Here is a 144,179-nt window from a genome sequence, read left to right as displayed (position 1 = left end):
TGACTCTAAGGGCATGCTTGGTATGACAGAAACGAAGGTGAAATAGACTTGAAAGTAGGAATGAATGAACATAGGTAACTAAAGACAAACCATAAAAGATAATTTTGTCAAAGAACAAATTTTAGAAGATAAGGAAAGACTAGTAACATGGAGTGAGTCAATGACTATTCCTACTCTAGGGGAACGATTATTCCGAATAGAATAATGGTTCATGTAAAAATATCGTACCAAACTTTGGAATAGAGATATGAATGATCATTTCATTCTTATCTTCATTTCATCGTACTAAGCATGTCATATCGAGTACTAATATGTCATTCACGAAAGACAATTGAAAATTGTACATATTTTTGGGTTAGAAAGTGTTACTCATTTTGTCTAATTATAAGTGACATATTTTACTTTTGGATATGTATATTAAGAAAAAAAGTGTACTTTGTGACTAAATCATTTTTTGTGGGACAATCACACGTCACATTTTAGAAATTTCTTCTTGATTTTGTATATGTTTGTACATGATCAGGTATTCCAAAAGGGGTCTCCATTAGCAATCGATATATCAGAAGCAATACTAAAAGTATCACAGAGTGGACATGTTGACACATTGGAGCAGAACATGCTCCATCACTCCAACTGCACTTTGTCATTGGCATCCTCGCAGGAGGCTGCCGACGACATAAGATTAGGCCCCGGGCCTTTCTCCGGCTTATTCTTCATCCTAGGTTGCATCCTAGGGTTTGCATTCATCGTTGCAGTCATTCGTTTGGCAAGGACGAGGTGGACCAGTGTTCGTGATGCGGTGTCGGTTTCAATGGTAGTGATTAGAGAGTGTTGCGCAAGATTTGGGACAACATGTTTTGGTGTTCGTCATGAGCTGAATTCGGGCCTTGCCATAGATGTTACATCCGGTGAAATACGCAAGTGATAAGAGTATCAACTGGTTTGTGATTTGTATCTTTACATCTATGCCTAAGTGTGCTTGTATGTAATTTTCATTTCAAAATGTAAGAAAATGAACGTTTTCTTGCTTTGGCTCACATAATATGCTCACTCTTACTTTCTCTAGCCCAATGCTGCTCGCAACATTTTGTTTTCTCTCCTTCTCAAACTACTTGCATTATTTTTAATTTTTAAGTCAGAATTAAGGTATTTAATTAAAATATTAGAGTTAATTAAACATCTTTTATTAAATGCTCTCTTATTAAACTTAAAATATTAATTTAAGTAATAGTCTTAATTTACAACCTAAAAAAAATGTTGCAGAGTAGCATGGGACGGGACAGAGGGAGTTTAATATTACTACAAGAATGAAGAAAAGCTTGCTTTCCAGAGTGAAGAATTATTCTAACAAATCCAACAAGAGGCACAGTGTCCTCCAAAATCTGATCCTCCCAATCCCCACGTCTCACCATCTCTGCACTTCCTATCACTCCCATCATCATCCGAATACTCCGCTGCCAACAATTATTATTACAAATATAAAAAAATATTCCCCCGTGGATAAAAAATAGACTAGTTTTGTTTTAGCCGTTCACCAAAATTAGACTAATTGTATAAATAGAAAAATTTAACTGAATATTACCCTACACATAATTTTAAATGTGATTCCACAATCTGTTATTTCTACTAGTACTACATTTATAATTTTATCTATTTTTTTCTTTTTTTTTTACGGACGGAGAGTGTAATTAGCCGGCTTCTCTCAAGAATTGAAATTAGCCGGCCAGTGGTCATCAATAGGGCCGCCCAAAATTTAATCCAAGCCTAGTGAACAGATTTTAATGACCATATATACACCCACATCTCACTATAGACATAGTTGTGTATGAAACGAATTTTAACGTGTAATTGGTAAAGTAAGAGAAATAAAAAAATAAGAGAAAATGTATTATTACAATTTTCATACTAACCAGTATACACACAACTATATCAGTAATATATAAATAAGTTAATTTTAAGTTATCTTTGATTTTAAATGTTAGTATGAAAGTATCTAAAATAAATAAATTATCATAAATTAAAACTAACTTTATATCTCCATTTTGCCGTTTCAATCTTTCACGCCATTTCCAAAAAGTACATTGACGAATTTTAATATTGGTAATGAGTTGTTTAGTAAAAGTACATAAACATTAAATAGTGTTATTAATTTCTCACATATATTCTCTCCGTCCCCTAATAATTGTCCACCTTGATTCGGCACGAGTTTTAAGCAATGTAAAAGAAAGTGTATTGGAAAGATTAGTAAATTATGAGTCTCACTTGTATAAATTAGTTTTATAATAAAATATGAGTAGAATGAGTTAGTGGAACGTGAGACCTACTGGTAAAAAGTGAAAGTGAATAATTAATCGGAGACAGAAAAGTGGACAATTAATGGGGAACCGAGGGAATATTTCTTACACATAATGACCATAATGCCCTATTATGACCAGTCATAATGCACTTCAGATGACCTATGCCATTTTCTACTCCATCTCCTACTATATAGATACAAACATGATAATTAATGGTACATGATCCCATTGACCATAACTACTATATACATGCAAACATGATAATTAATGGTACGTGATCATTGACCATAACGTGGCCACGTAGCTTTTCCTCTCACTACGTCTGACATGTGAACAGACCCTAAATAAATGGTCAATGATCTTAATTGTGGTTTTCTTTTCACATGTTTACACAAATCAATACAATTTGTCCAGCTTAGTAACGACAACAATGAATGAAAGATTAAAAAAAGTTTAGAATTCCCATAACCACCCTCAAAATATGGGATTCCACCCGATCGATGTCATTGAAAATTAATATTTCAGGCATGCCATTGTTATTTGTTATACTACCGTTAATCGATACACGTGATAAGCAATTTCATTTCATCCCACAATTTCAAAAGTTAAAACCCTCTCTCTTCACCACCACTAGCTCCTCCCTCTTCACCACCTATACCTCTGCCGCCGCCACTAGCTCTCCACTATTTAGGTGATGGCGGCTTATGGTGCTGCGATTTCTCTCAAGAATACCATTGACCATATTATACATTCATCTCGCATTTCACTGGTTCCTGCCTCTTCTATACAAGTCTTACGACCTGCCGACGAGGCCATGGATCGCTTGCTGACTGCTCTGTCAAAGTTGGACGACACCGGCTACAGTAAGATCAGGACGAAGGTGAATGCTTTGGATGAACGAATCAAAGAGGCCGTATGGGAATTCGAAGATTTACTAGAATCTCATTTCTATGATCAGATTCTTCCACAACTCGAAAGTGAAAGAGGTCACTTGTCTTTCTCGGTAGATCTGCAGAGTCTGCAGCAGAGTGTTGATTGCTTCATCCAGAGGGTCGCGGTGATGGAGTTGGAGTATGATATTGAAGTGGCGAATATGCCTGAAGAAGAAGGCGAACCTATTGCATCAAGGATTGATTTTGGTGGAATCAACTCACACATGGTTGGATTGTCTGAGTTTTTTGAAGATACTAGGAAATATCTTCTTGGAGAAGATGAAGGGAATTGTTTATCAGTTATTGGGATGGCAGGGGTTGGAAAGTCCACCGTTGCTAAGAAAGTATTTGATGATCCATTGATTCAGACACATTTCGAGCTTCGAGCATGGGTCAAAGTGGGTAGAAAATGTGAATCCAATGAAGCCTTACGATGTGTTCTTGCTCAAGTGGATCCCAGCACTCACCACCAAATGCTTACCCAAGCAGACGGCAGCCATGATGACCGGAAATTAGTTGGACTCTTGAAAGAGAGATTGAAGGATAAGAAATGTCTCATTGTGTTGGATGATGTATGGAAATGGGATACACGATTCATGGATAACTTGCCACGAGAGAATGTCAGAATCTTGCTTACAAGCCGACAAGGATTTGAAGAATGTCCACATAAACGAGTACGCTTGTTGAATGAAGAAGAAAGTAAGAAATTATTTGGTGAGATTGTATTTGGTGAAGTGGGTTTCCCTCCTCACCTTGAAGAATTGGGAGAGAAGATTGTCGAAAAGTGTGAAGGTCTTCCACTTATGATAGTCACAGTTGCTGATCTCCTATCCAAACAAGACAAGACACCAAAATTTTGGACCGAGGTAGCAGAGAAACAACATAATTCAATCTTTGTGGATGCATATGATCAGATAGCAGAGGTACTTTTCCCAAGCTATGAATACTTAGATCAATGTTTGAAAATGTTCTTTCTCTATTTGGGAGCTTACCCTTCATACACTGATATCAACAGTAAGGAACTCGTTCATCAGATAAATGCGGAAGGATTTTTTGAATCATATAGCTTGCAAACTCTCTCTGAATATATGGATAACTGCTTGAATATGCTTTCTCATTGGTATAATCTTGTTCTACATGAACAAAATATTGGTTCCTGGTTTTTAGAGAACACGTTAAGCGTACATTCTTGCTGGCAGCATCTGTGTAAGAAAGAAGCTAGTAAGATCAAGTTTTTACATGTTATACAAAGTTGCGATGATGTTATGAAAGACCAGCGTCGGTTGTGTGCGCATTGCAACACTTTATTTTCCTTCGAACAAGTGTATGATGCAATAAAATGTGATTGTGCGTCCACTGCCCGTTCTCTCCTTTGTTATGGTCCTTACCACGAATACCCAATTCCAATACATGCCATGAATTTCAAGTTGCTTAGGGTACTAAAAGCTGATCAGGTCCGACTTTACCATATCCCACTTGAAATTATGAAACTAGTTTGTCTAAAGTTTCTTTCCCTAACATGCAACAAAGAGCTCCCTGCTTCCGTATCCAACCTTATTCAACTTCAATCCCTAATTATTGAGCAGCATACGAACATTAAAAAGCGTGGAGCTATGTCATACATGCCGGTTGAAGTATGGAACATGCAGGAACTAGAGCACATTGAGGTAACCGGAAGAGACCTACCAACCCCTCATTCTGATGCTACTTTAGAAAAGCTCGCTTGTCTTTGGGGTGTTAGTGCAAAGAGTTGCACTAGAGAAATTCTGAAAAGAATATCTAATTTAAAGAGATTAGAAATTGTGCTGGAGTTGAAGCCTTACGATGATGACGATGATATCAACCCACTGAGTGGCTTGGAATATATCTCAACAGAACTCCATAATTTGGAACTGCTTAGCTATTTTGTGCCTAACCCTGAGATGAGGTATGAGTGTATGGTTCCTCTTTCAATGTTCTCATCAAGTTTGACGAGGTTGGGGTTGGGTGGCTTAGGGTGTTCATGGAAGCACATGAATGACATTGGTTCGCTGCTACCAAATCTTGAGGATCTCTTTTTATCTCGGTATGCCTTTCGAGGCCCAGAGTGGGAGATAGAATCAGATTGTTTTTTGAAACTCGAGACACTTGTAATTGAGGATAGTGATCTGGTGCGATGGATAGCTCAACAAGGAAGCCTCCCAAGGCTTGAGCTCCTAAGCGTACGGCATTGCTACAAATTACAACAACTCGATTGGGCACGTGATCCCTCAATGGTCGCAACGGCTGCAATCGAATTAGTTGAGTGCAATCCCTTAGTCGTCGCTTCTACCAAGCAATTCCCAGAATCTCTCTTTACAGTTCGGTGCCACTCTTCTTTTTGAGATGAGAAGTCGTTGCTAGACTCTCAACTTGGCTAACAGGTTCGACCCCCTAATACTTCCCTACTTACAGTTGACTGAATATGGAATTTATTGTGTTTTGCTATATTCTGTTACAGTGTATGCTGGTAATTAATATTTTAGTTACTACTTTAGAATGGGAATTTAACATGTGAGTGTTGTTTAATTTAAATAACAAGCCTACAAATTTTTAAGTGCTCACATCCTTTATTCAATTTTTGTTTTTTAGGCAACTGAGAGAGAGAAAAAGGATGTCAAACGCTGTGTCAACGATTGTGAATTCTTGATTTTGTTGAGGATTATGAAACCTCATGGCGGGATAATGTTTGAATATTTATGTAATGGTTGAATTAAAGGGATTGTTGAAATTGTAATTTCTGTGATTGGATAACATGCGTTTCGACTCTTCTTGTAATTCTTGTTTCAGTAACTTGTGAAGATATTATTGCTCTTGTTCTTTCTGTTAGGTTTGAGGTTTGAGGATTTCTGCATTTTTTGTGAGTTATTGTTGTTCGTTGCCCGTCGACATTACATACACACGTTTTCATCAATAATAATAGAACTCCGTCTGTCCGTCATTAAATGTCTCATATTTCACTTTTTGTATGCCCGACAATAAATATCTCATTTCACTTTTACTATATTTGGTAAGTGGATCCTACATTCCACTAACTCATTCCACTCACATTTTATTATAAAACCAATAAACAAAAGTATGTCCCACATTGGACTTACTTTTTCTTTCATTTTACTTTATAAAGTCAAACAATTTCTTAAGACTCGTGCCAGTTAAATACTCTCTCCGTCCCCCTTTAGGAGTCCTGGTTTACCATTTTTGAGTGTCCCACTTTAGGAGTCCCGGTTGTAATATTCCATAAATGGTACTCCCTCCGTCCACCATTAGGAGTCTCATTTATGGGAGACACGGGTCGGGTTTTAAGAAATGTTAAGAAAAGTGGGTAGAAAAAAGTTAATGGAATATGTGTCCCACTTGTATATATTAGTTTTAAATGAAATGTGAATGAAATGAGTTAGTGGAAGGTGGGACACTATTACCATTTATGGTAAAAATGAACCAGGACTCCTATTCCCAGACGGACTAATATGGCAAAACATGACTCCTATTCGCGGACGGATGGAGTATTAGGCCCCACATTCCACTAACCTTTTTCCACTCACATTTAATTATAAAACTAATATAAAAAGTAGGACCCACATTCTACTATCTTTTTTATCAACTTTCTTTTACATTTCTTAAAACTTGTGCCGAACTCAATTGGGACTCTTAAAGTGAGACAGAGAGAGTATGAGACATTTAATCATAAAATAAGGGAGTATTATTTTCATAAGTCATCTAGGTCAACACTCAACACACAATGATATCCAATTTTTTGTAGTAATACCATACAATTTAATTAAAATTAATTAATATATAGTGATATTCCCGTGGTAAGTCATCTATTCTAGTTAATTTCCTACGGCATCTTACATGAACTTTCCAGTTCCACGTCAGACTCGAAGCGTGACAGTCGTTATGAAAAAGACATAACAAATTATTTGTTCAAACATCCATTTCTTTTAACTCAAGAGCCAATAACAACCATTAATAAAATCAGTTTGAAAAGGTCGCCTTAATTTTTGAACGTAAATTTTATTCCTCTCGTTCTACTATATATACTTAAAAAGTTCTCATCCTTTTTTTCCCTACAGTTTTCTCTAACTCTAAGGGCATGTGTTAAGATGCTCCTGCTCTTAACGTGAATATCCTGACCAATTCCACCAAGTAACACTCGTTCCGGCGTCTTCAACAAGAAGATCGGCGGCTGAAACAAAATCTGGCGCGAAGATTCACTCTTCGTCGGCAGAATACAAAGGTTCAAAGTATTACGCAATTTCTTGGGCAAAATAATATTCTTCATTCATAAGATTTTCGGAACAATGAAGAGCCCTATTTATAATCTATGGACCCTAGGGTTGGTTCGACCTATCCTAACTACATCGGGAAAGAACCAACAAAGAAAACCCGACGGAAAATAATAAAAACGTTAATTACATAATGACTAACTAATTACCAAAAATAATTAAATAACAAAAATAATTAAATGACCAAAAGACTCTAACTAATCAAAGGAATCGGTTGGGAGGTTTCAACCGATCCCTTGGCCTCAAGCTCCTGCTCGGCTCCGCGTCTCTCTCTGCTCTCTCCTCGTTCTCGGCTGGTGCTCGCTCCTCGTCCTCGGCTCTCTCCTCGTTCTCGGCCTCGTTCTCGGCTGGTGCTCGCTCCTCGTCCTCGGCTCTCTCCTCGTTCTCGGATGGTGCTCGCTCCTCGTCCTCGGCTGGCGCTTCCGTCAATTGCTCGCCAGCCGTTTCCCCTGCTACACTCACGTCCAATGGGGTTGGTGTGGATGCATTCGTAACAACTCCCCCCTCCTTAGCAGCACCCTTGTCCTCAAGCGGGAGATCTGGAAATCGCTTGCGGACTTCCGTCAGCGGCTCCCACGAGGGTGAGTCCGTTCCATCCGACCAACGCACCAACACGTGCTCGACCGCCTTTCCCTCATGCCACATAATCTGAGACTCCAAAATGGCCACCGGATGAGCAATGGGTCTGACCCCGCTGAACTTGTCGGGCAGAGGAACCACTTCATCCCCCGCCACGAAAGCGCGCAACAAGCTAACATGGAAAACATTATGCACCCGACTCCCCTCGGGAAGACGCAGCTTGTACGCCACCGGACCTATCTTCTGCAGAATCTCAAAAGGTCCATAAAATCTCTTCGCCAACTTAGCCGAAACCGGTTTTGCCACCGAGTGCTGACGATACGGCTGCAGTTTCAGCCACACGAAATCCCCCACTTCGAACTCAATGTGGCGGCGATGTTTATTAGCCGACGCTCTCATCCGTTGTTGTGCCCTCTGAAGGTTCCGGCGTAACTCCACCAAGAGCGCACCTCGTTCCTTAATCAAATCTGCCACGTTTGGAGGGGTTTTGGCCGACGGGGGAGCAGCAATCAAGGGTGGCGGCTCTCGGCCATACAGAGCACGGAATGGTGACGTCCCGAGACCCTCATGATGAAAACAATTCAGCGCCAATTCGGCCCAAGGTAGGAAGTTCGACCACGTCGAGGGGCGATCCGCGGTGAATGCGCGGAGGTACTGCTCTAGTCCCTTATTCCGACTCTCCGTCTGGCCGTCGGATTGCGGATGATAGGCCGTCGAAAAGTGCAACTTCGTGCCGCTAAGTCGCAAGATTCCTTCCCACACGGAATTCAAGAAAACCGGGTCCCGATCCGACACTAAAGTCCTTGGAAATCCGTGATGACGGACCACTGTATTGACGAAGAGATGCGCCACGCGCAGGGCGTCAAACCGAGTGGGTAAAGCGGCAAAGTGAGCATATTTGGACAACCTATCCACCACAACCATAATGGTCGTATATCCCCGGGATTGCGGCAGACCCGTTACGAAGTCCATGGAGACATCGTCCCAAACCTGCGACGGGACCGGGAGCGGTTGTAGCAGGCCGGCCGGTTTCTGGGTTGAATACTTCGTAGATTGACAGACGACACACGCGTCTACAAAATCCCGCACTTCTTTCCGCATTTTGGGCCAGTAGAACCCCGCAGCTAACAAACGGAACGTACGCTCATGACCGGGGTGGCCTGCGAGTGGGGTACAATGGTGTTCCTTTAACAGCAACCTCTTCATGGCCGATGACGGGCTGACAAGGACCCGGCGGCCAAAGTAGATCAGACCATCTGTATATGAAAGGTGCGCTGGGGCCTCGCCTTTTTTTATTTTCGCCGCCAGCTCCACCAAATCGCGAAAGGATGCTGTCTCGGAGCGAAGTACCTCCAGCAAGCGCGGTAGGGGATGGGCCACAGCCGTCAACAGCGCCGCTCCCGCGACAGCATCTTCATCTAAAGAAGCCTCCGGTTCACCCGGTGGTGTGACCCCATCCTCACGACGCGACAGAGCGTCAGCCGCCTTGTTCGATATCCCCTTCTTGTACTCAATTTTAAACTTGTACCCCATCAACTTCCGGACATACATTTGCTGATCCGGCGTGTGAACAACTTGTTGGAACAGTTCCTTCAAACTCTTTTGATCGGAACGAATTACAAACTCCCTCCCCAACAAGTACTGGCGCCATTTTTGGACGGCTTCCACAATAGCAAATAACTCCTTGTGATAAGTGGAAGCAGCTCGTCGACGGGGCCCCAATTTCCTGCTGAAGAAGGCGATCGGATGAGCATCCTGTATGAGCACTGCCCCAATGCCGACATCGGAGGCATCCGTTTCAATACAAAATGTCTTCGAGAAATCGGGCAGACTCAACACCGGCGCCGACGTCATAGCTAACTTGAGAGCTTCGAAGGCGTCCGCTGCCCCGGCATCCCACTCGAAGGCGTCCTTTTTTAAAAGATCAGTAAGGGGAGCTGCAATCATGGCGTAGTTCGCGACGAAGCGGCGATAATACCCGGTCAACCCCAAAAATCCACGTAACTGCCTGACCGACCGCGGGGTAGGCCAAGCGGTCATAGCTTCCAATTTCGCCGGATCCGCCTTCAAGAGGCCCTCCGTAATGAGATGGCCTAAGTACTCGACAGTAGTGCTGCAGAACACGCACTTCGTCAACTTTACGAAGAACTGATGGGACTGTAGTAAGGATAGAACCTCGGACAAATGTTCGCAATGGGCCTCCAGAGACGGACTGTATATCAAAATATCGTCGAAGAACACGATGACGAATTTTCGGAGTAAGGGCTGAAATATTCCGTTCATGGCTGCCTGAAACGTGGACGGCGCGTTCGTCAGTCCGAAAGGCATGACCAGGAATTCAAAATGCCCATCATGGGTGCGGAATGCAGTCTTAAAAATATCCTCGCCGTTCATCCGAATTTGGTGATATCCCGAACGTAAGTCCAACTTCGTAAAGAACTTGGCCGCACCTAGCTCATCGAATAGTTCATCCGCGGTCGGGATCGGGAAGTGGTCCGGAATAGTCGCCGAGTTCAGGGCACGATAATCTATGCAAAACCTGAAAGAACCATCCTTCTTCCGAATCAACAATACTGGAGACGAGAAAGGGCTCTGGCTTTTCTGTATTATCCCTTGTTCTAACATCTCCTGAACCTGACGCTCGATTTCGTTCTTCTGAAAGTAAGGGTAACGGTATGGTCGCACGTTAATTGGTTTGGTGTTGGGGAGCAAATGGATTTTATGATCGAAAGCTCGCTTAGGGGGCATCCCTACTGGCAACGCGAACACCTGCTGATGAGCCTCCAATACTGCTCTAAACTGTGGCGGTAGATCAGGTGGAAAACACGGTTCGACGGATAACAACTCGCCTGTCCCCGGTTCGGAATCGAAGGGCACAATCTCATAAAATTCGTGTGATGGAGAGTGAGCTGCCAGCATCATCAATGAATTCAAGGACAGCTGCTGCGGTCCCGGTCTATCCCCCTTCAACACGATCGCATCTTCTCCCCGTCGGAACTCCAGGGTTTTCCCAACAAAATCCGCCGAGATTTTGCCAAGTGATTCGAGCCAGTCCATCCCTAGGATCACATCCGCTCCATGCACTTCCAGAATGTGCAAATCCACCAAAAACTGAGCACCTTGTATAGTCAACTTCGTGCGACGAGACACGTGGGCACATAATAACGAGGCTCCGTTTCCTACGTATACCCGAAAGGGTCGAATAGGTGTCAAAGCGAGCTGGAGGCGCTCCGCAATTCGCGGGTGCAGGAAGTCGTGGGTGCTCCCTGTATCAATAAGTACGCCCACCTCCGTTGATCCAATGTTTCCTGTCACCCTAAATGGCCTAGACCGGCTGTTCCCATTCAACGAATGCAGGTGAGATAGGTCTGCCGTGATAACATGATCATCCTGTAATTGACACTCGGTATCCGGTCGTGTATCCTCGTCATCCTCCTCCCCGACATAACACAACAATTTCACCGTACACACATGTCCCGGGGTATATTTCTCGGGGCAATGCCAACACAACCCCTTCCTTGATCTCTCCGATTTTTCAGCCAGCGAAACCCTGACTGGAGCAAAGCGAGTGTTGGTCGATGGCGCCCCAGTCGGTGGTGGGGCGGAGCTGGTCGTCGGGGCCCCCGCAGCGAGCCGGGAGTCCCTGTTCTGCCACTGCCGCTTCTGGGTTGCAGCAGCCTGCTGCGCGCGCTGCTCCTGACTTGCTCCCAACCGCAGCGCCAGCGCCATTGCCTCGGCTAGTGATTGCGGTTGTTGCAACTCCACCGTCTCCTGGAGCGGTTGTTTCAAACCCTCAATAAAGATTGGGATCAATGCCTCGTCCGAAAGACCTTGGACTCTGTCCAAATACCTCTCAAAGGTGTTGTGATATTCAGTAACAGAGCCCGTTTGTACCAATTTCGCAAGGGGACCCGTATAATTCTTGAAACTCTGAGGATCAAAGCGATGACGTACGTCCTCCAAAAATTCGGGCCAAGTAACGTAGGGATTGTTCTTCTGATAGTTAAAAATCCATTCTGCCGCCGGAGGTTCGAATAACATAACTGTGTAATGTAGCCTGTCCTCCTCGGGCATCAGTTTGTGATTAAAGTAATATTCGACGCGTGATATCCAATTCGTCGCATTTGAGCCGTCGAAGTGCGGTGCCCGCATAGTGACGCCCGTGTTGTCATCACCTCCATGTCTCCAAGCACCCTGCTCCCGAAGTCGGGGACTGTCCCACACCGTTGGGCGGCGAGTAGGGCCCCCTTTCAGGCGCGCAGAGGGCCGGTCCCAACTTGTCGTGCGCCGCGGGCGTGTATCGGGCGATGCTCCCTCCTCTCGTCGATAAGAATCACGCCCTCTATACACGTCCTTTCGCCCGCCCCGTGGCGGTCGCCCTCCGCGATAACCTGCCTGACGTCTAGGTTTACAATCCTTGGGCTGGCCGTACGTATCGCGATAAGAACGATACTCGCGATCGTCGGAATCGGACTCCTCAACCGAGAGATCATCCTCCTGTATGGGTCGACCCTCCATATTATCCATCCGACGATCAGAATTATCCATACGCATCTCCAATTGATCGAAACGAGACATAATTCGATCAAACCCTAGTTTGAAAGGGTCGACGTCCCCTTCACGATTAACCCCGCGCGCCTGCTCCTGCGGCTGACCCGCGTTCTCCCGAATCACAACCCCAGATTGGCGGCGAGATGAGCCGATTCCCAATTCCGTCGCGTTGCCCCCTGTCAGCGGCGGGCGAGACGGGTTGTTGACGTCCAACACATCCATGAGTACGGGATGAAAGCACCACTTGTTAAGATGCTCCTGCTCTTAACGTGAATATCCTGACCAATTCCACCAAGTAACACTCGTTCCAGCGTCTTCAACAAGAAGATCGGCGGCTGAAACAAAATCTGGCGCGAAGATTCACTCTTCGTCGGCAGAATACAAAGGTTCAAAGTATTACGCAATTTCTTGGGCAAAATAATATTCTTCATTCATAAGATTTTCGGAACAATGAAGAGCCCTATTTATAATCTATGGACCCTAGGGTTGGTTCGACCTATCCTAACTACATCGGGAAAGAACCAACAAAGAAAACCCGACGGAAAATAATAAAAACGTTAATTACATAATGACTAACTAATTACCAAAAATAATTAAATAACAAAAATAATTAAATGACCAAAAGACTCTAACTAATCAAAGGAATCGGTTGGGAGGTTTCAACCGATCCCTTGGCCTCAAGCTCCTGCTCGGCTCCGCGTCTCTCTCTGCTCTCTCCTCGTTCTCGGCTGGTGCTCGCTCCTCGTCCTCGGCTCTCTCCTCGTTCTCGGCCTCGTTCTCGGCTGGTGCTCGCTCCTCGTCCTCGGCTCTCTCCTCGTTCTCGGATGGTGCTCGCTCCTCGTCCTCGGCTGGCGCTTCCATCAATTGCTCGCCAGCCGTTTCCCCTGCTACACTCACGTCCAATGGGGTTGGTGTGGATGCATTCGTAACAACTCCCCCCTCCTTAGCAGCACCCTTGTCCTCAAGGGGGAGATCTGGAAATCGCTTGCGGACTTCCGTCAGCGGCTCCCACGAGGGTGAGTCCGTTCCATCCGACCAACGCACCAACACGTGCTCGACCGCCTTTCCCTCATGCCACATAATCTGAGACTCCAAAATGGCCACCGGATGAGCAATGGGTCTGACCCCGCTGAACTTGTCGGGCAGAGGAACCACTTCATCCCCCGCCACGAAAGCGCGCAACAAGCTAACATGGAAAACATTATGCACCCGACTCCCCTCGGGAAGACGCAGCTTGTACGCCACCGGACCTATCTTCTGCAGAATCTCAAAAGGTCCATAAAATCTCTTTTTGCCTGATATGGCGACACTTGACCCCTTTTGCCTGATAAAATCGATAAATGAATATAGGATGTGAGCGTACATAAATATTCAAATGAATTGAGATTGCCTCGACGTGGTTTGTGCAAATTAAATGCAGGAATGCTAACCTGTTAACCAAATTGAGAGTCTAGCTACGACTTCTCATCTCAAAACGAGGAGTGGCAACGAACTGTAAAGTGTGATTCCGATTGTAATTGTTTGGCAGAATCAGCAGCTAAGGGATTGCACTCAACTAATTCTGTTGAAGATATGCAAAGATTACGAAAGATATGAAAAGATCACGAGATTAATTCTAATTATTCTTCCCTAATTTTAGCTACGGTAAATCATGTTAATATCTTACCATATGTAAATTTCCTTTGCCTATTTTAGGCGTGTACCTCCATCCTTTGTAGACACACTTGAATGAATAAGATTTCTCATCAGAGCCAAATAATCAAAGGCTCAGAAGATAATTTCATCACAGCCAGAATACCTGTCCCGACCAGAAGGCGGTGACGGACGAACCAGACCTGAAAATGGCAGACGAAGAAGATGTCAAGACCGGTGATCTCAAACTCAGAGCAAGTAAGAAAGTTACAGTAACATTCAAACTAAATGGAAGGAATTATGCCCTATGGGCCCGACTGATGCGGGTAGCCATCGGGAGCCGAAGGGCGTTGCGGCACATCACCGGAGTGCCGGAACCCCCGAAACCAACCGATAAGAATTATCTGGAGTGGGAAGAGACCGATTTGGTGGTTTTTTCCTGGATCGTGGATAACATGGAGATCGAAATCGTGACAGATTTAGCACACCACCAAAGTGCGAAGGCAATTTGGCATAGCTTGGTCACAACGTACCAAAGTACGTCAGATTCATACATGATATACGATTTGGAGGACAAGGCCAGCCGGATTGTCCAAGGGGACACGGATCTGGAGACCTACTGGAAGACCCTGCACGGGATTTGGATCGAAATTGATCGATGCCAAACCAAGACCATCACCTGCTGCGATAAAGGAATATGTGAGTATCGAGACATTATCAATCAGAAGAGATTGTACAAATTCTTGGCGGGATTAAACTCCCAGAACCAGAAGGGACATCCTAAAGGAGAGTCCAACGCCTCCAATAGACGTTGTATATGGCTGGGTGAAACGAGAAGCCATACGGCTAAAGATCATGCCATCGGTGAATCCCGACTCAACCACAGCAGCTAAAGGGATAGGACTCGGATTTGGAGCCCGACAAACCAGATTCCAACCACAACAGACTCCGCTCCGACCACCACAGCAGACAACACCGCTCCGACCCGGACAACCGCTCACCGCCACCAACGGCTGCCGCGGAGCCACCAAGCCCGACAAAACAAAATTATGGTGCTCAAATTGCGGAATGAACAAACATACCAGAGAAAATTGCTTCAAATTGATTGGATTCCCGGAATGGTGGGATGAGGGTCAAAAAGGGAAGGCTAAACTAGCCATCGGGATGGAGGAAACCGGTGGAACAGAGAGCACCACTCGTGGAACGGGCACTGATGGTGTCACTCCACGCGGCAGCGGCGGCAAGCGAGCGGAGGAAGTCGGCCAAGCAGTGGTCGCCGAACGGATCGCAGGAGTGGAGAGCGGCGGTTTCGACTGTGGAGGTAATGGGCTAGGGTTTCTAAAACCTAGCCCATATTCTAATGTGAAACTTAATCCTCCAAGTTCCGGAAAATTGCATTTTGACCCCCGAATTATACATTCTGCCCCCTATATTTTGATTAATCCGAAAAGGAACCCCATGCTGTGTGATGACTTGTTTATTAGCCCCAATAGTTTTGAAATATTGCATAAACAACCTATTGCATGTACAGTACAACATAAGTCTAGGAGGAAAGATGATCGATGGATTTTTTACTGTGGAGCAACCGATACTATGACCCATGATAGACAGGATTTTGTGAATTTTTGTGGGACTATGAAAAGTCAGATACAAACTGCAGATGAGGAATTTACTTCAGTAGAGGGGAGTGGAACAATTGAGATCTCCCCGACGTTAAAATTGTCAAATTGTCTCTATGTCCCAAATTGTCACACAAGTTGATGTCTATTAGTCACGTGACGAAGGAATTAAATTGTACATTACTAATGCATCCCAATTTCTGTGTTTTACAGGATATCAGGACGAGGAGGATAATTGAGCGTGGCACTGAGCATCAAGGCCTACTATGTTGACGAGATGGCTCACCAAGGCAGTGCCGCAATGCTGGCTCACGGATCTGCAACTCGAGACGCTTGGTTGTGGCACAGACGTTTAGGTCATCCATCTCTGGGTTATTTTAAACTACTTTTTCCGAATTTTTCGCATCTTAAAGATTTTGATTGTGAATCGTGTGTTTTGGTGAAAAGCCATAGACAATCGTTTAAGTCTACTGAAACTCGTGTTAAGAGTCTGTTTTCACTTGTGCATGCTGATGTTTGGGGCCCTGCGCTCGTTACTGGTGATCATGGTTTTAGGTATTTCTTATTATTTGTGGATGATTGTTCGAGAATGACGTGGGTGTATTTTTTGAAAAACAAATCTGAAGTTTTTGAAAAATTTGTTCTCTTTTACAAACTTATCGAGACTCAATTTCAGACAACTATACAGGTCCTTAGGTCTGATAATGGGAGTGAATTTGTTAAGCGGGAAATGTAAAATTTTTTTATGGATAAAGGATTAGTTCACCAAACCTCGTGCCCATATACCCCCGAACAAAACGGAGTGGCCGAAAGAAAAAATAGGATCATTATGGAAATAACTCGTGCTCTGTTTTTTTATTCTAATGTTCCAAAATTTTATGGCCACAGGCAGTTGCTATGTCTGTTTATTTGGTGAACCGTCTTCCAACAAAAATTTTGAAAATGAAAACCCCGTTGCAGCTTTTATCTTCACTGGCCGATGTACCTGCACCCCTTACCTTACCTCTTAAAATCTTTGGATGCTCGGTATATGTTCATGTTCCCGAACACGAGAGAACAAAATTTTTCACGTGCGCTATAAAGTGTGTTTTCTTGGAGTGTGGAATGAATCAAAAGGGCTATAGGTGCTTTGATCCATCGTCTAGGAAGATTATAACGGCCATGAATTGTAATTTCTTGGAGTGTGAGTACTACTACACCAATCTTAGCGGTCAGGGGGAGAGTAGAAATGCTATTGATAGGTCAAGTGGACCCCTAAATTGGTTTGTGTCATCACCAAGCGAATCTGCTGCGGAACCAACAGAGACATTTAGTACTGCCGCCGAGCCCGTCTTGTCACCAGCAGAGCCTCCTCAGTCACCTGACAGTCCTCCTCCAGTGACATCTGAGGTAACCACTGAAACTGAAGTCAATAGTACAAGTATTCCTAATGAGACTAATGCAGAACCAACGGAGAGTGCTGCAATTGATGGAGACACTGGACAATACATACTCCCAGACCGGAGCACAAGGGGTATTCCGCCCAAAAGGTACAGTCCTGAGCGTATATAAAAAAAAGCAGATATTCGGTGGCAAATCTGGCAAAGGCAAATCTAACCGAAATGGCAAGGGCCTTTACGACTGCATTATACGAGGAGGAGCTCCCGAGGACAGCAGAAAAGGCAATAAAAGTCCCATATTGGAGAGAAGCAATGCTTGTAGAAATGAAGGCACTGATGAAGAATAAAACGTGGGAAGTATGTATGAGGCCTGAGGGATCCAGACCAGTGGGGTGTCGCTGGGTTTTCACGATCAAGAGGAAACCAGATGGGTCGATTGATCGTTACAAAGCAAGACTAATAGCGAAAGGTTATACTCAAACCTATGGAGTCGATTATGCAGAGACCTTCTCGCCGGTAGCAAAGATGAGTACTATCCGTGTGCTATTCTCCATTGCCGCGACAAAAGACTGGCCACTACATCAGTTTGATGTAACTAATGCTTTCTTGCATGGGGAGCTAGCTCGACCAATCTATATGGAAGCCCCACCAGGATTTGATGGGGAATTCAAGGCAAGAGATTTGTGTAAACTGAAGAAGACACTTTATGGTTTGAAACAGTCACCAAGTTCATGGTTTGGAAGATTTACTGAAGTAATGAAAAAGTACGGATACAAACAGAATAATTCAGATCATACTCTGTTCCTAAAAAGGAAGGAAGGGAAGATCACATGTCTAATTATTTATGTGGATGATATGATCCTTACTGGGGATGATGAGGAAGAAATCAGACAATTAAGGGAGAACCTATTTACCGAATTTGAAATAAAGGACTTGGGCTTATTAAAATATTTTCTAGGTATTGAGGTGATGCGGTCAAAGAAGGGGATATTTATAAGCCAATGGAAGTATGTTTTAGACCTCTTGGCTGAGACAGGAATGCTAGATTGCAAGCCTGCAGAGACCCCAATGATGCAGAACCATGGTCTTCAACTGACTGAAGGAGCCGAACTCACTCACCAAACGAGATATCAACGACTGGTGGGTAAACTTATCTATCTCTCCCATACTAGACCTGATATTGCATACGCTGTGGGAATTGTCAGCCAGTTCATGCATAAGGCCCAAGTTGATCACTGGGAAGCAGCTCTGAGAATTGTGCGCTATTTGAAGGGCACAGCAGGTCATGGGATCTTGTTCGAGAATCATGGGAACTTGGAGGTACATGGGTTCACAGATGCAGATTGGGCAGGGAACCCAAATGATCGAAAATCGACTGCAGGGTACTTTACCTTCGTTGGGGGTAATCTGGTAACTTGGCGAAGCAAGAAGCAAAAGGTGGTAGCTCTATCAAGTGCGGAAGCAGAATTTCGTGGGATCAAAAGTGGGATAACGGAGATTCTATGGCTAAAGAAGTTACTGACAGAACTTGGCTTGATGTCAAAGGAGCCGTGCAAACTCTTTTGTGACAATAAAGCAGCGATCAGTATATCAGAAAATCCGGTGCAACACGATCGAACAAAGCATGTTGAAGTAGACCGACATTTCATCAAAGAGAATATAGAAGCAAGAGTGATAGATCTCCCATATGTCCGTTCAAAGGACCAGTTAGCAGATATCCTCACGAAGGCTGTAGATGCAAGGAGTTTTGGTGAAGTATTGGGCAAGTTAAGAATGGGAAATTCCCTTACTTAACTTGAGGGGGAGTGTTGAAGATATACAAAGATTACGGAAGATATAAAAAGATCACGAGATTAATTCAAATTATTCTTTACTAATTTTAGCTAGGGTAAATCATGTTAATATCTTACCATATGTAAATTTCCTTTGCCTATTTTAGGCGTGTACCTCCATCCTTTGTAGACACACTTGAATGAATAAGATTTCTCCCTTCAACAAATTCAATTGTAGGCGCTATGACCATCAAGGGATCTGATACAGATGAAACCTTTTGAGCAGGTTCTTACTCCAATGAAAATACTTTACGGAAGGAATTTAGAGAAAGAAAGCTTGCAAAACAAAGGAATGGAAATGTTCTATTACTTGCTTGATGATATGCTTCAAAGAGCTTAGATAATATATAGGCTACTAATTAACTAACCACTACTACATAATGGGGCATAATTCAACGTGGGAAATAAACTACTTAAGATAATGGAACATGATGTGAAACTAATCTCCACTACCAAAATAACTACTTTGACGATTGATGCTTGTATCAGGATCGCACGTCAAATTGAGTTGTTGTAATATGTAACAATGTCGTATGCTTAGGAGATCCAGCTTTGGTAGGCTTCCATGTTGCGCTCTCAAACGCACCAAATCCATATCTTCGATTACAAGTGTCGAAAGTTTCAAAAAACAGTCAGATTCTATATATCACTATGGGCTTCGAAAGGCATAGTTTTGTAATTTGAGATTCTCAAGATTTGGTAGCAACAACCCAATGTCTTTCATGTGTTTCCATGGACACCCTAAGCCACTCAACTCCAACCATATCAGACTTAATGGGAAAATTGCATGTTCAAATTTTGAAGTTCCTTTGAGATATATCTCAAGTCACTCAATGAGTTGCTATCATCGTCATCATCATAAGGCTTCAAGTCCATCAGAATCACTAAGCTCTTTAAATTAGGGATTATGTTGAGAATATTTGTAGTGCAACTTTGAACACTCACACCAAAAAGATTTGCGAGTTTGTCCAAAGTAGCTTCAGAATTAGGGGTTGATAGGTCTCTTCCACAAATCCTAATATGTTGTAGTTCATGCATGTCCCATATTTCTACCTGAATATATGATAGAACTCCACGCTTTTTAATATTCATAGGTGGATGGATAATCAAGTCTTGAAGGTGAAGAAGGTTGGATATTGTAATAGGGAGTTCTTCGCTGCAAGTTAGGGCAAGGTACTTTAGACAAACTAGTTTCATAATTTGACGTGGGATATGGTAAAACCGGACCAAAAGAGAATCTAGTACCCTAAACAACTTGAAATCCATGGCATCTATTGGTATCGGATATTGGTGGTCATGACCATAACAAAGGAAGAGAACGAACACTGGATGCACAATAATTTTTTATTGAATCATACACTTGTTCGAAGGCAAATAAAGTATGAAAATGGGCACACAACCGACGTTGGTCTTTCACAACATCATCACAGTTTTGCAAAACATGCAAAAACCTGATCTTACTAGCTTCTCTCCTACACAAAAATGCACGCGAAACTCTTTCGTTGAAAACCAAGAATCTGGATCTAATTCTAGACTTGATCCATATAGAACAAGATTATACCATATAGAAAGCATTACCGAGCAGTTCATCATATAGTCTTCCAAAGTTTCTTTTTCTAACGGTTCAAGAAACCCCTCCGCACTCAACCGACAAAAGAGGTAATGCATATCGACATTACTGTATGGAGGGGAAGCTCCCAAATAGAGAAAAAACATTTTCAAATGTTGAGGTAAGTAATCATAGCCTGGAAAAAGTACATCAGCTATTGGATCATATGCATCAACGAATACTGAATTATGTTGTTTTTCGGCTAGCTCAGTCTAATTTTCTATAGTTTTTTCTTCTTCGGATAGGAGCTCTGCAACTGTGACTATCATAAGTGGAAGACCTTCACACTTTTTGGCAATCTTCTCTCCCAATATATTAAGGTGAGGAGGGAAATCCTCTTGAGCGAAAACCTTCTCACAATGTAATTTCTTACTTTCTTCCTCATTCAACAAGCGTACCAAACCCCGATCTGGACATTCTTTCATTCTTACCCGGCTTGTAAGCAAGATTCGGACATTCTCCTGTGACAAGTTATCCATTACTCGTGTATCCCATTCCCATACATCATCCAACACAATGAGACATTTCTTATCCTTTACTCCCTCATCCAAGAGTCCAACAAATTTCTCATCATCATCGTCTCCTTGGATAAGCATTTGGTCGCGAGTGTTGGGATCCACTTGAGCCAGAATGCACCGTAATATTTCATTGGATTCACACTTTCTTCCCACCCTGACCCATGCTCGAAGCTCGAAATGTCTCTGAATAGATGGATCCTCAAATACTTTCTTAGCTAGAGTTGTCTTTCCAACTCCTGCCATCCCAGTAACTAATAACCGATTCTCCTCATCTTCGATCAGATAATCCCTGACTTGTTCAAATTGATCAGATAATCCCACCATATATGAGCTGATTCCACCAAAATCAATTCTTGAGGAAACAGGTTCGCCTTCTTCTTCAGGCATACGCATCACTTCGTTACAATACTGCTGCAACATCTCCATCACTCTATGGAAGAAGTCATCAACACTTTGTCGCAGACTCTGCATATCTACCGAGAAAGACAACTGATCTCTCTCAAGCTTTGGAAGAATCTGATCTACGACATGGATTCTAGTAAATCTTCGAATTCCCATACGACGTCTTTGATTCTTTCATCAATATCGTTCACCTTCGTCCTGATCTTGCTGTAGCTGGTCTTGTCCAATCTTCGCAGTTCTATCTGCAAGTGGACTATCGCCTCGTAGGCAGGTTGTAAGATTTCTGGAGTGGGATGAAGCAGCGAAATGCGAGACAATCGTAGAATAAGCAGAATCGTATTCTTTAACGAAATCGCAGCACCATAAGCAGCCATCTTCCAATGAAGATGGTGGTAAAGACGGCAGTATACAGAGGTAGCACAATAGCAACAATAATGAAACTGTGGGGCAAAATAGGACCAATAACTTATGGCCAATACACTACCACATCATAAATTGAGTCACTGGAATTTATTAAATATCTTGCTTCTCCACAAATTTTATTTGTCTACGGGTGCATGCCAATTTTATTTGTATAAAGCACGGGTGCTCAATGCTGAAGTACGACACTGAGCACGCCACTTTACACGTATCCGCGTGCATGAGCACGCGTACTGGTGCAGGATGTTGCCCAATCGTTGCGTGATGCCTGGCAATTTCTGACTATTAAAAAATTTAAAAATCCTGTGGTAAAAATATGTATCAAATTACCATTTTGTTTTTTTAAAACAAAATGGTGTTGTAACTGCAAATTCAACACCAAACTCATGGATCCAAACTCAAACGTTCCGAAATTCAACACCATCATTGTAACTGCAAATTTGATCATATGTAATGATTTTATTTGCTAGGAACCCTTATACGATATAACCATTTAATAGCCGAATAATTGTATCTAAAAGAGTGCATATCCACATTAAGAAAGAAAAACTGATAATTATGAAAGCCACACCTAATTTGTTCAAGCACAATACCATGCAATGAAAATGAAATAAGTACTACACCAAAATTGTACATGAAAAAAAAATTCATAAGGTCTAAACATTCAATCATGTTTGTAGGCATATCTAAATATTCCTTGTCTCTGATTATTTATTGCAATAACAAACTGAAAAGTAATCTTGGGAAACCTCAACAATACCTCATCAGACAACCAGAAACACAATTTTGATTGAGTCGTAAAACTCCAGGAAACCTTAGACAACTGGAAAGATCTTCGTTGGGTTGAGAGCGAGGAGGCATGGTGTGGAGCGTTGGCCGGTCTCATGATATAAACTGATGCAGGGGAAGTTAATGCAACTCAACCTTCATAATAAACACACATATTTTAGCTAAGAAGGTTACAAAATTTTATGATGTTTAAGCAAATTAAATGATATAGGAAGGCTAACCTGTTAACCAAATTGAGAGTCTAGCTACGAGACCTCATCTCAAAATGAAGAGTAGCAGCGAACTCTAAAGAGAGATCTCGGTCTTAATAGCTTGGCAGAAGGGATAACTAAGGGACTGCACTCAACTAATTCAATTGTAGTTTGGACCATGGATGGATCACGAGTCCAATCGAATTGTCGTAATTTGTAGCAATGTCGTATGCTTAGGAGTTCAAGCCTAGGCAAGCTTCCATGTTGAGGCCTCCATTGAACCAAATCGGTGTCTTCAATCACAAGTGTCTCCAGATTCAGAAAACACCTTGATTCTATATCCCACTCTGGGCCTCGAAAGGCATATCCTTGTAAAGTAAGCTTCTTTATATTTGGTAACAACAAACCAATGTCATTCATGTGTTTCCATGGACACCCTAAGCCACCCAAAGTCAAATTTGTTAGACTTGATGGGAACATTGAAAGAGGAGTCGTACACTCATACTTCATGTCAGGATTGATTACAACAAATACAAGTCCCAACAAATTTTGGAGTTCTTCTGATATATAACCTAAGTCACTCAATGGGTTGGCATCATCACACTTTCTGCCCACTTTGACCCATGCTCGAAGCTCAAAATGTCTCTGAACCAACTGATCGTCAAATACTTTTGGGATACCACTGGGTAGATAAGGGAAGGAAATATAATGAACTCTAGTTTATACAACAAATACAAGTCCCATCAAATTTTGGAGTTCTTTTGAGATATTACCCAAGTCACTCAATGGGTTGTTATCATCAGCATCATCATCATCATCATAAGGCTTCAACTCCATCTGAATTGCTAAGGCTCTTAAATTAGGGATTCTTTTGAGAATTTCTCCAGTGCAACTCTTTGCACTCACACCAAAAAGGCTGGTGAGTTTGTCCAAAGTAGCATCAAAATTAGGAGTTGGTAGGTCTATTCCGAAGATGTCAATATGCTGTAGCTCTTGCATATTCCATATTTCCATCGGCATATAGGACTGACCTCCACGCTTTCTTATGTTTATATGTCGTTTAATAATCAAGAATTGAAGGTGAAAAAGGTTGGATATGGATATAGGAAGCTCTTTGTTGCAAGTAAGGGCAAGGTATTTTAAACAAACAAGTTTCAAAATTTCAAGTGGAATATGGTAAAATCGGACTTTACAAGCATCTAGTATCCTGAGCAACTTGAAATCCATGGCATGTAATGGCACTGGATATTGGTGGCTAGGACCATAACAGAGTAAAGAACGGGTCGTCGAGGCACATTCACTTTTTATTGAATCATACACTTCTTTGAAGGCAAATAAAGTGTTGCAATGAGCACACAACCGACGCTGGTCTTTCATAACATCATCGTAACTTTGCACAACATGCAAAAACTTAATCCTACTAGCTTCTTTCTTGCACAAGTGCTGCCAGCAAGAGTGCACGCGAAACTCTCTCTTTGAAAACCAAGATCCTGGTTTGAATTTGAATATAACAAGATTGTACAATGCAGCAAGCTCCGCCAAGCGATTTTGAATAAAATCACTTACGGTTTGGTTTCCAATTGTTTCAAGAAACCCTTCAGCACTCAACCGATTGAAAAGCTCGTTTGTATCAATATCACTATATGGAGGGAAAGCTCCCAAATAGAGAAAAAGCATTTTAAAATATTGAGGTAAGTAGTCATAGCTTGGGGAAAGTACCTCTAATATTTGATTATATGCATCTACGAAGACTGAATTATGTTGTTTCTCGTATATCTCACTCCAGTATTGTAGGGTCTTGTCTTCTTTGGATAGAAGCTCTGCAACCGTGACTATCATAAGTGGAAGACCTTCACATTTGCAGGCAATCTTTTTTCCCAATTCTTTAAGCTGATCAGGGAATCCCTCTTCACCGAACAACTTCTCACCAAGTAATTTCTTACTTTCTTCTTCATCCAACAATCGTAGTTCTAGAAATGAAGATGCTTTAATCCTCTTCCTGCTTGTAAGCAAGACTCGGACGTTACTTTTTTTCCAAGTTTTCCAATACTCGCGTGTTCCATTCCCATACATCATCCAACACAATGAGACATTTCTTGCTCTTCAATCTCATTTGCAAGAGTCCAACTAATTTCTCGCCATCATCATCGTCTCCTCGGGTAAGCACTCGTTCTCGAATGTCGGGATGCACTTGAGCTAGAATGCATCGTAAAATTTCACTGGATTCACACTTTCTGCCCACTTTGACCCATGCTCGAAGCTCAAAATGTCTCTGAACCAACTGATCGTCAAATACTTTTGGGATACCACTGGGTAGATAAGGGAAGGAAATATAATGAACTCTAGTTTATACTATCATCCAAATTCACCTGCTCAGTATGTAAATGAAACTCATATTTATAGTCTACCAAAAGTGGTTAAGCACACTGAAACTAAAGCATACCTTAGAGGCCTTCAGCTAGTAGTCAAAGATCACTTCTCCGCAGCTGATCATGTTATGCAAGGAAGGTTAATGCAACTCCACGCCCTCGGCATCTCCATCGAGCCCCACATGACCGCCACCGCCACATCCATCGAGAGCGAGCTAACAAAGATGATCGGCGCCACCAGCTCGAGGGTCTTCGTTGTCATGCATTGCTCTCTCGAATTCGCTGCGATCTTGTTTGAGAAAGCTCGGGTTTTGGGATTGATGGAGAAGGGCTTCGTCTGGATCGTGGCGGAGGAGATCTCGAATCTTCTAGATTCCGCCGATTCATCACTTCTACTCAACATGGAAGGAGTTCTTGCCATAAAATCAGATTATTCAACTAATCACAACAATATCAAAGCGTTTAAATCCAAATTCAAAAGAAAATATGAATCCAGTTTTCCATCAGAAGAAAATCCGACGCGAGCATTTACGCCCTCCGCGCCTACGACGCCCGTCTCGCAAAAGCCGGTTTTCCACATTGTGAATGTGACCGGTAAGAGCTACAGAATAGTGGCGGTGTGGTCGCCGGAGTTGGGTTTCTCCGGCGATCAGCTGCGTTCGATCTTTTGGCCTGGCAGAGAGCGGTTGTTTCCGAGAGGGTGGAGCTTGGGAGCAGAGAGAGGCCGTTGAGGATTGGCGTTCCGGCTAGAGGCACGTTCAATCAGTTCGTGAAGGTTACGTACGATTCCGGTTCGAATCGGATCACCGGATTTTCGATCGAGGTTTTCAAAGCGGTGGTGAAGAAACTTCCGTACGACCTTCAATATGAATTAGTTCCCTTTAATGGCTCCTATGATGAAATGGTTGCCCAAGTTCACAACAAGGTAGTACTTCCTTCCTCTGTTTCCTCTGTTTTCCCCTGTTTTTCCTCTGTTTTACTTCGTAATTGAATCACTTCTCTTTTCGGCAAAATTTAAAGAAATTGTTATAGTGAATCCCACTCCGAGCATTTATGCACTCCGCGCCAACGCAACGTCTTCTCCGGCGCCGGTGAAGATTTCAAAGGCCTGAGTGGAAAATTAATCTTCAAAAACGGCTTCCTCTCGCAAAAGCCGGTTTTCCACATTGTGAATGTGATCGGTAAGAGCTACAGAGAAGTGGCGGTGTGGTTGCCGGAGTTTGGTATCTCCGGCGACAGAGGACTGAGCTAGATCTTCTGGCCGGGGAGGTGAGCGAGCGGTTCAGAGAGGGTGGAGCTTGGGAGCAGAGAGAGGCCGTTGAGGATTGGGGTTCCGGCTAGAGGCGCGTTTAATCAGTTCGTGAAGGTTATGTACGGTACTGGCCGGAATTTGACTCAGATTACCGGATTTTCGATCAAGGTTTTCGAAGCGGCGGTGAAGAAACTGCCGTATGATCTCCACTATGTTTTAGTTCCCTATTATGGGTCCTACGATGAAATGGTTGCCCAAGTTTACAACAAGGTACTACTTTATTCTCTCTCATATTTTATTATAATTTTAAATTTTTTTTGTACTTTATTCTCTTTTACTCCTCCCGTCTCATATAAATATAAAAATTTAAAATGATATGAGAATTAATACACATTTTATAGAATAAGAGAAATGAGTAAAATGATAGTTAAGTAGTGTTAATAAATAGTGAGAGTCATATTATTATTATTGTTTAATGAGTCATAGTAAAAATTATTAGTATGTATTTTTATATTTTAATTTAATACTAAAATTTGAATATAAATAAGTTATAGATTCAATACCAAAAAACGTAAATGTGAAATGCTGACAAACTTACCTTGCAAGACATATGAAACTGACAATATGTGACAAACATCTATTGTGTTTCTCTCTATAGCAGAGGATTCAAATCCCAAACTTTCAGGGTTGGGGGAGTACTAAGTTTGTGTAAAATCAGACATCTGAAAAATTTGGGTATATTAAGACAACCAACCAACCCTGTTATAATAAAAGAAAATACTCTTGTTCCATTCAATCTTCAGTCTTTTCTTTTCTTCTAATCAAGATGGTCTTGTTTTAATCTGTTGCAATAGAGCTTGGATGCAGCAGTAGGTGACACAGAAATAATGGCAGATCGGTACGTTTACACCGAGTTTTCGCAGCCTTACATAGAGTCGGGGCTGGTAATGGTGGTGACGGCGAAACCCGGCCTTAAAGACTCCAAATTCATAGCTTTGAATCCCTTCACTAAGCTGATGTGGCTGAAGCTCGCTGCCGTCAGCACGGCCACCGGATTTGTCATCTGGTTCAGCGAATTCGCGACCGGCAATGACCAATTCACTTGCGACTCTATTCTCCAAACCATCTGCTCCATTCTCTGGCTCCCAGTCACCATAATACCCTTGTCACAGAGTGAGTATATTCAACCTTCAATCTACTCAATTACTCATTCTGTCCAGACTAAAATGACATACCACTCTTTTTAGTTTATCCTAAATATGATAGCACATTTCGATTTATGAAAACAATAAAGTTACTTTCTCTTTTCAATTAATACTCCCCAGATAGAGTAAAGAGAGAGAGAGTTACCACGATGATGACCGTTCCGAGATTGGAGCCATCTGTGAAGGAGATAGGCTTTTTGAGGAACTCCAATGCAGCTCTAGGATGCAATGGCAATTCCTTCATCTGTCGTTATCTTATCAGTGTCCTAAATTTCAACCCCAACAATGTCAAGCCGGTCAACTCCATTGATGAGTATCCACGACTTTTCGATAATGGCGAGATCAGAGCCGCTTTCTTCATTGCGCCTCATGCCAAAGTGTTCCTCGCCAAGTATTGCAACGGCTACATTGTGTCGGGGCCTAGTTTCAAACTAGGTGGCTTTGGATTTGTAAGATAACAACTCCTCATCCTTTTTATTTCAGTTTTCTAACTCTAAGGGCATGCTTGGTATGATGAAACAAAAACGGAGATGAAATAGACTTGAAAGTAGGAATGAATGAACATAGGTAATTAAAGACAAACCATAAAAGATAATTTTGTCAAAGAACAAATTTTAGAAGATAAGGAAAGATTAGTAACATGGAGTGAGTCAATGACTATTCCTACTCCAGGGGAACGATTATTCCGAATAGAATAATGGTTCATGTAAAAATATGGTACCAAACTTTGGAATAGAGATATGAATGATCATTTCATTCTTATCTTCATTTCATCGTACTAAGCATGTCCTAAGACTGCCTCTAACGACACTCATAAATTGGCTTCGTTCATTTAATTCAAGATATGCCCGTTTCTTAGGTTTAGAAAAGTCGTGTTGGTAACTGAAAATTTGTGCGGAATTTATGCTCAAGTGAAGGTGGCCTCGTCTTAAAATTTTAAAACAAAGTCAATTTATCGAGTACTAATATGTCATTCACGAAAGACAATTGAAAATTGTACATATTTTTGGGATAGAAAGTGTTACTCATTCTGTCTCGTGACATATTTTACTTTTGGATATGTATATTAAGAAAAAAAGTGTACTTTGTGACTAAATCATTTTTTGTGGGACAACCACAAGTCACATTTTAGAAATTTCTTCTTGATTTGTATATGTTTGTACATGATCATGTATTCCAAAAGGGGTCTCCATTAGCAATCGATATGTCAGAAACAATACTAAAAGTATCACAGAGTGGACATGTTGACACATTGGAGCAGAACATGCTCCATCACTCCAACTGCACTTTGTCATTGGCATCCTCGCAGGAGGCTGCCGACGACATAAGATTAGGCCCCGGGCCTTTCTCCGGCTTATTCTTCATCCTAGGTTGCATCCTAGGGTTTGCATTCATCGTTGCAGTCATTCGTTTGGCAAGGACGAGGTGGACCAGTGTTTGTGATGCGGTGTTGGTTTCAATGGTAGTGATTAGAGAGTGTTGCGCAAGATTTGGGACTACATGTTTTGGTGTTCGTCATGAGTTGAATTCGGGCCGTGCCATAGATGTTACATCCGGTGAAATACGCAAGTGATACAGTATCAACTGGTTTGTGATTTGTATCTTTACATCTATGCCCAAGTGTGCTTGTATGTAATTTTCATTTCAAAATGTAAGAAAATGAACGTTTTCTTGCTTTGGCTGACACATAATATGCCCACTCTTACTTTCTCTAGCCCATGCTGCTCACAACATTTTGTTTTCTGTCCATCTCAAATTACTTGCACTATTTTTAATTTTTAAGTCAGAATTAAGGTGTTTAATTAAAATATTAAAATTAATTAAGCATCCTTTATTAAACGCTCTCTTATTACACTTAAAATACTAATTTAAGTAATAGTCTAAATTTACAATTAAAAAATGTTGCAGAGTAGCATGGGATGGGACTGAGGGAGTTTAATATTACTACAAGAGTGAAGAAGAGCTTACTTTCTAGAGTGAAGAATCATTCTAACAAATTCAACAAGAGGCACAGTGTCCTCCAAAATCTGATCCTCCCAATCCACCCACGTCTCACCATCTCCGCGCTTCCTATCACTCCCATCATCATCCGAATACTCCGCCGGCAACAATTATTATTTCAAATAAAAAATATTCTCCGGTGGATAAAAATAGACTAGTTTTGGCCTAGAGTTGTCAACTGGGCCGGGCTAGCCCAGCCCGGCCCAGGCCCGGTGAGGCCCGAGGATGTTGAGGCCCAGCTCGGTCCAGTACCAGGGTCTGAAATGAGTCGTGCCTGGCCGGGCTTATTTTCATATGTCTCAACCCAGCCCAGCCCAGACCCACTTGGTCAGTGGGCCGAGCTGGGCCGGGCCGGGCTGAACTGGGCCGAGCTTTGACAATTTAATAATAATCAACATAAACAAAAATTTCTTAAATGTAAAGACTTCTATTGTAAAATTACAAAAAATATTACATGTTCGAAGAGTTAATCCGGGTAATTTTGCCAATCAAAAGTAAAGTGTGGATCATTAGTACTTGAATAGTAATAATCCGTTATTGGAAAATAAAATCTCTCGATATCCGGCTCTTGATCTTCTTGTGCATTAATTACCAAATCCGGTTCGCCGTCTTCATCTTCTTGATCTTCTTCTTTCATTTCTGACATTCTATATCTTTCGAGTCTCTTCAACTTGTTCAGTCGAAATTCTTCATCCATCCAATTCTTCAAAAGCATGCAAAATTTGATAGATTTTGGTGTCAATCGAGTTCTTCTATCTGTCACGTTCTTGCACCTGCACTAAAAGCACTTTCGGATGCTACACTAGACATTTGACATGTTAGTAGATCACGTGCAATCATAGATAAAATAGGATAATTTTTTTGTTCCATTTTCCACCAATGTAGAATATCAAAATCCTCAGAATTTTCCACTAAATCTAAGCTTAAATAATGTTTAAGCTCATTTGTTGATCTAGTACCAGAATCACTTTTCCTCTTTTTTATTTTATCTAGAAGTGCATAACTAGATGAACAACCACTGCTGTTTTTGTTGGAAGAAGATGGAATAACAGTTGTCAATGTATTTTTAAAACAAGAGGTATATGAACCAACTAACAAATTCAAATAATCCTCCAATTGATCATTTGTTATAGGATTTTCAATACCAAGACACGAGTAATATTCTTCAAGATAAACTTCAAAATCATCCTTTTTGCATCTTGGATAAAAAATATAAGAAAAAATAGCACAAAAAGGAACATAATCAATTTGCCATTAAATATATTAGTTTTAATTAAATCCTAAACCTAACCATATTTAATTAATTGAGTGGATTGAAGCTGGGCTGGGCTGAGCTGGGCCTGAGCCGGGCTTAGGCTGGGCTCGGGCTGCTAACGGGCCTGGTCCCGGGCCGGTTCTGGGTTTACAAATAGGCCCAAATAGAGCCCGTTACAAACAACAAGCCCAGCCTGAGCCCGTTCCATTTCTCTAACGAGCCGGGCCTGGGCCAAGCTGGCCAGCCCAGCCCAGTTGACAACTCTAAGTTTTGCTACTTTTGGCCTTTCACCAAAATTAAACTAATTGTACAAATAGAAAAATTTAAATTAATATTACCATACACATCATTTTAAACGTGATCCCACATTCTACAAATGTTATTTCTACTAGTACTACATTTATAATTTTATCTATTTTTTTTCTTTTTTACGGACGTAGAGTGTAATTAGTCGGCTTCTCTCAAGAATTGAAATTAGCCGGCCAGTGGTCATCAATAGGGCAGCCCAAAATTTAATCAACCCTAGTGACCAGATTTTAATAACCAGAAATACACCCAAATTTTACTATAGACATAGTTGTGTATGAAACCAATTTTAACGTGTAATTAATAAAGTAAGAGGAAAAAAATAAGAGAAAAGATATTACTACAATTTCCATACTAACCAGTATACACACAACTATATCAGTAATATATAAATAAGTTATTTTTAAGTTATCTTTGATTTTAAATGTTAGTATGAAAGTATCTAAAATAAATAAATTTTCTTAAATTAAAACTAACTTTATATCTCCATTTTGCCGTTTCAATCTTTCACGCCATTTCCAAAAAGTACATTGACGAATTTTAATATTTGTAAAGGGTTGTTTAGTAAAAGTACATAAACATTAAATAGTGTTATTAATTTCTCACATCTATTCCATTCGTCCATTAATAATTGTCTACTTTGATTCGGCACGAGTTTGAAGAAATGTAAAGAAAGTTGATTGGAAAAGTTAATAGAATATGAGTATCACTTGTATAAATTAATTTTATAATAAAATATGAGTAGAATGAGTTAGTGGAACGTGGAGCCTGCTGGTAAAAAGTGAAAGTGGACAATTAATGGGAGACGGAGGGAGTATTTCTTACACATAATGACCATAATGTCCTATTATGACCAACCATAATGCACTTTAGATCACCTATGTCATTTTCTACTCCATCTTCTACTACATACATACATGATTTTTCTACTTCCGTAATAAATTCAATTTTGCAAGAAAAAAAATCATCATGTACTAATAATCAATGAATAAATACATGCTATTAAGGGTTATTAGCCTGTACTCCATCATGATTTTTTTACTGATTTACAAAACTAGAGAAAAGACCTCTGATAAAATTTCATAATATTTCCAGCATTTTTCCATTTAAATATCACCATACCTACTCAATTATCGAAGTCAATTATTGAATCCAACAATCAACATTGCTATTAACAAACTAATTTAAGGCCGGCTGCGAATAATATTTTTCTACATAAACGACGTACTCCCTCTGTCTCATAAATGGTCAATGATCATAACTCTGGTTTTCTTTTCATATGTTTACACAAATCAATACAATTTGTCCAGCTTAGTAACAACAACCACAAAGAATCAAAGATTAAAAAAGTTAAGAATTCCCATAACCACCCTCAAAATATGGGATTCCACCCGATCGATGTCATTGAAAATTAATATTTCAGGCATGCCATTGTTATTTGTTATACTACCTTTAATCGATACACGTGATTAGCAATTTCATTTCATCCCACAATTTCAAAATGTGGAGAAATCTTCACCACCACTAGCTCCTCCCTCTTCACCACCTATACCTCTGCCGCCGCCACTAGCTCTCCACTATTTAGGTGATGGCGGCTTATGGTGCTGCGATTTCTCTCAAGAATACCATTAACCGTATTCTAAAATCATCTCGCATTTCACTGGTTCCTGCCTCTTCTATACAAGTCTTACGACCTGCCTACGAGGCCATGGATCGCTTGCTGACTGCTCTGTCAAAGTTGGACGACACCGGCTACAGTAAGATCAGGACGAAGGTGAATGCTTTGGATGAACGAATCAAAGAGGCCGTATGGGAATTCGAAGATTTACTAGAATCTCATTTGTATGATCAGATTCTTCCACAACTCGAAAGTGAGAGAGGTCACTTGTCTTTCTCGGTAGATCTGCAGAGTCTGCAGCAGAGTGTTGATTGCTTCATCCAGAGGGTCGCGGTGATGGAGTTGGAGTATGATATTGAAGTGGCGAATATGCCTGAAGAAGAAGGCGAACCTATTGCATCAAGGATTGATTTTGGTGGAATCAACTCACACATGGTTGGATTATCTGAGTTTTTTGAAGTTACTAGGCAATATATTCTTGGAGAAGATAATTACTATTGCTTATCAGTTATTGGGATGGCAGGGGTTGGAAAGACGACCATTGCTAAGAAAGTATTTGACGATCCATTGATTCAGAGACATTTTGAGCTTCAAGCATGGGTCAAAGTGGGTAGAAAATGTGAATCCAATGAAGCCTTACGATGTGTTCTTGCTCAAGTGGATCCCAGCACTCACCACCAAATGCTTACCCAAGCATACGGCAGTCATGACGACTGAAAATTAGTTGGACTCTTGAAAGAGAGATTGAAGGATAAGAAATGTCTCATTGTGTTGGATGATGTATGGAAATGGGATACACGATTCATGGATAACTTGCCACAAGAAAATGTTAGAATCTTGCTTACAAGCCGACAAAGAATTGAAGAATCTCCATTTAAACGATTACGCTTGTTGAATGAAGAAGAAAGTAAGAAATTATTTGGTGAGAAGGTATTTGGTGAAGTGGGTTTCCCTCCTCACCTTCAAAAATTGGGAGAGAAGATTGCCAAAAAATGTGAAGGTCTTCCGCTTATGATTGTCACAGTTGCTGATCTCCTATCCAAAGAAGACAAGACACCAGAATTTTGGACTGAGGTAGCCCAAAAACAACATAATTCAGTCTTTGTGGATGCATATGATCAAATATCAGAGGTATTTTACCCAAGCTATGAATACTTAGATCAAGGTTTGAAAATGTTCTTTCTCTATTTGGGAGCTTACCCTTCATACAGTGATATATACTGTAAGGAATTCATTCATCAGATAAATGCAGAAGGATTTTTTGAATCATATAGCATGCACATTCTCTATGAATATATAAATGGATGCTTGAATGTGCTTACTAAATGGTATCATCTTGTTCTACATGAACGCAATCTTAGTTCCCGTATTATTAATGTTTCCCGTATATGTCTCGTAAATTAAATTCCGCATATTATGTGATTGTTAATTATTTAATTTTTTATATAATTGTTATTAATGATGTGGCTGAGCTATTTATGATGTGGCTAGGCTATGACTGGGCTATTTATGATGTCGCAAGAGGATTTTTAGTGCTGATGATGTGGCAGAAGGAGTTTGTGGCTGAGCTATGACTGGCTGAAAACCATTGTGGATGCTCTTAGGCAAATGAGAGAGAGAAAAAGGATGTCAAACGCTGGGTCAACGATTGTGAATTCTTGATTTTGTTGAGGGTTATGAAACCTCATTGCTGGATAATGTTTGAATATTTATGTAATGGTTGAATTGAAGAATTTGTTGAAATTGTAGTTTCTGTGAATGGATATATAACATGTGTTTCGACTCTTCTTGTAATTCTTGTTTCAGTAACTTGTGATGATATTGTTGTTGGTCATTCTGTTAGGTCTGAGGTTTCGCACGAAAGTCCGCAATTTTTGTGAATTATTGTGCAAAAGCCCATTTGATCTGAGAAAATGTAATTAAGATTAGTATTTTGAATATCAAATTCGAAATTTAAAATGTACATATAGCTTCTACCAAAACTATTTTCTGCATCCGTCCTTGTGTATAAAGACTTATTGCTACAAATAGTAATTCACCGATGAATTTAATGAGATAGGGTTGTGATATAGGCAGAACAGAACTAATATTTAAATATTGCTAATTACCGCCGACGAACACCTCCAACAGACTCCCCGATGAACGTTGTCGCGAAGCCTATCGTCCGTCAACATCACACACACCGATATCCAATTTTTAATACCATACACTTGCTGAAAGTGTTCGACAGTACTATAAAAGCTTAGTCTCTTGCATTGATATTTGATGACCTAATTGGACCCATTTTCCTACTTCATTTCTTCTCCTGAATGGCTGAACCCGAAAAGGTACCATGAATCTAATAAAAGGACAACAGGGGAAATGGATATTGTTAGAGCATTTGGTTGTGAGCTTTTGACAAAAATGTGACTTACACCACCTTATATCATTCACCAGTAATCCACGAACAAACACGTTTCTTGCTGACATCCCTCTGGTCCTCAGACACGGTCCATCGTTCTAGTTCCAACTCTAAGTTAGCTCCCAACGGAATACAAGAGTTAATCACAAAATGACCAAACATCACAACACGGCGTCCATTAAACTAGCACCCTAATCGATTTCTTTGCTCATATACTACATTTGAAAATCAATAGATTAATCCTCCATAACCCTAAAGAAACTTGAAATCCCAATATCACTATATCAGTTTAGAATGGCCTCAAATCCGTATCCATTCATATCATTCATTGGTAATTCACGACGAAACAAGTTTCTTGCTGGCATTCTCTGCGAAGCTACACAAGCCAGTCATTGTGATCCTAAAACCAGAAACAAGGGATCATTCTTAAGCCCTTGAAAGACCAGTAAACATCTCCCAAACACGATTTCCCCTGAAGTCCTCAGACAAGGTCCATAATCCTAGTTCCAACTCTAAGGTAGTTCCCAAGTAAATACAAGACAAGATTCAACCACAAAATTATCAAGCATCACAATGTGGTATCCATTCAACCAGCACCTTCATCAATTTCTTTGCTCATATGTGATACGAGCATTATTTAGTTAGTTAAATTAGAGATTTGCGTATCTTTTCCACATCTTTGTTTATTTGCGTATCTTTTCCATATCTTTGTTTTCTTGTTAAGTAAGCTAGTTATTAGCATTATAAATAGGAGTTATTGTAATCATTTGAGAAATCAATCAAGAATATCAATATTATCGTTCATTCTCTTCTCCAAAGTGAGAAAACCGTCGTGCTCGACGGGCACTCGCCCGCGACAGACATTTATCGATCGCCGATCTACGGACACCGATCAACCCGATAGGGGGTTTATCCTATCAAATTGGTGCTTTCATTGAGAGCTCACCCTCCAACACGCAGATCGAATCACAGCTATATCGTTGCCTGACGGGAATTCACCGCGCACAACAACTAGCCACACCGATCGAATCATAGCTACGTCGCTGCCCGACGGGAATCCACCCGCGCACAGCAACTAGTTATGCCTTCCCACCATATCGAACCAAAGTTGCGCCGCTGCCCGACGGAAGACGTTCGCGCACAGCACCCGATTTGGTTTCTGATGTTTTCGACTCTCTTCATTGTGTCGTAGTTCACACCTTGAGGACAAGGTGGATTTCAACTGTGGGGGAGTTGATACGAGCATTATTTAGTTAGTTAAATTAGAGATTTGCGTATCTTTTCTGTTGAAGATCAATGCAAGGATCATCGAGCTTGCATGCATGAAGTTACTAAGGCTGATATTGGTCGAGTTGAAAGTAATGTGGCACGAGCTGCTGCAAGGACTAATCTTGTCTCATTCAAGGACATTACAGAAGTTGTTAGTCCGACACCAGCTGTGCACCTGGACCACAAGAGGACATGGAGGGACGTGGCAATGCAAGGAGCAATGAAGAAGAGCCGTGCATGATTATGTTGAAGTTACTTTTGTTAAAGCAAGAGATTAGGAGATAAGATATAGATTAAGAATAGCTTCTAGATTATTCTCATCACTGTTATATAAGTTGTAATATGAAGATCAGTAACACATTGGAAATGAATGAGTAAAATCTCTCTCTTGCAATTATTGTTTACAATGGCTTTCTTCATGCTTCGGTTCATTTATTTTCATGGTATCAGAGCAGGATCCTACTGATCCTGTCTCTCCTTACCTCCTTTTTCTTTGTCTTTATTATAAAAATGGCGGAATCAAACGATTCAAACGCCAACTCAGTTTCTCTCGCTGGCTTGCCTATTTTCTCACAGTTGCCGCCTATTTCAGTGAAGCTCACTGATGGGAATTTTCTTATGTGGCAACAGCAAGTCGATGTAACAATTTGTGGGTATGGCCTCGAAGCTTTTCTCACTGGAGAATCAACTCCACCACCGCAGACAATACCAGATCCAGAAGAAGGAACCATGGTGGTAAATCCTGCATATGTGGCTTGGCAAAGGCAAGATAGAAGGTTGGCTGGATGGTTGCTGTCCTCTCTCTCAGAAGGGGCTCTTGTTCTTGTCGTCGGTCTCAGATCAGCTAGAGACATTTGGATGGCTCTAGAAACAAATTTTGCCTCCAGATCCACTGCTAAAGTCATGCAGTATAGGCAGCAGATGCAAAATCTGAAGAAAGATGCTCTGCCCATGAGTGAGTATTTAAGTAAAATGAGATCCTACTTTGATCTACTTGGTTCAGTTGGTTGCAGGATCTCTGATGGAGAGCAAGTGCTGCATCCCTTGGCTGGGCTTGGACAAGAATATGATCCAGCTGTGTGTGCAGTGACATCCAGAACAGAACCATGGAGCATTGCTGATGTTAGATCGTTCCTTTTGAGCATGGAGTCAAGGATTGAAGCAACTAGAGCTCATGCCACCAGTATTGAGGGATCTCAGCCCTCATTAAACTTGCTCCAGCAACAATCAACTCAAAAAAGGGATTCTAATCCCTACAACAACAGATTTGAGTCCAATGGTGGAAGAGGTGGATCAAGGAATCAAAGAGGAGGAAGGGGAGGAAGAGGTTTTGGAAGAGGAGCCAACAAAATCATCTGTCAGCTGTGTGAGAAGCCAGGGCATTCAGCAGCTAAGTGTTGGCATCGTTTTGAGCATAACTATTCTCCTCCTCAAGTGCAAGTGCAGCAGATCAGAGGAAATCAGCCTCAACAGCAGCAGAATTTTTATAACCCCTCAGCCCACATGGTTCAGTCTCTTCCAAGAATTCCCTCAGGTTCTCTCTCAATTGGGACTTCTTCTGAGTATAACTATGATCCTGGAAACACTTCAAGCTGGTACCCAGATTCAGGAGCAACTCACCATGTGTCAAACGACTTGAGCAACCTCAACTGTCAGTACTGAGTATACTGGAGGTAAATCTCTTGTTCTTGGAAATGGTTCTTCGGTCTCTATAGCTAATATTGGGGAAACTTTGATTAATCCTCATTCCTCTAACTTTTCTAGAAAGCTTCATCTTAGAAATCTTCTTCATGTTCCAAATATTACCAGAAATCTATTGAGTGTTTCTCAGTTTGCAAAGGATAATGCAGTGTTTTTTGAGTTTCATCCTAACTTCTGCCTTGTTAAGGATCTTTGCACCAAGGAGGTCATTCTCAAGGGAACACTTGACAAGGGTCTGTACCACTTCCTAGTTGATCACTCTTCAATCAAAGGCAGCCATAGCTCCAACTTCATTTCCTCTCAAGAATTGCCAGCAGCACATTCTGCAATTCTGCCAAATTCACACTCTTGTAGTAGCTCTTCCAATAGTCCTAGTTTAGATGTTGGTTTGTGGCACAATAGACTAGGACATCCTACTCAAGACATTGTGAAACTTGCTTTGAATGGCTGTAACATTCCTTTTGTTTCAATGAAAAGTTCATCACTTTGTGATCCCTGCAGTGTTTCTAAGGCACATAGATTGCCTTACTCTACTTCTTCTACTGTTATTAAATTCCCTCTTGAACTTATACATAGTGATCTGTGGGGACCATCACCCATCATCTCAAGAAATGGTTATCTATACTACATTTCATTTATTGATCATTATTCTCGGTTTTCTTGGATATATCTATTGAAGCATAAGACTGATACATACTCAGCTTTCAAGCAGTTTAAGGCTATGACAGAGAACCTTTTTGGTTTCAAAATTAAGGCTATTCAGTCTGATTGGGGAGGTGAATTTCAAGGCTTGTCTTCCTTTCTCAAAGATTGTGGGATAATCCATAGAATTTCATGCCCTTATACACCACAGCAGAATGGTCTTGCTGAGAGGAAACATAGGCATATAGTGGAAACGGGTCTTGCTCTAATGTCTCAGGCTTCACTTCCTCACAAGTTTTGGGATGATGCATTTCTTGCTGCAGTATATCTGATCAATTTGATGCCTTCCAAGGTTATCAAGAATTCTTCTCCTTATGAAGTTTTATACTCTCAAAAACCGGATTACACCTCCTTGAGGGTATTTGGATGTTTGTGTTATCCATTGCTTAGGCCCTATAATAAGCATAAGCTTCTTTTTAGATCAGTGAAAGCTACTTTCCTTGGTTATAGTCCTTCTCACAAAGGCTATAAAGCACTACTTCCTAATGGGAAAGTTATAGTCACACGAGATATTTCATTTGATGAGACTGTTTTTCCATTCTCTTCAGCTCATGTTTCTGATAATGAGAAATCTTCTGGGAATCAGTCAGTCCAACCAACTTCTCTTCCCTTAATTCCCTCATCAACCATATTTTCATCTCCCACACCATCCTCACCTCATGATTTGGAGAATGATCCTGTTCCACCCTCTGATTCTGGTGCTGAAGCTGATTCAGACGTTAGTTCTCCATTGTCTGATCCTCCTGCTGATGTTCCATCTCCTGCTCCTGTTCAAGCTGCTCCTAATACTCAATCCACTCACACCATGACTACAAGAGCCAGAGCAGGGATTTTCAAACCAAAGGTGTTCACAATGGATATTTCCACACATGTTCTTCCCAGATCAGCCTTGGAAGCTCTTCTTATGCCTGATTGGAAATGTGCTATGTTGTCAGAATACAAGGCTCTCTTGAACAATGGGACTTGGATCTTGACTACTCTGCCTTCTGGAAAAAATCTGATTGGTTGCACTTGGATATTCAAACTCAAGCTTCATCTTTCGGGTGCTATTGCTAGACATAAAGCTCGTCTTGTTGCTCAAGGATTCTCTCAACAACCCGGGTTTGACTTCACGGAAACCTTTAGTCCAGTTGTCAAACCAACCACAATCAGACTTATTCTTAGCGTGGCTACATCCTTTGGCTGGTCTATTATCCATCTTGATGTAAACAATGCCTTTCTAAATGGTGAATTGAAGGAAGACATATACATGAGACAGCCACTTGGATTTGAGCAAGGAGGTCCTCACTTGGTTTGCAAACTCAAGAAAGCTATTTATGGTCTGAAACAAGCTTCAAGAGCCTGGTTCCTCACCATTCATTCTGTTTTGATCACTCTGGGGTTCACTCAATCCAAGGCTGATGCTTCGATGTTTTTTAGGCAGAAAGGTGAAGAGGTAATCTATTTACTCATATATGTGGATGATATGTTGATCACTGGTAATTCTCCTTCTTCAATTCAGTCTGACATTTCACAGCTTAATTCTCATTTTTCTTTAAAAGACCTCTGGGAGGTGAGTCTGTTCTTGGGTGTTGAAGTTGTGAAAACTGAAAATGGTCTACATCTATGTCAATCTACCTACATCAAGGATCTTTTAAAGAAAGCAAATATGGTAGGAGCAAAGGGATGTCCTACTCCCATGACTTCTAGCTGTGAGTTAAGTAAGAATGTAGGTGAACATGTCTCTGATGCAAAGTTGTATAGGAGTATTGTTGGAGCATTGCAATATGCAACAATCACAAGACCTGATATTAATTTTGCAGTGAACAAGGTTAGTCAATACATGTCATGTCCTTTAGATAATCACTGGAGGGCAGTAAAAAGAATCCTCAGATACTTATCTGGAACTTTGGATCATGGAATACAAATCTGCAAGTCTAATGGAGAAATTTCAGCTTTCTGTGATTCTGATTGGGCATCGGACCTTGATGATAGGAGATCAACTAGTGGTTTCTGTACATACTTTGGAAGGAATCTGATATCCTGGTGTGTGAAGAAGCAGGCTGTTGTTGCAAGATCAAGCACTGAAGCTGAGTATAGAAGCCTAGCCCTCACAGCTTCAGAGGTGGCTTGGCTGAATTCTATACTTGATGAACTCAAATTTCGAAGGAATTCTGACACTGTGATTTGGGTGGATAATTTAAGTGCTATAGCTTTGGCATCGAACCCTGTCTTACATGCTAGGACCAAACACATTGAGCTAGACATACACTTTGTTCGAGATAAGGTTCTTGCAAAGGAGATTGAGCTTAGGCATGTTCCTACAGCAGATCAGATTGCCGATATCTTCACCAAGCCGTTGAGCAAACAATCTTTCGAGAAGCTACGAGCTAAATTGGGAATGGTGTCATTGGCCTCTCTCAGATTGAGGGGGCGTGTTGAAGATCAATGCAAGGATCATCGAGCTTGCATGCATGAAGTTACTAAGGCTGATATTGGTCGAGTTGAAAGTAATGTGGCACGAGCTGCTGCAAGGACTAATCTTGTCTCATTCAAGGACATTACAGAAGTTGTTAGTCCGACACCAGCTGTGCACCTGGACCACAAGAGGACATGGAGGGACGTGGCAATGCAAGGAGCAATGAAGAAGAGCCGTGCATGATTATGTTGAAGTTACTTTTGTTAAAGCAAGAGATTATGAGATAAGATATAGATTAAGAATAGCTTCTAGATTATTCTCATCACTGTTATATAAGTTGTAATATGAAGATCAGTAACACATTGGAAATGAATGAGTAAAATCTCTTGTTTATTTGCGTATCTTTTCCATATCTTTGTTTTCTTGTTAAGTAAGCTAGTTATTAGCATTATAAATAGGAGTTATTGTAATCATTTGAGAAATCAATCAAGAATATCAATATTATCGTTCATTCTCTTCTTCAAAGTGAGAAAACCGTCGTGCTCGACGGGCACTCGCCCGCGACAGACATTTATCGATCGCCGATCTACGGATGCCGATCAACCCGATAGGGGGTTTATCCTATCAATATGCTACATTTGAAAACCGATAGATTAATTCTCGCCTTCTCGATAACCCTAACGAAACTTGAAGTCCGAATTGTAAGTTTAGAATCCCCTCAAATTCTTATCAACTCATATCATCCATCAGTAATTCACAAGCAAACAAGTTTCTTGATGTCATTCTCACAGAAGCTATACGATTCAATCATTGTGATACTAAAACCAGAAACAGGGGATCATTCTCAAGCCCTTAAAAGACCGGTAAACGTTTCCAAAACACGAATTTCCCTCTGGTCCATAATCCTAATTCAAATTCTAAGCTATTTCCCACGATTCAGTCACAAGTGTGTCTTTGTATTATTATACTATGCAACATAAATACACACACATAATGTAAACTTTGAAAATGCATAAATCACAGAAGCAAATGAAATTAGTGAAGCTTAAAGAAGAGCTTACTTTCCAGAGTGAAGAATCATTCGAACAAATCCAACAAGAGGCACAGTGTCCTCCAAAATCTGATCTTCCCAATCCATCTCCGCGCTTCCTATCACTCTGTTACGGACGTGTTCCGCAACGAACCGATTAACAACCTTCTCGCGAGGTGGCAGCGAGCAATCTCTCGACCAGTTCGAAGTAGTGATCCCGGAATGCTGGGCGGCGGACGTTTTCCGCGTAGCAGCAAGAATATGACGAAAAAATAAAGTTTGTTGCTCAAGGTAAGATTAGAGTAAAAGATTTCATTCATAATCGATTGTTTAATGAAATACCCTATTTTATACTAAGGACCCTAGGGCGGTTCGACCTAACCTAGGCATTCGGGAAAGAACTAGGGCTGTCAAATCGGGTACCCGACCCGAAATTTTCGGGTACCCGATCCCGAAAATCCCAAATTTTGCTACCCGATACCCTATCCGAAAATTATTTCGGGTATCCAGTTCCGAAAAATTGGGTACCCGGATACCCGATTTAAAAAAATAATTTATGGTTCTCTGGAACAGTTGGCCTCTGCAGGCATAAAACGACAATGCTTGCATGATAAGAGTCCCTCAACAACGGAGGAATCACCGCACCAGGCTGTGCATGTCGACGACACTGCGAGCACAAGTATTGAAGACACAAGATCAGATGATCAGGTGGATGGACATAGCAGAGCTCGTCGTAAACGGAGACCACCTATTCGTTTCCAGGATTACGTCGATCATTAGTTGTCTGCTGTTAGTTTGGTTATTTTGTATAATGTAATAGACTAAGGAGTCGAGCGTGTTATAAACTCTATCTCGGGTTTTCTTTGTGGTTCTTTCCCGAGAGATAGGAAGTCGAACCGCCCTAGGGTCTAGATATAAAAAGGGAACTTGTCAACACACTTATATTATTGAATGATAAGTTTTTTCCCACAAGTTGCTAATTTCTTTTTTTTCTCTCAAACATCCAACGACCTGCCTGACGGAGGAGACCTCCGCACGCAGCTAGACATCGACGTATCATTGCACTTGTTGAATCTGCAATGAAGCTGTTAGAGGGATGACAACAATACAAGCGCATTTTTTCATTCTTGAAATTTATGTGTATATATATAATATATAATTATATATAATGTGCAACAATTATTTCAAGATCGATTAGAAGTCGAACAAATTTGCAACATCTGTACAAAGACTTTGAAAGAATATTCAACCAATAGATACAACAAATGACACCATTTTTATCATCACATTTCAGAGTGGTAACTGTGTGGAGGTTTGCTTCAAATACTACACTATGAATCATCTGTTTCTGAAGATATCCCAGCGACGCAACAAACCGTCTATGATATTGGCTGTCGGGTTTTTCTTGACCTCTACGGTGACTTTCGTCTGGTCAGCCATGTCGACATCAGACTGCCTGCGATTATCCGGCGGTGCATCAATCTGAGACGTCGTTTCTTCTTGCTTGGGATGTGGGGCACCCGCATTGCTTACGGTACTTGTGTCAGCCTTCGGCGTGTCAGCACTAGGAGAGCAAGTTTTAGAATGTTCTGCTTCGGAAGATGGTGGATTTTGAGAAGAAGTCTCTGGTTGTAAGATTGTGCCTTCTGCTTCGTGTAAATTATGCTCCAGAGGAGCTAGTATGAAATATAGAACTAATGTGATTGAGAATAATTCGGGTTTTCGGGTATTACCCGATCGGGTATCGGGTAACCCGATACCCGAAATCCCAATAACCCAATACCCGATCCCGACCCGAAACCCGATTTTTCGGGTATCGGGTATTCAATTACCCGATTTTTTCGGGTTCGGGTATCGGGTATCCAATACCCGATACCCATTTTGACAGCCCTAGAAAGAACCGCAAAGAAAACCCTAACGGGGCATATAATCAAGGCCCGACTCAACAATAATTTAATTAAAGTACAAACGACAACTAAAATACGCAAAAGGATAAAAACTGAATTAACTAAACAAAACAAATCTTCCGCCTCTCTACTTCTGGAATTTGCTCGGCGGCTTCAGCTTCTCTCGCGGCCTCAACGTTCTCTTTGGCGCTGACTCCCCTTTCTCACGAATGCTCACTGCGGGAGTTGCCTCGGGCTCTGTCTCCTGTTCACGATTTGCTGTGTCCTCCGACGCCGATGTGATATCAGGGGACCCGTATCAATCCCCCCGCCGATAGGAATCGCCTTGTCCACAAGGTGAATGTCTGGCTGACCAATCGCCTCCATCGGCTCCCAAGCAGGTGTGGAACCATCGTCCTCCCACTGCACCAGGCCCTGTTTTTCTGGTCGTCCGTCACGCCAACTAACCCGTTCCTCCAATATTGCCACCGGTCGTACCACCGGTCTACTTCCGACAAATGCCGGCGGGAGTTTAACTCTATCCACATCACCATCTCCCGCCACGAATTCCCTCAAGAGACTCACATGAAACACATTGTGAGCTCTGCTACCTTCCGGAAGACGCAATTTGTACGCCACAGGTCCCACCTTCTCCAAAATTTTGAAAGGCCCGTAGTACCGCGGGGCTAGCTTTGCTGACAACGGCTTCGCAACCGAGTATTGTCGGTAAGGCTGCAGCTTCAGCCAAACCACATCCCCGACCTCAAACTCCACGTGGCGGCGATGGCGGTTAGCTACATCCACCATAGGCTGCTGTGCTCGCAAAAGATTCTGAGGCAGGGTCACCAATAGCTCTCCCCGCTGCCTGATGAGGTCAGCCATGTTCGGAGAAGTCCTCGCTGACGGTGGGGACGCAACTAATGAGGGTGGCTCTCTCCCATAAAAGGCGCGATAAGGGGACGTGCCCAACGCGGAGTGATGAAAACAATTTAAGGCTAGCTAATACAGTGAACTCCGTGTTTCGTCACAGGAGAGAACATCAAGAACTCAACAACCAAGCTAGTGCTGGCGGTGTGGATATGTGTGATTTTCGTGGTTGGGACGAGTTTCACGGCTGTCCTGACCACGATGATGACCGTTCCGAGATTGGAGCCATCTGTGAAGGAGATAGACTTTTTGAGGAACTCCAATGCAGCTGTAGGATGCAATGGCAATTCCTTCATCTGTCGTTATCTTATCAGTGTCCTAAATTTCAACCCCAACAATGTCAAGCCGGTCAACTCCATTGATGAGTATCCACGACTTTTCAATAATGGCGAGATCAGAGCCGCTTTCTTCGTTGCGCCTCATGCCAAAGTGTTCCTCGCCAAGTATTGCAACGGCTACACTGTGTCGGGGCCTAGTTTCAAACTAGGTGGCTTTGGATTTGTAAGATAACAACTCCTCATCCTTTTTTTATTTCAGTTTTCTGACTCTAAGGACATGCTTGGTATGATGAAACAGAAACGAGGGTGAGATAGACTTGAAAGTAGGAATGAATGAACATAGGTAACTAAAGACAAACCATAAAAGATAATTTTGTCAAAGAACAAATTTTAGAAGATAAGGGAAGACTAGTAACATGGAGTGAGTCAATGACTATTCCTACTATAGGGGAACGATTATTCCGAATAGAATAATGGTTCATGTAAAAATATCGTACCAAACTTTGGAATAGAGATATGAATATCATTCTTATCTTCATTTCATCGTACTAAGCATGTCCTAAGACTGCCTCTATCGACACTCATAAATTGGATTCGTTCATTGAATTCAAGATAAGCCCGTTTCTTAGGTTTTGAAAAGTGTGTTGGTAACTGAAAATTTGTGCGGAATTTATGCTCAAGTGAAGGTGTGGCCTCGTCTTAAAATTTTAAAACAAAGTCAATTTATCGAGTACTAATATGTCATTCACGAAAGACAATTGAAAATTGTACATATTTTTGGGTTAGAAAGAGTTACTCATTCTGTCTCAGTATAAATGACGTATTTTACTTTTGGATATATATATTAAGAAAAAAGTGTACTTTGCGACTAAATCATTTTTTGTGGGACAACCACAAGTCACATTTTAGAAATTTCTTCTTGATTTTGTATATGTTTGTACATGATCAGGTATTCCAAAAGGGGTCTCCATTAGCAATTGATATATCAGAAGCAATACTAAAAGTATCACAGAGTGGGCATGTTGACGCATTGGAGCAGAACATGCTCCATCACTCCAACTGCACTTTGTCGTCGGCATCCTCGCAGGAGGCTGCTGACGACATAAGATTAGGCCCCGGGCCTTTCTCCGGCTTATTCTTCATCCTAGGTTGCATCCTAGGGTTTGCATTCATCGTTGCAGTCATTCGTTTGGCAAGGACGAGGTGGACCAGTGTTCATGATGCGGTGTCGGTTTCAATGGTAGTGATTAGAGAGTGTTTCGCAAGATTTGGGACTACATGTTTTGGTGTTCGTCATGAGCTGAATTCGGGCCGTGCCATAGATGTTACATCCGGTGAAATACGCAAGTGATACGAGTATCAGCTGGTTTGTGATTTGTATCTTTACATCTATGCCTAAGTGTGCTTGTATGTAATTTTCATTTCAAAATGTAAGAAAATGAACGTTTTCTTGCTTTGGCTAACACATAATATGCTCACTCTTACTTTCTCTAGCCCATGCTGCTCGCAACATTTTGTTTGTTGTCCGTCTCAAACTACTTGCATTATTTTTAATTTTCAAATCAGAATTATGGTATTTAAATTAAATATTAGAGTTAATTAAGTATTCTTTATTAAATAATCTCTTATTACACTTAAAATACTAATTTAAGTAATAGTCTTAATTTACAACCTAAAAAAAATGTTGCAGAGTAGCATGGGATGGGATAGAGGGAGTTTAGTATTACTACAAAATGAAGAAGAGTTTACTTTCCAGAGTGAAGAATCATTCTAACAAATCCAACAAGAGGCACAGTGTCCTCCAAAATCTGATCCTCCTAATCCACCCACTATCTCAATTTTGCCGTTTCAATCTTTCACGCCATTTCCAAAAAGTACATCGACGAATTTTAATATTGGTAAAGGGTTGTTTGGTAAAAGTACATAAACATTAAATAGTGTTATTAATTTCTCACATCTATTCCCTCCGTCCCCTGATAATTGTCCACTTTGATTCAACACGAGTTTTAAGAAATGTAAAAGAAAGTGGATTAGAATAGTTAGTAGAAATAAATTAGTTTTATAATAAAATATGAGTATAATGAGTTAGTGGAACGTGGGGTCTGCTGGTAATGAAAGTGGACAATTAATGAGAGACGGAAAAGTGGACAATTAATGGGGGACGAATGGAGTATTTCTTACACATAATGACCATAATATCCTATTATGACCAGCCATAATGCACTTTAGATCACCTATGTCATTTTCTACTCCATCTTCTACTACATACATACCGACATGATTTTTCTACTTCCGTAATAAATTCAATTTTGCAAGAAAAAAAAATCATCATGTACTAATAATCAGAGAATAAATACATACTACTATTAATTACCTGATATTTTTTACTGATTTACAAAACTGGAGAAAAGGCCTCTGATAAAATTTCATAATATTTCCAGCATTTTTCCATTTAAATATCACCATACCTACTCAATTATCGAAGTCAATTATTGAATCCAACAATCAACATTGCTATTAACAAACTAATTTAAGGCCGGCTGCGAATAATATTTTTCTACATAAACGACATACTCCCTCAGTCTCATAAATGGTCAATTCTCTTAACTGTGGTTTTCTTTTCATATGTTTACACAAATCAATACAATTTGTCCAGCTTAGTAACAACAACAAAGAATCAAAGATTAAAAAAGTTGAGAATTCCCATAACCACCCTCAAAATATGGGATTCCACCCGATCGATGTCATTGAAAATTAATATTTCAGGCATGCCATTGTTATTTGTTATACTACCGTTAATCGATACACCACGTGATTAGCAATTTCATTTCATCCCACAATTTCATAAGTCAAAACCCTCCCTCTTCACCACCGCTATCTCCTCCCTCTTCACCACCTATACCTCTGCCGCCGCCACTAGCTCTCCACTATTTAGGTGATGGCGGCTTATGGTGCTGCGATTTCTCTCAAGAATACCATTAACAGTATTCTAAAATCATCTCGCATTTCACTGGTTCCTGCCTCTTCTATACAAGTCTTACGACCTGCCTACGAGGCCATGGATCGCTTGCTGACTGCTCTGTCAAAGTTGGACGACACCGGCTACAGTAAGATCAGGACGAAGGTGAATGCTTTGGATGAACGAATCAAAGAGGCCGTATGGGAATTCGAAGATTTACTAGAATCTCATTTCTATGATCAGATTCTTCCACAACTCGAAAGTGAGAGAGGTCACTTGTCTTTCTCGGTAGATCTGCAGAGTCTGCAGCAGAGTGTTGATTGCTTCATCCAGAGGGTCGCGGTGATGGAGTTGGAGTATGATATTGAAGTGGCGAATATGCCTGAAGAAGAAGGCGAACCTATTGCATCAAGGATTGATTTTGGTGGAATCAGCTCAAACATGGTTGGATTATCTCAGTTTTTTGAAGATACTAGGAATTATTTTCTTGGAGAAGATGAAGGGAATTGCTTATCAGTTATTGGGATGGCAGGGGTTGGAAAGACGACCATTGCTAAGAAAGTATTTGATGATCCATTGATTCAGAGACAGTTCGAGCTTCGAGCATGGGTCAGAGTGGGTAGAAAATGTGAATCCATTGATGCCTTCGATGTGTTCTTGCCCAAGTGGATCCCAGCACTCGCCACCAGATGCTTACCCAAGCAGACGGCAGTCATGACGACTGGAAATTAGTTGAACTCTTGAAAGAGAGATTGAAGGATAAGAAATGTCTCATTGTGTTGGATGATGTATGGAAATGGGATACACGATTCATGGATAACTTGCCACGAGAGAATGTCAGAATCTTGCTTACAAGCCGACAAAGATTTGAAGAATCTCCATATAAACGAGTACGCTTGTTGAATGAAGAAGAAAGTAAGAAATTATTTGGTGAGATGGTATTTGGTGAAGTGGGTTTCCCTCCTCACCTTGAAGAATTGGGAGAGAAGATTGTCAAAAAGTGTGAAGGTCTTCCACTTATGATAGTCACAGTTGCTAATCTCCTATCCAAAGAAGACAAGACACCAAAATTTTGGACCGAGGTAGCAGAGAAACAACATAATTCAGTCTTTGTGGATGCATATGATCAGATAGCAGAGGTACTTTTCCCAAGCTATGAATACTTAGATCAATATTTGAAAATGTTCTGTCTCTATTTGGGAGATTACCCTTCACACAACGATATCTACAGTAAGGAATTCATTCATCAGATAAATGCGGAGGGATTTTTTGAATCATATAGCGTGCACACTCTCTTTGAATATATAAATAAATGCTTGAATATGCTTTCTCATGTGTATCATCTTGTTCTACATGAAAGCAATATGAGTTCCTGGTTTTCAGAGAACAAGTTAAGCGTGCATTCTTGCTGGCAGCACCTGTGTAAGAAAGAAGCTAGTAAGATCATGTTTTTACATGTTATACAGTTGCGGTGATGTTATGAAAGACTAGCGTCGGTTGTGTGCGCATTGCAACACTTTATTTTCCTTCGAACAAGTGTATGATGCAATAAAAAGTGATTGTGCGTCCACTGCCCGTTCTCTACTTTGTTATGGTCCTTACCATGAATATCCAATTCCAATACATGCCATGGATTTCAAGTTGCTTAGGGTACTAAAAACTGTTCAAGTTCGACTTTACCATATCCCACTTGAAATTATGAAACTAGTTTGTCTAAAGTTTCTTTCCCTAACATGCAACAAAGAGCTCCCTGCTTCCATATCCAACCGTATTCAACTTCAATCGGAAGAGACCTACCAACCCCTAATTCTGATGCTACTTTAGAAAAGCTCTCTTGTCTTTATGGTGTTAGTGCAAAGAGTTGCACTAGAGAAATTCTGAAAAGAATCTCTAATTTAAACGTATTAAACATTGTGCTGGAGTTGAAGCCTTACGATGATGACGATGATATCAACCCACTGAGTGGCTTGGAATATATCTCAACAGAACTCCATAATTTGGAAATGCTTATCTATTTTGTGTCTAACCCTGAGATGAGGTATGAGTGTATGGTTCCTCTTTCAATGTTCTCATCAAGTTCGAAGAGGATGGGGTTGTGTGGCTTAGGGTGTTCATGGAAGCACATGAATGACATTGGTTCGCTGCTACCAAATCTTGAGAATCTCTCTTTAGAACACTATGCCTTTCGAGGCCCAGAGTGGGAGATAGAATCAGATTGTTTTTTGAAACTCGAGACACTTATAATTGAGGATAGTGATCTGGTGCGATGGATAGCTCAACAAGGAAGCCTCCCAAGGCTTGAGCTCCTAAGGGCATTGCTACAAATTACAACAACTCGATTGGGCACGTGATCCCTCAATGGTCTCAACGGCTGCAATCGAATTAGTTGAGTGCAATCCCTTAGTCGTCGCTTCTACCAAGCAATTCCCAGAATCTCTCTTTACAGTTCGTTGCCACTCTTCTTTTTGAGATGAGAAGTCGTTGCTAGACTCTCAACTTGGCTAACAGGTTCGACCCGCTAATACTTCCCTACTTACAGTTGACTGAATATGGAATTTATTGTGTTTTGCTATATTCTGTTACAGTGTATGCTGGTAATTAATCTTTTAGTTACTACTTTAGAATGAGAATTTAACATGTGAGTGTTGTTTAATTTAAATAACATGTCTACAAATTTTTAAGTGCTCACATCCTTTATTCAATTTTTGTTTTTAGGCAACTGAGAGAGAGAGAAAAAGGATGTCAAACGCTGTGTCAACGATTGTGAATTCTTGATTTTGTTGAGGATTCTGAAACCTCATGGCTGGATAATGTTTGAATATTTATGTAATGGTTAATTAAAGGGATTGTTGAAATTGTAATTTCTGTGACTTGACTATTTCTGTAATGGTTTCGACTCTTCTTGTAATTCTTGTTTCAGTAACTTGTGAAGATATTTTTGCTGTTGTTCGTTCTGTTAGGTTTGAGGTTTGAGGATTTCTGTATTTTTTGTGAGTTATTGTTGTTGTTGTTCGTAGCCCGTCGACATTACATACACACGTTTTCATCGGTAATAATAGTACTCCATCTGTCTGCCATGTCTGCCATTAAATATCCATATTTCCTTTAATGTATGTCCGCCAATAAATATCTTATTTCACTTTTAGAGTATCCACAATGGTGGATGAGCCGACGGACGGAAAAATGGTGGACGAGACGTTGTCTGTGGCCGAGATCGGCTATCCGATTGCTCGCCCACCACAGAGTGGACGAGCCAACGGACTAGCCTTTTTTTATAATTATTTTATTATTTCAACTCTATATATATGGCTCGTTACACTTCATTTTATTAAATTATGTTTGAACTTTCTCCATTTTTTATTAAATCTAATTTCGTATTTGTCATTTTAATTTGATGGGCTAGGGCATTGACAAGGTTGTTGCTAGTCCATGATAATGTGGCAGGAGGAGGCGTTTGCTAGTCCACAACCACTGTGGATGCTTTTAATATATTTGGTAAGTGTATCATACATTCCACTAACTCATTACACTCGCTTTTTACTATAAAATCAATATATAAAAGTATGCTTTACGTTCCACTAACTGTTTCTTTCATTTTATTTTATGATGTTTCTTTCATCAAGTTTGTGATTAGTGTTGCCCACGGTTCGAAAACCGGCGGTTCCGATTCGGAACCGCCGGTTCCGGTTTGGTGGAATTTGGAACCGGAACCGGACCGTGAGGCTATTTCACGGTTCCGGGTCCGAATCCAGTTCGAAAACCGGCGGTTCCGGTTCGATACCGCCGGTATTACGGCGGTTTACACGGTTCTGGTTCTCGAACCGGCGGTTTCGTGGTTCGATTTATTTTATTTTATTTTATTTTTATTTGAAATTTGAATTTGAATTTTCGGAAAACCGGCGGTTTTGGCGGAAAACCGCCGGAACCGCCGATTTCAACGACAAAACCGCCGGTTCGGTCAACAAACCGGCTGCGAAAAGCTGCGATATGTCACTTCGGGGTTCCGCACCACCACCAAAAAGCCACCGGTTTGCTAGTTAACCGCCGTTTTTCACGGTAAACCGCCGGTTTCCGGTCCAAAAACCGCCGGAACCGGCCGGTTTCAACGCATGAAAAAGCTATCCCGACTGACGCATTGGTTTCCGCGCCCAAACCATGAAACCGTCGGTTAACCGGCGGTTCGGTGACGGTTCTGGTTCGAAAATTCTTGAACCTGAACCGGACCGCGGTTCGAATTGCCACGGTTCCGGTTCGCCGGTTAACCGCCGGAACCGGAACCGGTGGGCATCTCTATTTGTGATGAATGCTACTGTGTCATTGCTTAATCAATGTTGCTCAATGAGCTGATACATATACGCAGCATAGGAACAATCTAGAATACTACACTAATTTATGTAGTACAAGATAAACAAGATTACAAAGCTTAAACATAACAAACTCTACTAAACCACTTCCTTCTTCAATCATTTGATCACCACGTCTCTCCAAGTACACAAGTGGTCCTGCGTCTTAGTTGTGCTCTCTGGTACAGTCACGAGCTCAGCTCGTGTGTTGGCTCTTGTGGAGGCAGCTTGCATGGAGCTGTCACTTGCTTTCTCTCGTGCACAACACACATCTTCATTCTTGCATTTCTCGTTCAACAACTTCACATGACAACCAACAGCTTGGTCATCTCTGCAATCACTTCTAACATGAACTTGGCTTTGCACTTCAATGATTTACATGGTAATTCAGCTTTTGCTGCTTCTGCTGGTACGACATTTTTTACCTAGTTTTGTTTATTGAATTTGCTTAGTCACTTATATTTAGGGAGAGAGGGCCTCAAAGTTATGAGGTGAAGTAGGTATGTTGTACATGTATTTCCTGTATAGTCTTGTAAAATTCAAGAATTATCTTAGTTTTTTATTTTTTTTTTATTTTTATGTTATATATATATATAGTATGTGCATAGCTGGCATATTTTCAATTATGAAACATGAATTAATGAATTATTATAATGCTACTATTGCATATTTACTAGTAAAACGACCTCAACCTCGCAGCTCAAGGGGATTTCTCAAAGACCCCATTCAGCCAAGCCAAAAACATCCTGGAGAGGCTGATTGAGGCTAAGCGATCGTACGAGACATCATGTGCACAAATGAATTACAAAACGAATTACATAGGAATGTCGATCAGGCAAATTCACTCGATTTCCGGTCAATAATAGTACTATCAAGCTATATAGTTATTGGTCGTTAATACAAATCTTTTTAAACATATGCAGCACTGGATCTCATTAACCACAAATGCATCGACACGATCGTCGGAACCCTAACACTCGAACAAGCCACATTCCACTCCCACCTCAAAACCCCACCACCCATCATCTCCCTCTCCCCGGCCGCCTCACCTCCACCGCAACCTCCCCGTCCTTCAAACAGATGACCCTCCCCGCGGCCCACCAAATCCAATGCATCGCCCATTTTCACTGGAAAAATCTCATCTCCATCTCCCAAGACCCAACCCTCTTCCTCCCCCTCTCCCGCGCTCTCCACGCCCTCGACATCTCCATCGAGCCCCACATGACCGCCACCGCCACATCCATCGAGAGCGAGCTAACAAAGATGATCGGCGCCACCAGCTCGAGGGTCTTCGTTGTCATGCATTGCTCTCTCGAATTCGCTGCGATCTTGTTTGAGAAAGCTTGGGTTTTGGGATTGATGGAGAAGGGCTACGTCTGGATCGTGGCGGAGGAGATCTCGAATGATACGATCCTCTATATCTTAGGAAATCACAATTATTTAGTTATCTTTTATTCCCCAAATCTTTTCCATATCTTTGTTTTCTTATTCAATAAGTTAGGTTAGTAGCATTCTAGTATTATAAATAGGAGAGCTTGTTATCATTTTATGGAATCAACGAATGAAATAGTATTTGCCCACAAAATTGTGAATTATTCTCTCAACCCTAGTTTAGCCGCTGCCCGACGGAGGAGTTCCGTGCACAGCACGAAACTAGAATCACCGCCGATCCTATCTCAGGACGCCGGAAGTTTGTCTAGATCGACGAGTAACCCGCAGCCGATCACTGTTAAGGAATTGAGTCCTTAACATCTGGTGCTTTCATTGAGAGCTGACCCTCCCACCATCTCGAATCAAAGCTCCACTGCTGCCCGACGGAAAACACTCCACGCACAGCACCTGTTTTGGTTGCCGAGTCCAGCCTGTCCGCCGAGCTCTAGCCGCCGGACAATCCTACTTCTGCAAAGCCCAACGGGAAGGATTCCTGCATGCCGCGTTGAAGTCAGACCATTATCCATAACCCATACCTCACCCTCTTCATCCAATTCATCCAAAAAAAAGGAAGAAAACCACCAAACAGAAGCTTCTCCATTCCTTAGTAGAAAACATCCTATCTTCAGTCCGTCAACATGTCATACGACTATGCCGGCTATCAACGTTATCATCGCTTGTCCTATGATCAACCACCACCCAGGTACAGGCGTGAACCCTACGGTCTGCCGCAACCTCACCGAATGGGGTCTGTCCTGACGCGCCGCCCCACTTGTTGGGATCCGCCCCGACAACGAACCGATAACTGTTATCCACCACCGTATCGTGATCCAGATATGGTCCCGGATTCATACGTCGAGCCGCGAAACTCCTACCCCCGAAATCGCCCAGGGCAGCCTCAATATCACCCTCGTCCAGCCACCAAAGCGGAGGACCCGATTAACGCAAAGTTAGACCGCTTATTGGAAGCATTTGACAAGATAGAAACTTGGTTCGATGCCACAAATCGCCGATTTAGCAAATTCTGAACGTTACCGCAACCCGAGCCCGATCTTGATCAGCCCAATGTTTCTGTACCACTCCGAAAGATGGCATAGCCTCCATCAAGAAATAATGAGGCTTCTTTTGGGCCTTCGCGTTTAGTCCCCAATGAATCAATGGCTCCACCATGCCACTGCACCAAATCCGATCAAACCCCAGCGCGTCAGCCTTCGTGTTGGGAATCCTCTCTAATGGCCACCCCTGCTGTAGACCAGATCCACCAACCCTACCGGCCGCCACTGCCGCTGCCGCGATCAAATCACCCGCCGCAGCCGAGTCCAGCACAGCCCTTGGAGCTGCCGCCCTACTCCACTCCAGGCCCTTTCCAGCCCTTGCAACCGCTACCGGAGACAGCTCCATTGTTGGCCTCTAATCGTCTTCCGCAAGCTGCTGTCCCGAGCTCGAGGCTAAAGGAGTGGCAAATGAATATGCAAAAGGCTGGTGAGTAGGATAAATTCTTTTTTTGGTAAAGGACTTTAATTGAATTCCATTTTAATGAAGAGCATTACTTGTATTCCGCCTCAGGGAGTGACGCATAACTCTTATGCGTCACTAAAAGAAAGGCGCATAATCATTATGCGTCGATATTGAACGACGCATAATCATTATGCGTCGTTAGATAATGACGCATAACCATTGTGCGTCGTTCATTAAAGACGCATAAAGCTTATGCGTCGTTAATTAGCGACGCATAACGCTTATGCGTCTTTCTTTAGCGACGCATAACGCTTATGCGTCTTTCTTTAGCGACGCATAATACTTATGCGTCGTTCGTTGAGTTTTAAACCGGGCAGAAGGCAGAATCAGCCAGAAACGAAAGAGCAGAAGCAGGGGACGAAACCAAACGCGGCGCAATCAAGCGATTTCCGACGAATCCGAGCAAAATCCGGCGAATTACCACCATTTTGCAACCATATTCCGGTAATTGTTCTTCAATTTGGCTAAATACATCCTTTAATGTTTAATTTGGGCAGGTTTTCCGTAATTTAGTAAAAGTAGGGTTTTTGATTAAATTGATGGATTTTTAGTATTTTTGTGTTGTTTTGTTGCATATAACTAGGGATTATGATGAAATTATGGGTTATGATGAAATTGATGGAATTTTTGGTCGACTTTCCGTAATTTGTGTATTTCATATGGATTTAATTTAGCAAAATTAGGGTTTATGATGAAATTGTTGGATTTGTTGGTCGATTTTCCGTAATTTGGGTATTTCATATGCATATAATTGAATGGGTAGAAGCAATTGATTAAGTTTTTGTAATTGTGCCCCTTTTGGTGGGCGATTTTATGTAATTTGGGTATTTCATATGCATATATTGTGCCCCTAAGTTGCAATTTAGTTAGCTTGTTGATTGTTGAGTTGTTATGAAAAAAATTGAAGCATGGGTGAATGTTTTGAAGTAGATGGCATCTGCAAGTTCCGAACAACAGTTATGCTATGGACCTGAGGATCCATCACTACTGTTTCATCAGAACGAACACATTTCAAGCTCCTTGTTGGCGAATGGCACAGCAAATGTGTTGAGAAGTCGTAGGACGGAGAGTAAGGTGTGGGCATTGCCTATACATGAAAATGTGATGTATTGGCTAGGTGTATGGGGGTTCAGAGGCGTGGTTGAATGTGGAAGACCGATGAGGATGGACAATGAGCTAATAACTGCCTTGATCGAGCGCTGGAGGCCTGAGACACACTGTTTCCACCTTCCAGTTGGGGAAGTTACTGTTACCTTACAGGATGTGCAAAGCCTGTGGGGTTTGAGAGCAGACGGTCGTGCTTTCACTGGCCGTGACTACCCTGTTGGATTTGAAGATTGGTCCAGCAAGTGTAGAGATTTGTTGGGATGGATACCTGACTCAGAAACCGAAACGAAGCACGGTGGTTTGTTGATGACGTCTCTGATCCACCAAGCGACGATGCCGTTGGGTGATGGGCTGCCTGTGTATGCATACATTCAAAGAGCACGTATAGATGCTCTGATCCTGTTAGGGGGGCTTATTTTACCGGACACCACAGGGTGCAAGGTCCCCTTTATGTGGTTAAATGCCTTAGACGATCCGGAAGATGTGGCTAATATCAGTTGGGGTAGTGCTGCTTTAGCATACCTGTATCATTATTTGTGCGAGGCTTCTGTAGGCAGACAGAGAAGAGATGTGGGTGGACCTATGGTTCTCTTGCAGCTGTGGGCCTGGGAAAGAATGCCTACATTGAGGCCAGCCTTCTTGATATCGCCTATGCACACGCCGTATACCCCGTGCGGAGCCAAGTAATGTTTTTGTTTAAATTAACTCACATAATTATGTGTTTTGTTGATAACTTTTGACATTAATATTATGTATAGGTGGCACGGAGTTACTGAAATTGGAAATGCTCCCCGACATTCAGTACCTCATTATCGTGATCAGTTATCACTGATTCGTCCTGGCCAGGTGAAATTTATTTGTGTTGTCTTAATTAATGAATTTACTTACTATAGTATGAAATTAATTGTGTTTTTTATTTTATTTGTTTGTAGTTTCTGTGGACACCTTATGCAGACTGTATCCTCCCTGAGTACTGCATTGATTCGACTGCATCCTACTTGTGCGATACTTATTTGGTGTGCTGGTCATTTGTCGAGGCACACGAGGCTGGACGCGTTTCTCGACAATTTAACCGCTACCAGCGTATTCCTCAGTACTGTGATAGGATGCTACATAGCTCCGGCCATTTGAGTAAAAGTCATCGCCGTGGGAGGAAGGGCGCTGATTGGGCTAAGGTACATAAGTTCTTCATTGATGAATGGGACTTGCGCCACGACAGGTTCCAAGCAACTTTTGACCACGCAACGGCGACAATGGATGGTCGCATTAATCCAGGCAATATGGCGTGGTACAATAGGATCACCGTGTCGTACCTAGTTCAACCTGGGACACAATCAACTGAAGGGATGAACGAGGCAGCCTCTTCTAATTTATTGGCGGTATGTGATGTTTTTGTATATAAAAATGTCTTTAGTTTAAAGTTTGTATTGCTCCACGTGGTATGATGTCATTTGTATTTTTGTTATCTAGGTTGAGACTTCAGGGGATATGGCATTTGACCTCTGAGCATGACACAGACCCTCGGTTACGGCAGATTCGAGAAATGGCTGCTTCGGCACTTCGTGCGATGAACTATGCTGATGCGATGGAGTATCCATCTTCTCAACGGCAAAATGTGGTCGTGCCGCCACGCCCACCAACTTCTCTTCGTCATAGACTGCCGGGTGTCCGGACGGGTGGGCACGGGATTACACGACAGCATAGGTTGGCGCAGCAGCAGCAATCGCAACCTGAGTATGCGGTACCAGAGCCCTTGAGTCCGGAGTACGATCCCCCAGGATGGTCTCAGTTGAGTGGTGCAAGCATTGAGCCCTCGCAATGGGGAGCACGCACGTCATGTGATTCATTCTTTGGAGGTGTGTCTGATTGGGATGCATCTCAACAAGGACGTGATACGTACTTTCAGAATGATCAATTTATGGATCGTGTGGGGGAAGAAGAGGGTCGGGAAGAAGAGGGTCCGGAGGAAGAGGGTCGGGAAGAAGAGGGCGGGGAAGAAGAGGGCGGGGAGGAACATGACGAAGTAATATTCCGACCACCGACCGTGGGATCCTCACGATCATCAAGTACGATTGGGCAGGCTATGCAGAATGTATTCAGGGGCTTCTCAACAAGGAAGAACAAAGGGAAGGCTCCGACAAAGTTCACGCCTCCATCTAGATAGATTTCAGTCATATGTTGGTATTTGTGTCTATTGAAACAGGTTGTGGTCGTAAGTTGATTTTTGAACATTTTTTATGTGATGAAAAATAGGATAAAGCTCCATGTTTTCTATGGTGGAATGAACAGTATTATGATTTTGATAAACAAATATAAACGAATACCAACATATGACCGAGCGAAGTATTATGATTTTGATACATCAGTATTATGATTTTGATATAAAATTCGGTTACAAATATAAACAAATACCAAATATAAACCGTATTATGATTTTGATAAAAAATTTTGAAACATAAAATCGCCCGACCGGGCGTTTTAGGAACGTAAAATCGCCCGACCGGGCGAAGTTTCTGGACTCAACAGTGCTGAACGACATTGCTTTGGTGACGCATAACTCTTATGCGTCGTTACTTGGTGACGCATAACTCTTATGCGCCGTTACTTGGTGACGCATAACAGTTATGCGTCATTCTTTGGTAACGCATAAGCATTATGCGTCGTTCATTGGTGACGCATAATGCTTATGCGTCACCAGGTGAATTTCGTTTCACCTTTTAAGTCCAGAAACATTTCGTTTCACATTTTTGAACATTTTTGCCGGGTTGTGTGTGGATTTTTGAAACACATAATGTTACAAAATTTTTAGTCCAGACATAATAAAACACATCATAACTGTCGACAACATCTCACAAATGTTGATACATACATAACATCTCAAATACACAACGCCATGACTTTACTGAATGGCACCGGCTGAGCAATTTCTTCGGTCATGCCCCTCTATCCCGCAATTTCTGCAACGGCGGGGAGCTCTCGGTTCATCTTCCTCCTGGACATCCATTTGATTAAGTATCCTCCTTCTTCTAACTCGGCCACGCGTTCTAGGAATCAACTGCTGAGGGGTGATGCACAATTTCCATGAAGGTGCAACCCAATACTCTTCATGTCTTGGTGCATCAAATGAAACTTCACTATAGTACTGTGATCTCCATGTACCTAGGTAGTACTTCTCATCTATGAGGTCAATCATAACATGACCTCTGTCTCTAGCAACCGCACAAGCATGCGAACAAGGGATTCTCCACATCTGCCACTTACCACAACTGCAACTCGATTCCAAATACCTGACTATTTGAACATTGTTGCCCTTTGACACTCCTTGTACGATTCTTCCTCGAGTTCGGACATGGTACTTCCCTATATCTCGGTCAATGACAGTGATGTAATGTTTTCGCCCCTTTGAGTCATTCTTAGCAAGTCTGTCCCTCGCCCATGGGGTTAGTTCATCTTCGGTGTGTTCTATTGTTGTCTTCTTCTCCACCCACCATTTTACCGTCCTCCAAAATGTCAAATCAACCAACGCTCTAATCGGCAACTCTCTCACACCCCTCAAGACGTTATTGTAGCACTCCGACATGTTTGTGGTGGCCACCCCCACCTAAGTCCACCATCGTAGCACAGTGACCAACATTCTTTTGTAATCCTATTCAGCATTCGAACCGCACCACTGTTGACATCATATAGTGCTCGACGTCTTCTGGCAAATTTACGTTCCTGAGAACTGACCCCCAACTTCCATATAATGGCCTTCACATTGGGGCCCTTGGGCTTCTTCAACACATTTGCCCTCACATGAAGCAAACAAAATTTGTGGTGTATCTGCGGGGCCCTAGTCATGATTTCAGACTCCATTGCATTCAAGAGTCCTTTATGCCTATCTGATATAATGCACACCTCTCTCTCGTATTTCACTACATGAGTTCTGACATGATCCAAAAACCACGACCAACTGTCATTGGTTTCTTCATCCACCACAGCATATGCAATAGGCAAGCATGTCTTGTTAGCATCAAAACCACAAGCAACAAGCAACTTACCTTTAAATCTTCCTCGGAGGTGAGTCCGGTGCGGCCTTCTGGAACGCATGTATTGCAGGCCCAAATGCCCAGAAAACATAGTTGAACACCATTGTACGCCTCTGACTCAACAGATCGTTATGCTTCCACTCAACAATTGTGCCCATATTCTGTGACTGGAGTTCAAACATGTAGCTTGGCAACTGCCTAAACGATTCCTCCCATCCACCGTATACAAACTCTATAGCCTTTCTCTTTGCATACCACGCCTTCTTATAACTGATTAACACACCAAATCTGTCTTGAATATCAGTTATTATTGAGAAGACCTTGAAATCGGCACATTGTCGCACATGATGTCGAATCAACAGAGCTATCATTGGGGATGAAAAGTTAGCATGATCTCTATTAGCACGATGGCCTATACAGGTATGTCGATTCTTCCACTTCCTAACTTCCCACATATCGTCGTGCGACCTTTGTGTAACTGAAACCTCCCACTTACATTCCCTCGCCTTTTCAGCGTCGGTGGTGCTGATGATGCCTGCCCGTCGTTCCTGCTGGAAATTTGCATACAGCATGCCACCTTCTTAATTTGCTCTCGACAACCTTAAACTGTTTTTCATTCCACAAACTCCACATAGTTATAGCAGTCTTCACGTGTAGCTTGGAACAAATTTTGTTCCCAACACAATCCGATGCGGCTCATTCTCATTCCAATACAAAAGGCTGTTTTCATTACCACCCACATCATCCGATACTCCAGAAGGACGACTTGGTAATTCACGAAAGATTCTAAACCCATTAGGATTGTATTCCGGAAGTGGTTGTTCACCTTGCATAACAGGTTTACATGGTACTATCTCATCATCAGAAATAGCACCGACATTGATAAACTCGTAGTATAGCAAGTATTTTGGATGTTTAACGTGAATACTTCAATGTTTTATAGCATATTACTCGAGTTTGCATCCATTATCCACTACTTAAGTGTTTTGATGAGTTTGTCTAGTGTTTGGAGCTAAAACATGTGAAAATGACTTGAAAAAGAGCTTGAAGCGAGATTACATAAAAACGCCCGATCGGGCGTCCATGCATAAGAGAAACGCCCGGCTCGGGCGTTTGTGAGGATGATTCCAGAAAGTTCGCCCGACCGGGCGTTCTGCCTAGGAAGAACCGCCCGACCGGGCGATGTGGAAGAATCACGGCATCGAGAAGATCGCCCGACCGGGCGTTTAGGCGACTTAAAATCGCCCGGCCGGGCGATTTGTGCGGAACGTTGGAAAAGCTTATTTCCGCCCCCGGGTATAAAAGGCACCTAGGTTTTCGAGCTCCAGAGATCGGAGATGCCCCCAGAAGCAGTTTTTACATCAGAGAGTAGGTTGAAGCGACAAAGAGTCCGATTCATCAACATAGTTGAAGACGAAGACAATTGGCTCATTCAATCCACCGTTGGGAGTATCTTAGTAGTTTTCTTATGTTTAGTACAATTTCTATGGATTTATCTGATGATTTTGCATTGAACATGAATAGCTAAATCTCTTGTAGAGTTTTGGTGATGACTACAATGAACGCTTTTGATTAATTCAAGGATTTTTGATTACCTATGCTCTTGTGATTCCTTTGTTTATTCTTGAGCTTTTTCAATTCAATTGCTTAGCTACCAATTGGGTTTGTTGACCTAGTTTTGAGTAATCGAGAGATACCTAATTAGGATTGATAAAAGAATGAACAACACCTAGATAATTTGCATTCGAGAGAAGGAATTCTAGAGTGAGGGCTTGAGCCTTTTGTTTTCAGGAGTTAATTGTGAAATATTAGAAGGAGACTTCAATATTAATGGTTAATCAACGGGTTGAGTGCACTCGAGAGAGGGCTTAGCCTAGACTAGCGGCTTTCCTAGTAATCCTAGAGACTTCAATTGGGTAATCGAAGTTGTTGAATTGTTCACATTGGGTTCGTTGTAGTTGGATCCAAAACTCTACTTCATTCACTTATTTGAACCTATCTTTTGTTACGTACTTTAACTTGTTTATGTTTAATTGTTTTTCCAAGAATCAAACCAAACCTTTGAATTGTCTAGATAGTAGTTAAAATCGGTCCGTGGTACTTGAGTTTATACAATTTGTCTCTGTGGGATACGATACTCTTGCTTACTTTGTGCTACACTAGCCCCGTACACTTGCGGGATTTTCTTGTGTTAAAATAAGTCGAGTCAAGTTTTTGGCGCCGTTGCCGGGGATAATTTGTGTTAATTTAACTCAATATCGTGGTGAAGATAGAGATTACTAGTTTAGACTTTATTGCTTTAATTTTTATTTTATTTTTGAGCTCTCACATTGAGTTTTCTTGTTTCAGGTTGTATGCACACACGCTCTAGGGGTTTACCTTTAGAGCCTATCGATCTTGAGATCGAAGCATCCAACAGAAGGAGAAACACTTTGAGAAGGCTAAATCAAAGGATCCGAGTCTCTTCTCCGGTCCAAAGACGATCACCTTCACCAGTTCAAGAATCACCGTCACCTACTCCATCACCAGTTCACTCCCCTATTCAGTTTGAGCCACATTCTCCTATTCTGATGGAGAACGTAGAGGGGAATGATGTTCCACCACCTCCTCCAACGAATGCTCAGCTTCAACAACAACTCGAAGACCTGCAAAGGCAGTTAAATCAAAGGCAAAACGTGGTACCTGTCCAGAACATGTATGCCTATCATGGGGTGGCAAACCCACCCGTTGGCAACAATGTGAATGCCAACACGTTTGAACTCAGGAGAGGACTACTTCAGATGGCGGAAAATAATGCTTTTAGAGGCCGACCCACAGAGGATCCTAACAAGCACCTCACTAAATTCATCCAGATCTGCAACACGACGAAAATAAATGGAGTCACAGATGAGCAGATCAGATTAAGGGTGTTCCCTTTTTCTCTGGAGGATGATGCCAAGGATTGGCTGGACAGTATGGAGCCTAACTCCATTCGCACGTGGGATGCTATGGTTGAGAAGTTCTTAGAAAAATACTACCCACCGAGTGAGGCATTAAAGAGGCAGTCTGAGATTATTTCATTTGAGATGACTCCCCAAGAGAGTATCCGAGGAGCTTGGGAAAGATTCAAGGGGCTGATGAAGAGATGCCCCAATCATGGGCTGAACCCGACGCATCAAGTCCTAGCATTCTATAGGGGGTGTCTGCCTGAAGCAAAGCGTGAACTGAACCTGAGCGCAGGAGGATCATTGCTGAAGAAAGGAGAAGAAGAGGCCATGGAAGTGATTGAGAGAGTGACATCTAATGATGAAGGCTGGAACAACGAGAGGAGCAGAGTACACAGGGTAGCCTCCGCCGCAGAGAGCAGCCATATGGACAACATGTTCAAACAGATGGAACTCCTCCACAAGAAGATAGATCTCATGGGGATGGGACCGGCTGTGCAGGAGCAGCAAGAGGGTATAGAAGATGTGAGCTACATACACCAAGGGGGTAACAGATATTATAACAACTCCCGCCCTAATCAAGGGGGTGGAGGTTACAATCATTTTGGGAACAAGACGCATCCTAACCTATCATATGGGAACCCCAACAATGCCCTGCAGCCACCACCGGGGTTCACAGTTTCCCAAGGGATGATCACTGAGCCGCAGAAGAAAAGTACAGAAGATATACTGAGTGCATTCATGTTACAGTCACACAAGAACATGGAGCACTCCAATCAAATGCTAGAGAAGGTTGAGAATGATATGCACAACATGTCAGTGCATATGAAGAGCCTAGAGACGCAAATGAGTCAGATTGCTCAACCTGTGAGCAGTCAGCATACGCCAGGGCAGTTCCCAGGACAACCAAAAGTAAACCCCAAAGATTGCAAGGCAATTCAGTTGAGGAGCGGGAAGAGTTATGAGGGTCCTTCTATGCCAGAAATCCCACCAAAGCCTACAGTTGAGCCCGAGAGTGTACTATTGGAAGAAGCAGAAAAAGCGGAGGAGCTTGAAACATCACCACCCGCAGTTCAACCCGAGGTGGGCACACCAGTCAAGCCATCGGAGGTTAGAATACCATTTCCCCAAGTGTTGCAAAAGAAGAAGAACGATGAACAGTTCTCCAGATTTTGGGACATCTTCAAGAAAGTACAAATTAACATCCCACTTATTGAGGCACTTCAGCAAATGCCTGGGTATGTTAAATTTCTCAAGGATGCGGTCTCCAAGAAGAAGAAATGGGGACAACATGAGACCGTCAATTTGACGGAAAATTGTAGTGCAATTTTGCAAAGGAAGCTTCCGGCCAAGATGAAGGATCCAGGGAGCTTTACTATTGAGTGCACTATTGGAGATTGTTTTGTGGGGAATGCCCTATGTGACCTTGGAGCAAGCATCAACCTCATGCCATTGTCGTTATATAACAAGATGAAGATTGGTCCTTTGAAGCCCACCACTATCACGCTGCAGATGGCTGATAGATCTGTGTCCTATCCAATGGGTATTGCGGAGGATATATTGGTGAAGGTGAATGAGTTTGTTTTCCCAGCTGATTTTGTGATATTAGACATGGAGGAGGATAGAGCTGTACCTCTTATTTTAGGAAGACCTTTCCTAGCCACGGGGAAGGCCTTGATCGATGTTGATAATGGAGAGCTCACATTTCGTTTCAATGGTGAAAGTGTGACCTTTTCTCTCTATGAGGCCTTGAAGAGGCATGATGCAGACACAGGGGGAAGCTTGCAGCATTGCAATGTAGTGACCGTGGTGGATGAGTGTGTTAGGAGGATGGCCTACATCAACTCTTCACAAGATCAACTAGAAGGGAGTATTTTTAATTCAATTTATTCTTCCCATCTTCCTGAGTTGTTGAATACTAACCTCGAATTAATTGAGTTTGTAGGTGCTCTGGATTCAGGCAAGGAGATCCCCAGATCACGCCGTCAACAGTTCTTACCTCTTAGGGATGAAGAAGAAGATGACAAGAAGGAAGAGAGAGACATGAAAGAGGAGTTGAAACCACTACCTCCACATTTGCGGTATGCATTTTTGGGAGAAAATGACACCCTTCCGGTAATTGTATCATCATCCCTCTCAAACTCCGAATTGGATAAATTATTGAGGATTCTTAGGAAATACAAGGGGGCAATTGGGTGGTCAATATCGGACTTGAAGGGAATAAGTCCAACAGTTTGTATGCATAGGATACATCTTGAGGAGAGTTATAAGCCTAAGGTCCAAAACCAAAGACGACTTAATCCTATTATGCAAAAGGTGGTGAAGAAGGAGGTGATAAAGTTGTTAGATGCCGGTATTATATATGTCATTTCTGATAGTGAGTGGGTTAGCCCCACTCAAGTGGTAGCCAAAAAGGGGGGTACGACTGTAGTGAAGGGAGAGAATGATGAGATGATAGCCACTAGGACGGTCACCGGGTGGAGAGTGTGTATAGACTATCGTGCTCTAAATGCTTCTACTAGGAAAGACCATTTCCCACTTCCCTTTATTGACCAAATGTTGGATAGGTTAGCTGGGCACGAGTATTACTGCTTCCTAGATGGGTATTCGGGGTACAATCAAATCCTTATAGCTCCCGAGGACCAACACAAGTCTGCCTTTGTGTGCCCCTATGGTGTCTATGCCTATAGGAGAATGTCCTTCGGTCTGTGTAATGCCCCCGCTACCTTCCAAAGATGCATGATGTCCATATTCCATGACTTGATTGAGAATATTATGGAAGTGTTTATGGATGACTTTTCTGTATTTGGTGATTCTTTTGATAATTGTCTTGACAATCTATCTCAAGTGCTGCAGCGGTGTGAAGAGACTAACCTTGTGCTCAATTGGGAAAAATGTCATTTTATGGTTAGAGATGGAATTGTACTTGGGCATAAAATTTCTACAGGTGGATTGGAGGTCGATAGGGCAAAGATCATTGCTATTGAGCAACTGCCTCCACCAACAAATGAGAAGGGAGTAAGGAGCTTCTTGGGGCATGCCGGGTTCTACAGAAGATTTATCAGGGACTTCTCGAAAATTGCTAAACCTCTTTGTAATCTTTTGGTTAAAGATGTGAAATTTAATTTCTCCCATGATTGTTTGCAGGCTTTTGAGAAGCTGAAGGAGGCATTGGTGAGCGCTCCCATTCTCATCTCACCGGATTGGTCTCAACCTTTTGAGATAATGTGTGATGCGAGTGATGTGGCGGTAGGCTCGGCCTTGGGACAGAAGAGAGAAAAGCTATTCCGGGTGATTTATTATGCAAGTCGGACATTGGACCCTGCTCAAGCTAACTACACCACTACTGAGAAGGAAATGTTAGCAGTGGTCTACTCCTTTGACAAGTTCCGACCTTATCTCATAGGGGCCAAGACCATTGTTTTCACAGATCACGCCGCAATCCGGCACCTCTTTGCGAAGCAAGACGCAAAGCCAAGGCTAATTAGGTGGATCTTGCTCCTTCAAGAGTTTGATTTGGAGATCCGAGACCGAAGAGGATGTGAGAATGTAGTGGCGGACCACTTGTCAAGGTTAGAACATATGAATGAAGATGAGAAGTTGAAGTTGGCCATCAATGAAGAATTCCCGGATGAGCACTTGTTTTATGTGGCCAAGGGTCAAGTGGCATGGTATGCCAATATTGTGAACTATCTTGTTGCTAAGGTGATTCCCGAAGGACTTGAGGACTATCAAAAATAGAAGTTCTTCCACGACGTGAAGTTCTATTTTTAGGACGAGCCTTGCCTTTTTAGAAGATGTGCCGACATGGTGATTAGAAGATGTGTCCCTCAAGAGGAGTGGGAGTTCGTTATTATGCATTGCCACACCGCACCTAGTGGGGGGCATTTTGGAGCTAACCGGACTGCTATGAAAGTGCTCCAAAGTGGTCTATTTTGGCCAACCATCACCAAAGACTGCCAAGACTACGTGAGAAGATGCAACGAGTGCCAGAGAATGGGGGGTGTTTCTAAGAAGAAGGAGATGCCAATGACGACAATTGTTGAAGTCGAGTTGTTTGATGTGTGGGGCATTGACTTCATGGGGCCCTTTCCTCCATCTAGTGGGTTCCAATACATTCTACTAGCCGTTGACTATGTATCAAGGTGGGTGGAAGCCATTCCTACCCAAACTAATGATTCAAAGGTGGTGATTAAATTCGTTCAAAAGAACATATTCACGCGATTCGGCGCACCTCGGGCTATCATAAGTGATGGAGGGTCTCATTTTCGCAATAGGTGGCTAGAGGCGGTCTTAGCAAGGCATGGAGTGAAGCATCGGGTGACAACTCCTTATCACCCACAAGCCAATGGTCAAACCGAGTTGGCCAATAGAGAGATCAAACAAATTTTGCAAAAGAGTGTCAACTCCAACCATAAAGATTGGGCTCTCAAGCTTGACGATGCTCTATGGGCGTATAGGACGGCTTACAAGACGCCAATCGGGATGTCACCTTATCAATTGGTCTTTGGGAAATCATGCCATCTCCCGGTTGAATTGAAGCACTCATCATATTGGGCGGTGAGGCAAATGAACATGGACTTCACCAAGGCCGGCAAGGAAAGGAAGCTTCACCTCAATTTACTTGATGAATTTAGGAATGAAGCTTATGCTAATTCCTCAATATGCAAGGAGAGGATAAAGACGTATCACGACAAGATGATTGAGAGGCGTGAGTTCCACAAGGGGGATGCCGTGTTGCTTTTCAACCACAAGTTGAGATTCTTCCCGGGCAAGCTAAAATCTAAGTGGTCGGGACCCTTCACTATCAAGGAGGTCATGAGCAATGGCACAATGGAGCTCAAAGGACCCGATGGAAGCACGTTCAAGGCAAATGGTCAAAATCTCAAGAGGTTCTTTACTAAGGAGCAACAAGACGAGGTCTTTGTGGTTGCCTTGATTGAGTAGTGGAGCTTGCAAAGCGTCGGGCAAATGACGTTAAACAATTGCGCTATGGGGGAGGCAACCCCTAGTAGGTAAAATTTATCGCTTTTGTGTTTTTTGGTGTGTTTTTATTTTGTTCTTGTTTTTTGTGTGTTTTGTGTGTTTTAAGTGGAACAGGAGATAGGCTTTGATGGGTGAAAAGCGGACAAAAACTGGAGAAATGGCGAAATGGACTCGGAATACATAAAGTTTGCCCGACCGGGCGAAATCTCATAGAAACTCGCCCGACCGGGCGTTTCCAGAAATCATGATTGTCCAGAAAGTGCGAATCGCCCGACCGGGCGTTTAATGAATGCGGGATTGTCCAGAAAGTTTGCCCGACCGGGCGTTTTGCAAATTGCAAATCGCCCGACCGGGCGATTTCTTCGCGTAGTTTAAAAAACGCAATCGAGGTCAGTTTTTATACTTTCAAACCCTAGCCACAATTCTCTCTCGTTCCTCTCTACTCTCTCTCGCCCCTCCACCCTCAAATCTTCCACTTACACTGATTTCACACACACACCATCCTCCTAATCCATCTAATTCAAGGGTTGAACCGATTAATCGGTTGATTTTCTCAAGAACAAGCAAAAAGGGGAGAAATCCGTTTTCTATCACTCTAAGCCCGAAAGGTAGTGAACGATGGCACCCAGCCACTCTGGAGTTAATTTGAATGCCGCAGAGAAGAAGAAATGGGCCGTACTCTCACAACTACCCTACCGGGTAGCTAGATATCCATGCCCTATCACAATCCGACGGTTAGGCATTGAGCAGTGCTTCAATGAGCTATGTGAAGAAGGGCAACTAAATGGGCTCTTCATGGCACAGAGGAACCCCGCCTAACAGAGGCTTACACTGGAGTTCTTATCTACCCTTGAGGTAATCATGAACAGGAGGGAGATAGTTGCCATCAAGTTTCGTATGAGGAATGCTGAGTACACAGTGACGATGGCACAATTCAAGGAGATCTTTGGATTTTCAGGGGAGGTGTATAGAGAGCCGTTTAGCTTCAGTCACAATGCGAATGACTTCTGGAAGGCCATCACTATCGTTGATGACAACTTCGCCGCCAACAGGGCAAAGGGTTCTCTCATTAGGAACCCAGCCTTGCGCTTACTCCAGAAGGCGTGTGTATGTTACCCCTTCGCTCGTCATGAGCATGGGAGCGTGCAGAGAGACGAGCTCTTCCTGTTATGGACTATTTTGCACAAGGAGGCTCCCTTGAATTTGGGCCACTTCATGATCAAACATCTTGAGAGGGCTTCGAAGAAGAAAACCGGCACACTCTGTGTCGGTGCGGTTGTGTCAACTATTGCACTCCATCTGGGAGTGTCGACGAGGGGCTTGGTCGCCGACATTGGTGACAACTTGATGGACTTCAGCTTTCTGAGAAGAACAAGGCTGGTCGGAGTGGACCAACGAGGGCAGATATATTTGATACAGAGGGCAGCAGATCATTACCCCCTCCCGGACACCGTCAACACCTATGTGAACGGTCCTTTCCGCAAAGAAAACTGGAAGATGAAGGCTGCGGTCCACGAACAAGCCACGGCGTTGAATCCGCGGAACTTGCAATTTAGGGATGTAAGCCCGAGCTCGAGTGTTGATGAAGCGCCCCACATGGATTTTCCCGCGATCGAGATGGGGGTCGAGCAAAATGAAGAAGAAAATGAGGAGGAAGGTGAAGAACAACCGACCCACCAAGGGGGAGATGAAGCCGGGACAAGCACTTAGAGGACACAAAGCCGGCAAGAGCGAGAAGAGGAGGACTACGGCTCGATCAATGAGAGGTTGACACGGATGGAGCTGCGTCAGCAGGAATATTGGGTCCAGAATGAAGCGCGATGGGACCAGTTCGACACCAACTGGACCCAATTCACTGATTTCAACAATGCACAATGGGCCAACATCAATGACCGATTCGATGAATTTCGTGGCCAGTGGCAGCATCCGCCTCCTCCTCCGCAGTGAAGGTCCATGGGAGATCCACTCTCTTTCAAACTTATCCTAGCTTTGCTTGGAATACGTTTTTGGGGGGGGTGTCTAGTGGATTCCCTCTTTTACCTCTCTCCCTCTTTATTTGATGATACCCCGGCCTGTACCCCTATTCTTTTGATGATATTTGATGATGATATGTGGGCATGTAAACTTATGTGGTTTTGTTCCCTTGTTCCACTTGTGTTTGTGTCTTTGTCTTCTTTTTAGGTTTGTTTCTCTTGTTTCCTTTTGTGTTGAATAATCTCCCTTGGGTAGGATGATAGATTTGGGAAGAAAGTTGGTGAACTTGAATGGGGAGTGAGAGACATTTGGAGATGAATTGAGTATGTTTGTTGGATGAGTTGCCTATGATGAGAATTGGCTTAAAATGTTTGTGAAAACTTGTTGATATAGCTAAGTAACTTGTATTTCCTCTTTGTGATTTGCCTAGAGTGAATTGCTCGTTGCTTTGTCTTTTGCCGAAAAATACCATGTGAGGATTGAGCCTATATCTTTTTCCAAAAATGTGTGATTCTTCATCAACTACGTCATATGTTTCTAGAACTTGCTCGCGGTCTCCTTGAATCTACATAGTGATTATAGAAATAGGAGATGACGTCAGGCCATCCCTTCTACCCTTATCTTAATCTTAATCCTAATTGTAAATTATAATCCCTTGTTAGCCAACTTTGAGCCTAAAAGCCTTTTCTTTGATAGCTAATAATTTGGATTGAGTTCCCTTAGTGTCAAGTGAAAGAGGGAAAAATGAGGAGTTTGTAAGAAAAAGAAATGAGAGAATGACATGCAAAGCATGGAAAGAAAAAAAAAAGAGAAAAGAGAGAAAAAAAAGAAAACAAAACAAAGATGAAGAAGGAGAGAAAAAAAAAAAGCGAAAACTGGGTTAGCTTTTGAAATTGAATAAGCGTTGTTCGAAAAAAAAAAGGGAAATTGGGAGTTGAGAAGAGTCTAGGCAAAGCCTATGACTAGCTAAGGATTGCAGTGCACAAGGGTGAAGTAATCGTAGTTTCACTTCGGGATTATAGTCACTTTGGCCAAATTTTCCTCACCTAACCAAAGAGCCCTACATTACAACCTTGGAAAAGACCTTTCGGATCCTAAATCTGTAGTCACAACATAGTAGAGGAGAGTATAGACTTCGAGCAAGCTTATGGTAAGCTATACATTTTTGATTGATTTGAGAGGTTCATACTATACCTATACACTTTGAGAGTGAGAGGAAAATAAAGAAAAAAATCACATTATATGAATCCTGTGAGGGCAAATTGACAAAGTGGAATACGTGCTAGTAGCTTGAAGCAATATTCATTTTGGTTTACTGGTATGCGAAGTTATTGATACATGATGATTCTGTTTTCTTTTACTGAGGCAATGATGACAATCCAACATACTTACACGAGTTCTAATTCTCTGTTTTCTACTTCTTATTTGAGGACAAATAAGTGTTTAAGTTTGGGGGAGTTGATAAACTCGTAGTATAGCAAGTATTTTGGATGTTTAACGTGAATACTTCAATGTTTTGTAGCATATTACTCGAGTTTGCATCCATTATCCACTACTTAAGTGTTTTGATGAGTTGTCTAGTGTTTGGAGCTAAAACAGGTGAAAATGACTTGAAAAAGAGCTTGAAGCGAGATTACATAAAAACGCCCGACCGGGCGTCCATGCATAAGAGAAACGCCCGGCTCGGGCGTTTGTGAGGATGATTCCAGAAAGTTTGCCCGACCGGGCGTTCTGCCTAGGAAGAACCGCCCGACCGGGCGATGTGGAAGAATCACGGCATCGAGAAGATCGCCCGACCGGGCGTTTAGGCGACTTAAAATCGCCCGGCCGGGCGATTTGTGCGGAACATTGGAAAAGCTTATTTCCGCCCCCGGGTATAAAAGGCACCTAGGTTTTCGAGCTCCAGAGATCGGAGACGCCCCCAGAAGCAGTTTTTACATCAGAGAGTAGGTTGAAGCGACAAAGAGTCCGATTCATCAACATAGTTGAAGACGAAGACAATTGGCTCATTCAATCCACCGTTGGGAGTATCTTAGTAGTTTTCTTATGTTTAGTACAATTTCTATGGATTTATCTGATGATTTTGCATTGAACATGAATAGCTAAATCTCTTGTAGAGTTTTGGTGATGACTACAATGAACGCTTTTGATTAATTCAAGGATTTTTTATTACCTATGCTCTTGTGATTCCTTTGTTTATTCTTGAGCTTTTTCAATTCAATTGCTTAGCTACCAATTGGGTTTGTTGACCTAGTTTTGAGTAATCGAGAGATACCTAATTAGGATTGATAAAAGAATGAACAACACCTAGATAATTTGCATTCGAGAGAAGGAATTCTAGAGTGAGGGCTTGAGCCTTTTGTTTTCAGGAGTTAAGTGTGAAATATTAGAAGGAGACTTCAATATTAATGGTTAATCAACGGGTTGAGTGCACTCGAGAGAGGGCTTAGCCTAGACTAGCGGCTTTCCTAGTAATCCTAGAGACTTCAATTGGGTAATCGAAGTTGTTGAATTGTTCACATTGGGTTCGTTGTAGTTGGATCCAAAACTCTACTTCATTCACTTATTTGAACCTATCTTTTGTTACGTACTTTAACTTGTTTATGTTTAATTGTTTTTCCAAGAATCAAACCAAACCTTTGAATTGTCTAGATAGTAGTTAAAATCGGTCCGTGGTACTTGAGTTTATACAATTTGTCTCTGTGGGATACGATACTCTTGCTTACTTTGTGCTACACTAGCCCCGTACACTTGCGGGATTTTCTTGTGTTAAAATAAGTCGAGTCAGACATCATCAGCACCATCACCATCACTGAGATCGGGGTCTGGCTCTGTCTCGGATAGTGGCCTTGGCTCATCAAGATCATCTGCATCATCTACCTCATCATTCAATCCAACACTAACATCAGCAACATCTACAACATCTACAACATCTCTCTGCTCATTCATTTGGTCCACCCTCGCAGATGATCCAATACCACAGTCAAAACTCATTTGTTCAAACCTCGCAGATGCTCCAATACCATAATCAACAACTGGTGGGATTTCTTCACTCCTCACAGGTGAATACTCAACAAATAATTCAATACACCCACTTGAATTTTGAGCATTGTTGAACATAAACATTACACTATCATCATTGCGAATCACAGAACATGTATAACTCATACCGGAACCATAGACTATACATTGTCTCCATAATAATTCAATTGTGTGTTGGTTCATATCTATTCCCATCGCATCACAGATCATTGCTACCAACTCATAATAGGAAACACCTGAATTTAATATGATGGAGCTCCTCGCACGAGGTGGGTCATAACCAATACCCATATGTGGTAGTTGAACTACTCTACCACCCAAATACAAACTCACAAATACTTGCATGATTTCTGCATCAAAAACATATAAACCAACGACAATTATGGACATTTTCCTAAAAGCCCTAATTTGTATAAATTGGGTAAAACTAACAAATGAAAGCACAATAAACATGAATAATGATGAATGTAGCTAAATTGATGAACAAATTACCGGATCTTATGGAGAAATCGCCGGAAATCGCCTGAAAACGCCGGAAATTGCCGAGAGAGGAAATGAAAGTGTGTGAAGGTGCGTTCTGTGATCTGCGTCTGCCTGGAGGGAGTTAAAAGCCGCCTAAACGACGCATAACCAATGTGCGTCGTTCAAGATCGACGCACAACCCTTATGCGTCGTTAAGCGACGCATAATCCTTGTGCGTCATTAATTAACGACGCATAAGGGTTGTGCGTTTCATTAAGAACGACGCACAACCATTATGCGTCACTCCCTCAATTAGAATGAATCTACTCTCCTTCATTAAATTGGAATTCCATTAGTTTCTTAGCACAAAAGAAGAAAGACTTCCTGGTGAGTATGGTTTGATAAATAAAGTTGTGCCTTGTTCTCATGATGTTGTGGGAGAAAAGAACATTGTTGAAGATAAATGGAAAGAGAATGGGATGGGACCGAAGGGTTTAGTTGAGAGTAAAGACGATGAAGATAGTGACATACTTAAGATGATCGAAATGATCACCGTGCGTGCATTCGATCCTAGTATATGTGTCAGTCTCAGCACTCAAAAAGGAGAATTTCTTGCTCTGCAGATAGCAAAACCGGATCTACGTGATAGCAAGAAGGAGCTTCCGCATGAAGAAGTAATCAAGTGCTTGTTTGCCACAGGGACCTTTCGCATAGAGCTACCCATGCCTGCAAACCATGTTGTCTTCAATACTGCTCCGGAATTTAATGGGGATTTGAATGTCACTGATATTACAAACATGAATCCTCGATTACCATCGCTCGACGCCGATACAAGGTTGATTCCTCCACGAAATAACAGGCCATGTTTGATCATTCAGGGACGTGTGGCGGAGCTGTCCATTTTAGCATTGAATTTGGATGACCACATCAGTCTGCCTTCGTTGATTTTTTATGGAGGTGATGAAGGGACACGCTCAGCTGCTCGGTGTGTGTTTGATCCAGGAGGCGACGCCTTGCCAAGGCTTTTGCTGTCAACTCTCGTCGTTGCTTCGTGGTTTTCACCTTGAGGACAAGGCGGATTTCAACCATGGGGGAGTTGATACGATCATCTATATCTTAGGAAATCACAATTATTTAGTTATCTTTTATTCCCCAAATCTTTTCCATATCTTTGTTTTCTTATTCAATAAGTTAGGTTAGTAGTATTCTAGTATTATAAATAGGAGAGCTTGTTATCATTTTATGGAATCAACGAATGAAATAGTATTTTCCCACAAAATTGTGAATTATTCTCTCAACCCTAGTTTAGCCGCTGCCCGACGGAGGAGTTCCGCGCACAGCACGAAACTAGAATCACCGCCGATCCTATCTCAGGACGCTGGAAGTTTGTCTGGATCGCCGAGCAACCCGCCGCCGATCACCGTTAAGGAATTGAGTCCTTAACATGGAAGGAGTTCGTGCCATAAAATCAGATTATTCAACTAACCACAACAATATCAAAGCGTTTAAATCCAAATTCAGAAGAAAATAAGAATCCAGTTTTCCATCAGAAGAAAATCCGACGCCGAGCATTTACGCCCTCCGTGCCAATCTTCAAAAACAGCTTCCTCTCGCAAAAGCCGGTTTTCCACATTGTGAATGTGATCGGTAAGAGCTACAAAGAAGTGGCGGTGTGGTCGCCGGAGTTGGGTTTCTCCGGCGATCAGCCGCGTTCGATCTTCTGGCCGGGCGGAGAGCGGTTGGTTCCGAGAGGGTGGATCTTGGGGAGCAGAGAGAGGCCGTTGAGGATTGGCGTTCCAGCTAGAGGCGCGTTCAATCAGTTCGTGAAGGTTACGTACGATTCCGGTTCGACTCGGATCACCGGATTTTCGATCGAGGTTTTCGAAGCGGTGGTGAAGAAACTTCCGTACGACCTTCAATATGAATTAGTTCCCTTTAATGGCTCCTATGATGAAATGGTTGCCCAAGTTCACAACAAGGTAGTACTTCCTCTGTTTCCCCTGTTTTTCCTCTGTTTTCCCATGTTTTTCCTCTGTTTTACTTCTGGTAATTGAATCGCTTCTTTTTTCGGCAAAATTCAAAGAAATTGTTTATAGTGAATTAAGTAAGACAGGTAAATATGAGAAAAGAAAGTGATAAAGAAAATAAAGTATAAAAGAAAATACTCTGTTCCATTTCAATATTCTTTAAATCTGTGGCAATAGAGCTTTGATGCAGCAGTAGGTGACACAGATGTAGACTAATGCATATCAACATTACTATATGGAGGGGAAGCTCCCAAATAGAGAAAAAACATTTTCAAATGTTGAGGTAAGTAATCATAGCTTGGAAAAAGTAGCTCTGCTATTTGATCATATGCATCCACGAATACTGAATTATGTTGTTTTTCGGCTACCTCAGTCCAATTTTCTGTAGTTGTTTCTTCTTCGGATAGGAGCTCTGCAACTGTGACTATCATAAGTGGAAGACCTTCACACTTTTTGGCAATCTTCTCTCCCAATATCTTAAGGTGAGGAGGGAAATCCTCTTGAGCAAAAACCTTCTCACAAAGTAATTTCTTACTTTCTTCCTCATTCAACAAGCGTACCAAACCCCGATCTGGGCATTCTTTCATTCTTACCCAGCTTGTAAGCAAGATTCGGACTTTCTCCTGTGACAAGTTATCCATTACTCATGTATCCCATTCCCATACATCATCCAACACAATGAGACATTTCTTATCCTTCACTCTCTCATCCAAGAGTCCAACAAATTTCTCATCATCATCGTCGTCTCCCTGGATAAGCATTTGGTCGCGAGTGTTGGGATCCACTTGAGATAGAATGCACCGTAATATTTCATTGGATTCACACTTTCTGCCCACTCTGACCCATGCTCGAAGCTCGAAATGTCTCTGAATTGATGGATCCTCAAATACTTTCTTCGCTAGAGTTGTCTTTCCAACTCCTGCCATCCCAGTAACTAATAACCGATTCTCCTCATCTTCGATCAGATAATCCCTGACTTGTTCAAATTGATCAGATAATCCTATGAGCTGATTCCACCAAAATCAATTCTTGAGGAAACAGGTTCGCCTTCTTCTTCAAGCATACGCATCACTTTGTTACAATACTGCTGCAACATCTCCATCACTCTATGGAAGAAGTCATCAACACTTTGTCGCAGACTCTGAAGATCTACAGAGAATGACAACTGATCTCTCTCAAGCTTTGGAAGAATCTGATCTACGACATGGGATTCTAGTAAATCTTCGAATTCCCATACGACGTCTTCGATTCGTTCATCCATATCGTTCACCTTCGTCCTGATCTTGCTGTAGCTGGTCTTGTCCAATCTTCACAGTTCTATCTGCAAGCGGACCATCGCCTCGTAGGCAGGTTGTAAGATTTCTGGAGTGGGAGGAAGCAGCGAAATGCCACTTTACACGTATCCGCGTGCATGAGCACGCGTACTGGTGCAGGATGTTGCCCAATCGTTGCGTGATGCCCGCCAATTTCTGACTATTTATATTTATTTTTTGGATCCAAAAATTTGGATTATAATAATAAAAAATTTAAAAATCCTGTGGTAAAAATTTGTATCAAATTGCCATTTTGTATTTTAAAACAAAATGGTGTTGTAACTGCAAATTCAACACCAAACTCATGGATCCAAACTCAAACGTTCCGAAATTCAACACCATCATTGTAACTACAAATTTGATCATATGTAATGATTTTATTTGCTAGTAAGAAAAACTGATAATTATGAAAGCCACAACTAATTTGTTCAAGCACAATACCATGCAATGAAAATGAAATAAGTACTACACCAATATTGTACATGAAAAAAAAATCATAAGGTCTAAACATTCAATCATGTTTGTAGGCATATCTAAATATTCCTTGTCTCTGCTTATTTATTGCAATAACAAACTGAAAAGTAATCATGGGAAACCTCAACAATACCTCATCAGACAACCAGAAACACAATTTTGATTGAGACGTAAAACTCCACGAAACCTTAGACAACTGGAAAGATCTTCGTTGGGTTGAGAGCGAGGAGGCATGGTGTGGAGCGTTGGCCGGTCTCATGATATAAACTGATGCAGGGGAAGTTAATGCAACTCAACCTTCATAATAAACACACATATTTTAGCTGAGAATGTTACAAAATTTTATGATGTTTGAGCAAATTAAATGATATAGGAAGGCTAACCTGTTAACCAAATTGAGAGTCTAGCTACGAGACCTCATCTCAAAATGAAGAGTAGCAGCGAACTCTAAAGAGAGATCTCGGTCTTAATAGCTTGGCAGAAGGGATAACTAAGGGACTGCACTCAACTAATTCAATTGTAGTTTGGACCATGGATGGATCACGAGTCCAATCGAATTGTCGTAATTTGTAGCAATGTCGTATGCTTAGGAGTTCAAGCCTAGGCAAGCTTCCATGTTGAGGCCTCCATTGAACCAAATCGGTGTCTTCAATCACAAGTGTCTCCAGTTTCATAAAACATCTTGATTCTACATCCCACTCTGGGCCTCGAAAGGCATATCCTTGTAAAGTAAGCTTCTTTATATTTGGTAACAACAAACCAATGTCATTCATGTGTTTCCATGGACACCCTAAGCCACCCAAAGTCAAATTTGTTAGACTTGATGGGAACATTGAAAGAGGAGCCATACACTCATACTTCATGTCAGGATTCATTACAACAAATACAAGTCCCATCAAATTTTGGAGTTCTTTTGAGACATTACCCAAGTCACTCAATGGGTTGTTATCATCAGCATCATCATCATCATAAGGCTTCAACTCCATCTGAATTGCTAAGGCTCTTAAATTAGGGATTCTTTTGAGAATTTCTCCAGTGCAACTCTTTGCACTCACACCAAAAAGGCTGGTGAGTTTGTCCAAAGTAGCATCAAAATTAGGAGTTGGTAGGTCTGTTCCGAAGATGTCAATATGTTGTAGCTCTTGCATATTCCATATTTCCATCGGCATATAGGACTGACCTCCACGCTTTCTTATGTTTATATGTCGTTTAATAATCAAGAATTGAAGGTGAAAAAGGTTGGATATGGATATAGGAAGCTCTTTGTTGCAAGTAAGGGCAAGGTATTTTAAACAAACCAGTTTCAAAATTTCAAGTGGAATATGGTAAAATCGGACCTTACAAGCATCTAGTATCCTGAGCAACTTGAAATCCATGGCATGTAATGGCACTGGATATTGGTGGCTAGGACCATAACAGAGTATAGAACGGGTCGTCGAGGCACATTCACTTTTATTGAATCATACACTTCTTTGAAGGCAAATAAAGTGTTGCAATGAGCACACAACCGACGCTGGTCTTTCATAACATCATCGTAACTTTGCACAACATGCAAAAACTTGATCCTACTAGCTTCTTTCTTGCACAAGTGCTGCCAGCAAGAGTGCACGCGAAACTCTCTCTTTGAAAACCAAGATCCTGGTTTGAATTTGAATATAATAAGATTGTACAATGCAGCAAGCTCCGCCAAGCGATTTTGAATAAAATCACTTACGGTTTGGTTTCCAATTGTTTCAAGAAACCCTTCAGCACTCAACCGATTGAAAAGCTCGTTTGTATCAATATCACTATATGGAGGGAAAGCTCCCAAATAGAGAAAAAGCATTTTATAATATTGAGGTAAGTAGTTATAGCTTGGGGAAAGTACCTCTAATATTTGATTATATGCATCTACGAAGACTGAATTATGTTGTTTCTCGTATATCTCACTCCAGTATTGTAGGGTCTTGTCTTCTTTGGATAGAAGCTCTGCAACCGTGACTATCATAAGTGGAAGACCTTCACATTTGCAGGCAATCTTTTTTCCCAATTCTTTAAGCTGATCAGGGAATCCCTCTTCACCGAACAACTTCTCACCAAGTAATTTCTTACTTTCTTCTTCATCCAACAATCGTAGTTCTAGAAATGAAGGTGCTTCAATCCTATTCCTGCTTGTAAGCAAGACTCGGACGTTACTTTTTTCCAAGTTTTCCAATACTCGCGTGTTCCATTCCCATACATCATCCAACACAATGAGACATTTCTTGCTCTTCAATCTCATTTGCAAGAGTCCAACTAATTTCTCGCCATCATCATCGTCTCCTCGGGTAAGCACTCGTTCTCGAATGTCGGGATGCACTTGAGCTAGAATGCATCGTAAAATTTCACTGGATTCACACTTTCTGCCCACTTTGACCCATGCTCGAAGCTCAAAATGTCTCTGAACCAACTGATCGTCAAATACTTTTGGGATACCACTGGGTAGATAAGGGAAGGAAATATAATGAACTCTAGTTTATACTATCATCCAAATTCACCTGCTCAGTATGTAAATGAAACTCATATTTATAGTCTACCAAAAGTGGTTAAGCACACTGAAACTAAAGCATACCTTAGAGGCCTTCAACTAGTAGTCAAAGATCAATTCTTCGCAGCTGATCATGTTATGCAATGCAACTCCATCTTCACAACAAGCACATGCATTTTAGTTAAGAAAGAAATGAATTGATGATGTTTGTGCACATTAAATGAAGTAGGAGGGCTAACCTGTTAACCAAGTTCAGAGTAGAGTTACAGCTTCTCATCTCAAAATGTAGAGTGGCAACGAACTCTAAAGAGAGATTCCGGTCCTAATTGATTTGCAGAAGTGACGGCTAACGGATTACACTCAACTAATTCAATTGTAGTTTGGACCATTGAGGGATCACGCACCTAATCGAGTTGTTGTAATTTGTAGCAATGTTGTAAGCTTAGGAGCCTAAGCATTGGGAGGGTTCCAGCTTGTGCTGTCCACTGCACCAAATCAGTGTCTTCAATTACAAGTGCCAAAAGAGTTGAAAAACACCTTGGTTCTATATTCCATTCTGAGCCTCGAAAGGCATAGTGTTTTAACTCAAGAATCGTAAGATTTGGTAGCAGTGAACCAACATCATTCATGTGCTTCCATGGGCACCCCAATCCACTCAAATACAACATTGTCAAACCTAATGGGAACATTGAAAGAGGAACCATATACTGACACTTCATATCAGGGTTCATTACATTATATCTCAATAGTTCCAAATTAGGGAGTTGCTCTGAGATACAACCGAGAACACTCGTTAGGTTGCTAACATTGTCATCATCGTAAGGCTTCAACTCCATAATAATTCCTAATTGATTTAAATTAGGGAATTTTTTGAGAATTTCTCTGGTGCAACTCTTTGCACTCACACCAGAAATATAAAATAATTTTTTCCAATGTAGCATCAGAATTAGGGGTTGGTAGGTCTCTTCCCGTGACCTCAAGGTTTAATAACTCCTGCATGTCCCATATTTCATCCGGCATGTACGATACAACTCCAAACTTTCTAATATTCATATGCGGTTTTATCATCAAGGATTGAAGATGAAGAAGATTGGATATAGAAACAGTGATCTCTAAGTTGCAAGTTAAGGAAAGGTATCGTAAACAAACTAGTTTCATAATTTCTTGGGAGATAAGGTAAAATCGAACATTAGCAGCATTTAGTACCCTAAGCAACTTGAGATCCATGTCGTGTATTGGCACCGGATATTGGACGTAAGGACCAAGACAAAGGAGAGAACGGGCAATGGGTGAGCAGTCACTTTTTATTGAATCATACACTTGTTTGAAGGAAAATAAAGTATTGCAATGAGCACACAACCGACGCTGGTCTTTGATTACATCATCCCAACTTTGTAGAACATGCAAAAACTTGATTTTACTAGCTTCCTTCTTACATACATGCTGCCAGCAAGAATGCACGCGAAAATCTTTCGTTGAAAACCAAGATACATATGGTTCTGCATCTAATAGAACAAGATTATACTTGTCAATAAGTGTCATTGTGCATTCGCCCAAGGAATTTGACAAAGTTATTTCCTCAGACGGTTCAAGAAACCCTTCAGCAATCAACAGATAGACGATGTTATCTTCGTCGATATTACTGTATGGAGGGAAAGCTCCCATATAGAGGAAAATCATTTTCAAATATTGAGGCAAGTAGTCATAGCTTGGGAAAAGTACCTCTGATATTTGATTATATGAATCCATGAACACTGAATTATGTTGTTTTTGGGCTACCTCAGTCCAGTATTCTTCAGTCTTGTCTTCTTTGGATAGGAGCTCCGCCACTGTGACTAGCATAAGTGGAAGACCTTCACATTTTTTTGCAATCTTCTCTCCCAATTTCTTCAAGTGAGGAGGGAAACCCTCTTCACCAAACACCTTCTCACCAAGTAATTTATTACTTTCATCTTCGTTCAACAAGCACACTAAAGAATAAATTGGACATTCATCCAATCGTATCCTGCTTGTAACCAAGATTCGGACATTCTCCTCTGGCAAGATATCCATTAGTTGTGTGTCCCATTCCCATACATCATCTAACACAATGAGACATTTCTTATACATTAATCTCTCTTTCAAGAGTCCAACTAATTTCTCCTCATCATCATCTCCTTGGGTAAACACTTGGTTGTAAGTGTTGGGATCCTCTTGAGCTAGAATGCATTGTACTATTTCAGTGGATTGACATATTCTGCCCACTTCGACCCATACTCGAAGCTCGAAGTGCTTCTTAATCAATGGATCCTCGGATACTTTCTTAGCAATAGTGGTCTTTCCAACTCCTGCCATCCCAGTCACTAATATCCGTTTCCCCTCATCTTCGATCAGAAAATCCCGGACTCGTTCAAACACATCAGATGATCCAACCATCACTGAGTTGATTCCACCGAAATCAATTCTTGAGGAAATAGGTTCACTTTCTTCTTCCGGCATAGTCAGCAGTTCAGATACGTACTCTGCCTCCATGACCTTCATCCTCTTGACGAAGCAATCAACACTCTCCTTCAAACTCCACAGATTTACAGAGTAAGGCAAGGGATCCCTCACACCACCTGAGCTTGAGCTTTCGAGTTGTGGAAGAATCTGATTGGTGAATTGGGATTCTAGCGAATCTTCGAATTCCCATATGATCTCTTTGATTCGTTCATCCAGAGCATTCACCTTCGTCCTCACCTTCCTGAAGCCGGTCTCCTCCAATTTCAGCAGAACTATCTGCAAGCGATGCATGGCGTTGTAGGCCATCACCGGCACTATGAATTTTGTAGCGATGGCGCGTGGTAGAAAACGAGACATCTTATACTTGAGAAAAAGCGCTGCAACATAAGTCAGCATCACCCGTGTGAAAACTGAAATATGAAACACAGAAACCAGCGGAACCCGAAACGATTGTAGAATGCTCAGAACCGTGTAGTTCAGAGAAACCGCTGCAGCATAAGACGCTATCACCACTTTGAAATATGAATGATCAAACACAGCACAATAGGAAGCAATGAACTGCTCCACTATTGGATACGGAGCAACCAGCAAAATGCGAGATTCAAAAAGCTTCTCAATTGTAATCTTGAGAGAAGCCGCTGCACCAAAAGCAGCCATGAGTGATCAAGGAAGAGTATGCTAAAATTGTTGGTCGTGGTGAAGATGGACTTGTTGAAATTGTGTGCTGCAATTGCTAAAATGAATTTGCTAATAGCGTGTATTGACCGGCGATCCAATAATGCAAAAATATTATTTTTCTACCATATCAATTGGATCGATCGAATCAGTCCATTGAATAATTTAACGTTGGTTGTGGCCTTTGGGAATACTAAGAGCATCCGCAGCGGTCGGTCCGTCCGACCGTCCGTCCATGCCGATGTGCTCTTGCCGCTGGCACGGCGCTGCTCAATGCATCGAACACGTCCGTGCCGCTGAGCTGATGTGGCGGCTTCTGATTGGCCAACGGCAATTCCGTTGGAAATTCATTTTTTTTTTTAAATCGAAAATAATACCAAAAATTTTAAAAAATATTTTCACATTCCAAAAAATATGGCCGTTTTATTACCGTTTTTTTTGGATTTTTTTTGATTTTTTAAAATTTTTTATTCCCAAAATCATCTATAAATACACACATTCATCATTCATTTTTCACATCAAATCATCTCCCACTCATCTCTCATTCATCCATTTTCATACAACTCATCTACATCTTCATCTCTCACTCAAACCCTCTCAAATGGATTTCACCAATCTCATTGCGGAAGTGGAGCGCGAAGAACAAGAATACTATGAACAACATCGTGCCGCCTATGAAGCCTATGTCGCCGCAACTACCCCCGCCCCTCCTCCTCGACCAACTAGATCAACTCGCAGCTACATCCATCGTGACCGGGAAGGAGCCAACGAAAGGCTCGTTGCCGACTATTTTTCCGACCAGCCGCGGTTTCTGGAAGATTACTTTCGGCGTCGTTTTCGCATGTCAAAACGGTTGTTTATGCTTATTTTCAACACATTGTCCGCCCGTGTTGAATACTTTCAAACAAGTAGAGATGCAACCGGTCGGCAAAATATCTCGGCGTTGTAGAAGTGTACTTGTGCCATCCGACAACTTGCTACTGGGAAAACGGCTAACCTCTTAGATAAGTATTTGCATGTCGGTGAGTCAACTGGAATTCTTTGCCTTAAAAATTTTTGCGAAGGCGTTCGTTCCGCTTTCGGTGAGGAATTCCTTCGGGCACCCACCACCGATGATTGTCAACGGTTGCTTCGTCTTCACGAAACAGTCTACGATTTTCCCGATATGCTTGGCAGCATTGACTGCATGCATTGGAAGTGGAAGAATTGTCCGACTTCTTGGAGGGAGCAACACTTAAGCAGCCACAAAGGCGGCGGCCCAACACTTATCCTTGAAGGGGTCGCCGACTACCGCCTATGGATTTGGCATGCATATTTTGGTGTTGCCGGATCCAACAACGACTTGAACGTCCTCTATTCTTCACCACTCTTCAATGATGTTTTGAATGGTGTAGCACCGGCGATCGACTTCACCGTTAACGGAAATGCATACCACATGGGTTACTATCTCGCCGATGGTATTTACCCAAGGTGGTCGACTTTCGTGAACACGCTCAGCAATCCGCATGAGCTTTTGGGGTCCTTTATGCGCAGCGTCAAAAGTCTGCTCGGAAAGATGTCGAAAGAGCTTTTGGGGTCCTTTAAGGCCGATTTAACATTGTGAAAGCCCCGTCTCGGCTGTGGTACGTTAACAATATCGCCGACATCATGTATACGTGTATTATCTTGCACAACATGATTATAGCTGACGAAGGACCGATGGCGGCTAACTTTTACGACGATGATGAAGCCGGAAGCTCAACCGCGAGGTCTCCCAACGCCGAGGTGTGCATACGACGATGGGCGAGAGGATCGAAACAAGAAACACAATGTGCGATACTCGAACCCACATTGAGCTATAAGATCACGGATGTGGGTGTTGTGCTCTTGCCTAAGAGGAGAGAGTAAAAGTGGGTCCGGGCCCACATCCGTGCTCGTTGGCAAGAGCATGGATGGGGATGATCTAATACTTGAATATATACATACCTGCACTTCTCTGAAAGTCAGCACTGCACTAAGCTGCGCATGTATCTTTCATATATTTCAATTTGTCCAAAAAATAATTTAGTTAGTGAAAACGAGACATGACCACTTTTTATTAAAAATAGAAGTGGAGCAGTATTTTTTATGGCTTCTATTTTAAAGGTGGTTATTAACTGGAGGTAAAGTACGAATACTGACGATTTCGATTAAAAAATTTGATGGTCTAGAGAAATTGTCACCCAGTCTGTCTGTTGAACATGGTATATAGAAAGCTCAAACATTGCTAAAGATATACTCCCTCCGTTCCATAGTAGTGGGGGCATTTCTTTTCGGCACGGAGATTAAGAAAGTAGAGAGATGAAGAGAGAATAAAGTAAGAGAGAGTAAAGTAAGTGAGAAGAAATGTGTTAACTTTTACTAAAAACGGAAATGACTCAACTACTATGGAACGTACCAAAATGGCAAAATGACTCCACTACTATGGAACGGAGGGAGTATTACACAGGAGCGGATAGAAAAAGTAGTTGAAGTATTGTTAGTGGAAAATAGAATTAGTTGAATCGATTGGGTCTGATTATCTAATCTCATTTGGGCCTCCTCTATGGGTCTTCAACAATAGCTTGAATCTCATTTGGGCCTCCTCTATGGGTCTTCAACAATAGCTTGAATTGGGCCTGCTTTCCAAAATAATTTTATGTGAGTAATATGGTCCCAGTTATTAGGTCGTTTGAGCTTTTTATGTACTCCCTTCGTCCCTCTGTAGTAGAGATATTTCTTTTTACCACGGGATTTTAAAAAAAATATTTTTAATGAGTTAAGTAAAAGGAGAATAAAATACAAAGGAAAAAAGTAGAGAGATAAAGAAAGAGTAAAGTACTTTTTGCCAAAAAAGGAAATGACTCAGCTACAAGGACAATCTAAAAAAGAATACAGCGGAGGGACTACTAATATACTCTTCTAGTATTTTACCCCTATTTTTTGTATTAAAATCGACTAGTACTAAATACATAACTTGTCATGTACTTGTTCAATTATTACGTCAGTGGGCTGTGAGTCTGTGACCCAATGTTCATGTAAATTTTAATGTGAATTGTTCATCAAATCTACTAGAAAAAAAATAAATAAATAAACTTTACCACTTTCGAGATTCGACAAGTTCTCATTCGTTCAACTAATCTATAAATATAAAGCCAACATTAATTGCTAAACAAAAAAACAAAATAGTGAACAGGAAGCATCCATGAATGGAAGGAGTCAATCAACAAAGTGTTTAAGGGATAATTTCCCTTAACAAGTTTCCAGCGTCGCAAAGGCGATCGGCGGAGGGATAAACGGTAGTCGCGGGAGCTTTGCCCGTCGATCAAACCAAGAACAAAACATAATTAAAATAAAAGCGAGAAGAATACAATGTTAAATAAGACTACCCTGACTTAGAGAACAAGAAAATAAAAATCCTAATAATATATGAAAAGATATGAAAAATCAATACCTAACTAAATCGGAAGCCAATCATGCTCTGCAAGGAAGGTTTATGCATCTTAATCTTCACCACAAGAGCAAACATTTTAGTTAAGAGAGAAATGAGTTAGATGTGGATTGTGCAAATTAAATGAAGTAGGAAATCTAACTTGTTAACCAAGCTCAGAGTATGGCTACGACTTCTCATCTCAAAAAGAAGAGTGGCAACGAACTTTAAAGTGAGGTCTTAATTGCTCGGAAAAAGCAACAATTGAAGGACTGCACTCAACCAATTCAATTGTAGGCATTGTGACCATTGAGGGATCACAAGTCAAATCGACTTGTTGTAATTTGTAGCAATGCCTTATGCTTAGGAGGTCAAGTATTGGGAGGCTTCCATGTTGAGGTTTCAATCGCACCAAATCGGTGTCTTCAATAATAAGTGTCTTAAGTTTCAAAAAACACCCTGATTCTATATTCCATTCTGGTCCATGAAAGGCATAGTGATGTAACTTGAGGTTTATAAGATTTGGTAGCAGCGAACCAATGCCATTCATGTGCTTCCAAGGACTTGATGGGAACATTGATGGGAACATTGAAAGAGGAACTATAGACTTATACTTCATGTCATGGTTCTTTACTATATATGAAAGTCCTTGCAACTTGTGGAGTTCCTTTGAGATATATTCCAAGCCACTCAATAGGTTGTTATCATCGTCATCATCATAAGGCTTCAACTCCATCATAATATCTAACAACCTTAAATTAGGGATTCTCTTGAGATTTTATCTAATGCAACTCTTGGCACTGACGCCAAAAAGCCTAGAGAGTTTTTCCAAAGTAGCATCATACTTGGGGGTCGGTAGGTCTCTTCCGAAGATATTAATATGTTGTAGCTCTTGCATGTCCCATATTACCATCGGCACGTATAACGGAGCTCCACGCTTTTTAATGTTTATATGTGGATATGGAAACACGGATCTCTCCATTGCAAGTTAGGGCAAGATAATTTAGACAAACTAGTTTCATAATATCAAGTGGGATGTGGTAAAATCGGACCTCAAAAGCATCTAATACCCTGAGCAACTTGAAATCCATATCATGTATTGGCACCAGAAATTGGTGGTAAGGACCCAAACAAAGGAGAGAACGGGCAGTGGATGCGCAAGTACTTTTTATTGAATCATACACTTGTTTGAAGCAAATAAAGTGTTATGCCTCGTCGCAACTTTGTAAAACATGCAAAAACTTGATTTTACTAGTTTTTTTCTTACACAGGTGCTGCCAACATGAATGCACCCGAAAGTCCCCCTTTGAGAACCAAGATTGTACATTTAATTCATGTATAACAAGATTATGCCATTGAGAAAGAATTCTCGAGCATTTGACCATAAACTCTTCCAAAGTTCCTTTTCCAATCGATTCAAGAAACCCTTCATCGCTCAATCGACGGAAGAGATCGCCTATTTTAATATCACAATATGGAGGGAAAGACCCCATATAGAGAAAAAGCATTTTCAAATATTGAGGTAAATACGCATAGCTTGAGAAAAGTACCTCTGCTATTTGATCATATGCATCCACGAATACTGAATTATGTTGTTTTTCAGCTACCTCGGTCCAATTTTTTGTGGTTTTTTCTTCTTTAGATAGGAGCTTTGCAACTGTGACTATCATAAGTGGAAGACCTTCACATTTTTTGGCAAATCTTCTCTCCTAGTTCGTCAAGGTGAGGAGGGAAACCCTCTTCACCGAACACCTTCTCGCCATGTAATTTCTTACTTTCTTCATCATTCAACAAGCACACTACTTGATTTGGAGATTCTTCAATTATGAACCTGCTTGTAAGCAAGATTCGAACATCCTCCTGTGGCAAGTTATCAATCAATTGTCGTGTGTCCCGTTCCCATACATCATCCAACACAATGAGATATTTCTTATCCTTCAATCTGTCTTCCAAGAATCCAACTAATTTCAGGCCATCATCATCGTCTCCTTGGGTAAGCATTTGGTCTTGAGTGTTGGGATCCAATTGAGCCAGAACGCCTCATAATATAGCATTCTGTGCATATTTTCTGTCCACTTTGACCCATGCTCGAAGCTCAAAATGTCCCTGAATCAATGGATCGTCAAATATTTTCTTAGCGAAAGTTGTCTTTCCAACTCCTGCCATCCCAGTAATTGCAAAGCAATTCTCTTCTTTTTTTGCAAGAAGACAATCCCTGACTTGCTCAAATTCTTCAGATAATCAACCATATATGAGCCGATTCCATCAAAATCGATTCTCGAGGAAATAGGTTGGCCTTCTTCCTCGGGCATATTCAGCAGTTCAACATCATACTCCACCGCCGTCGCTATCACCCACACCACAAATTGGTCAATACTTCGTTGCAGACTTTTTAGATCCACAAATAAAGGCGAGCGATCTTTCTCGAGTTGTGGAAGAATCTGATCATAGAGATGGGATTGTAGCAAATATTTGAATTCCCAAATGACCTCTTTCATTCGTTCATCCAAAGCATTCACCTTCGTCCTGATCTTGCTGTAGCCGGTCTGCTCCAATTTTTTCAGAACTATCTGCAAGTCACACACAGCCTTATAGGCTAGTTTTAAGATATGACCAGTAGGAATCACCGAAAGCGATTCTACGATAAACTGAATCGTATTCTTCAGAGAAATCACTGCACCGTAAGCCGCCATCACTTGATTAAAATTGGAGAGGGAGGAATCGGTGACGGTGGTAGGTTTTGAGATAATTGTGGACTTCAATTTAGGCTTGCTATTTAAATCAGCTAGACTGGTTATAATTGATGGCCCGTTTACGTTTATTGGTGACCCAATCTGGGTTTGGCCCAATACTTAAATGGACGCTCTGATGGCTGCCACGTATGCCATCTCACACGAATCATGATGCTGAGCTGTTGGATCTAGGGTGTGTTTGTTTTGTTGAGTGTTAACACTCTCTGCGCCTCATTGGTTACTCAGTCTGTTCATTTTCTCTCTCTCTACATGCATTCTCTCTGGCTTCTCTCTAAACCCTTTCTCTCTCTCTCTGAAATGGCTTTCGATCTTCTTCTCCGGTGACTCATTTTTCTGTTTTAGTGAGAATCGAGTGTGCATCTCTCAACTGCTGTGTTGATTCGGAGATTTCTATGGTTTCGAACGGTTGAGTTCGATTCTAGGCATTTGGGGGGAAGATCCTGGGTTGATTTCTTAGATTCGTGGGTTTTGTGTGTTCTTGAAGCATGTGGCTGTGGTTGTGAGTAATTTGACGTGTGAGGTGGCTACTGTGTTGTAGTAAACGGGAAACCCTAGGTTTTGGGGTTCGATTGTTTCACTGTGCTCCATTGTGATTTGTTGGAGAAGATTGAGGAGGTCCTTGGCCCTGTGCAGTCGTGTGTGCAACCTGAGCCATATCCTAAATCTTCTGTCCCATTTCGTTTCTTACTTTTTTGTGATTTAGATCCGCAAGGATCCTATTCCTTGTATTACTAATTTGTGTGTTAAGTGTGCAGATAATTTCCAGAAGTGTAGCTTGCTATATTTGGTCGGTTCCAGATCCGATAATAGCTAGGGTTTCTGTAAATTTGTACTCGGTCACAAATTGTTCTCATTGTAATACTTGTGTTTTAATTGGCTTGTTCGTACTGAGATTAGCCATCTTACTGTTGATCCAATAGCAAAGAGATCTCGGTAATTAGTGAATCCTAAGTGATCTGATCCGTACAGTGGTATCAGACCCACGGGGGATCACTTGGGCACTCCGAGTCGCAAATTAAAAGGAGGTGGGCTCGTCAGAGTAAAGCTCGACATCCGGTATAGGCCCTGAGGTAAGACGGATATTCCTTAACGAAGGATATCCGCTCTGGTAAATTGGCTAAGTCCCTAAAACTTTTACAGCTTTCTAGGCTAGGATTGGGCAGTTGTTGCTGGTAGTTGCCACTGGCCGTGGCTTAGGTTTTCTGTGCTCTTGTCTTCTTTATGCTTCTTGATGCTTTTACAGTTTACTTTGCTTCCGTTGTCACTTCTGTGATTAAGTTTGATTCAAAGTGTGTATTACAGAGCTTAGCCTCTGTTTCTAGAGTGAATTACCTATCCACCTTGCGCCTTAACCGCCTTGAGTAACCTCCTGCGCCCCCATACATTGGGTGATTGCGAACTTGAAAAATCCTCTTGTCAGGGTACACGTGACAGATAGGGAGGAACTGGGTTGGACTTGATTCTTGTGTCTGAAATCACTTTGAATTGTTTCATGTGTGTGTGCGCGCCTTGCTGTAATTGTGCATCTGTGATTTTTTTTTGCATGATAAATCCCTGCATAACTGTTTTAAGTGGACTCACTGAAAGGGAGGGATTTTGCACGAGTGTCGTTTGCACGTGTCCCTTCCTATTTAACAAGATTTATAAGTTCCCACTTTCCAAAATACTATTAATTAGTATGTGGTAAGTCGGATGTCGATCCCACGAGGAACGGTCGTATCCGTTATGTATTTCAACACTTAAGAGTTGGTTTGGCGATGCCTCCACGCTTTAAATTAGGGGTGGGAACTGAACTCCGAAATATAAATAACACTTAAACTAATGTGGTGTCACGATCGCATTTTCTACGGATAGAAAACACGGTTGATCGCGACTAGGGGAGGATTAAAGAAGCGGGGAAAGAGATAAGGGGAAAATAAAATTAGATATTGGTTGCGAGAAATTACTAACCAAGTACTGATACATAGAAGAAAAGATACTCGATCATGAAAACTCGAGTAATTGTTTGTAAAAATTTCAAAATATCAGAGTTTTGAACAAAATAGACTTGAGTCTTTTAAGATGCACAACGGAAGCAAATGAACGCGGTTCCATGTATGAAGACATGAACCTCCGAGAGTCAAAATCTGACTGAATTAAATGTCTTGTCTCAATAGCACTTCCTCCACCACTTCGCTGCTCAACCTGCACATTTAGAAATATATGCAGGGCTGAGTACAAAAAGTACTCAGTGAACACATTGCCAAAAATTACACATATACATTTGATAATATTGTCAAGCCATCATCACAGTAACACTCGGGGTGTTGTTGAAAAGACCCGAGCTTACTAAAAATATCACATTGGGTTGCAACCCCTTTTTCCGGTACTTAGCCATATCTGATCACATTGTGCCGTCGAGATGGTGTTCTCGCACGGTCACCTTCTCTGCCCATCATGTCAGAGGTATTCTTGTGCCGGGAAGGTGGCCACCTTCCACGGCCACCTGCTCTGCCCAACATGTCAGAGGTAGCTTGTGTACACTAGTCCGAGCGGGGACACCACCCTCACTGGAACCCGAATTCGACTTACATCATCATTCATAATTCACTTGGCCGTAGCCAACAGATAGGCATCATACACAAAACATTTATGGCATGACCACATCATTAAAATCACAAACATGTGTTCTTGTTTTCATAAAATACGATTTGTATTTTAGTATAAGAAGGCTCACCTTGATCGTTTAGTTCCCTTAACTTGAATCTTTCGTTCCGACTTTACTTTGCGAACATACCCTTTTGAAAACTTCATAATATAATAATACACTAATTAGACTTAAGGACAAATCTACTTAAATTGGAATGCATGCCTCATAATAAATTTCCTTTTCTCACTTCACTTATCTTTAAGAAATTTCTTAAGCTCATATATTATTTGATGCGTCTTCATCTACTATTTTCGGGCTTCGACTAAATTAGATCTATGTATCTTTTTACTTTGAAAAAAAATTTACTCTTAAGTAAAACTCTAAAATAAATTGAAAGATCAATTATTTTAGTTTAATTGCATCATTTGAAGAAATCATAAAACAATAATTATTAATATAAACATTAATGAAATCTTATTTTAAAACTTAGGCTAAAATTTAATATTAAATTCCTCCAAAATAAGTTATAATCTCGAAATTGGGTCAAGACTTGCTTTTATTTTCAGCCTAGGTAATTAAATCTCGGAATTGGGCTCTTTGATACATTTGCTGCAGCCCCAAAATATTAGAGTTGGGCTCAGATCATTTACTCCACTCCTTAGCCCAAGCAAAATATTAGTCCAAGAACAATTAAATTAAAAACAACCCACATATGAATACCCATTCCTCATCTTCCTCACCATTTTCCCCAATTAAGAAGATGAGAGAGAAGCTCCCACTTCTCACTACCTGCTACTGACGCTGCCACCCACCCTCCAGCGCCGCCGTCCGCCGCTGCTGTACGCGCCACGGCTCGCCGTCGCAGCCCTTCGTCTCTCTCTCTCTCGATTTCCACCGCCTCACATCACCGCTGCTCCACCGCCCCAGCCCCCTTCTCTCCTGAATCTGCCGCCGCCGTCCCTTCTTTCTCTCCAGCTTCGCCGCCGCTCGCCAGCGCCGCCGCTCCGTCGGACTCCCGGAAGGTAAGGATTGATTTATTGTTCTTCCCTTTTATTTCAATTTCTAAGAATTTATAATCTTAGATTTAAAAGTTTTGGAATTTAATTTGTGAAGGTTGTGAAATTAGTGACGTATCGGAGTGGGGGCTGTCCTTGGTTGTCTCCGGGCTGCCGAAGAGCCGTCACCGGAAATCCGGCAGATTCATGTTCAAGATAAGATTCTCAATTTATGCTTACCTTGGTTGTAGGACTTAGTTGTCTATTTTATAAATTTGGTGAATTCTGGACAATTGTGTGTCTTCTTGGAAGACTTAATGGTGAAACAAGTAATTCTTGGTGTTTATTGTTAGCATCTGGGCATATTCTACTTCCAACTACATATATGCATGCTTCGTACATAAATGTAAAGGAAAAGAAGGGTTTGGGATTCACCTTTTTGATGTGGAATAAAGGGTTGTTCGATTGTAGTGTTTGACTCTACGATTGTGTGAAATTCTCCTTCCTCGACTCCTCTATCCTCTATCCACGTTGGGTGTGTAGAGAGAATATAGATGGTGATGGGGTGAGTGAAAGAAGGTGATATGCCTAAATGGTTAGGCCTACTTAAGGATTAAGGATGACAAGTGGCGTGGGCAGCAAGTTGCTAACATTCCTATCTCTAATTAAATGTAGCATTAAATGCTCTGTTGAAAATAAACGATCCACTGGATCTGTTCTCTCTCTCTCTTTTTTTATATTTTATTTGTTTATTAAAGTAATTGTTATAGTATTTGTTCACTTCTTCATTTAATTTGGTGTAGGTATAATCGGTTCAAGTTTAAGGCTGTCCGCGTTGAAGTTCCCGATTTGCTTAAAACACATGATGTATAGATTAAATTAAGTTTTGTTGGACTTTTATCGGATGTATCGGACATTATAATTTTGATTTTGGAATCTTATTTATTTATTTAAATTTATTATATTCATATAGGTGTAATATATTTACGTGTTCTATTTACTTGCCTAACGTCAAAACAAACAACAACGAAAATCTATCGTAGCTCGGATTTAAATCGTATAAAAGTTACTTATATAGATAATCAAGCTAATAATAATATCGGCTCAGCGGGTCGTTACATGTGGGAACTAAGAGTGAGAATAAAAAGCATTTAGAAGAAAGCATATAAACTGGAACGCAGACTGGGCAATTTGATAAACTGGGCTAGTTATCAAAAAAATAGAGCGAGAAATTTTTTGCACTTGACGAAAATAAAAACAAAGCAGCAACATGCATGAATATTCATAAGTTCAGAAAGCAAGAGGAACTAAGCTAAAAAGCTAATGAAAGTTCAGAAAGCAAGAAGAACTAAGCTAAAAGCTAATAAAGATAAACTAGTGTTAACTCCTGAAGAAAGCTAGAAACTAGGAAAATGACCCTTAAAAGTGACTAAACTAATTGAATCCTAAAAGCTAAACTAAATAAGATTTAAATGGTGGTTGAGTGCAGGGATAAACTAAGCTAAAAGACTTTCTAAAGTGAAAAGCTAAGTGATGGAATAGGTGTACATCTTGTCTCCTAACTCCTATTACCCAAAAGTGTAAAACCATTGGATAAAAGATTACAACTAATGGTTTCTCACTTACTTCAAAAAGCTGATATCTCTCCTAAATCTACACCAAAAGGCACGAAATTTAAGTGAGAGGAATGGCTAATTAGCTGCTACACAACTAACCATGCTAGAGAAACACAAAATCAACAAGTAAACTACATAATCATGCATTGAAAACATCAAATTAAAAGCTGAAACTTAAAGACTCATTGAAGATGTTCAATGATAAAGAAAGCTTAAGAACACTTTAACATGGTGTAAGAACAACCAAGAACCGAGTTCATCAAACTCATGTAAAATCATACAAAAATGACACCCGACGAGGCGCCGAAAACACACAACACCATGGCTGATTTTTTTGAAACTTTTCCAACTCTTTGTCCACGTTTTTAACTACAAACTAACTAAGAAAATGCTTGAGAAACTGACTTTAAAAGCTTGAAAGAAGTTTTAACTAAATAAGAACATAACCAACACTAGAACTAAACAACAAGCTAAACCGAAAATCAAACAAGAGCTAAACTTAAAGCACATTAAATACACAAACACTTAGAGCAATAACTACTTGAAATAATCTTTTAAATCAAGTCCAACAACAATAGCTAAGAGTGAGAAAGGTGCAAAAGAACTCCACAAGTTAAGACAAGCAACTAGAGAAAATAAACACTACAACTAAATTACTACTACCTCAACCCACGGTGAACAAAGATCTTGGCCGCCTTGAGTTTGAAATCTCTCTTCTTAAGGAAGAGAGAAAAGGTTTTTCTAGAGAGAGAAATGCTAAACTAAACTAAACTAAATTAAAGTGATGAGTGACAAGTGGTTCTTGTGCTTGGAAAGTTAAGTACTTTTAATACATAAACCTTGGAAAGTGACAAGTGGTTCTTGTAGCAAGTGAGAGTTGTCCTTGATAAGTGTGTGTAAGTGGCTTTAAGCATTTTCCCGTCGGGTTCAAACTGGCCAGTCCTACAGTTTGGGCAGTTTGAGTTTTCTTTGCCTTCTTCCTTCACATTCTTCCATTTCATGTCATTTTGCCCTCTTTCTTGATTGTTTTCCTCTTCGTGCCTTCATTAAGCAGCTTCCAAACTTAATGATCCATACCCTGCCAAAAAGCATTTTTTTCATGCAAATATTCAACTAATAAGTGCGAAAAGTGACCGTTTCAAGTGACGAAAACTAGCCTATCAAACCTCCTCACACTTGGATCATACTTGTCCCAAGTATGTGGTTGGACTTTTCACTCAATTGCTAGTTTAAGTCACTCCCCTCTACTTTCTACACACATACTAAATTAAACAAACACAAGACACAAACACATTTACAAGACAAAAACACACAACGACTCAAGAAACACACGAAAGACAAACCAAGCAAGTTGTATGAAAAGTGTAATGATACCCCCAAGAACCAAGCTGAAAACAGATTTTTACAACCTAATTTTTTAAAACATAATTTTCTTCATCGAACAATGTGGTTCCAACCGTCGGTCTCATCAAGATAGTTAAGCACATATCACAAGCAAAAGATTCACTCCCTGGCCCTCTCAAAATGTAAGGACAATTCTCTCAATAATAATAACGAAGATGCAATCAAGGAGATATCACTTTATCACATGTAGCTCAAGAGGGTCTTGCACGGGAGGTAATGGGGCTTGGGACCATTTAAATATTGTCGGCTAGATACTAGGGGTCCTAAGCTAGTGAGTGTAGTACAACAAAAAACTTGTGCTTATTCTCCAAAGGGATACTTAGAAACTCCAAACACAATCACCTACAATCAAACCAAAAGCTAGAGATCTTCAATTTCTTCTTTTTCTCCTTCTTCTACCTTCCCACTCTTGCCTTGCCATTTTATCTTGTTTTGGTTCCCCTTTTTTTTCTCTTTCTTCTTCTTCTTCTCTTTTCTTTCTTCCTCTGTTTTCTGTTTCTTCTTCTTTTTCTATTTTCCCATTTTTTTCATGGTAGCGACTTTTTTTCTTTTTTTGGTGAGGGGAGGCAGATTTGTTTTTTTTTAGATGTTCACAATTGCTATCTCTTTCCCAAAAGGTGGTGATTATGTAGGAGCAACTAAGAACATTTATTTTGCACAAGAGGGAAATCATTTTCTAACTTGGAAAAAAATGTAGGCTCAAGGTTTCAAAATGGCAACTAGGGGTAGCTCTTTTTTTTGTTGATGTAATCACAAAGAATAAGGCACAATTTGGCTTTTCTTAGTGCCCTCTATCTATGCCATAGTGACAAGCGATATCAACTGTCACGCAATGCAATGTCATTCCACGCTCGAAAATATGTAGAAAGTGTTCTACTTTAAGGCTTTGAACCTTACCATTTATGGGTTTTTATGCAAGTGATAGTGCTTCACATTTCCATCGTACTCAACTTCATTCAATCAAAACCACAAGTTCTTGAATAGATTTTTCAAAACAAAGCAAGTCCTTTTTTTACGGTTCAATATGGGGATCATTACCAAATCATGCATCAAGGCTTGGAAAAAAGATAAAACACTACTCTTTACAAAAATGACATAACACAACACGACCGAACAACTAAACAAACCTCCTCCTCACACTAGACCTTGCTTGCCCTCAAGCAAGTTTGGTTAAAATGTTGGAAAAGGAAATACATCACATAAAACTTAGAAAACCAAGAACAACACACAAGAATCCCGCCTCCTCACACTTGGGCATTGCTTGCTCGAGAGCAAGTAGACCAAGTGTTTAGAGAGAGATTACTAACAACACGAAATACAATTACAAAGGCCGGCAAGGCCACAAAACATGCAAAACAAGGCCGATAATGCCACAACACCAAAAAAACTTTAAGTAAACACATACATCGCACATACAACATATATATACAACAAATAAAAGAGAGAGAGTTGGATAGAAATCACCTCCCCCGCACAAAGCGGGGGGTACGGGCTGATGTGACAGGTGGTGGTGCTGGTGGAGCTGCCTCTTTGGGTTTCGATCTCATGCTCATGTGCCGGCTTGACGGCTCCTTCGGCTTTATCTACTTTAACCATTGTGACATTCAGACTGCCTTGTTCAACAAACTGGGCAGGATACATGTGTTCTTCCAAAAAATCATCATCAAATCTTGCTTTCCAATCCTTCCAAGTAGACACATTCAACTTCCTTTTAGGGTCCCTATAGATTTTAGAACCCTTCTCTGAACTTATGTAAAACACACAAACATCGGGGCTTATACACATGATGTCGTCAGCCGAAGTCCAACCGGTCACCTTCTTATGCCTCTTCAAAACCTTGATAGGCTCTTTTTCTTGACTCTTGTGTAAGATACTATTGATGATCATGGAAATGGTGTCATTTTTTCCCAAAGATTTGAGTTTGGAAGGAAATGCAATCGGCTCCAATATAGGTGGATGAATCTCCAATGATAGCAACATTTTCTCCACTCTTGGACTGGGTAGTTCATTCTGACTGGGCAGTTCCTTAGGATCAGAGAGTTTACATCTCTCAGGTGGGTTTGTGTGATCCCTCTTTTTGCACCAAGTCATTATTTCAGCCTCTATCTCCTCATCACCAAGCCCTTGAGTATTGAACAACTTGCATTCACTAAGTCCTTCGACCTCAACTTGTTCTTCAATGGAGGGCAACAAATACATATCTTGAAAAAATTTGGCTTCAAAAAAGTTGGGACCTTTCAACTCTTGGATCAACTTCTCACCTTGGCCATTTTCCAAATCACTATTGATGCTAACGGGGAGAGTGTCACTTTCCCCAAAGCAGACATGCTTAAGGTTGGTGGGCGGCGGCTTCAACTCCAATTTAGGTGACCGAACTTCCAACGGTACCAATTTCTCCTCTGCCCTCAGACTGGGCAGTTCGTCTAGATTGGGCAGCTTGCTGGCAGACTTTGCATGCTCCAATTTGTTGCACCACTTCATGATAGCCTCTTCTGGTTTCAAAGGTATAGGTGTAGGCCCATTGAGTTGAATGATGACATTCTCTTCAATCTCCTTATCGCTATCCTTTTTATCTTTAAACCAAGCAGTCTCCTGACTTGGGCAGTGTGCTGCACTGGGCAATCTGAGCCCCTGACCCAATGATTCCCTCGGTCCGCTGTTTGAGTTATTGTCGAATGAAGCTTTCAACTCTTTCCCGGACCTAAAGGTAATCTGATTAAGAATCACCTTTCTTGGTGGTTGCACTTGAGCCGGAATTCCTCCACCATTCCCACGCATATCATTGATGGATGTCGCCAATTGTGTCATTTGGCGTGCAAGATGATCAAGACTAATCATTTGCTCATATTGTTCCTCTTGCATCTCATGCACCAAATTGTAGTTGACTTGCAAATTGTTTTGCATGAGTTGTTGGGATATGATTAGATCCTCCATCATTTCTTCTAAGCACTTAGGCGACATTGGAGGATGATTTGATTGATATTGGTCGAGTTCTTATGGCTGGAAACACGGAGGTAATTCCTCTTGATCGGGAGGCCAATAAACATGATTTTCGTCTGACCCTTGGAAAGCTTGGTGGTGTACTTGTGGTGGTGGACCTTGATATTGCAGATTCGGATTGGTCCATCAAAAATTGGTGCCCATCCAGGATCATATGGGTCTGTGAAATAATCCATGATGCTCTTTAATGGCGCACCACTCTCATCATTGGCTATTGAATCGGTTTCCTCCAAACCTTCTGACTCTTCAAACTAGGCATTCTGTTGAACTGGGCAATTCGAAGAACTGCCATGCTTATCTTATCAAACCGGCTTCCTCACACCCTCTTCGTCCTCTTCACAATTTCAATATCGAACAGAAAATTTGGGGAAGAGGACTTGCTTGAAACTAAAAATAAAATAAAGAAAAAGGGAAAACAACAACAAAAAAAACAAGTCAAAAACTATATACAATAAATGTAGAAAAACATAACAAGACAACAACACCGTTCCCCGGCAACGGCGCCATTTGAAAGGGAGGGATTTTGCATGAGTGTCGTTTGCACGTGTCCCTTCCTATTCAACAAGATTTATAAGTTCCCACTTTCCAAAATACTATTAATTAGTATGTGGTAAGTCGGATGTCGATCACACGAGGAACGGTCGTATCCGTTATGTATTTCAACACTTAAGAGTTGGTTTGGCGATGCCGACACGCTTTAAATTAGGGGTGGAAACTGAACTACGAAATATAAATAACACTTAAACTAATGTGGGAACTAAGAGTGAGAATAAAAAGCATTTAGAAGAAAGCATATAAACTGGAACGCAGACTGGGCAATTTGATAAACTGGGCTAGTTATCAAAAAAATAGAGCGAGAAATTTTTTGCACTTGACGAAAATAAAAACAAAGCAGCAACATGCATGAATATTCCAAGTTCAGAAAGCAAGAGGAACTAAGCTAAAAAGCTAATGAAAGTTCAGAAAGCAAGAAGAACTAAGCTAAAAAGCTAATGGAGATAAACTAGTGTTAACTCCTAAAGAAAGCTAGAAACTAGGAAAATGACCCTTAAAAGTGACTAAACTAATTGAATCCTAAAAGCTAAACTAAATAAGATTTAAATGGTGGTTGAGTGCAGGGATAAACTAAGCTAAAAGGCTTTCTAAAGTGAAAAGCTAAGTGATGGAAAAGGTGTACATCTTGTCTCCTAACTCCTATTACCCAAAAGTGTAAAACCATTGGATAAAATATTACAACTAATGGTTTCTCACTTACTTCAAAAAGCTGATATATCTCCTAAATCTACACCAAAAGGCACGAAATTTAAGTGAGAGGAATGGCTAATTAGCTGCTACACAACTAACCATGCTAGAGAAACACAAAATCAACAAGTAAACTACATAATCATGCATTGAAAACATCAAATTAAAAGCTGAAACTTAAAGACTCATTGAAGATGTTCAATGATAAAGAAAGCTTAAGAACACTTTAACATGGTGTAAGAACAACCAAGAACCGAGTTCATCAAACTCATGTAAAATCATACAAAAATGACACCCGAAGAGGCGCCGAAAACACACAACACTATGGCTGATTTTTTTGAAACTTTTCCAACTCTTTGTCCACGTTTTTAACTACAAACTAACTAAGAAAATGCTTGAGAAACTGACTTTAAAAGCTTGAAAGAAGTTTAAACTAAATAAGAACATAACCAACACTAGAACTAAACAACAAGCTAAACCGAAAATCAAACAAGAGCTAAACTTAAAGCACATTAAATACACAAACACTTAGAGCAATAACTACTTGAAATAATCTTTTAAATCAAGTCCAACAACAATAGCTAAGAGTGAGAAAGGTGCAAAAGAACTCCACAAGTTAAGACAAGCAACTAGAGAAAATAAACACTACAACTAAATTACTACTACTTCAACCCATGGTGAACAAAGATCTTGGCCGCCTTGAGTTTGAAATCTCTCTTCTTAAGGAAGAGAGAAAAGGTTTTTCTAGAGAGAGAAAGGCTAAACTAAACTAAACTAAATTAAAGTGATGAGTGACAAGTGGTTCTTGTGCTTGGAAAGTTAAGTACTTTTAATACATAAATCCAATAAAAGATATATTTTTTTTTCTTTTTTTTACTCTCCAAAGGCTGATATGGGCATGTGTAGCAAGTGAGAGTTGTCCTTGATAAGTGTGTGGAAGTGGCTTTAAGCTTTTCCCGTCGGGTTCAAACTGGCCAGTCCAACAGCTTGGGCAGTTTGAGTTTTCTTTGCCTTCTTCCTTCACATTCTTCTATTTCATTTCATTTTGCCCTCTTTCTTGCATGTTTTCCTCTTCGTGCCTTCATTAAGCAGCTTCCGAACTTAATGATCCATACCCTGCCAAAAAGCATCTTTTTTCAAGCAAATATTCAACTAATAAGTGCGAAAAGTGATCATTTCGAAGTGACGAAAACTAGCCTATCACTCACTGATTGTTGTGTGCTTAAGTCCACTTTCTATGCTAGTAGGGTTGCTTGTTGTGCCTTCTGGATTGCTGGTTCTTTTGTGTGTGTAAAAATCTTTCTCAAAATGTCTCAGCTAGTTGGTATTGTACCCTTTAATGGGAAAAATGATTTTGTAATCTGGAAACAGAAAATAAAATGCATTTTGATTCAGCAAAAAGTTTTTAAGTCAGTAGAGGGAACCATTCATGATACTGAATCTGAAGATAAGGTTGCAGAAATGAATGAATTGGCCAGATCTACTATAATACTCAATCTTTCTGACTCTGTAATTAGAAAAGTTGGAGCCATTGAGTCTGCCTCTGAATTATGGGCAAAGCTAGATACTCTGTTTACTGAAACTTCAATGTCTTCAAGAATGTATTTGTTGGAAAAACTTTTCAAATTTAAACTTGATATTTCAAAGGACATTAAGGATAACATTGATGCTTTTCAAAAACTTGTTCAATATATTAAAAGGTCTGGTGATAAAACAATTGATGAGTATACTAGCATTGCCCTAATGAATGTTATCCTTGATTCTTATAATGATGTTAAGGCTGCTATAAAGTATGGTAGGGATAGTTTCCCTCTTGATTTGATCATTAGTTCTTTAAAATCTAAGGAAATTGAAATTAAAGAAAATTAGGCTTTTAAGTCAAGGGCTTTATATGTTAGGGGCAGATCTAAAACAAGAGGAGGTAATGAGGACAGTAACTCTAATGACTATGGTAAAAAGAAGGGCAAGAGTAGGTCCAGGTCTAAAAGCAGGAATCCTAAGGCTAATAGAAAATATTTTAACTGTGGTGAGGTCGGTCACTATAAAAGGGAGTGTCCTAACCCTAAAAAGCAGAAAAATGGTAATAATCAACTGGATTCAATTGCTAACCTGGCTAAGAATAATGATTCTGAAGGTGTATGCTTCATGACTCATGATATTCTGTCTGTTAACTCCTCTCTTGGCTGTTCTTTTTCCATGAATGATTGGCTGATTGATTCATGATGCACCTATCACATATCTCCTTTCAAATTTGTGTTTTCTGAGTTCAAACCTGTTAAAAATACTTTTGTGTCTATGGAAAATGACAAAAAAATGTCAGATTCTTGGCATTGGAACTGTGTGTTTGAAATTCAGCAATGGCTATGAAATTCAGCAATGGCTATGTGCTTAACTTGAAAAATGTGAGATATGTGTCTGATCTGTGCTACAACCTGCTTTCTTGTACCTGTTTAGACCTAGATGGGCTTAAGGGTAAGTGGGGGCAGGGGACTATGAAAATCTGTAAAGGTGCCATGTGCTTGTTTAAAGCTGTAAAAAGATGTAACATCTATGTGTGTTATGCTAAGTCTTTGGCCTGTGTGAATAATGTCTCAAATGTGGTCAGGGTTAATAAAACCATGTTATGAAATAACAGACTTGGTCGTATGAGTAGAAGGGTTTTAATATTTTGAAGAAAAATGAGTTGTTGTCTGACAATGATTTTCAAAATAGCTCCCCCTTCTATGACACTTGTATTTTGGGCAAACAACATAGGGTGTCTTTCCCAACACCTATGACTGAAAATATTAGTCATAGTGTTATTGAATACCTACACATGGATGTGTGGGGTCCAGCCTCTGTTTCTACTCATTCAGGGTCTGTGTACTTTGTTAGGGTTTTGTATAATAGAAATCACATTTCGAGTGATTGGATACTGTAAAACTCTAATGGTTATTTTCCAATAAATGCAACAGATTATTTTTGTCGTAATGTTGTTATGTTTTACATTTAATGGTTGTTTATTGCATATTTAAATGTATGAGCAAACGTAACAAAGTCTAAGTCTTTGTTTTAGTAGACCGGGTTGTGGGTGTCGTCCAATTTAAGGTAACACAGTCAGTTCTAAATAAAGAAAAATAAGAATTTCACAACCTAGATAGGCCTAGACTACCTATCGCGAAAGGTTGCAATGTCAGTCAGATTATTTCTAAACCTTATTGAAATAAGATGACGTTGGTGTGGTATAGCACTGAATGGATCTAACAGCAAGACGAGTCTTTATTAGGGGTGGGTCGGTACGGTATACCGTACCGACCGTGCCATACCGCATACCGTACCGGAAAGTACGGTATGGCAAAATTCAATACCGATACCGTACCGAATTTTCGATATACCGAAATTCCGGTATACCGAAAATTCGGTATGATATTTTTTGATACCGTTACCATACCGTTATTACGGTATACCGAAAAATAATTGGTTTCTTGATTTGTTCATTTACTAATTGGTTTCTCGATTGTTCATTATTTTTTGCTATCGGTAATTCGTCCATCACTCTATTCAATTTTATATTTTGGTTAGCATGTTATCAAGTATCATATTATATTTGTTGTTGCCGATGATGTTGATCTTTAAGTATCTTTTAATATATATTTATGGATTATTTTGATTACATATATTCAGAATTTTATCTCATAATCGTGGTTAATGATAAAATGAAGGTACTTATTGATTATTTTTGGCTATTTAGACCAATAGTAGTAATAATTGGTCTTATAAATAAAATCTCCAAATAGATTTACAAGTGTAATGAAATAAAGATTCAATTTTTCCCCATAGACTTTAATTTCAATCTATCATTATAAACATGCATACAAATTCTCAAAAATATTAACAAGGCACGGTCTTCCTTTGATTTGAATAAATTTTTAAAATACTAGCAAATAATATTTTTTTAATGTGAAAATACTAAAATTCAACATATATCAAAATTTGGCTCATTTGTTGGTTATGATGAGTATATTTTAAAGTTAAGGATTTAAGATTTAGGTTTCAAGGTTTGTGTTTTTAGTGTATAGGGTCGCTATAATGCAATGAAATGAATATCGACTAGAAAGTGTCTCACCAGTGCAATATTAAATTATTGCAACGTAAACTTGCTCCTACAGTTATAACTCAACGGTTAATTCATATTTTCACAGATTTAAAATGCTTTTTAATTTTAAGTCTGATATTTAAATGTCAAGACAGTTTATTAAAATGTCAACACAAATATGTGTTGAAATTTTAATGTGATCGTATTGACATTTTTAAGAAAATGTAGCATTTAAACACACTCTTGTGTCTATGTGGGGTTAATGTGATCGAAAAAGTATAATCCAAAGTAAGAGGATGTCGAATATTCTTTTGTTTATCATTTCACAACTTTTATTTCGCAAAATGAAATAAATATGAAGAAATTAAAATGACCCGTGCATCGCACGGGCGTGACACTAGTTAGTAATTTAAATTGGACATTTATTTCTCTTTAAGAATTAAGAATGACTTATCAATATCCTATTTATTCACCCTTCAATTTAAGTAGTATATAAAATAAGATAACATACAATGAATTAAACACTAATTAAACGATTTGATTCATTTTCAGTTGCACATTTAATTGACATTTTATGAAGTGGGACGAAGAATAAAACAAAATTTTTAATTACTTTGTATATTTGGAATATGACATTACACAAAGAATAATATACTAAATGGTGTGAGTTAATACAAATTCTTTCAAATGTGCTCTGTTGAAACATATTCCCGATATCGTATTTCCAATCTTCTTTCGGTGTTATGTGCTATTGTGTTTATTATATTTAATAGGATGAGTTGATAAAAAAATAATTCAGGTTAATTTTGAATTTGTTTGAATAAATTATCATTTGAATGTTTAATTTTATTGTATTAATTGATGTATTAAATTTTTTTTAATATAATATATATATAAATGTAATATATGTATTACAACATATTTAATATTAATATATATATATAATAATCTATCGGTATACCAGTATACCACGGTATACCGAATCTTCGGTATACCACGGTATATCGGTATACCGTGGATTCGGTATATACCGAAGTTTCGGTATACCGTGGTATACCGATATACCGTGGATTCGGTATACCGCGGTATAGAAAAATTGATACCGTTACCGTACCGAAACACTGCGGTACGGTATCATACCGTACCGGAAACTGCGGTATACCGAAAAATCGGTATTTTCGGTATTTTTCCGGTACGGTAAGTCCGGTATTACGGTATTTCGGTATAATTTCCCACCCCTAGTCTTTATGCTATCTACTGAAAGACGAGGTCTTGATAATTAATTTCTTAATCAATGTACGTTAGCATTGAGCATACGATATTGAGTATCCACTACTTTGACTTACCAAAGGTGCGGGTTTTTCGTAACCCAACGATCCAGGTATGTTGGGTAGTGGTGATCATTATCTAGAGGTGCTTGGATTGCTATTATGTTGAAACGAGCGCGAGGAGAGTCTCGTTTGATAACATCCACAAGAGGAGCTCGAAACGAGGTTTTATTATTCGGAACCTAGCTAGTTGGAGTTTGATTACTCTATGAATAATAAATAAAAGTTTCTTGCTAAGTCCACTCTTGGAATTCGAAATATGTTAATTAATTAAGTCTATAGCAGACATTAATTAATTAATGGATGTTTCTATCTTAAGCACGAGAAATGAATCAAATGCAATTAAAGTAAACCATGAATACTTGTAATTTTGGATTTGGAAGGCAGTGCAATATTACTTCTGTAGTGGCTGCTCGTAATATTCCAATATAAGCTTATATTAAATTGTGGGTTCAATTTAATTAGTAAAAAGCTAATTGGGTGAGGCCTGTTCCAAATTCTTCCTTAGATCCCTGACTGGGCCCAATATGTGACTTATATAAATAGGAGAATAAAGGAGACAGAAAACACAACAATTATTTGTCAAAATTTTCATCCCCCTCCTCTAAAGAGAGTTCTCGAAAATTGTGCCTCCTCCGTGAGCAGTTTCTGTCTTCCATTACTCGAGTCCTAGTACGTTGGTGAGATTTACCCACACAAATATCAACGTATAGTCCGGGACACCAGTCAGAAGATCCGAGGTCTTGTATTGAAGATCTTCACGTGGAGACGGAGCAAGCCATCAACGATTCTTGATTGAATCAACAAGGTAAATTGGCTAATTCCGTAGCAAGCATGTTTTAGGGATTTTATGTGCTAAAGCATGTTTTAATTCAAGTTATGAGCATGATATATGTGATAGTTACGCGAATAGATTTTGTCTAAATAATCTGCTAAATAGATCAAATTCATGTGATCTGTTTTGTACGCACGCTTCCGCTGCCAGCCCCTTCATACTTTCTGTCTATAATTGATGATTTTTCACTGAAAATTTGGTGTTTTTAATGAAAAACAAGTCTGAGGTCTTTGAAATATTTTTAACATGGAAAAATTTTGTTGAAAATCAAACTGAAAAAACCATTAAGGTGATTAGGACAAATAATGGTTTTGAGTTTTGTAATTCCCAAATGAATTCTCTGTGTTCTCAGTATGGAATCAAAAGACACAAGACTACCCCTTATACCCCTCAGCAAAATGGAGTTGCTGAAAGGATGAACAGAACCCTTCTAGAAAAGTAAGGTGTCTTTTGTTAAAAAGTGGTTTGTCTAAAAACTTTTGGGGTGAAGCCTTACTGACCTCAGCCTACCTTGTGTTCCCCTAAAGAGAAAGTGTCCAGAGTCTGTTTTCACTAGTAGAAAATTTTCGTTGTCTCATTTGAGAGGTTTTTTTTTGCTGTAGTGCCTTTGTTCATACCAAAACTGATAAGCTGGACCCCATATCCAAGAAAGGGTTGTTTTTTGGATATCCTGATGGTGTAAAGGGTTATAGTATTTGGAATAGGAGTGAGCCTGGTTTCAGAGTCACTATAAGTAGAGATGTAATCTTCAAAGAGGATGAATTTCCCTGTCTTAAACCTGCCCCTGATTCCACTCCAACAAGTGTTGACAGTGAGCCTCTGAGTGAGGTGGAGTCCACTGACACTCTCACTGATGTGGAGGTATCTGAGGATACTCCAAGTGAGGTGGAGCACTTCTAGAAATCAAATCCTATCACCCCTGAGCCTGAACCCTTACCTGTTGACAACCACGATGTGACTCATCATGATGACCAAGTTGTTGAGAATCAACCTGTTGTTAACCCTGGTCCAGACTTGAGAGATTATCTCTTGTCTAGAGATAGAGTCAGAAGGCACATTAATGACCCTAATAGATATACTGGTTTGGTCAACTTGATTACATTAGCTTTTAATGTGCATGAATTTGATGGTGATGAGCCTCAGTCATATAAACAGGCTGTTAAATCTAAGTTTTGGAGTCAATGGCAAAAAGCCATGGAAGATGAAATGTTATCTTCAAAAATTAATTGTACTTGGCTACTTGTGCCTCTTCCTGCTGGTGCTTCTGTTGTTGATTGCATGTAGTTATATAAAATTAAAAATGATGTAGATGGTCTGAGGTATAAGGCCAGACTTGTGGCCAAAGGGTTTACTCAACAAGAGGGGATAGATTATACTGAGATATTTGCTCATGTTGTGAAATTTACCACTGTTAGACTTTTTTTTAAATTTTACTCCTATATGGAGAAGGAAATTACAAATAAACACCTATATTATAGAAATGAGGAAATTAGGGTTTAGGGTTTAGCTTTTTCAAGTGCTATATCCATCCTACTATAATTTTTGGAGTGTAGCTATCGTTGTCTCGATGGTTTTCACTTTTTTCACATCTTTAAGTCAATCCCTAAACCCTTTACCACTGTTAGACTTATGCTTGCATTATGTGCTCATTTTGATTGGGAACTGAAACAAATGGATGTGAAAACTACCTTCTTGCATGGTGATTTAGATAAACCTATCTATATGAAACAACCTGAGGGGTTTGTAGATCCCAAGTACCCCAATCATGTGTGTTTGCTAAAAAAAGGCTTTGTGTGGTTTAAAGCAATCCCCTAGACAATGGAATATCAAGTTTAATTCGTGTATGCAAAAACTTGGGTTTATGAGAAGTACCTTTGATGCTTGCATATATGTGAAAAATCTTGATAAGGTTCATGTCTTCCTTTTGCTATATGTTGATGATATGCTGATCATGGGACCCTGCCTTAAATCCATCAAGCATGTGCAATCTGCTTTATGTGATAACTTTGACATGAAGGACCTTGGTGATGTTCAAAAGATTTTGGCCATTAATATCCATAAGAACAGAAAGGAGTCTGTCCTTGTGCTTCACCAAGAACCATATGTGCTTAAGATTTTGCAAAAGTTTAACATTTCTGCTGCTAAAACTGTTTCTGTGCCTTTAGTTGCTCATTTTCTGTTGAGTAAAGATTTGTGTCCAAAGTCTGAATCTGATATCAATGCTACGAAAAAGGTCCATTATGCTAATGCTATATGTTCTGTTATGTACTTAATGATTAGTACTAGGCCTGACATTGCTTATGTTGTTTCTTGCTTGAGTAGATATATGTCAAATCTTAGACCTGTGCACTGGGAGGACTTAAAATGGCTTCTGAGATATCTGAAACATACTTCTAAGTATGGTCTATGTTTTTTAAAGTGTGATGATGGTATAAATCTATGTGGTTTTGTGGATTCAAACTATGATAATGATAGGGACAAGAGAAAGTCCACTACTTCTTATGTGTTTACAGTTTTGTATAAGCTGGAAATCTCAATTGCAACATATAGTGGCCCTATCCTCTACTGAATCAGAATACATAGCCATCACAAAGGCTATGAAGTAAGCAATTTGGTTCAAGGGAGTTCTTTCTGAACTAAAATTCTTGATAACTATTCCTGCTGTTTATTCTAATAGTCCGTCTATAATACAATTATGCAAAAACCCTGTTTTTCAAGCATATAGATGTTAGGTTCCATTTTATTAGAGATGTGGTTGAAAAACAAGAAATATTGTTGCATAAGGTGCATACTGATAAGAACCCTGCTGATATGGGAACTAAATGCTTACATGTTGATAAATTGCTCACTTGTATTAAAAGGTTGCATTTTGACTGTGGTTAGCATGTGCATGTGCATGTCCCGGGGGAAAGTCCTTGCTGATTCTTTAGGCCTTGGCTTACTGAAATCACAGGGCAACTAAAGTCCTACTTGACTAATTGGCTTGTCATTTGGTGTCTTGTTAGGCAACCTGGTTATTCTCTTGACTAATGAGCTTAGACTCTTTGGTGTCTTGAGATAACCTTGTAGGCTGTGATGAAGCAACACGTGGACCAAGGTTCTCCTCTATTTACCCAATTTAGTCCAAGGTGAAGTATGTGAGATAATTGTGGACTTCAATTTGGGCTTGCTATTTAAATTAGCTGGGCTGGTTTTAATTGATGGCCCGTTTATGTTTATTTGTGACCCAATCCGGGTTTGGCCCAATACTTAAATGGACGCTCCGATGGCTGCCACGTATTCCATCTCACACGGATCATGATGCTGAGCCGTTGGATCTAGGGTGTGTTTGTTTTGCTGAGTGTTAACACTCCCTGCGCCTCCTTGGTTACTCAGTCCGTTCATTTGCTCTCTCTCTCTCTCTACATGCATTCTCTCTGGCTTCGCTCTAAACCCTTTCTCTCTCTCTCTGAAATGGCTTCCGATCTTCTTCTCCGGTGACTCCTTTCTCTATTTTAGTAAGAATTGAGTGTGCATCTCTCAGCTCCTGTGTTGATTCGGAGATTTTTGTAGTTTCGAACGGTTGAGTTCGATTCTGGGTATTTGGGGGAAGATCCTCGGTTGATTTCTTAGATTTGTGGGTTTTGTGTGTTCTTGAAGCATGTGGCTATGGTTGTGAGTCATTTGACGTGTGAGGTGGCTACTGTGTTGTAGCAATCGGGAAACCCTAGGTTTTGGGGTTCGATTGTTTCACTGTGCTCCCTTGTGATTTGTTGGAGAAGATTGAGGAGGTCCTTGGCCCTGAGCCATATCCTTAATCTTCTGTCCCATTTCGTTTCTTGTTTTTTCTGTGAGTTAGATCCGAAAGGATCCTATTCCTTATATTACTAATTTGTGTGTTAAGTGTGCAGGTAATTTCCAGAAGTGTAGTTTGCTATATTCTGTAAATTTGTACTCGGTCACAAATTGTTCTCGTTGTAATACTTGTATTGTAATTGGCTTGTTCCTACTGAGATTAGCCATCTCAGTGTTGATCCAATAACAAAGAGGTCCCGGTAATTAGTGAATCCTAAGTGATTTGATCCCTACATGTGGTTGGAAGTTTTCAGATTGTGTTTTGCTAGTATCGACGCCATAAACTCAATTATATCCCATATTTTGAGGTTGGTCATCAATTATATAATTTGATGATGGATGCCCATAAGTTGAATCCGGGAATTTTAACATTTTGTAGTATGTATATATGATTTGTATTATTTTTATATTTTTAACATTTTGTATGTATATATGATATGTACTATTTTTATACTTCCTCTGTCTCAAAAAATATGTGCATCTGGGACGGCACGAGAATTGATAAGGCTCGTTTCATGCATTGTTTTTTGGGTGATATTACATGCTTTTTTAGGGAGATAATGCGCAAATTTGAGATTAAGTGTGCAGATATTTGCTGGGTCAAGTAGATGCTGCAAATTGACCGAGCAGATGCAAAATGAGCAGAAAAGGAGTAAAAAGTGTCAAACATCCGCTAGGTCAAGGAGAATTATCAGGAGAGCAGGTGTGTGAAAAATCACCCGGACCCAGGAACGCACACAAATTACCCGGGGCGGGGAAAATGGAGCAGAGCAGATTTAAAAGATCCTATTTTAAGGGTACAAACGTCAAATCATGAAGAGCATACCCTAGGGATTCGAGCTTGAAGCCTCCCTATATAAAGGGACCAACATGAATGAAGAAAAGGAGCGCTTAACGCTATGGTAGTTTAGGTAGGGAGCTCTCGGTAGCGCTTAACGCTACCGTTCTCGTAGTTTAGGTAGGAAACTCTCAAAGGCGCTTAACGTCACTGCTCTCTTAGCTTAGTTTAGTTTGGTTGCTGATTTCATAGCTTAGTCCAATGGTTTCGACGATGGAATTGACGACTCCGGCGTTGGATCCTTGCTTTCTTTACCGTTTTTGAGATGATGTAGTCGGATCTCGAGTTTCATCGGAGGAATTGACGACTCCGCCTTTAGATCTCGACCTATTTCTGGTTTTATGAAGCTTTGGTGTTTATTTTATTGCTGATGATGCTCTTTACTTATGTTTCTTGGATGCTTTTCGCAATTGGTGGCTTAGATGTTTAGATCCATGATGTTTACATGATTTCCAGTAGTTTAGAGGTTGAGATCTAGTTATTCACGTGCTCAATTTCTGAGATTTGTTAGTTTAGGTGATGCATGCAAGGTTGATCTGTGTTTATTACGCTTTCTGCTAGACCCAGTAGCTTAGATCTGTTAGTTTAAGCTTTAATTCCATGTTTAATTTTAGATCTGAGATTGCTCTGTTTTCATGGTGTTCAATGCTCTGTTTTCACTCTGTTTTTAGCTTAGTTACATGAAGAAGATGAAGTTTGTTGGTAGTTAGAATCAGATCTGCTTTAGTTTGTTAGTTGCAGCTTTCTTGTCAGTAGCTATTAAGGGAAATCTGTTCTGCTGCTTTTCTTACGATCTGTTGTCTGGCTGTTTTAGGAAACTTATTTGCTTGACCCAGGAAATTTGGTGAATGAACTAGAGTTAATTTTCTATTTCAAATCATGATTGCAATTACATTTGAAGCACATTCAGTTCTCTGGATCTAGTAGATAGAATAGATTAGGTTTAATTTCCCAGGTCTAGGAGTTAAAACTCAACCCTCTCGTTGCGTGGCAGCAGCCGATCACTTTTCTGAATGTGTCGTAGAAACAATCTCGAGTAGGTCCCTAGTCTCAGTGGTTCGACCCCGCTCTTGCCGCTTATACTTCGTAATATTTGTTGCATTAGTGGGAAAATTATAAATCTTGTTGAAAGGAGGAACACGTGCACACGACACACGTGCAAAAATCCTCTCTTCAAGAATTAAGAAAAAATTGGAAAAGTAAGAGAGAGGAGGAGAATGGTAGTAAAGTAAGAGAAATGAGGAGAATGGTAGTTAAAGTAGTGTTAGTGGATAACGGGATCTACATTATTAAATTGATATAACTTTCCAAAAATGGAATGCACATATTTTTGTGGGACGGACAAAAACGGAAAGTGCACATATTTTTATTGGACAGATGGAGTATTTTTATAGGATGAATGAAGTAATATATTTATAGTACAATAATTATATAGTCAGCCAATAACATTATTTCCACCATCTTTTCTAGTTTTCTATATTCCTTATGTCTACGAAAAATAAACAAGATTATGAATGACATGGGTTTTAATGTATAATTGGTAAAGTAAGAGGGAAAATAAGAGAGATGGAAGGAAAAAGGTAATAATATGAGTGTTAGTGGATTATGGGATATTGAATCCAACCATCAACATTGCTATTAACAAACTAATTTAAGGCCGGCTGCGAATAATATTTTTCTACATAAACATATTCCCTCTGTCTCATAAATGGTCAATGATCCTAACTGTGGTTTTCTTTTCATATGTTTACACAAATCAATACAATTTGTCCAGCTTAGTAACAACAACAAAGAATCAAAGATTAAAAAAGTTGAGAATTCCCATAACCACCCTCAAAATATGGGATTCCACCCGATCGATGTCATTGAAAATTAATATTTCAGGCATGCCATTGTTATTTGTTATACTACCGTTAATCGATACACGTGATTAGCAATTTCATTTCATCCTACAATTTCAAAAGTTAAAACCCTCCCTCTTCACCACCTATACCTCTGCCGCCGCCACTAGCTCTCCACTACTTAGGTGATGGCGGCTTATGGTGCTGCGATTTCTCTCAAGAATACCATTGACCGTATTCTACAATCATCTCGCATTTCACTGGTTCCTGCCTCTTCTATACAAGTCTTACGACCTGCCTACGAGGCCATGGATCGCTTGCTGATTGCTCTGTTAAAGTTGGACCACACCGGCTACAGTAAGATCAGGACGAAGGTGAATGCTTTGGATGAACGGATCAAAGAGGCCGTATGGGAATTCGAAGATTTACCAGAATCTCATTTCTATGATCAGATTCTTCCACAACTCGAAAGTGAGAGAAGTCACTTGTCGTTCTCGGTAGATCTGCAGAGTCTGCAGCAGAGTGTTGATTGTTTCATCCAGAGGGTCGCGGTGATGGAGTTGGAGTATGATATTGAAGTGGCGAATATGCCTGAAGAAGAAGGCGAACCTATTGCATCAAGGATTGATTTTGGTGGTGTAATAATGGAGTGCTCATTTCAGTTGGAAGAAGCTCGGCTAGAAAGGAGTTCGGTAAGCTCGGCTTACCGAGCTGGAACTAGCCTGGAACTAGCCGAGAAGAAGAAGAAGGCAGAAGTCGGTAAGCTCAGCGGTAAAGAAGCTCGGTATGGAAGCTCGGTATGGAAGCTCGGTAAGGAAGCTCGGCGTTGAGCTGGAATGAGCCGAGAAGGAAGAGTTCGGTTGTAAGCCGAGAAGGAGTTCGGTATTGAGCCGAAGAAGGAGTTCGGTCTTGAACCGAGAAGGTAGAAGCAACCTAGCCGAACTAGCCGTTGGAGCAGCAGTTAGTTAGCTGAGATGTAGCGGTTATTCTTCTTGCTTTCTTGATTCTTCTTGTAGTTAGTTAGTAGCAGTTGCTACGTGATTATAGAGCTTTAAATAGCTCACCGTGTATGTAGTTTAGAGTTTAATCAATAAAGAGTTTTCCAGTTTTCTCTCCAAGATTATCATCTTCAATACTCAAAGTGTGAGTGTGTGAAAGCCTTGTGTGCGTAAATCTCAACAAGTGGCGCCGTCTGTGGGAAAGGGATATTGAAGCTGATTTGCAGAGGATCAAACGGTTTCAGAGATGGCAGCAAGGCTTGATGCAGAGAAGTTCACAGGCAAGAATGATTATGGCCTGTGGAAGATGAAGATGAAGGCGATCTTAATTCAACAAGGCTTGGCGGCAGTTCTTGCAAAACCAGATGAGAAAGGAAAGGCTCCAGTGCTTGATGAAAAAGCTCAGGCAAAGATGGAGGAGATGCAGCTCAAGGCACATTCTGCAGTGATTCTGTGCCTTGGAGATAAGGTCTTGAGGGAAGTTCAAGAAGCCAAGACTGCGGTGGAGATCTTGGACAAGTTAGATGAAGTTTACTTGGCCAAATCCTTGGCTAACCGGCTGTATCTCAAGAAGAGGCTGTATGCCTATAGTTTTTCTGGAGATAGGTCCATCATTGAGCAGCTAGAGGAGTTCAACAAGATCATTGATGACCTGGGATCTGTTGATGTCAAGATCTCAGATGAGGATAAGGTCATTCTCACATTGAATGCCTTGCCTAGCTCGTATGACCAGCTAAGTGATGCAATTATCTATGGAAGAGATAAACCTATCACCTATGCAGAAGTCTATTCAGCCTTGATGGCCAAAGAACTCCAGAAGACAGCCAACAGAGGCTCTGCAAGCTCCAATGTTCAAGCTGCAGAGGCCTTGAATGTGAAGAAGTTCAAGAAGCAGAACTTCAAGAAGAAGTTTGAGGGCCCTAAACCCTCAAGTTCAGATGCTCAGAAGGAAACCAGAGCTTGCTATTGGTGCAAGAAACCTGGACATTTGAAGAAAGATTGTCATGCATGGAAGAGAAAGATGGCCTCAGAGGGACACAATCAATCTGATTGTGTGGAGAGTGCTGATCCCCCGGCTCAACTCATGAATATCAGTGATAGTGGGGTCAGTCATAGGTGGATTATGGACTCGGGGTGCAGTTTCCATATGTGCCCCAATAGAAGCTGGTTTCATGATCTTCAAGAAGCATCGGGTACGGTTGTTATTGGTAATAACCACATTTGTCAGATCAAAGGAATAGGGAAGGTAAAGCTAAGCCTACAAGATGGCTCTATAAAGATCCTAACTGGGGTGAGGTATATTCCAGAAGTAAAGAGGAACCTCATCTCATTGGGAATGCTGGAACAGAAAGGGTTCACCATATTGATGAGTCAAGGAAAATTGTTTGTGAAATCTGGAGATGCAGTGATGATGGAGGCTGACAGAGAGCATATTCTCTATTATCTGAAGGCTAAGGCTGTTGATGGAGAAAGCAATGCAGTGTCAGATGATTCCATAATGCTATGGCACAAGAGATTGGGCCACCCAGCCGAAGGAAGCTTGAAAGAACTCATCAAGAAGGGTCTGATCTCTGGAGATTTCAACAAGATGGACCCCTGTGAGCAATGTATACTTGGAAAGGCTAAGAAGGCACCCTATCCTACAGGTATTCACTCTTCTACAGCCCCTTTAGACTACATACATAGTGATCTTTGGGGGCCTTCACCGGTGTGTTCAATTGGTGGAGGAAAGTATTATCTAGCTATCATTGATGACTATACAAGGAAGTTGTGGGTATATATTCTTAAAGAAAAATCTGAAACACTCACAAAGTTCAAGATATGGTGTAAGGAGGTTGAGCTAGAGAAGGGTAGAAGTGTTAAATGCTTAAGGACAGACAATGGCCTAGAGTTCTTGTCTGCTGAGTTTGATCTGTTTTGTAAAGAGAAGGGTATGAAGAGGCACCGGACTGTTCCTGGTAATCCTCAGCAAAATGGTGTTGTGGAGAGGATGAATAGGACAATCCTAGAGAGGGTGAGGTGCCTACTTCTTGGGTCTGGTTTGAGCAGCAGATTCTGGGGTGAGGCTGTGTATACAGCAGCCTATCTCATCAATAAATGCCCATCTACTGCCCTGAAATCTGAAACTCCTGATTACATGTGGTATGGAACTCACAGTGACTACTCAAAATACAAGGTGTTTGGGTGTGCAGCCTATGCCCATGCTAGGCAAAGTAAGCTTGAAGCTAGGGCTCTGAAATGTATCTTGCTGGGGTATCAGAGAGGTGTTAAGGGGTATAGGCTCTGGTGTATTGAGCCCGGTAAGCAGAAGGTCTTGGTGAGTAGGGATGTGGTGTTCTTGGAGGATCAGATGCCATTCCTGAAAGATAAGCCGGACTCCAATGAAGATGAGGGTGATTTCTTCAAGGTGGAGCCTGTGGGGGTTGGCCTAGGAGCAGGTGGAGTCATTGACTCAGGGAGTGAGTCTGATTCAGATAAAGAAGAGGCTCCAACTCAGGGCAACCAGGCTGGTGAGTCTATATCAGACTCTATCAGGGACTATCAGCTTGCAAGGGACAGAGTTAGAAGAGAAACAAGGCCACCAACAAAGTTCTCTGATGTTGTGTATTATGCTCTGTGTGCAGCTGAAGGTATTGATGGTGCAGATCCACTCACATATAAAGAAGCTATGCAGAGTAAAGATAGAGAAAGATGGATTGAAGCCATGAATGAGGAAATAGAGTCTTTACTCAAGAACAAAACATGGATTTTGGTGGACAAATCCAAGCTGAATACAGATGGAAAGGAGAGGAAGCTGATCAGTTGCAAGTGGTTGTTTAAAAAGAAGGTAGAAACCACTGATAAAGACAGAATCAGGTTCAAGGCAAGGCTGGTGGCTAGAGGCTTTACACAGCAGGAGGGAATCGATTTCAATGAAGTGTTTGCACCTGTTGTGAAGCACACTTCGATTAGGATTCTATTGGCTGTGGTGAATCAGCTTGACTGGGAGCTACAACAGCTTGATGTGAAGACAGCCTTCCTCAATGGAGATCTAGAGGAAACTATCTTCATGGAACAGCCAGAGGGCTATGTGAAGATTGGAGAAGAAGGCAAGGTGTGCCTGTTACAGAAAAGTCTTTATGGACTTAAGCAAAGTCCTAGACAGTGGAATAAGAAGTTTGATGCACAGATGAAGAAGATTGGCTTCTCCAAGTCAGAATATGATGATTGCATCTACATCAAGAAGGCAGGCAAGACTCCCATTGCCTACCTATTACTCTATGTGGATGATATGCTACTTGCAGGGCCTTCTATGACAGAAATTCAGAAAGTTAAACAAGATCTGAAGTCAAGCTTTGAAATGAAGGATCTAGGAGAGTCAAGGAAGATCCTAGGCATACATATTCAGAGAGATAGAGGCTGCAAGAAGCTGTGGATGCTGCAAACTGACTATATTGAGAAAGTTTTGCAGAGATTCAAAATGGAAAATGCAAAAGCTGCATCAACTCCCCTGTCCCAGAGTTTTAAGCTATCAAAGGAACAAGCCCCTAAAACTAAGCAAGAGGCTGATGAGATGGAGGCTATCCCTTATGCTAGTGTGGTTGGAAGTGTTATGTACACTATGATTTGTACAAGACCAGATTTGGCTCATGCTATCTCAGTGACTAGCAGATACATGGCAGACCCGGGGAAGGAGCATTGGAATGCTCTTAAGTGGATATTGAGGTACATGAAGTCAACTAAGGACTGGGGGATTGTGTTCAATGGCTGGGAAGGTGAATCTGAGGAGGTTGTGCAGGGCTATTGTGATGCAGACTATGCTGCAAACCTGGACAACAGAAAGTCCCAAACAGGTTATCTTTTCACCATGTTTGGAACTGTAATCAGCTGGAAGTCAGGGTTGCAAAGTGTTGTTGCTCTCTCAACAACAGAATCAGAGTATATAGCTCTCACTGCAGCTGTACAGGAGAGTTTTTGGATTCAGGGAGTGATTTCTGACTTTGGTTTTGACCAAAAGACAATGGTGATTCATTGTGACAGCAGCTCAGCTATGTGCTTGGCTAAACATCCGGGTTTTCATGAAAGGAGCAAGCACATAGACATAAAGTTGCATTTCATTAGAGATGAGATTGAAAAGGGGAGAGTGAAGGTGATTAAGATTAACACCTTGCACAATCCGGCTGACATGCTAACAAAGTCTCTAGGTAGAGACAAGTTTGATCATTGCAAGAAATGGATCAATGTTTGTGCAAGAACTGAGATGAGCCCTCAGGTGGAGAATTGTAATAATGGAGTGCTCATTTCAGTTGGAAGAAGCTCGGCTAGAAAGGAGTTCGGTAAGCTCGGCTTACCGAGCTGGAACTAGCCTGGAACTAGCCGAGAAGAAGAAGAAGGCAGAAGTCGGTAAGCTCAGCGGTAAAGAAGCTCGGTATGGAAGCTCGGTATGGAAGCTCGGTAAGGAAGCTCGGCGTTGAGCTGGAATGAGCCGAGAAGGAAGAGTTCGGTTGTAAGCCGAGAAGGAGTTCGGTATTGAGCCGAAGAAGGAGTTCGGTCTTGAACCGAGAAGGTAGAAGCAACCTAGCCGAACTAGCCGTTGGAGCAGCAGTTAGTTAGCTGAGATGTAGCGGTTATTCTTCTTGCTTTCTTGATTCTTCTTGTAGTTAGTTAGTAGCAGTTGCTACGTGATTATAGAGCTTTAAATAGCTCACCGTGTATGTAGTTTAGAGTTTAATCAATAAAGAGTTTTCCAGTTTTCTCTCCAAGATTATCATCTTCAATACTCAAAGTGTGAGTGTGTGAAAGCCTTGTGTGCGTAAATCCCAACAGGTGGAATCAACTCACACTTGGTTGGATTATCTGTGTTTTTTGAAGATACTAGGAAATATCTTCTTGGAGAAGATAAAGGGAATTGCTTATCAGTTATTGGAATGGCAGGGGTTGGAAAGACCACCATTGCTAAGAAAGTATTTGACGATCCATTGATTCAGAGACATTTCGAGCTTCGAGCATGGGTCAGAGTGGGTAGAAAATGTGAATCCAATGAAGCCTTACGATGTGTTCTTGCCCAAGTGGATCCCATCACTCGCCACCAAATGCTTACCCAAGCAGACGGCAGTCATGACGACCGGAAATTAGTTGGACTCTTGAAAGAGAGATTGAAGGATAAGAAATGTCTCATTGTGTTGGATGATGTATGGAAATGGGATACACGATTCATGGATAACTTGCCACGAGAGAATGTCAGAATCTTGCTTACAAGCCGACAGAGATTTGAAGAATCTCCATATAAACGAGTACGCTTGTTGAATGAAGAAGAAAGTAAGAAATTATTTGGTGAGATGGTATTTGGTGAAGTGGGTTTCCCTCCTCACCTTGAAGAATTGGGAGAGAAGATTGTCAAAAAGTGTGAAGGTCTTCCACTTATGATAGTCACAGTTGCTAATCTCCTATCCAAAGAAGACAAGACACCAAAATTTTGGACCGAGGTAGCAGAGAAACAACATAATTCAGTCTTTGTGGATGCATATGATCAGATAGCAGAGGTACTTTTCCCAAGCTATGAATACTTAGATCAATATTTGAAAATGTTCTTTCTCTATTTGGGAGCTTACCCTTCATACACTGATATCTTCAGTAAGGAATTCTATCATCAGATAACTGCGGAAGGATTTTTCGAATCATATACTAGGCAGACTCTCTTTGCACATATAAATAAATGCTTGGATATTCTTTCTCAATGCTATCATCTTGTTCTACATGAACGCGATATTAGTTCCTGGTTTTCAAAGAACAAGTTAAGCGTGCATTCTTGCTGGCAGCACCTGTGTAAGAAAGAAGCTAGTAAGATCAAGTTTTTACATGTTATACAAAGTTGCGATGATGTTATGAAAGACCAGCGTCGGTTGTGTGCGCATTGCAACACTTTATTTTCCTTCGAACAAGTGTATGATGCAATAAAAAGTGATTGTGCGTCCAGTGCCCGTTCTCTCCTTTGTTATGGTCCTTACCACAAATATCCAATTCCAATACATGCCATGGATTTCAAGTTGCTTAGGGTACTAACAGCTGTTCAGGTCCGACTTTACCATATCCCACTTGAAATTATGAAACTAGTTTGTCTAAAGTTTCTTTCCCTAACGTGCAACAAAGAGCTCCCTGCTTCCGTATCCAATCTTATTCAACTTCAATCCCTAATTATTGAGCAGCATACGAACATTAAAAAGCGTGGAGCTTTGTCATACATGCCGGTTGAAGTATGGGACATGCAGGAACTAGAGCACATTGAGGTAACCGGAAGAGACCTACCAACCCCTAATTCTGATGCTACTTTAGAAAAGCTCTCTTGCCTTCATGGTGTTAGTGCAAAGAGTTGCACTAGAGAAATTCTGAAAAGAATCTCTAATTTACACTCATTAAACATTATGCTGGAGTTGAAGCCTTACGATGACGACGATGATATCAACCCACTGAGTGGCTTGGAATATATCTCAACCGAACTCCATAATTTGGAAAAGCTTCTCTATTCAGTGTCTAACCCTGAGATGAGGTATGAGTGTATGGTTCCTCTTTCAATGTTCTCATCAAGTTTGAAGAGGTTGGAGTTGGATGGCATAGGGTGTTCATGGAAGCACATGAATGACATTGGTTCGCTGCTACCAAATCTTGAGGATCTCGCTTTAGGACAATATGCCTTTCGAGGCCCAGAGTGGGAGATAGAATCAGATTGTTTTTTGAAACTCAAGACACTTTTAATTGAGGATAGTGATCTGGTGCGATGGATAGCTCAGCAAGGAAGCCTCCCAAGGCTTGAGCTCCTAAGCATACGGCATTGCTACAAATTACAACAACTCAATTGGGCACGTGATCCCTCAATGATCGCAAGGGCTGCAATCGAATTAGTTGAGTGCAATCCCTTAGTCGTCGCTTCTACCAAGCAATTCCCAGAATCTCTCTTTACAGTTCGTTGCCACTCTTCTTTTTGAGATGAGAAGTCATTGCTAGACTCTCAACTTGGCTAACAGGTTTGACCCCCTAATACTCCCCTATTTACAGTTGACTGAATATGGAATTTATTGTGTTTTGCTATATTCTGTTACAGTGTATGCTGGTAATTAATCTTTTAGTTACTACTTTAGAATGAGAATTTAACATGTGAGTGTTGTTTAATTTAAATAACATGTCTACAAATTTTTAAGTGCTCACGTCCTTTATTCATTTTTTGTTTTTTAGGCAACTGAGAGAGAGAAAAAGGATGTCAAGCGCTGTGTCAACGATTGTGAATTATTGATTTTGTTGAGGATTATGAAACCTCATGGCTGGATAATGCTTGAATATTTATGTAATGGTTGAGTTAAAGGGATTGTTGAAATTGTAATTTCTGTGATTGGATAACATGCGTTTCGACTCTTCTTGTAATTCTTGTTTCAGTAACTTGTGAAGATATTATTGCTCTTGTTCGTTATGTTAGGTTTTTTTTTTTTTTTTTAAGGAGGATCGACGGTGGTTCCCCACCTACCCCCGAAGTGACTCGGACCCCCGGCCTAAAGGGTCGGAGGTGAAGCGTCTTACCAAGCTGCGCTTCGTTGTCAAGGTGGGACCCAATGGGTCCACCAGCCCCGCAGGAACGGGTCCAGGATTTTTCACCTCCCCCAGCTCCTGGGGTCGGAGGTGAAGCGTCTTACCAAGCTGCGCTTCGTTGTCAAGGTGGGACAGGCCAATGAATCCACTAGGGCCCAGAGAAATTAATCCCCAAGATGCGCCTCCCAGGGGTCGAACACGCGACCTCTAGGATGAGGCGGTATCCATGCCTCCCTTCTCAACCAGTTGAGCTACGAGGCTTGAGGTTTGAGGATTTCTGCATTTTTTGCGAGTTATTGTTTGTTGTTCGTTGCCCGTCGACATTACATACACACGTTTTCAACAGTAATAATACTACTCCGTTTGTCCGCCATTAAATGTTTCTCATATTTCACTTTTTGTATGTCGGCCCCACATTCGACTTACTTTTTCTTTCATTTTAATTTATTAAGTCAAACAATTTCTTAAGACTCGTGCCAGTTAAATACTCTCTCCGTCCCACTTTAGGAGTCCCGGCTTACCATTTTTGGGTGTCCCACTTTAGGAGTCCCGGTTGAAATATTCCATAAATGGTACTCCCTCCGTCCAACATTAGGAGTCACATTTATGAGCGGCACGAGTTTTAAGAAATGTTAAGAAAAGTGGGTAGAAAAAAATTAGTGAAATAGGGGTCTCACTTGTATATATTAGTTTTAAATGAAATGTGAGTGGAATGAGTTAGTGGAAGGTGAGACCCTATTACCATTTATGTTAAAAGTGAACCAGGACTTCTATTCGCTGACGGACTAATATGGCAAAATAGGACTCCTATTCGCAGACGGAGTGAGTATTAGGCCTCACATTCCACTAACCTTTTTCCACTCACATTTAATTATAAAACTAATATAAAAAAGTAGGACCCACGTTCCACTATCTTTTTTCATCAACTTTCGTTTACATTTTTTAAAAATCCGTGCCGAACTCAATTGGGACTTCTAAAGTGGGACTGAGGAAGTATGAGACATTTAATCATGAAATGAGGGAGTATTATTTTCATAGTCATCTAGGTCAACACTCAACACACACAATGATATCCAATTTTTTTGTAGTAGTACCATACAATTTAATTAAAATTAATTAATATATAGTGATATTCCCGTCGTAAGTCATCTATTCTAGTTAATTTCCTACGGCATCTTACATGAACTTTCCAGTTCCACGTCATACTCGAAAGACTTAACAAATTATTTGTTCAAACCTCCATTTCTTTTAATCTCAAGAGCCAATAACAACCATTAATAAAATCAGTTTGAAAAGGTCGCCTTAATTTTTGAACGTAAATTTCATTCCTCTCGTTCTACTGTATATACTTAAAAAAAATTTCTAGATTCCGCCGATTCATCGCTTTTACTCAACATGGAAGGAGTGCTTGATATAAAATCAGATTATTCAACGAATCACAACAATTTCAAAGCGTTTAAATCCAAATTCAGAAGAAAATATGAATCCAGTTTTCCATCAGAAGAAAATCCGACGCCGAGCATTTACGCCCTCCGCGCCTACGACACCGTCTTTGCCGGCGCCGGCGAAGATTTCAAAGGCCTGAGTGGAAAATTAATCTTCGAAAACGGCTTCCTCTGGCAAAAGCCGGTTTTCCACATTGTGAATGGTTAGAAAATACAATGAGGCAAAAAGTAAAAGACGGGGAGAACTTCAAAGACTACATTGTGAATGACTTAAATTTTTTATTATCTCAATGGTTACACAACCTTTTATAGGCTCTGATTCTAGCTATACATGGAAAATATATTCTAATTATACATATCCTTTGTATTTGATTTTCCATAATCTTTAATTACTTTCCTTCTTTATTCTTGCCATAATTTCATCCATTGCCTTCTTGTTCTCCAATTAATTAATTTCCTTATTCCAATACTCCCCCTAAAGTTGAGTGTCGACTTTTTCGGCACTTAACTTGCACGATCTTTAGTTTGATATATAGTTTATACTCGTATTTAAGAGTTCTTTAATTTCCATTGATAGTTTATGCTCGTATCATAGAGCTTCTTCAATTCATCATTGATTGTTTAGGCTCGTATCAAAGAGTTATTGAAAGTTTAGACTCGTTTCAAGGAGCTCTTCATTCATCATTGAAAGTTTAGACTCGTTTCAATGAGTTCTTCAATTTTCCGTTGACGGTTTTAACTCGTGTCAAGGAGCTCTTCAATTTTCTGTTGACAGGTTTAACTCGTGTCAAGGAGCTCTTCAATTTTTTGTTGGCAGTTTTAACTCGTGTCAAGGAGCTTGTCTAAACAGTTTTTACTCATAATTAGGAGCTATCTCATCTTAGATAGTTTTAGCTCGTATCTAGGAGCCAAATCATTTTTTTCTGACTGGCAGTTTTTGCTCGTATCTAGGAGTCATCTTGATAGTTTTAACTCATATCAAGGAGTCATCTTAGACAGTTTTAGCCCGTATCTAAGAGCCAAATCATTTTTTTCTGATTGGCAGTTTTTACTCGTGTAGAGGAGTTTTTTTATCTCTGACTGACAGTTTTGACTCTTGTCGAGGAGCTCATTCTGACAGTTTTTGCTCTTGTCTAAGAGCCAATTCAGACCATTCTCGGTCCATTCCGGCTCAAACTATGAGCCAATTCATTTCTTTTATTTCTTGAGCTCAAACTTTGAGCCCATTCATTTCTTTTATTTCTCGAGCCTAATAACCATTAGGCCCAAATTTATTTCTCCTTTTTGGAGACCCTAAAAATGAAGATGTGAAACCATCATCCTCCTTTATGTTTATTCATGGGTCTTTTCTCGACGACATACACTCCAAACATGCTACCTCCGACGAGTAATCGCCGAACTATATGGAGTCTCTGCTCCGTATGTCATTCTTTTCTGACAATACTTTTAATCGTCCATCCGAAGTCTGCTCATTTCTCGACGGTGAGAATTCTCCAATAACTCCTTCAATCCAGTTTCTAATTCTCAACAGCCGACGCTTTGCGGCCATTGTGCGTCCCCCATCTCTGTGTGGCGACACTATCTTCTCCCATTTAGTTTAAGAAGGCATCATCTTCTCTTATTGGCTTTGGCTTTTCCCTCGGTTGTTCCTTTAACATCATCTTATGGCAATGGGTTCTCAACGTCCTCTCGACGACATCCCATTCCCACCAACTCTTCACATCGGCTGTGTGGCGACGACATTAGCTCTCTCCCCCTCGCTGCACAGACGTTGGCTGCTCCGCCTTCGTCCTCAGCAATTATCTCCTTGATTCGGAGATTGAATCGTTTGGCAGTGGCTGATATCTCCCCCTCGGCCAAACGCTTCATCCATTATAACATGAGTCCGCAGCCTCTCACGAAAGTTCTTTTCTCCAACCAACTAATCTCTTTTCGGTGACTACTTCCATAGTATCAGCTTTCCGGTGACATTTTCTCCCCCTGTAACGGATTCCACTTGAAGACGACACAAGCTTCTCGGCCGAACAAACCGATGACTCCTCTGTTTTCTTCGATTGGAGACTCGGGCTGCTACCTTCACGGCAACCTCTTCCCACTGGTTCTTTCCTATGTTCAAAGAGGCAGAGAGGAATTGTTCGGAGGGTACTTCCTCTCCCCCTCTACCGGGCAATTCCTGAAACACCATACCAATATCTTGATTTCGTCTTGCAGCAAGTATTAGCTTCCGAGCCGTCTTTACATGGTCAGTAGCAAGTGTTATCTCTTCATCACCATTATTTGTTTCCGAATCCGTGGGGATTCTTCCATCTAGGTTTACCAATTCATGTCAGCTTGGATACAACTTCCTTATTATTCAACTCCAATCCCTGAGTGGTATCGGTACAAGCAGACACCAAACTTCTGATATCACTTTGCAGTAACCAGTAGTATCCATCCAATTTGCAATCTTTAATTGCTCTTTCTCCTTCAACCGGTCACCAGGAAGCAGGCAGCAACCTCTCCAGTCCATCGTCCGACCACCGTGAGCTCTTCTCGATGGGATACTTCATTCTCTGTGGCCATCTGACTCAACTTATTTTAACACAAGAAAATCCCGCAAGTGTACGGGGCTAGTGTAGCACAAAGCAAGCAAGAGTATCGTATCCCACAGAGACAAAATGTATAAACTCAAGTACCACGGACCGATTTTAACTACTATCTAGACGATTCAAATGTTTGGTTGATTCTTGGAAAAACAATTAAACATAAACAAGTTAAAAGCACGCAACAAAGGATAGGTTTCAAATAAGAGAACGAGGTAGAGCTTTGGATCCGACTACAACACCCACAATGTAAACAACTCAACAACTTTGATTACCCGTTGAAGTCTCTAGGATTAGAAGGACAATCGCTATTCTAGGATAAGCCCCCTCTCGAGTGCACTCAACCCGTTGATTAACTATTAATATTGAAGTCTCCTTCTATACTTCACAATTAACTCCTATACTCAAAAGATTCAAGTCCTCACTCTAGAATTCCTTCTCTCGAATGCAAATTATCTAGGTGTTGTTCATTCTTTTATCAATCCTAATTAGGTATCTCTCGATTACTCAAAACTAGGTCAATATATCCAATTGGTAGCTAGGCAATTGAATTGAAAGGCACAAGAATGAAACAAAATAATCACAAGAGCATAGGTAATCAAAAGCTATTGAGTCAATCACAAGTATTCATTGTAGTCTTCACCAAAACTCTACAAATGATTTAGCTACTCATATTCAACTCAAAAACATAAGAATAAACCATAGTCATTGAATAAAACATGAAAACCAATGAAAATACTCCCAAGGGTGGATTGAACGGAAATTCGTCTTCGTCTTCAATCTTGTTGAGGATTGGGACGCCTTTCCTCCCAATTTCACTCTCCAAACCTTCAAAAGCTGCTATGGGGCGTGTATGGTCTCCTGAGGTCGAAAACCTAGGTCTTCTTTTATACCCGGGGCGGAAATATTCAATCTCGCAGAACACATCGCCCGGCCGGGCGATTTTAAGTCGCCAAAACGCCCGGTCGAGCGAACTTTCTGGAGTTCGCGACCAAAACGCCCGGTCGGGCGTTTTCCCCTTAAAAATCGCCCGGTCGGGCGTTTTCTCTGGAATCCTCCAAAAGCATTGTCTTCGTCTTCGAAAGGGCTTCGCGTGAGTATCTTGCACGCCCCCATCGGAGTCCGGATGAGAGAGTTATGGCTATTATACGAAAGTCGCGCATTGAAGCGCGCCCGGTCAGGCGATTCTTCCTTCAAGCTCGTTTTCAAGTCATTTTCACCTGTTTTAGCTCCAAACACTTGACAAACTCGTCAAACACTTATGTAGTGGATAATGGATGTAAACTCAAGTAGTATGCTACAAAAACACTGAAATGTTCACGTTAAACATCCAAAATACTTGCTAAACCACGAGTTTATCACCATCTTCTCGGCAGCCTTCAAGGCGCCCATCTTTGGGCTCTCGATCTCTACGGCGGGTAATCGATTCGCCGTTTCTGCCAGCGCCCGCCAGCCTTACTTCTCGCCGCTGTCCGCCATCGGATGCTGGAGCTCGCCGAGGTCACCCCGTTGCTGCTGTCCGGATTAGTTCGGGCAGCTGCTGCCCGCCGTTCTTCGTCTTGGCAGTCCCGTTTCTTCCAAAACTTGATAGGAACTTGGAATTGTTTCTTTTGTCTTGATTTCTTGAACAAAAATATGGGACGGAGAACTTTGTAAATTGTGGGAATATAACAGTGGTGATTCCTCCACAAGCAGAATATTTGGTGCAACTATTTGTGATATTTGGGTTTAAGAACTCCGATTAAAAGGAACCCTCTCTTTTTTTTCCTTTTTTTTGGTTTTGAACAAACTAACGAAGGATCGTTAGCTACTCTGATACCATGTTAGAAAATACAATGAGGAAAATAAATGACTATTGCAAAAAGTAAAAGACGGGGAGAACTTGAAAGACTACATTGTGAATGACTTGAATTTTTTATTATCTCAATGGTTACACAACCTTTTATAGGCTCTAATTCTAACTATACATGGAAAATATATTCTAATTATACATATCCTTTGTATTTGATTTTCCATAATCTTTAATTGCTTTCCTTCTTTATTCTTGCCATAATTTCATCCATTGGCTTCTTGTTCTCCAATTAATTAATTTCCTTATTCCAACATGAACGTGATCGGTAAGAGCTACAGAGAAGTGGCGGTGTGGTTGCCGGAGTTGGGTATCTCCGGCGACAGAGGACTAAGCTCGATCTTCTGGCCGGGAGGAGAGCAAACGGTTCCGAGAGGATGGAGCTTGGGGAGCAGAGAGAGGCCGTTGAGGATTGGGGTTCCGGCTAGTGGCACGTTTAATCAGTTCGTGAAGGTCATGTACGATACTGGCCGGAATTCGACTCGGATTACCGGATTTTCGATCGAGGTTTTCCAAGCGGTGGTGAAGAAACTTCCGTACGACCTTCAATATGAATTAGTTCCCTTTCCTGGCTCCTACGATGAAATGGTTTTCCCCTGTTTTTCCTCTGTTTTACTTCTGGTAATTGAATCGCTTCTTTTTTCGGCAAAATTTAAAGAAATTGTTTATAGGGAATTAAGTAAGACAGGTAAATATGAGAAAAGAAAGTGATAAAGAAAATAAAGTATAAAAGAAAATACTCTGTTCCATTTCAATATTCTTTAAATCTGTGGCAATAGAGCTTTGATGCAGCAGTAGGTGACACCGAAATAATGGCAAACCGGTGCGTTTACGTGGAGTTTTCACAGCCTTATATAGAGTCGGGGCTGGTGATGGTGGTGACGGTGAAACCCGGACTTAAAGACTCCAAATTCATAGCTTTAAATCCCTTCAACAAGATTATGTGGCTGCAGCTCGCCGCCGTCAGCACAGCCACCGGATTTGTCATCTGGCTCAGCGAATTCGTAGTCACCGGAAATTCCATTCTCCAAACTATCTGCTCTATTCTCTGGCTCCCAGTCACCATAATCTCCTTGTCACAAAGTGAGTATAAGATACAATTTCTCGATTTGTGTGCGTGTGATCCTTACATTGGCCCATGTTAATATTCACTCAATCGTTCCAAGTTTATTGGATGTCCCTGAGGAGCTTTTGGAATGTTCCCAGTGTAACCTGTTTGTCCCATATCGACTTAGGAAACATATGTGGGATTTATAGACCAAATGAGTTGGTTTCTAAAAGGCTAGTCTTTTAAGTTGAGTTCTGTATGTTGGTCGTATTAAGGGTGTTTTGAGCTCAATACTAATACAGTGAACTCCGTGTTTTATCACAGGAGAGAACATCAAGAACTCAACGTCCAAGCTTGTGCTAGCGGTGTGGATATACGTGACTTTCGTGGTGGGAGCGAGTTTCACGGCTGTCCTAAGCTCGATGATGACTGTTCCGAGATTGGAGCCATCTGTGAGGGAGATAGACGTTTTAAGGAACTCCAATGCAGCTGTAGGATGCAATGGCAATTCCTTCATCTGTGATTATCTCATCAACGTCCTAAACTTCAAACCCAACAATATCAAGCGGGTCAATTCCATTGATGAGTATCCACGAGCTTTAGACAACGGTGAGATCAAAGCCGCTTTCTTTGTCTTGCCACATGCCAAGGTGTTCCTCGCCAAGTATTGCAACGGCTACATTGTTTCAGGGCCTAGTTTCAAACTAGGTGGCTTTGGATTTGTAAGATACTATCAACTTCTCATCCTTTTTTTTTCCTACAGTTTTCTCTGACTCTAAGGGCATGCTTGGTATGATGAAACAGAATGAAAATGGAAAATGAATGAATATATATAATGTAAAACAAGTCATATTTTAGGATTTTCTTGTTGATTTTGTATATGTTTGTACATGACCAGGCATTCCAAAAGGGGTCTCCATTAGCAATTGATATATCAGAAGCAATACTCAAAGTATCACAGAGTGGACATGTTGACACATTGGAGCAGAACATGCTCCATCACTCCAACTGCACTTCGTCACCAGCAGCCTCACAGAAGGCGGCTGACGACATAAGATTAGGCCCGGGTCCGTTCTCCGGCTTGTTCATGATCCTAGGTTGCATCCTAGGTTTTGCATTCGTCGTTGCGGTCGTTCGTTTGGCGAGGGCGAGGTGGACCAGTTTTTGCGATGGGCTGTGGGCTTCAATGGTTGTGATCAGAGAGTGTTGCACAAGATTTGGGGCTACATATTTTTGTGTTCATTAGATGTAGACTAGTTTGTGATTTTTGCATTTAAACACATGCCTAATTAAGTGTGTTTGTATATAAATTTTCATTTCAAGATGTAAGAAAATGAATGTTTTCTTGCTTTAGCAAACACATTATTCTCACTCATAGTATATAAAGATAATTAGATTCAAGAAACAACATTTTAATATAACTGAAATGATGGGATATGGAGACACTTGACCCCTTTTGCTCTCTCATTTGCCTGATAAAATCGATGAATGAATATAGGATGTGAGCGTACATAAATATTCAAATGAATTGAGATTGAATCGACGTGGTTTGTGCAAATTAAATGTAGGAATGCTAACCTGTTAACCAAATTGAGAGCTAGGCTATTGGGATGTCCGTCCTACTGTGGATACTCTCATCCTACATATCATTTTAAACGTGGACCTCACGATCCATTAACATTACTTCCACTATGTTTTCCCTCACTCTTTCTTATCAATTGTGCATTAAAATTTAAAACCTATGTCATTTAGAACTTTGTCTACTTTTTTGGACAGAGAGGTGGTATCTCCTTATAGACTAATATGTTTACTAGTGTGAGCAGTTCTGATACGAGATATCTCCATATCTCTATTAATTTGTCTATCAATTATTTTCCATATCTTTACATATATGCTTATGATTATTTTCTTGGTCACTAAGTTAGGGTACTAGGGAATTAGTATTATAAATAGGAGTCTTTGTTATCTTTTGAATTAATCATTGAAGAAATACACGTATCTTATTTTATTTTCACGCTTTATTTCAATTCTGTATTGTTCTTGATTTGATCAACGGGCAAAGCTCCCATGAATATCTTTTATCCCTCCACTGATCGCAATCGCGACTCTGAAATCTTGTTAAGGGAATTTATCCCTTAACAAGTACTCTATATTATCTATGTAAACTAGGCAGCCATTAATTATATAGTCAAACATTGGCTCGACGTCGCCCCCAAACCTAGGTACCTACATTAAACTAGGTAAACAATTTGTGTGTCCATCTCTATTATATTCATAATTATTTGCATTTATTTCCAACAACGTCCGTTTCTACTTCCATAATAAATTCAGTTTTGCAAGAAAAAAATCATCATGTACTAACAATCAGAGAACAAATACAGATTAATTACCTGATATTTTTGACTGATTTACAAAACTAGAGAAAAGACCTCGGATAAAATTTCATAATTTTTCTAGCAATTTTCCATTTAAATATCACCATGCCTACTCAATTATTGAAGTCAACGATTATCACCACCATACCTACTCAATTATTGAATCCAACAAACAACATTGCTAATACAAAACTAATTTAAGGAAAGCTGGCTGCGGGAATAATATTTTTCCACAGAAAAGACATATTTCATAGAAAAATATTTGTTTTATGCACATTTGTTGAAGACATGTTCAATTTTTGGTGTTCGTTTGATCATATATGAACTTATATTTAACGAATTTTCGGTATCTATTACAAATAATACAAGATAGTTTAAGAAAAAGTGCTGTATTTATACTAGGAATATTATTAATATTAGATACTGTAGGAAAGAAATCAGGAGCATAATGAGTAATTGATATGGAGAATATTTACCAAAGATAGGGCACCATTAATGTAAATTAGGTTTACCTTTCTTGTATCATAGTGTAGCCTATATAAGCATAAGTCGTACATTTTTCATCAATCAATGGAATCCAATTCATACCCTAATTCAACATGGCATCAGAGCAGGAGGCTCGAGTTGCTCGTTGGCTCAGAAATTATTTCATCATAGCCTGATATACCAATCCCGACCTTTCGACCTAGACCAAACCAATCTCGACCATTCGGCCTAAATCAAACAACCAAAGTATCCCACCCTGCAAAACCGAAAACATGTCAGACAAAGAGGATGTCAAACCCGATCCAAAACAACCGGCGAACTTGAAGAATAGCAAGAATGTCGTTGTGGCATTCAAGCTCAATGGAAAGAACTACCCATTGTGGTCTAGACTTATGAAAGTCAAGATCGGAGGCCGAGGGGCATATTCGCACATCAAGAACGACCCCCCAGAACTCGGGAGTAAGGGTTACGATGACTGGGAAGAAGACGATCTAGTGGTGTTTTCATGGATCGTCGATAATATCGAGAACGAAATCATTGCCGACTTTGCTCATCACCTAACGGCGAAAGCTCTGTGGGAAGGCGGACAAGTACCTCATATATGACCCGGAAGATAAAGCAATCACAATCAGACAAGGAGATCAGGATTTAGAGACGTATTACCGGAGAATCAACGGCCTATGGATTAACATCGACCGGTGCCAGAAATAGCCCATCACTTGTTGCGATAAGGGCGTCAATCAATACCGAACACATTCGAACGAAAAGCGGTTGATCAAATTCCTGACCGGACTGAATCGGGATTATGATTCCATCAAGCGAGAGACCCTCAAAGAAGACCCATACCCATCAGTCGAGGCGGCCTATGGATGGGTGAAGAAGGAGACGGCTCGACGAAATATCATGCCACCGGCGTCGCCTTCCCACACCGAAACCGTCGGCAATTACGCCGGAGGCACATCATCTGGGGGAATCGGGAGCTAGTTCTCGGCCCAGAACCAACGTGCATCCCCGCGACACGGACCACCGCGACCCGCAGCCACCGGCCGACCAGGACACCGCCAAGACACGTCAAAACTCTGGTGTTCGCACTGTGGCAAGCAGAAACACACATATGAGACGTGTTTTAAGAGGTTGGCATATCCGGAGTGGTGGGTTTAGGGTTTAGTGGTGGGAAGAGAGGCAGAAAGCAAGAGCATCCCAATCCCAGGCTAAATTAGTCGTGGGAGTGAACGAAGATGGAGTACCGAAGCAAATCGGTATCAGAATCAATGGATGAAATGGAGGACAGGGGCCGACGGTGAACCCGGAGGTCCAACCTGGCGGCGGCAACAAACGGGGGGCAGGCAATTTCGCCGGATGAGCAGAGGCGATGGGAGGATCCGACGGAAGGGGTGGCAGAGCAAATGGAGGTAAAGGGTTTGGCTTTATGCCAAACCCTAGTTATTTACCCAAATTAGAATTGCCACCACCTAAGTTCTGTTTATTACAGAATGCACCTCGTAGAATTACAAAGGAACCACTTGATCCGTATAAATTCGAAATTGACCCCAGCTGCAAGTCAAAATCTCATATAAGGCTCTATTGTCATAAAAATTGCAAATAAGCCCTAGTTTTATTTGATTATGTGCCTAAAAATCCGTTTGCACCCCTAGAGGAAATTTCCGCTGCATTCCATGTTGATAAAATGACCGATATACATACGAGGGGATAGATTTTTTACTGTGGGGCAACCGACACTATGACTCCAGATAAAAATGATTTTGTTGATCTAAGCTGTGAAGTTGATAAATCATACATTAGAACTGCCAATGGGGAACTAATTATAGTTGTGGGGTCTGGAACTATTGAGATATCTCCCACTCTTCGCCTCAAGAATTGTCTATATGTTCCTACTTTGTCTCAACGGCTAATGTTTATTAGTCATGTCACGGAGGAATTGAACTGCATGCTCCTAATGCATCCTGATTTTTGTATCTTACAGGATATTCAGACGAGGAGGATTCTTGGGCGTGGCACTGAGAAGCAAGGATTCTACTACGTGGACGAGATAGCTCAACATGGTAGTGCGATGCTAGTTCACGGGTCCACGAAACAAGAAACTTGGCTTTGGCACCGACGACTAGGATACCCCTCCTCGGGTTACTTTAAACTTCTTTTTCCAAACCTTTCTATTCCTGTTGATTTTTCTTGTGCAACTTGTGTTTTGGCCAAGAGCCACATAAAGTCATTTAAACCTACAAATACTCGAATGAATTCCATGTTTTCCTTAGTACATTCTGATGTGTGAGGTCCTGCTCCGATTGTGGGTGGAAATGGTTTTAAATATTTTGTGATGTTTGTTGATGACTGCACTAGGATGACATGGGTTTATTTTCTGAAACACAAGTCCGAAGTATTTGACAGATTTACATCCTTTTTGAAACTTATCCAAACACAGTTCCACACTACTATTAAAACCCTTCGATCTGATAATGGGAGGGAATTTGTGAATAATATCATGACCCAATTTTGCACCGAAAAGGGTATCATCCACCAAACTTCTTGTCTCTATACACCCGAACAAAATGGGGTAGCGGAAAGAAAAAATAGAACAATCTTAGAAATGACCCGAGCCTTGATGATTGAATCAAAAGTTCCAAAATCCTTTTGGCCCGAAGTCGTTGCTACCTCTATCTACCTCATGAACCGACTCCCCACAAAAATACTTCAGATGAAAACACCCCTTGATACCTTGTCCAAAGTTGCCAAAATTCCCGAGTACCTAAACCTCTCACCAAAAGTCTTTGGCTGTACCCTCTATGTTCATATTCTGAAACATGAAAGAACCAAACTGTCTCCATATGCAACCAAATGTGTCTTCGTGAGGTATAGGTTACACCAGAAAGGCTATCGATGTTTTGATCCCCAAACCAAAAAGGTCATCACCACTATGAACTGTAATTTTTTGGAAACTGAATTCTTTTACCAAACCCACCTTAGTAGCCAGGGGGAGAGTGATCCAGGTAGTACTAGTGACTATCTAAGTTGGGTTGTGTCATTGCCAAGCTCTTCGATTGAGGATCCAACAGAACCAGTTGTCACTACCACCGAGCAGGTCTTGCTGATAAACTCGAATTTTAACTGTTTTATTAGACATTAAACATGATCTTTTGTGTGTTTTCATTGCATTATCTTAGAGTTTATGTCCATATTTCACTATAAAGGTGCTTTGATGAGTTTATCTAGTGTTTGAAGTTAAAATAGGTAAAAAAGGGTCAAAATGAGCCAAGACGAGGTTGGGGTCTGCTTCAAACGTTAATCTGCCTATCAAGATGGAGTCCAAATCCTATTTTGAAACTACCATTGTCTTCATCATCGAAAGAGCTCCGCGTGGGTATCTTAAACACCTCAATCGGAGCTCTGTAGAAGAAGTTATGGTCGTTTTACAAGCACTGCGTTGTCCAGAAAATCTCACGCGACCGGGTGAATGTTACCCTATAATTCCACCCGACCGGGTGTCTCAAATTGAGCGCTGGAAGGTCAGAAACTAGTCAAAAATCATCACCCGGCCGGGTGATTTTTACCCTTTATAATTCCACCCGGTCGGGTACGTTGTTTTGGCGTATTTTTATGCAAAAAACGCGATTTTTTGATGGGGATTAAAAGGAGAAAAAGCTTAGGGTTCAAGGATTCTACACCTACCGCCTCCAGCACTCACACACACCCGAAGCACACCATTGAGAGTGAGAATTGAATATTGAAGACTTCCAATCGGGAGATTAAAGTGGCCTCTCCATCGATTGATCTCACAGGAGTCTTAGTATCTTTACTTCATGTATTTGTTGAATTCATTAGTTTTGAACATGGTTTTCTCTATGAACATGAGTAGCTAAACATCTCTTGTAGAATTCTTGGTGATGATGCACTGATTTCATAGTTTTTGTCCGATTGATTGTGTTCTTGCCTTGCTCTTGTAGTTATTTGATTATTATTGGGTTTATTCATTTCAATTGCTTGATCACCAATTGCTTGTGTAGGACTAATTAGATTAATCGGGAGATGAAATAATTAATCTGGAAATAAGAATAATGCACACCTTAATATAATAGAACTCGGGAGAGTTGAGGTTTTGAGTGAGGTCATTGACCTAATCGAGCTTTTGGGAGTTAGGAGTTTAGGATTAGAAGGGGACTTCGATCCTAGCACCTAATCTACAGGTTTCTCACCTCGGGAGGGGGTTTAATCTATAATTGTGGTCGGCTTAGTAACTCTAGAGACACCAAAAGGTAAGGCGAATCGATTGGATAAGAGCTTGGAATTGTGTATCGGATCCTTGAGTTCTGCAATTTTCTCCAAATTATCTTGTCACATCCTTTTCACACTGTGTTTCCTTGTTCTTAATTGTTACGTGCTTACTATATGCTTTTATTAGTTGTTAGAAAAACCAAACTTTTCTTGATTGTCTAGATAGTAGTTGATTTTTGTTCGTGGTAGTTAAGTTGATACAAAATTGTCTCTGTGGGATACGATATTCTTGCTTACTAATTGCTACACTAGCCCCGTACACTTGCGGGTATCACTTGTGTTAAAATAAGTTGAGTCACTCGCCACAAGAGTCATCTCAACCACTAACCCAAACTCCTCCTCCGACGATATCCGAGGTAAATTTCGACACAGAACCTCAAGAAGAGGAGAATGGCATTGATGGAGACACTGGACGGTATATACTCCCACACCGAAGTACAAGGAGGACACCGCCAAAGAGATATTCCCCCGAGAAGATAGGGAAGAAGAGCAGATATGAAGTGGCAAACTTCATGGAAGGGAACCTATCTAAAATGACAAGGGCTTTTGCGGACGCGTTATATGAAGAAGAAGTGATCTCACAAACAGCCGAAGAGGCAATGAGGCATAAACACTGGAAAGAGACAATGCTCACCGAAATGAAAGCTTTGATGAAGAATACCACGTGGGTGAAAAACAAGCTGCCTGAAGGGGCCAGAACTGTTGGATGCAGATGGGTGTTTACAATCAAGAGTAGCGAAGGGATACACTCAGACGTATGGCGTCGATTCTGCTGAAACATTCTCTCCGGTGGCCAAGATTAACACTGTTAGAGTACTGTTTTCCTTCGCCACTAACAAGGATTGGCCACTTCATCAGTTCGATGTGACTAATGCCTTCCTCCACGGTGAATTGCCGAAACATGTATTCATGGAACCACCTCCTGGGTTTACTCAAGAATTCCAGAATGGTGAATTCTGCCAATTGAAGAAGACATTATACGGCTTAAAGCAGCCCCACGAGCCTGGTTTGGAAGGTTCACTGAAGTGATGAAGAAATATGGGTATAAGCAGAGCAATTCAGACCACACCATGTTCCTCAAAAAGAAAGACGGTAAGATCACATGTCTGATTATATATGTAGATGATATGATCATTACAGGAGATGAAGAAGGGGAAATCAGCGAGTTGAGAAAGAACTTGTTCAGAGAATTTGAGATGAAGGATTTGGGATTGCTCAAGTACTTTCTGGGAATAGAGGTGCTTCGGTCAAAAAGGGGAATCTTCATCAGTCAGAGGAAGTATATATTAGATCTATTGGCGGAAGTTAGAATGATAGATGCAAGCCAGCAGATACCCCCATAATCCAAAACCATGGACTACAATTGAAGGAATGCGCAAGACAGACAGACAGGGTGAGATACCAGAGGTTAGTCGGAAAGCTGATATACCTATCTCACACAAGGCCGGACATAGCCTATGCAGTAGGAGTAGTAAGCCAGTTTATGCATGCCCCTCAAGAGGAGCATTGGGAGGCGGTCCTGCGAATAGTTAGATACTTGAAGGGAATAGTCGAAATGGACTCATGTTTGAGAAACATGGTCACATGGAAGTTCATGGTTTCACTGATGCTGATTGGGCTGGCAACCCAAATGACAGAAAATCAACTACCGGATATTTTACCTTTGTAGGAGGAAATCTTGTGACGTGGAGAAGTAAGAAGCAAAAGGTGGTGGCACTGTCAAATGCAGATGCAGAGTTTCGAGGAATCAAGAGTGGATTGACAGAGATATTGTGGCTAAGGTTATGACCTAGCTAGACCTACGACCTATACAACCATGTAGGTTGTTTTGTGATAACAATGCGACAATCAGCATATCCGAGAATCCGGTTCAACAAGATTGAACCAAACATGTGGAGGTAGATAGGTATTTCATCAAGGAGAACATTGAAGCTAAGGTGGTGGAGATGCCATATGTCAAATCTGAAGATCAATTGGCGGATATTCTGACAAAGGTTGTGAACTCGAAGTCATTCCGAGAAGTACTAGGCAAGTTGAGTATCGAAAACCCCGTTACTTAACTTGAAGGGGAGTGTAGGAAAGAAATCAGGAGCATAATGAGTAATTGATATGGAGAATATTTACCAAAAATAGGGCACCATTAATGTAAATTAGTTTACCTTTCTTGTATCATAGCGTAGCCTATATAAGCATAAGTCGTTGTACATTTTTTCATCAATCAATGGAATCCAGACATGTGGAGGTAAATATATTTGTATGGATTTTTTCAATGAAAATACTTAAACAAAATATCAATTAGTTATTTGCCAAAAATTTTGTTTATCCAATTAATAACTAGAGTAAAATGTGGATGTATAGCCAGAAAGCGTATAGCAAAAATTGTTTATTTGCATAAAGATGTATAATTCGATAATATCAAAATAATTTTAATTCTTTCATAATATAGTCCATATGATTTGGAGTCTTTAGATTTATTTCTCAACCCATGACCCTATATTTGACCTTGAGAGCATCCATAATGTCGCCACGTCAACATTCATTTTTTGTTTGCCGACCTAAAACTCTTATATTGCAACGCCCTACTACCTTTCACTTTAATTTACACTATTCATTAATTTATTTTAAAATTGAAATACGAGTCGATCATATAATAACATAAAAATTACTTTATTTAAAAATAAAATTATAAATCCTAGAAATTGAAAAATTAAAAAACCTAAAATTTGAAAATTTGAAGAAGTTCGTCAATGCTGGAAAACGTTGGTGTATGACCAAACTTCCTCGATCTCGGTGGATATACCTCCTCGGACGTGGTATAGACGAAGCAGCAGTTTCCACGTAACGAGCATCTCATTCTTTATTTTCGTTAGGATTGTAGGAATGGCATCCATGACTATATTCATATATAGCTAGATCAAGGACATTCTCATTCGGTATCATATCCATTTTTCTAGAGAGAAAAATTGTGCAAGAGATTGTTGATAAAATGAATGTGAATTGTGGTTGTATAATTGTATTTATAGAGTTTTGAATTTGATAACAAACCACAAATTCCTTCTCTTTCCTTCCGCTTATTTAATGTATAACAAATCACAAAGTACTCTAGTTTTTATCATCCAAATTCACCACTCATATTTATTTATAGTCTGACAAAAATGGCCAAGCACATAACTCAAATACTGAAATCAAATCATACCTTAAAGGCCTTCAACAAGTAGCCAAACATCACTTCTTCAGCGCAATCTTCGAGAGCTGATCATGTTATGCAAGGAAGGTTAATGCAACTCCATCTTCATAACAAGGACATGTATTTTAATTAAGAAAGAAATGAATTGATGATGTTTGTGCACATTAAACGAAGTGGGAAGGCTAACCTATCAACCAAGTTGAGAGGTCTCTTCCTGTGACCTTAATATATACTAGATCCCGCATGTCCCATATATCGGCAGGCATATACGATACAACTCCACACTTTCTAATATTCATATGCAGTTTCATAATCAAGGATTGAAGATGAAGAAGGTTGGATATGGAGCCAGGGATCTCTAAGTTGCAAGTTAAGGCAAGGTATCGTAAACAAACTAGTTTCATAATTTATAATGGAATATGGTAAAATCGAACCTTAACAACGTCTAGTACCCTGAGCAACTTGCGATCCATGTCATGTATTGGCACTGGATATTGGTGGTAAGGGCCAAGTCAGAGGAGATAACGGACATTGGATGTACAATCACTTTTTATTGAATCATACACTTGTTTGAAGGCAAATAAAGTGTTGCAATGGATACACAAAGTGTGTCCCATTCCCAAACATCATCTAACACAATGAGACATTTCTTAGACATCAATCTCTTTCAAAAGTCCAACTAATTTCTCATCATCAACATCTCCTTGGGTAAGCATTTGGTTGCAAGTGTTGGGATCCTCCTTAGCCAGAATGCCTTGTAATAATTCAGTAGATTGACATACTTTGCCCACTTTGACCCATACTCGAAGCTCAAAGTGTCTCTTAATCGATAGATCCTCGAATACTTTCATAGTAATAGTGGTCTTTCTGACTCCCACCATCTCGGTCACTAATAACCGAATAGCCTCATGTTCGATAAGACAATCCCTGACTTGTTCAACTAGATCAGACAATCCAACCATGTTTGAGTTGATTCCACGAAAATCAATTCTTGAGGAAATAGGTTCACCTTCTTCTTCCGGCATATTCATCAGTTCAAATTCATACTCCGGCATAGGTTCACCCATACTCGAAATAAGTTCAACTTCTCTCTCCAATAATACACTCAACCATTTTTTCTTATTCCTATTAAAATATTCATCTTTCTTTATCTCTCTATTTTAATACTTTCACTCATCTTTTCTCTCTCCAATTAAACATTTTGACTAATAACTCCTAAAATCTCGCGCCGACCAAGGAATGTGCCATCTTAGCCGGGACGGAGGGAGTATTACCTTCGTCTATGAAAAAATGTTCTTGGCACTCGACAATCCGAGCTTTAGTATCAAATTAGTAAAATAAGAGAGATTGATAGAAAAAATAGTTGAAGTATTGTTAGTAATAAATAGAATCCATTGAAGTGATTGGGACTTATTATCTAATCTCACTTGGGCCTCTTCTGTATGGGCCTTCAACAATAGCTATTGGGCCCGCTTTCTAAACTCATTTTGCATGAGTAATATGGTCCCAGTCATTGGGTCGTTTGAGCTTTTTATGTATTCTTCTCTCTCCGTCTCACTTAAGATGACACACTTTACTTTTTTAGTTTATCCCAAATAAGATACACATTTTTACTTTTGGAAATTTTATCTCTTCAATTGATACATCCAACCACTTTTTCTCTCCTCAATTAAATATCCAACTATCTTTCTCTCTCCATTTAATACTTACACTCACATTTTCTCTTTTCAATTAAACACATTAACCAACAACTCCTAAAATCCCGTGCCAAATAAGGAATGTGTAACGAAAAGGCGTTAAGCGAATGGAGGGAGTAATATTTCACCCCTCTTTTTTGTATTTAGAAAAAATCAACTACATAACTTGACTTACTTTCAATTATTACGACAGTGGGTTGTGACCCAATGTTTTTGTAAATGGTAATGTGAATTGCTCATCAAATCCACTAGAAAAAAATAAATAAAAAACTTTACTACCTTCGAGATTCGAACATGCATATGGGATGGGATCGAATAGCTGAAAATAGTTCTTAGTTTTAGTAATAAGAAAAAAAAGTTGAATAATTTTCAAACTCCTATAAATATATATTCAGAGTTGGTTAAAAAAACCTACTCTAAATTTGATAACGTGAAACACGGATATATAAAATTAATACATTTATGATTAATTTAAATGTACTAGAAAATATGAAAATAATATGCAAGGAAACGGAAATTTCAAGGAAACTACGTTTTCTTTCATTTTCTTGATTGCTAAGTTGCAACCATCATTTAATTAATTTTCTTAATCATAGTAATAGGTATAGATGGATGTAGATTTGTAAATTGCAAATGTGATAAGGGTAATTCCCTTATCAAGATGCCAGAGACGATAAAAGAGAAGTCCCGGGAGACAGAATCCCGTCGACAACTCAAGGTTTAAACAAAGTGCATAAAATAAAACATAAAGAGACTAAATTCATATATTCCTCCCCAATGAAAATAACAATAGGTCCTATTTATAATACTCCTACGAATAACCTAACTTGGTGAATAAGATAACAAATATATGGAAAATATATGATAATATAATAATAAAGATATGGTAGATATTTCCGAAGATATACTCGTATCAAAATGACACGACATTGTATTTTAGTCCAACCGGGAATGAAGTTATACCTATATATATGTGGATACGTTATAATTAATGTGAAGTGGAAGGATCACATGATTTGTTGTATATGCATTATTTTTCGTTGATTAAAATTTGCTTTGTATATGTTACGTATTCGTTGTTCACTGACAATAAGGGATTAATTCATTTATATCTTTAAACCAAGTCATATTAATTATCAAATACTTCCTTTGTCCGAGATCACACACCTCATTTTGTAATTTTAGTATTATATATACTATTAATTATCTTATTTCACTTTTTTTATTTTTAAATTTTAATATTATATCTACGATTAATTGTATTATTTTACTTTTATTATAAAAAATAAATCTTACCTAAATTTTCTACTATTTTACTAACATTTTATTCACTTTTTCAATTTACAATATTACTTCACATTTTTTACAATTCAAGCCGCCAGAAAAAATTAAGAAATGTAATCGCGAACTAAATGTGTACTATTAACTTTTACATGCAAATTAGTGCACTATCCAATGAGTGGTCACTATTATCATTGATCCGATTTATATTATAGGTTTATTGATGTCTTATATTTAGAAGTTTTAAAAAAATATACTATGAACTTTTGTTTATTTCTTGAAAATCTTGAATATTAAAAAACTAAAAAAAATTTGAATTTGGCATGTGACCGAGAGTTCAGCTTCAAAAAACTATATGAACTCGTCAAAGTCTCCCAGTGATACAATAAAAAATATCTTCTCATTTTTCATTCACGAGAATTTGCAAATTGATTTTATTTTCCTTTGTCAAAGATTGAATGCTAAATTTAAAAAAAAATGATGCAAAGTTATATTCATTACTTTTGCACTTAATGATTTACCCCGTGAATAAGTATCATAAAAGACAAGATTCAAGAAACCAAATGTCACGTTTGGTGGAATGTAATAATATCACATTGACAAAAGGTAGAATATTAGATAAACTAAATGAAAATTGAAATAACTATATATAATCATGATTTTACTATTTATTGGTAAAAATTCACTGGCCAAAACGCATATCACTGGTCGAACGTGTGGATATTGAGGTCGAATCATGTTATCCAATTGTGCCATATGGTTTATAAAGATCTTGATAGGTGTATATAAATTGAATATGCAATGGAGTATTGGAATGTTTAGGCGGTTTACATTTAAAATTGATTCATGATTGATAAGTAAATTTTTTTTAAAAAAAAAGTAATATAATACATATTTGCTCTCTTGCAGATTTAGAATTTTTTTTAACTATATACAGCATGTATAATTGTCTACAAATTAAATTGAAAATCATATATATAAATTTATCATAAATCTTTCTATAATCTTTTTTATATCTTAATCGTATAGACCTAGCCCTTTTTAATGATGTCTTTTAATTTGGTAAGAAAATAAAATCATTAATAATAAATTCAGTTCAATTCAATTTAAAATTTATGATTAAGTTCAGAAAGAGTCCTGTACATTTGTTCAAAAAAATTGGTCTTAAGTGCGTTAGTTTTTATCGTAAACAATATGTTTTGATCAACATTTATGAGTTACATAAAAAGTAAACGGTCAATTACGTTTTAAAGTTAAAAATTGGTCTCGTACATTTGGCAAAAAAAACCTTTTGGGTTCTATATATTCCATATTGTAACTTATAAATCAAGTCAAAAATGCAATTGACTGTTAAAACTTAACACAAACATAAAATATGAAACAAAATATAATACTCAGGATGAAAAGCTAATAAACATAATATGTACTCCCTCCGTCCCAATAAATATGAAATGTTTGTTTTTCGATACAGAATTTTATATAGTGTTATTTTTTTAGTTAAAGAAGACAGAGTAAAGTAAGAGTGAGGGAAAAATTAAGATAACATTATTTCTATTTTGAGAAACTTTTTATTTTTAATGGGACAATTTAAAAAGAAAAATATTTTATTTTTAATAAGAACTATTTTATAGTACCCTAGCCACCCTCAATCACCCCATACAACCTCCA

At 40.6% G+C, this 144,179-nt stretch overlaps 8 protein-coding genes and 2 long non-coding RNA genes across 12 annotated transcripts; 6 read left to right on the top strand and 4 right to left on the bottom strand.

Annotated features, from left to right (window-relative positions):
• Positions 1 to 2,909: 2,909 nt before the first annotated feature.
• LOC121762463 (putative late blight resistance protein homolog R1A-10) lies at positions 2,910 to 5,984 on the top strand. Its single transcript, XM_042158347.1, has 2 exons — positions 2,910 to 5,631; positions 5,840 to 5,984. Exon 1 carries the CDS (start codon positions 2,992 to 2,994, stop codon positions 5,590 to 5,592), a length of 2,601 nt encoding a protein of 866 aa, XP_042014281.1. The 5' UTR covers positions 2,910 to 2,991; the 3' UTR covers positions 5,593 to 5,631; positions 5,840 to 5,984.
• A 14,962-nt stretch (positions 5,985 to 20,946) lies between these two features.
• On the bottom strand, positions 20,947 to 21,723 carry LOC121762217 (disease resistance RPP13-like protein 4). Its single transcript, XM_042158028.1, has one exon. It carries the CDS (start codon positions 21,721 to 21,723, stop codon positions 20,947 to 20,949), a length of 777 nt encoding a protein of 258 aa, XP_042013962.1.
• A 951-nt stretch (positions 21,724 to 22,674) lies between these two features.
• On the bottom strand, positions 22,675 to 25,616 carry LOC121762467 (putative late blight resistance protein homolog R1C-3). Its single transcript, XM_042158351.1, has 3 exons — positions 25,498 to 25,616; positions 23,085 to 25,423; positions 22,675 to 22,998 (listed from the first exon to the last, which is right to left on the bottom strand). Exon 2 carries the CDS (start codon positions 25,128 to 25,130, stop codon positions 23,775 to 23,777), a length of 1,356 nt encoding a protein of 451 aa, XP_042014285.1. The 5' UTR covers positions 25,131 to 25,423; positions 25,498 to 25,616; the 3' UTR covers positions 22,675 to 22,998; positions 23,085 to 23,774.
• Positions 23,648 to 26,154, top strand: LOC121762469. Its single transcript, XM_042158353.1, has 2 exons — positions 23,648 to 23,734; positions 25,362 to 26,154. The coding sequence occupies exon 2, from the start codon at positions 25,390 to 25,392 to the stop codon at positions 26,152 to 26,154; it is 765 nt and encodes a 254-aa protein (XP_042014287.1). The 5' UTR covers positions 23,648 to 23,734; positions 25,362 to 25,389.
• A 1,349-nt stretch (positions 26,155 to 27,503) lies between these two features.
• LOC121762471 (glutamate receptor 2.5-like) lies at positions 27,504 to 28,448 on the top strand. Its single transcript, XM_042158355.1, has 2 exons — positions 27,504 to 27,848; positions 28,001 to 28,448. The coding sequence occupies exons 1-2, from the start codon at positions 27,563 to 27,565 to the stop codon at positions 28,336 to 28,338; spliced, it is 624 nt and encodes a 207-aa protein (XP_042014289.1). The 5' UTR covers positions 27,504 to 27,562; the 3' UTR covers positions 28,339 to 28,448.
• Positions 28,449 to 48,076: 19,628 nt separating this feature from the next.
• On the top strand, positions 48,077 to 51,570 carry LOC121762846 (disease susceptibility protein LOV1-like). Its single transcript, XM_042158855.1, has 2 exons — positions 48,077 to 51,119; positions 51,327 to 51,570. The coding sequence occupies exon 1, from the start codon at positions 48,591 to 48,593 to the stop codon at positions 49,341 to 49,343; it is 753 nt and encodes a 250-aa protein (XP_042014789.1). The 5' UTR covers positions 48,077 to 48,590; the 3' UTR covers positions 49,344 to 51,119; positions 51,327 to 51,570.
• On the top strand, positions 49,547 to 130,556 carry LOC121762210 (glutamate receptor 2.5-like). Its single transcript, XM_042158020.1, has 11 exons — positions 49,547 to 49,750; positions 49,972 to 50,033; positions 50,464 to 50,649; positions 53,143 to 53,363; positions 53,878 to 54,021; positions 54,111 to 54,359; positions 123,635 to 123,916; positions 128,407 to 128,759; positions 128,930 to 129,233; positions 129,523 to 129,920; positions 130,097 to 130,556. The coding sequence occupies exons 1-11, from the start codon at positions 49,547 to 49,549 to the stop codon at positions 130,442 to 130,444; spliced, it is 2,751 nt and encodes a 916-aa protein (XP_042013954.1). The 3' UTR covers positions 130,445 to 130,556.
• LOC121760014 (putative late blight resistance protein homolog R1B-17) lies at positions 78,120 to 84,250 on the bottom strand. Of its 3 annotated transcripts, none has more exons than XM_042155614.1 (5): positions 80,986 to 84,250; positions 80,831 to 80,901; positions 79,166 to 80,756; positions 78,624 to 79,030; positions 78,120 to 78,537 (listed from the first exon to the last, which is right to left on the bottom strand). In XM_042155614.1, the coding sequence occupies exon 1, from the start codon at positions 83,882 to 83,884 to the stop codon at positions 81,605 to 81,607; it is 2,280 nt and encodes a 759-aa protein (XP_042011548.1). In that variant the 5' UTR covers positions 83,885 to 84,250; the 3' UTR covers positions 78,120 to 78,537; positions 78,624 to 79,030; positions 79,166 to 80,756; positions 80,831 to 80,901; positions 80,986 to 81,604. The 3 variants fall into 3 exon arrangements, with proteins under 3 accessions (XP_042011548.1, XP_042011549.1, XP_042011546.1); XM_042155615.1 differs by having other exon boundaries at positions 78,624 to 80,756; positions 80,986 to 81,068; positions 81,151 to 84,250; XM_042155612.1 differs by having other exon boundaries at positions 78,624 to 80,756.
• On the bottom strand, positions 92,208 to 94,681 carry LOC121760016. Its single transcript, XR_006041810.1, has 3 exons — positions 94,142 to 94,681; positions 92,799 to 92,869; positions 92,208 to 92,266 (listed from the first exon to the last, which is right to left on the bottom strand). It is a non-coding gene; the product is annotated as an uncharacterized LOC121760016 (long non-coding RNA).
• Positions 92,879 to 94,674, top strand: LOC121760015. The gene is made up of 2 exons (XR_006041809.1): positions 92,879 to 93,733; positions 93,825 to 94,674. It is a non-coding gene; the product is annotated as an uncharacterized LOC121760015 (long non-coding RNA).
• Positions 130,557 to 144,179: the final 13,623 nt, after the last annotated feature.

The sequence above is a fragment of the Salvia splendens genome, chromosome 13 (assembly GCF_004379255.2).
Source record: "Salvia splendens isolate huo1 chromosome 13, SspV2, whole genome shotgun sequence".
Taxonomy (NCBI): Eukaryota; Viridiplantae; Streptophyta; class Magnoliopsida; order Lamiales; family Lamiaceae; genus Salvia; species Salvia splendens.
The sequence above is the reverse complement of the archived record's forward strand: the minus strand, read 5'-3'. Positions and strand labels throughout refer to the sequence as shown.

Excerpts from the sequence above, each read along its gene's own strand:
- LOC121762846 (XM_042158855.1), top strand. The coding sequence starts at position 48,591 with ATGGCGGCTTATGGTGCTGCGATTTCTCTCAAGAATACCATTAACAGT.
- LOC121760014 (XM_042155612.1), bottom strand. The coding sequence starts at position 83,884 with ATGGCTGCTTTTGGTGCAGCGGCTTCTCTCAAGATTACAATTGAGAAG.
- LOC121762210 (XM_042158020.1), top strand. The coding sequence starts at position 49,547 with ATGGTATTTGGTGAAGTGGGTTTCCCTCCTCACCTTGAAGAATTGGGA. Across the intron at positions 50,650-53,142 it reads GTGTCTAACCCTGAGATGAG|TCACGAGCTCAGCTCGTGTG; the intron begins GTATGAGTGTAT and ends TCTCTGGTACAG. Across the intron at positions 54,360-123,634 it reads GGCGGAGGAGATCTCGAATG|TTCTAGATTCCGCCGATTCA; the intron begins ATACGATCCTCT and ends CTTAAAAAAAAT.
- LOC121762469 (XM_042158353.1), top strand. The coding sequence starts at position 25,390 with ATGAACTCTAGTTTATACTATCATCCAAATTCACCTGCTCAGTATGTA.
- LOC121762467 (XM_042158351.1), bottom strand. The coding sequence starts at position 25,130 with ATGATGTATGGGAATGGAACACGCGAGTATTGGAAAACTTGGAAAAAA.
- LOC121762217 (XM_042158028.1), bottom strand. The coding sequence starts at position 21,723 with ATGCAGAGTCTGCGACAAAGTGTTGATGACTTCTTCCATAGAGTGATG.
- LOC121762463 (XM_042158347.1), top strand. The coding sequence starts at position 2,992 with ATGGCGGCTTATGGTGCTGCGATTTCTCTCAAGAATACCATTGACCAT.
- LOC121762471 (XM_042158355.1), top strand. The coding sequence starts at position 27,563 with ATGGCAGATCGGTACGTTTACACCGAGTTTTCGCAGCCTTACATAGAG. Across the intron at positions 27,849-28,000 it reads CATAATACCCTTGTCACAGA|ATAGAGTAAAGAGAGAGAGA; the intron begins GTGAGTATATTC and ends AATACTCCCCAG.